This window comes from Myxine glutinosa, chromosome 3, assembly GCF_964187855.1.
Source record: "Myxine glutinosa chromosome 3, kmMyxGlut1.1, whole genome shotgun sequence".
Classification (NCBI taxonomy): Eukaryota; Metazoa; Chordata; class Myxini; order Myxiniformes; family Myxinidae; genus Myxine; species Myxine glutinosa.
In genome coordinates, this window is record NC_136263.1 from 193,028,232 (window position 1) to 193,154,690 (window position 126,459).

A 126,459-nucleotide genomic window follows, 5' to 3' on the forward strand; every position below is an offset into this window, starting at 1 on the left:
CACTATATCTCCAAAAGTGCTGAACAGAAAAAATTGAGACATGGCTCATTGTAAAGAACTCTCCATGGGGAATAATATATGTTAATGCTGACGTCATCGGTCACATGGTTCGGCCGCCATATTTGTCCTAAATGGCCGATAAAAAAGTACATTCCGGCAAGTCCTCGGTCTCTGACCGATTTTTCATTACTTGCCGGAAAAATTTTCCGGCAAGTATGTTGATCTGTTCGTTTGTTACTTGCCGGAAAAATTTTCCGGCAAGTATGTTGATCTGTTCGTTTGTTTGTCTGTCTGTTTGCAGCACTGCGTCTACACCGTTGCACGTAGAATCGCCAAACTTTGCACACATATTGGTCTTGCCCTGGAATAGACTGTGCCCAATTGATGACGTCATCGGTGACGTGGTTCGGCCGCCATCTTGGAAAAACCGAAAAACTTTGCACCTCTATATCTCCGAAAGTACTGAACAGAAAAAATTGAGACATGGCTCATTGTAAAGAACTCTCCATGGGGAATAAAATATGTAAATGATGACGTCATCAGTCACGTGGTTCGGTCGCCATCTTGGAAAAACGGCAAAACGTTGCGCCACTATATCTCCAAAAGTGCTGAACAGAAAAAATTGAGACATGGCTCATTGTAAAGAACTCTCCATGGGGAATAAAATATGTTAATGATGACGTCATCAGTCACGTGGTTCGGCCGCCATCTTGGAAAAACCGAAATTTTTTGCACCTCCATATCTCCGAAAGTCCTGAACAGAAAAAATTGAGACATGGCTCATTGTAAAGAACTCTCCATGGGGAATAAAATATGTTAATGATGACGTCATCAGTCACGTGGTTCGGCCGCCATCTTGGGAAAACCGAAAAACTTTGCACCACTATATCTCCAAAAGTGCTGAACAGAAAAAATGGAGACATGGCTCATTGTGAAGAACTCTCCATGTGGAATAAAATATGTTAATGATGACGTCATCAGTCACGTGGTTCGGCCGCCATCTTGGAAAAACCGAAAAACTTTGCACATCCATATCTCTGAATGTACTGAATAGAAAAAATTGAGACATGGCTCATTGCAAAGAACTCTCCATGGAGAATACAATATGTTAATGATGACGTCATCGGTCACGTGATTCGGCCGCCATCTTGGAAAATCCGAAAAACTATGCACCTCCATATCTCCGAAAGTCCTGAACAGAAAAAATTGAGACATGGCTCATTGTAAAGAACTCTCCATGGGGAATAAAATATGTTAATGATGACCTCATCAGTCAGGTGGTTCGGCCGCCATCTTGGAAAAACGGCAAAACTTTGCACCACTATATCTCCAAAAGTGCTGAACAGAAAAAATTGAGACATGGCTCATTGTAAAGAACTCTCCATGGGGAATAAAACATGTTAATGATGATGTCATCGGTCACGGGGTGCGGCCGCCATCTTGGGAAAACCGAAAAACTTTGCACCACGAAATCTCCAAAAGTGCAGAATGGAAAAAATTGAGACATGGCTCATTGTAAAGAACTCTCCATGGGGAATAAAATATGTTAATGATGACATCATCTATCACGTGGTTTCAGCCGCCATATTTGTTCTAAATGGCCGATAAAAAAGTACATTCCGGCAAGTCCTCGGTCTCTGACCGATTTTTCATCTGTCTGTTTGTCTGTTTGTCTGTCTGTTTGCAGCACTGCGTCTACACCGTTGCACGGAGAATCGCCAAACTTTGCACACATATTGGTCTTGCCCTGGAATAGACTGTGCCCAATTGATGACGTCATCGGTGACGTGGTTCGGCCGCCATCTTGGAAAAACCGAAAAACTTTGCACTTCTATATCTCCAAAAGTACTGAACAGAAAAAATTGAGACATGGCTCATTGTAAAGAACTCTCCATGGGGAATAAAATATGTTAATGATGACATCATCAGTCACGTGGTCGGCCGCCATCTTGGAAAAACGGCAAAACTTTGCACCACTATATCTCCAAATGTGCTGAACAGAAAAAATTGAGACATGGCTCATTGTAAAGAACTCTCCATGGGGAATAAAATATGTTAATGATGACGTCATCAGTCACGTGGTCGGCCGCCATCTTGGTAAAACGGCAAAACTGTGCACCACTATATCTCCAAATGTGCTGAACAGAAAAAATTGAGACATAGCTCATTGTAAAGAACTCTCAATGGGGAATAAAATATGTTAATGATGACGTCATATGTCACGTGGTTCGGCCGCCATCTTGGAAAAACCGAAAAACCTAGCACCTCCATATCTCCGAAAGTGCTGAATAGAAAAAATTGAGACATGGCTCATTGTCAAGAACTCTCCATGTGGAATAAAATATGTTAATGATGACGTCATCGGTCACGTGGTGCGGCCGCCATCTTGGAAAAACGGGAAAAAAATTCACCTCCATATCTCCGAAAGTGCTGAATAGAAAAAATTGAGACATGGCTCATTGGAAAGAACTCTCCAGGGGGAATAAAATATGTTAATGATGACGTCATCGGTCACGTGGTTCGGCCGCCATCTTGGAAAATCCGAAAAACGTTGCACCTCTATCTCCAAAAGTGCTGAACAGAAAAAATTGAGACATGGCTCATTGGAAAGAACTCTCCAGGGGGAATAAAATATGTTAATGATGTCGTCATCGGTCACGTGGTTCGGCCGCCATCTTGGAAAATCCGAAAAACGTTGCACCTCTATCTCCAAAAGTGCTGAACAGAAAAAATTGAGACATGGCTCATTGTAAAGAACTCTCCACAGGGAATAAAATATGTAAATGATGACGTCATCGGTCACGTGGTTCGGTCGCCATCTTGGAAAAACGGCAAAACGTTGCGCCACTATATCTCCAAAAGTGCTGAACAGAAAAAATTGAGACATGGCTCATTGTAAAGAACTCTCCATGGGGAATAAAATATGTTAATGATGACGTCATATGTCACGTGGTCGGCCGCCATCTTGGAAAAACGGCAAAACTTTGCACCACTATATCTCCAAAAGTGCTGAACAGAAAAAATTGAGACATGGCTCATTGTAAAGAACTCTCCATGGGGAATAAAATATGTTAATGATGATGTCATATGTCACGTGGTCGGCCGCCATCTTGGAAAAATGGCAAAACTTTTGCACCACTATATCTCCAAAAGTGCTGAACAGAAAAAATTGAGACATGGCTCATTGTAAAGAACTCTCCATGGGGAATAATATATGTTAATGCTGACGTCATCGGTCACATGGTTCGGCCGCCATATTTGTCCTAAATGGCCGATAAAAAAGTACATTCCGGCAAGTCCTCGGTCTCTGACCGATTTTTCATTACTTGCCGGAAAAATTTTCCGGCAAGTATGTTGATCTGTTCGTTTGTTACTTGCCGGAAAAATTTTCCGGCAAGTATGTTGATCTGTTCGTTTGTTTGTCTGTCTGTTTGTCTGTCTGTCTGTTTGTCTGTCTGTCTGTCTGTTTGCAGCACTGCGTCTACACCGTTGCACGTAGAATCGCCAAACTTTGCACACATATTGGTCTTGCCCTGGAATAGACTGTGCCCAATTGATGACGTCATCGGTGACGTGGTTCGGCCGCCATCTTGGAAAAACCGAAAAACTTTGCACCTCTATATCTCCGAAAGTACTGAACAGAAAAAATTGAGACATGGCTCATTGTAAAGAACTCTCCATGGGGAATAAAATATGTAAATGATGACGTCATCAGTCACGTGGTTCGGTCGCCATCTTGGAAAAACGGCAAAACGTTGCGCCACTATATCTCCAAAAGTGCTGAACAGAAAAAATTGAGACATGGCTCATTGTAAAGAACTCTCCATGGGGAATAAAATATGTTAATGATGACGTCATCGGTCACGTGGTTCGGCCGCCATCTTGGAAAAAACGAAAATTTTTGCACCTCCATATCTCCGAAAGTCCTGAACAGAAAAAATTGAGACATGGCTCATTGTAAAGAACTCTCCATGGGGAATAAAATATGTTAATGATGACGTCATCAGTCACGTGGTTCGGCCGCCATCTTGGAAAAACCGAAATTTTTTGCACCTCCATATCTCCGAAAGTCCTGAACAGAAAAAATTGAGACATGGCTCATTGTAAAGAACTCTCCATGGGGAATAAAATATGTTAATGATGACGTCATCAGTCACGTGGTTCGGCCGCCATCTTGGGAAAACCGAAAAACTTTGCACCACTATATCTCCAAAAGTGCTGAACAGAAAAAATGGAGACATGGCTCATTGTGAAGAACTCTCCATGTGGAATAAAATATGTTAATGATGACGTCATCAGTCACGTGGTTCGGCCGCCATCTTGGAAAAACCGAAAAACTTTGCACATCCATATCTCCGAAAGTGCTGAATAGAAAAAATTGAGACATGGCTCATTGTAAAGAACTCTCCATGGGGAATAAAATATGTTAATGATGACCTCATCAGTCAGGTGGTTCGGCCGCCATCTTGGAAAAACGGCAAAACTTTGCACCACTATATCTCCAAAAGTGCTGAACAGAAAAAATTGAGACATGGCTCATTGTAAAGAACTCTCCATGGGGAATAAAACATGTTAATGATGATGTCATCGGTCACGGGGTGCGGCCGCCATCTTGGGAAAACCGAAAAACTTTGCACCACGAAATCTCCAAAAGTGCAGAATGGAAAAAATTGAGACATGGCTCATTGTAAAGAACTCTCCATGGGGAATAAAACATGTTAATGATGATGTCATCGGTCACGGGGTGCGGCCGCCATCTTGGGAAAACCGAAAAACTTTGCACCACGAAATCTCCAAAAGTGCAGAATGGAAAAAATTGAGACATGGCTCATTGTAAAGAACTCTCCATGGGGAATAAAATATGTTAATGATGACATCATCTATCACGTGGTTTCAGCCGCCATATTTGTTCTAAATGGCCGATAAAAAAGTACATTCCGGCAAGTCCTCGGTCTCTGACCGATTTTTCATTTGTCTGTCTGTCTGTCTGTCTGTCTGTTTGTCTGTCTGTCTGTTTGCAGCACTGCGTCTACACCGTTGCACGTAGAATCGCCAAACTTTGCACACATATTGGTCTTGCCCTGGAATAGACTGTGCCCAATTGATGACGTCATCGGTGACGTGGTTCGGCCGCCATCTTGGAAAAACCGAAAAACTTTGCACCTCTATATCTCCGAAAGTACTGAACAGAAAAAATTGAGACATGGCTCATTGTAAAGAACTCTCCATGGGGAATAAAATATGTAAATGATGACGTCATCAGTCACGTGGTTCGGTCGCCATCTTGGAAAAACGGTAAAACGTTGCGCCACTATATCTCCAAAAGTGCTGAACAGAAAAAATTGAGACATGGCTCATTGTAAAGAACTCTCCATGGGGAATAAAATATGTTAATGATGACGTCATCAGTCACGTGGTCGGCCGCCATCTTGGAAAAAAGGCAAAACTTTGCACCACGAAATCTCCAAAAGTGCTGAACAGAAAAAATTGAGACATGGCTCATTGTAAAGAACTCTCCATGGGGAATAAAATTTGTTAATGATGACGTCATATGTCACGTGGTTCGGCCGCCATCTTGGAAAAACCGAAAAACCTGGCACCTCCATATCTCTGAAAGTGCTGAACAGAAAAAATTGAGACATGCTCATTGTAAAGAACTCCATGGGGAATAAAATGTTAATGTTGACGTCATAGGTCACGTGGTTCAGCTGCCATCTTGGAAAAACCGAAAAATTTTGCACCTCCATATCTCCAAAAGTGCTGAATAGAAAAAATTGAGACATGGCTCATTGTGAAGAACTCCATGGGGAATAAAATATGTTAATGATGACGTCATCGGTCACGTGGTTTGGCCGCCATCTTGGAAAAACGGCAAAACTTTGCACCTCCATATCTCTGAAAGTACTGAATAGAAAAAATTGAGACATGGCTCATTGTAAAGAACTCTCCATGGGGAATAAAATATGTTAATGATGACGTCATCGGTCACGTGGTTCGGCCGCCATCTTGGAAAAGCTTTGCACCTCTATATCTCCGAAAGTGCTGAACAGAAAAAATTGAGACATGGCTCATTGGAAAGAAATGTCCATGGGGAATAAAATATGTTAATGATGACGTCATAGGTCACGTGGTTCGGCCGCCATCTTGGAAAAACCGAAAAAATTCGCATCTCCATATCTCCAAAAGTGCTGAATAGAAAAAATTGAGACATGGCTCATTGGAAAGAAATGTCCATGGGGAATAAAATATGTTAATGATGACGTCATCGGTCACGTGGTTCGGCCGCCATATTTGTCCTAAATCCCCAATGAAAAAGTAAATTCCGGCAAGTCCTCGGTCTCTGACCGATTTTTCATTTGTTACTTGCCGGAAAAATTTCCGGCAAGTATGTTGATCTGTTCGTTTGTTACTTGCCGGAAAAATTTCCGGCAAGTATGTTGATCTGTTCGTTTGTTTGTCTGTTTGTCTGTCTGTCTGTTTGTCTGTTTGTCTGTCTGTTTGCAGCACTGCGTCTACACCGTTGCACGGAGAATCGCCAAACTTTGCACACATATTCGTCTTGCCCTGGAATAGACTGTGCCCAATTGATGACGTCATCGGTGACGTGGTTCGGCCGCCATCTTGGAAAAACCGAAAAACTTTGCACCTCTACATCTCCGAAAGTACTGAACAGAAAAAATTGAGACATGGCTCATTATAAATAACTCTCCATGGGGAATAAAATATGTTAATGATGACGTCATCAGTCACGTGGTTCGGTCGCCATCTTGGAAAAACGGCAAAACGTTGCGCCACTATATCTCCAAAAGTGCTGAACAGAAAAAATTGAGACATGGCTCATTGTAAAGAACTCTCCATGGGGAATAAAATTTGTTAATGATGACGTCATATGTCACGTGGTTCGGCCGCCATCTTGGAAAAACCGAAAAACTTAGCACCTCTATGTGTCCAAAAGTGCTGAATAGAAAAAATTGAGACATGCCTCATTGTAAAGAACTCTCCATGGGGAATAAAATATGTTAATGATGACGTCATCGGTCACGTGGTTCGGCCGCCATATTTGTCCTCAATGGCCAATAAAAAAGTACATTCCGGCAAGTCCTCGGTCTCTGATTTGTCTGTTTGTCTGTTTGTCTGTTTGTCTGTTTGCAGCACTACGTCTACACCGTTGCACGTAGAATCACCAAACTTTGCACACGTATTTGTCTTGCCCTCTAATATACTGTGCCCAAATGATGACGTCATCGGTCACATGGTTCGGCCGCCATCTTGGAAAAACCGAAAAATTTTGCACCTCCATATCTCCAAAAGTCCTGAACAGAAAAAATTGAGACATGGCTCATTGTAAAGAACTCTCCATGGGGAATAAAATGTGTTAATGATGACGTCATCAGTCACGTGGTCGGCCGCCATCTTGGAAAAACGGCAAAACTTTGCACCATGATATCTCCAAAAGTGCTGAACAGAAAAAATTGAGACATGGCTCATTGTAAAGAACGCTCCATGGGGAATAAAATATGTTAATGATGACGTCATAGGTCACGTGGTTCGGCCGCCATCTTGGAAAAACGGCAAAACTTTGCACCTCCATATCTCAAAGTACTGAATAGAAAAAATTGAGACATGGCTCATTGTAAAGAACTCTCCATGGGGAATAAAATATGTTAATGTTGACGTCATCAGTCACGTGGTCGGCCGCCATCTTGGAAAAACAGCAAAACTTTGCACCACGATATCTCCGAAAGTACTGAACAGAAAAAATTGAGACATGGCTCATTGTGAAGAACTCTCCATGGGGAATAAAATGTGTTAATGATGACGTCATCAGTCACGTGGTCGGCCGCCATCTTGGAAAAACGGCAAAGCTTTGCACCTCCATATCTCTGAAAGTACTGAATATAAAAAATTGAGACATGGCTCATTGTAAAGAACTCTCCATGGGGAATAAAATGTTAATGATGATGTCATAGGTCACGTGGTTCGGCCGCCATCTTGGAAAAACGGCAAAACTTTGCACCTCCATATCTCTGAAAGTACTGAATAGAAAAAATTGAGACATGGCTCATTGTAAAGAACTCTCCATGGGGAATAAAATATGTTAATGATGACGTCATCAGTCACGTGGTCGGCCGCCATCTTGGAAAAACGGCAAAACTTTGCACCACGATATCTCCAAAAGTGCTGAACAGAAAAAATTGAGACATGGCTCATTGTAAAGAACTCTCCATGGGGAATAAAACATTTTAATGATGACGTCATCAGTCACGTGGTCGGCCACCATCTTGGAAAAACGGCAAAACTTTGCACCACCATATCTCCAAAAGTGCTGAACAGAAAAAATTGAGACATAGCTCATTGTAAAGAACTCTCAATGGGGAATAAAATATGTTAATGATGATGTCATAGGTCACGTGGTTCGGCCGCCATCTTGGAAAAACCGAAAAACAACACCTCCAAATCTCCAAAAGTGCTGAATAGAAAAAATTGAGACATGGCTCATTGCAAAGAACTCTCCATGGGGAAAAAAACATGTTAATTATGACGTCATCGGTCACGTGGTTCGGCCGCCATCTTGGAAAAACCAAAACACTTTGCACCTCGATATCTCCGAAAGTCCTGAATAGAAAAATTTGAGACACCACTCATTGTAAAGGACTCTCCATGGGGAATAAAATATGTTAATGATGACGTCATTGGTCACGTGGTTCCGCCACCATAATTGTCCTAAATGGCCGATAAAAAAGTACATTCCGGCAAGTCCTCGGTCTCTGACCGATTTTTCATCTGTTTGTCTGTCTGTCTGTCTGTTTGTTTGCAGCACTGCGTCTACACCGTTGCACGTAGAATCGCCAAACTTTGCACACATATTGGTCTTGCCCTGGAATAGACTGTGCCCAATTGATGACGTCATCGGTGACGTGGTTCGGCCGCCATCTTGGAAAAACCGAAAAACTTTGCACCTCTATATCTCCGAAAGTATTGAACAGACAAAATTGAGACATGGCTCATTGTAAAGAACTCTCCATGGGGAATAAAATATGTAAATGATGACGTCAGCAGTCACGTGGTTCGGTCGCCATCTTGGAAAAACGGCAAAACGTTGCGCCACGATATCCCCAAAAGTGCTGAACAGAAAAAATTGAGACATGGCTCATTGTAATGAACTCTCCATGGGGAATAAAATATGTTAATGATGACGTCACCAGTCACGTGGTCGGTTGCCATCTTGGAAAAACGGCAAAACTTTGCAGCACGAAATCTCCAAAAGTGCTGAACAGAAAAAATTGAGACATGGCTCATTGTAAAGAACTCTCCATGGGGAATAAAATATGTTAATGATACCATCGGTCACGTGGTTCAGCCGCCATATTTGTTCTAAATGGCCGAGAAAAAAGTACATTCCGGCAAGTCCTCGGTCTCTGATCGATTTTTCATTTGTCTGTCTGTCTGTTTGCAGCACTGCGTCTACACCGTTGCACGTAGAATCGCCAAACTTTGCACACATATTGGTCTTGCCCTGGAATAGACTGTGCCCAATTGATGACGTCATCGGTCACGTGGTTCGGCCGCCATCTTGGAAAAACCGAAAAAACTTGCACCTCCATATCTCCGAAAGTACTGAACAGGAAAAATTGAGACATGGCTCATTGTAAAGAACTCTCCATGGGGAATACAATATGTTAATGATGACGTCATCAGTCACGTGGTTCGGCCGCCATCTTGGAAAAACCGAAAAAATTTGCACCGCTACATCTCCGAAAGAACTGAACAGAAAAAATTGAGACATGGCTCATTGTAAAGAACTCTATGGGGAATAAAATATGTTAATGATGACGTCATCAGTCACGTGGTCGGCCGCCATCTTGGAAAAACGGCAAAACTTTGCACCACTATATCTCCAAAAGTGCTGAACAGAAAAAATTGAGACATGGCTCATTGTAAAGAACTCTCCATGGGGAATAAAATATGTTAATGATGATGTCATATGTCACGTGGTCGGCCGCCATCTTGGAAAAACGGCAAAACTTTGCACCACTATATCTCCAAAAGTGCTGAACAGACAAAATTGAGACATGGCTCATTGGAAAGAACTCTCCATGGGGAATAAAATATGTTAATGATGTCATATGTCACGTGGTCGGCCGCCATCTTGGAAAAACGGCAAAACTTTGCACCACTATATCTCCAAAAGTGCTGAACAGAAAAAATTGAGACATGGCTCATTGTGAAGAACTCTCCATGTGGAATAAAATATGTAAATGATGACGTCATCAGTCAAGTGGTTGGCCGCCATCTTGGAAAAACGGAAAAAAAATTCACCTCCATATCTCCGAAAGTGCTGAATAGAAAAAATTGAGACATGGCTCATTGGAAAGAACTCTCCAGGGGGAATAAAATATGTTAATGATGACGTCATCAGTCACGTCGTTCTGCTGCCATCTTGGAAAATTCGAAAAACTTTGCACCTCCATATCTCCGAAGGTGCTGAATAGAAAAAATTGAGACATGGCTCATTGGAAAGAACTCTCCATGGGGAATAAAATATGTTAATTATGACGTCATCGGTCACGTGGTTCGGCCGCCATCTTGGAAAATCCGAAAAACGTTGCACCTCTATCTCCAAAAGTTCTGAACAGAAAAAATTGAGACATGGCTCATTGTAAAGAACTCTCCATGGGGAGTAAAATATGTTAATGATGACGTCATATGTCACGTGGTCGGCCGCCATCTTGGAAAAACGGCAAAGATTTGCACCACTATATCTCCAAATGTGCTGAACAGAAAAAATTGAGACATGGCTCATTGTAAAGAACTCTCCATGGGGAATAAAATATGTTAATAATGACGTCATAGGTCACGTGGTTCGGCCGCCATCTTGGAAAAACCGTAAAACCTAGCACCTCCATATCTCTGAAAGTGCTGAATAGAAAAAATTGAGACATGACTCATTGTAAAGAACTCTCCATGGGGAATAAAATATGTTAATAATGACGTCATAGGTCACGTGGTTCGGCCGCCATCTTGGAAAAACCGTAAAACCTAGCACCTCCATATCTGTGAAAGTGCTGAATAGAAAAAATTGAGACATGACTCATTGTAAAGAACTCTCCATGGGGAATAAAATATGTAAATGATGACGTCATCAGTCACGTGGTTCGGTCGCCATCTTGGAAAAACGGCAAATCGTTGCGCCACTATATCTCCAAAAGTGCTGAACAGAAAAAATTGAGACATGGCTCATTGGAAAGAACTCTCCATGGGGAATAAAATATGTTAATGATGACGTCATATGTCACGTGGTCGGCCGCCATCTTGGAAAAACGGCAAAACTTTGCACCACTATATCTCCAAAAGTGCTGAACAGAAAAAATTGAGACATGGCTCATTGTAAAGAACTCTCCATGGGGAATAAAATATGTTAATGATGACGCCATCGGTCACGTGGTTCGGCCGCCATCTTGGAAAAATGGGAAAACTTTGCACCACTATATCTCCAAAAGTGCAGAATGGAAAAAATTGAGACATGGCTCATTGTAAAGAACTCTCAATGGGGAATAAAATATGTTAATGATGACGTCATATGTCACGTGGTTCGGCCGCCATCTTGGAAAAACCGAAAAATTGTGCACCTCCATATCTCTGAAAGTGCTGAATAGAAAAAATTGAGGTATGGCTCATTGTAAAGAACTCTCCATGAGGAATAAAATATGTTAATGATGATGTCATCGGTCACGTGGTTCGGCCACCATATTTGTCCTAAATGGCCGATAAAAAAGTACAATCCGGCAAGTCCTCGGTTTCTGACCGATTTTTCATCTGTTTGTCTGTTTGTCTGTTTGTCTGTCTGTCTGTTTGCAGCACTGCGTCTACACCGTTGCACGGAGAATCGCCAAACTTTGCACACATATTCGTCTTGGCCTGGAATAGACTGTGCCCAATTGATGACGTCATCGGTGACGTGGTTCGGCCGCCATCTTGGAAAAACCGAAAAACTTTGCACCTCTATATCTCCGAAAGTACTGAACAGAAAAAATTGAGACATGGCTCATTGTAAAGAACTCTCCACGGGGAATAAAATTTGTAAATGATGACGTCATCGGTCACGTGGTTCGGCCGCCATCTTGGAAAAAATTGCACCTCCATATCTCTGAAAGTGCTGAATAGAAAAAATTGAGACATGGCTCATTGAAAAGAACTCTCCATGGGGAATAAAATATGTTAATGACGACGTCATCTATCACGTGTTTCGGCCGCCATATTTGTCCTAAATGGCCGATAAAAAAGTACATTCCGGCAAGTCCTCGGTCTCTGACCGATTTTTCATTTGTCTGTTTGTCTGTTTGTCTGTTTGTCTGTTTGTCTGTTTGCAGCACTACGTCTACACCGTTGCACGTAGAATCACCAAACTTTGCACACGTATTTGTCTTGCCCTCTAATATACTGTGCCCAAATGATGACGTCATCGGTCACATGGTTCGGCCGCCATCTTGGAAAAACCGAAAAATTTTGCACCTCCATATCTCCAAAAGTCCTGAACAGAAAAAATTGAGACATGGCTCATTGTAAAGAACTCTCCATGGGGAATAAAATATGTTAATGATGACGTCATCAGTCACGTGGTCGGCCGCCATCTTGGAAAAACGGCAAAACTTTGCACCACGATATCTCCAAAAGTGCTGAACAGAAAAAATTGAGACATGGCTCATTGTAAAGAACGCTCCATGGGGAATAAAATATGTTAATGATGACGTCATATGTCACGTGGTCGGCCGCCATCTTGGAAAAACGGCAAAACTTTGCACCACTATATCTCCAAAAGTGCTGAACAGAAAAAATTGAGACATTGCTCATTGTAAAGAACTCTCCATGGGGAATAAAATATGTTAATGATGACGTCATATGTCACGTGGTTCGGCCGCCATCTTGGAAAAACCGAAAAATTTTGCACCTCCATTTCTCTGAAAGTGCTGAATAGAAACAATTGAGACATGGCTCATTGTGAAGAACTCTCCATGGGCAATAAAATATGTTAATGATGATGCCATCGGTCACGTGGTTCGGCCGCCATCTTGGAAAAACGGGAAAACTTTGCACCACTATATCTCCAAAAGTGCAGAATGGAAAAAATTGAGACATGGCTCATTGTAAAGAACTCTCCATGGGGAATAAAATATGTTAATGATGACGTCATCAGTCACGTGGTTCGGTCGCCATCTTGGAAAAACCGAAAAACTTTGCACCACTATATCTCCAAAAGTGCTGAATAGAAAAAATTGAGACATGGCTCATTGTAAAGAACTCTCCATGGGGAATAAAATATGTTAATGATGATGCCATTGGTCACGTGGTTCGGCCGCCATCTTGGAAAAACGGCAAAACTTTGCACCACTATATCTCCAAAAGTGCAGAATGGAAAAAATTGAGAGATGGCTCATTGTAAAGAACTCTCCATGGGGAATAAAATATGTTAATGATGACGTCATGTATCACGTAGTTCGGCCGCCATATTTGTTCGAAATGGCCGATAAAAAAGTACATTCCGGCAAGTCCTCGGTCTCTGACCGATTTTTCATTACTTGCCGGAAAAATTTTCCGGCAAGTATGTTGATCTGTTCGTTTGTTACTTGCCGGAAAAGATTCCGGCAAGTATGTTGATCTGTTCGTTTGTTTGTCTGTTTGTCTGTCTGTCTGTTTGTCTGTCTGTTTGCAGCACTGCGTCTACACCGTTGCACGGAGATTCGCCAAACTTTGCACACATATTGGTCTTGCCCTGGAATAGACTGTGCCCAATTAATGACGTCATCGGTGACGTGGTTCGGCCGCCATCTTGGAAAAACCGAAAAACTTTGCACTTCTATATCTCCGAAAGTACTGAACAGAAAAAATTGAGACATGGCTCATTGCAAAGAACTCTCCATGGGGAATAAAATATGTTAATGATGACATCATCAGTCACGTGGTCGGCCGCCATCTTGGAAAAACGGCAAAACTTTGCACCACGAAATCTCCAAAAGTGCTGAACAGAAAAAATTGAGACATGGCTCATTGTAAAGAACTCTCCATGCGGAATAAAATACGTTAATGATGATGTCATACGTCACGTGGTCGGCCGCCATCTTGGAAAAACGGCAAAACTTTGCACCGCTATATCTCCAAAAGTGCTGAACAGAAAAAATTGAGACATGGCTCATTGTAAAGAACTCTCCATGGGTAATAAAATTTGTTAATGATGATGTCATATGTCACGTGGTTCGGCCGCCATCTTGGAAAAACCGAAAATCTTTGCACCTCTATATCTCCGAAAGTACTGAACAGAAAAAATTGAGACATGGCTCATTGTGAAGAACTCTCCATGGGGAATAAAATATGTTAATGATGACGTCATCGGTCACGTGGTTCGGCCGCCATATTTGTCCTAAATGGCCGATAAAAATGTACATTCCGGCAAGTCGTCGGTCTCTGACCGATTTTTCATTACTTGCCGGAAAATTTTTTCCGGCAAGTATGTTGAACTGTTCGTTTGTTACTTGCCGGAAAAGATTCCGGCAAGTATGTTGATCTGTTCGTTTGTTACTTGCCGGAAAAGATTCCGGCAAGTATGTTGATCTGTTCGTTTGTTTGTCTGTTTGTCTGTTTGTCTGTTTGTCTGTTTGCAGCACTGCGTCTACACCGTTGCACGTAGAATCGCCAAACTTAGCACACATATTGGTCTTGCCCTCTAATATACTGTGCCCAAATGATGACGTCATCGGTCACGTGGTTCGGCCGCCATCTTGGAAAAACCGAAAAAATTTGCACCTCGATATCTCAAAGTGCTGAACAGAAAAAATTGAGACATGGCTCATTGTGAAGAACTCTCCATGGGGAATAAAAGATGTTAATGATGACGTCATCAGTCGCGTGGTTCGGCCGCCATCTTGGAAAAACCGAAAAAATTTGCACCTCCATATTTCCAAAAGTACTGAACCAAAAAAATTGAGACATGGCTCATTGTAAAGAACTCTCCATGGGGAATCAAATATGTTAATGATGACGTCATCAGTCACGTGGTTCGGCCGCCATCTTGGAAAAACTTTGCACCTCTATATCTCCGAAAGTGCTGAACAGAAAAAATTGAGACATGGCTCATTGTAAAGAACTCTCCATGGGGAATAAAATATGTAAATGATGATGTCATATGTCACGTGGTCGGCCGCCATCTTGGAAAAACGGCAAAAAATTTGCACCACTATATCTCCAAAAGTGCTGAACAGAAAAAATTGAGACATGGCTCATTGTAAAGAACTCTCCATGGGGAATAAAATTTGTTAATGATGACGTCATATGTCACGTGGTTCGGCCGCCATCTTGGAAAAACCGAAAAACCTAACACCTCCATATCTCTGAAAGTGCTGAATAGAAAAAATTGAGACATGACTCATTGTAAAGAACTCTCCATGGGGAATACAATATGTTAATAATGACGTCATCGGTCACGTGGTTTAGCCGCCATCTTGGAAAAACCTAGCACCTCCATATCTCCGAAAGTGCTGAATAGAAAAAATTGAGACATGGCTCATTGTAATGAACTCTCCATGGGGAATAAAATATGTTAATAATGACGTCATCGGTCACGTGGGTTAGCCGCCATCTTGGAAAAACCTAGCACCTCCATATCTCCGAAAGTGCTGAATAGAAAAAATTGAGACATGACTCATTGTAAAGAACTCTCCATGGGGAATAATATATGTTAATGATGACGTCATCGGTCACATGGTTCGGCCGCCATATTTGGCCTAAATGGCCGATAAAAAAGTACATTCCGGCAAGTCCTCGGTCTCTGACCGATTTTTCATCTGTCTGTTTGTCTGTTTGTCTGTCTGTTTGCAGCACTGCGTCTACACCGTTGCACGTAGAATCGCCAAACTTTGCACACATATTGGTCTTGCCCTGGAATAGACTGTGCCCAATTGATGACGTCATCGGTGACGTGGTTCGGCCGCCATCTTGGAAAAACCGAAAAACTTTGCACCACTATATCTCCAAAAGTGCTGAACAGAAAAAATTGAGACATGGCTCATTGTAAAGAACTCTCCATGGGGAATAAATTATGTTCATGATGACGTCATCAGTCACGTGGTTCGGTCGCCATCTTGGAAAAACGGCAAAACGTTGCGCCACTATATCTCCAAAAGTGCTGAACAGAAAAAATTGAGACATGGCTCATTGTAAAGAACTCTCCATGGGGAATAAAATTTGTTAATGATGACGTCATATGTCACGTGGTTCGGCGCCATCTTGGAAAAACTTTGCACCTTGATATCTCCGAAAGTGCTGAACAGAAAAAATTGAGACATGGCTCATTGTAAAGAACTCTCCGTGGGGAATAAAATATGTTAATGATGACGTCATATGTCACGTGGTCGGCCGCCATCTTGGAAAAACGGCAAAACTTTGCACCACTATATCTCCAAAAGTGCTGAACAGAAAAAATTGAGACGTGGCTCATTGTAAAGAACTCTCCATGGGGAATAAAATATGTTAATGATGATGCAATCGGTCACGTGGTCGGCCGCCATCTTGGAAAAACGGGAAAACTTTGCACCACTATATCTCCAAAAGTGCTGAACAGAAAAAATTGACACATGGCTCATTGTAAAGAACTCTCCATGTGGAATAAAATATGTTAATGATGATGCAATCGGTCACGTGGTTCGGCCGCCATCTTGGAAAAACGGGAAAAATTTGCACCACTATATCTCCGAAAGTACTGAACAGAAAAAATTGAGACATGGCTCATTGTAAAGAACTCTCCATGTGGAATAAAATATGTTAATGATGACGTCATCAGTCACGTGGTCGGCCGCTATCTTTGAAAAACGGCAAAGCTTTGCACCACTATATCTCCAAAAGTGCTGAACAGAAAAAATTGAGACATGGCTCATTGTAAAGAACTCTCCATGGGGAATAAAATATGTTAATGATGACGTCATATGTCACGTGGTCGGCCGCCATCTTGGAAAAACCGAAAAACTTTGCACCTCCACATCTCCAAAAGTCCTGAATAGAAAAAATTGAGACATGGCTCATTGTAAAGAACTCTCCACAGGGAATAAAATATGTTAATGATGACCTCATTGGTCACGTGGTTCGGCCGCCATATTTGTCCTAAATGGCCGATAAAAAAGTACATTCCGGCAAGTCCTCGGTCTCTGACCGATTTTTCATTACTTGCCGGAAAAGATTCCGGCAAGTATGTTGATCTGTTCGTTTGTTTGTCTGTCTGTTTGTTACTTGCCGGAAAAGATTCCGGCAAGTATGTTGATCTGTTCGTTTGTTTGTCTGTCTGTTTGTCTGTTTGTCTGTCTGTTTGCAGCACTGCGTCTACACCGTTGCACGGAGAATCGCCAAACTTTGCACACATATTGGTCTTGCCCTGGAATAGACTGTGCCCAATTGATGACGTCATCGGTGACGTGGTTCGGCCGCCATCTTGGAAAAACCGAAAAACTTTGCACTTCTATATCTTCGAAAGTACTGAACAGAAAAAATTGAGACATGGCTCATTGTAAAGAACTCTCCATGGGGAATAAAATATGTTAATGATGACATCATCAGTCACGTGGTCGGCCGCCATCTTGGAAAAACGGCAAAACTTTGCACCACTATATCTCCAAATGTGCTGAACAGAAAAAATTGAGACATGGCTCATTGTAAAGAACTCTCCATGGGGAATAAAATATGTTAATGATGACGTCATCAGTCACGTGGTCGGCCGCCATCTTGGTAAAACGGCAAAACTGTGCACCACTATATCTCCAAATGTGCTGAACAGAAAAAATTGAGACATAGCTCATTGTAAAGAACTCTCAATGGGGAATAAAATATGTTAATGATGACGTCATATGTCACGTGGTTCGGCCGCCATCTTGGAAAAACCGAAAAAACCAGCACCTCCATATCTCCGAAAGTGCTGAATAGAAAAAATTGAGACATGGCTCATTGTCAAGAACTCTCCATGTGGAATAAAATATGTTAATGATGACGTCATCGGTCACGTGGTGCGGCCGCCATCTTGGAAAAACGGGAAAAAATTCACCTCCATATCTCCGAAAGTGCTGAATAGAAAAAATTGAGACATGGCTCATTGGAAAGAACTCTCCAGGGGGAATAAAATATGTTAATGATGACGTCATCGGTCACGTGGTTCGGCCGCCATCTTGGAAAATCCGAAAAACGTTGCACCTCTATCTCCAAAAGTGCTGAACAGAAAAAATTGAGACATGGCTCATTGGAAAGAACTCTCCAGGGGGAATAAAATATGTTAATGATGTCGTCATCGGTCACGTGGTTCGGCCGCCATCTTGGAAAATCCGAAAAACGTTGCACCTCTATCTCCAAAAGTGCTGAACAGAAAAAATTGAGACATGGCTCATTGTAAAGAACTCTCCACAGGGAATAAAATATGTAAATGATGACGTCATCGGTCACGTGGTTCGGTCGCCATCTTGGAAAAACGGCAAAACGTTGCGCCACTATATCTCCAAAAGTGCTGAACAGAAAAAATTGAGACATGGCTCATTGTAAAGAACTCTCCATGGGGAATAAAATATGTTAATGATGACGTCATATGTCACGTGGTCGGCCGCCATCTTGGAAAAACGGCAAAACTTTGCACCACTATATCTCCAAAAGTGCTGAACAGAAAAAATTGAGACATGGCTCATTGTAAAGAACTCTCCATGGGGAATAAAATATGTTAATGATGATGTCATATGTCACGTGGTCGGCCGCCATCTTGGAAAAATGGCAAAACTTTTGCACCACTATATCTCCAAAAGTGCTGAACAGAAAAAATTGAGACATGGCTCATTGTAAAGAACTCTCCATGGGGAATAATATATGTTAATGCTGACGTCATCGGTCACATGGTTCGGCCGCCATATTTGTCCTAAATGGCCGATAAAAAAGTACATTCCGGCAAGTCCTCGGTCTCTGACCGATTTTTCATTACTTGCCGGAAAAATTTTCCGGCAAGTATGTTGATCTGTTCGTTTGTTACTTGCCGGAAAAATTTTCCGGCAAGTATGTTGATCTGTTCGTTTGTTTGTCTGTCTGTTTGTCTGTCTGTCTGTTTGTCTGTCTGTCTGTCTGTTTGCAGCACTGCGTCTACACCGTTGCACGTAGAATCGCCAAACTTTGCACACATATTGGTCTTGCCCTGGAATAGACTGTGCCCAATTGATGACGTCATCGGTGACGTGGTTCGGCCGCCATCTTGGAAAAACCGAAAAACTTTGCACCTCTATATCTCCGAAAGTACTGAACAGAAAAAATTGAGACATGGCTCATTGTAAAGAACTCTCCATGGGGAATAAAATATGTAAATGATGACGTCATCAGTCACGTGGTTCGGTCGCCATCTTGGAAAAACGGCAAAACGTTGCGCCACTATATCTCCAAAAGTGCTGAACAGAAAAAATTGAGACATGGCTCATTGTAAAGAACTCTCCATGGGGAATAAAATATGTTAATGATGACGTCATCAGTCACGTGGTTCGGCCGCCATCTTGGAAAAACCGAAATTTTTTGCACCTCCATATCTCCGAAAGTCCTGAACAGAAAAAATTGAGACATGGCTCATTGTAAAGAACTCTCCATGGGGAATAAAATATGTTAATGATGACGTCATCAGTCACGTGGTTCGGCCGCCATCTTGGGAAAACCGAAAAACTTTGCACCACTATATCTCCAAAAGTGCTGAACAGAAAAAATGGAGACATGGCTCATTGTGAAGAACTCTCCATGTGGAATAAAATATGTTAATGATGACGTCATCAGTCACGTGGTTCGGCCGCCATCTTGGAAAAACCGAAAAACTTTGCACATCCATATCTCTGAATGTACTGAATAGAAAAAATTGAGACATGGCTCATTGCAAAGAACTCTCCATGGAGAATACAATATGTTAATGATGACGTCATCGGTCACGTGATTCGGCCGCCATCTTGGAAAATCCGAAAAACTATGCACCTCCATATCTCCGAAAGTGCTGAATAGAAAAAATTGAGACATGGCTCATTGTAAAGAACTCTCCATGGGGAATAAAATATGTTAATGATGACCTCATCAGTCAGGTGGTTCGGCCGCCATCTTGGAAAAACGGCAAAACTTTGCACCACTATATCTCCAAAAGTGCTGAACAGAAAAAATTGAGACATGGCTCATTGTAAAGAACTCTCCATGGGGAATAAAACATGTTAATGATGATGTCATCGGTCACGGGGTGCGGCCGCCATCTTGGGAAAACCGAAAAACTTTGCACCACGAAATCTCCAAAAGTGCAGAATGGAAAAAATTGAGACATGGCTCATTGTAAAGAACTCTCCATGGGGAATAAAATATGTTAATGATGACATCATCTATCACGTGGTTTCAGCCGCCATATTTGTTCTAAATGGCCGATAAAAAAGTACATTCCGGCAAGTCCTCGGTCTCTGACCGATTTTTCATCTGTCTGTTTGTCTGTTTGTCTGTCTGTTTGCAGCACTGCGTCTACACCGTTGCACGGAGAATCGCCAAACTTTGCACACATATTGGTCTTGCCCTGGAATAGACTGTGCCCAATTGATGACGTCATCGGTGACGTGGTTCGGCCGCCATCTTGGAAAAACCGAAAAACTTTGCACTTCTATATCTCCAAAAGTACTGAACAGAAAAAATTGAGACATGGCTCATTGTAAAGAACTCTCCATGGGGAATAAAATATGTTAATGATGACATCATCAGTCACGTGGTCGGCCGCCATCTTGGAAAAACGGCAAAACTTTGCACCACTATATCTCCAAATGTGCTGAACAGAAAAAATTGAGACATGGCTCATTGTAAAGAACTCTCCATGGGGAATAAAATATGTTAATGATGACGTCATCAGTCACGTGGTCGGCCGCCATCTTGGTAAAACGGCAAAACTGTGCACCACTATATCTCCAAATGTGCTGAACAGAAAAAATTGAGACATAGCTCATTGTAAAGAACTCTCAATGGGGAATAAAATATGTTAATGATGACGTCATATGTCACGTGGTTCGGCCGCCATCTTGGAAAAACCGAAAAACCTAGCACCTCCATATCTCCGAAAGTGCTGAATAGAAAAAATTGAGACATGGCTCATTGTCAAGAACTCTCCATGTGGAATAAAATATGTTAATGATGACGTCATCGGTCACGTGGTGCGGCCGCCATCTTGGAAAAACGGGAAAAAAATTCACCTCCATATCTCCGAAAGTGCTGAATAGAAAAAATTGAGACATGGCTCATTGGAAAGAACTCTCCAGGGGGAATAAAATATGTTAATGATGACGTCATCGGTCACGTGGTTCGGCCGCCATCTTGGAAAATCCGAAAAACGTTGCACCTCTATCTCCAAAAGTGCTGAACAGAAAAAATTGAGACATGGCTCATTGGAAAGAACTCTCCAGGGGGAATAAAATATGTTAATGATGTCGTCATCGGTCACGTGGTTCGGCCGCCATCTTGGAAAATCCGAAAAACGTTGCACCTCTATCTCCAAAAGTGCTGAACAGAAAAAATTGAGACATGGCTCATTGTAAAGAACTCTCCACAGGGAATAAAATATGTAAATGATGACGTCATCGGTCACGTGGTTCGGTCGCCATCTTGGAAAAACGGCAAAACGTTGCGCCACTATATCTCCAAAAGTGCTGAACAGAAAAAATTGAGACATGGCTCATTGTAAAGAACTCTCCATGGGGAATAAAATATGTTAATGATGACGTCATATGTCACGTGGTCGGCCGCCATCTTGGAAAAACGGCAAAACTTTGCACCACTATATCTCCAAAAGTGCTGAACAGAAAAAATTGAGACATGGCTCATTGTAAAGAACTCTCCATGGGGAATAAAATATGTTAATGATGATGTCATATGTCACGTGGTCGGCCGCCATCTTGGAAAAATGGCAAAACTTTTGCACCACTATATCTCCAAAAGTGCTGAACAGAAAAAATTGAGACATGGCTCATTGTAAAGAACTCTCCATGGGGAATAATATATGTTAATGCTGACGTCATCGGTCACATGGTTCGGCCGCCATATTTGTCCTAAATGGCCGATAAAAAAGTACATTCCGGCAAGTCCTCGGTCTCTGACCGATTTTTCATTACTTGCCGGAAAAATTTTCCGGCAAGTATGTTGATCTGTTCGTTTGTTACTTGCCGGAAAAATTTTCCGGCAAGTATGTTGATCTGTTCGTTTGTTTGTCTGTCTGTTTGTCTGTCTGTCTGTTTGTCTGTCTGTCTGTCTGTTTGCAGCACTGCGTCTACACCGTTGCACGTAGAATCGCCAAACTTTGCACACATATTGGTCTTGCCCTGGAATAGACTGTGCCCAATTGATGACGTCATCGGTGACGTGGTTCGGCCGCCATCTTGGAAAAACCGAAAAACTTTGCACCTCTATATCTCCGAAAGTACTGAACAGAAAAAATTGAGACATGGCTCATTGTAAAGAACTCTCCATGGGGAATAAAATATGTAAATGATGACGTCATCAGTCACGTGGTTCGGTCGCCATCTTGGAAAAACGGCAAAACGTTGCGCCACTATATCTCCAAAAGTGCTGAACAGAAAAAATTGAGACATGGCTCATTGTAAAGAACTCTCCATGGGGAATAAAATATGTTAATGATGACGTCATCGGTCACGTGGTTCGGCCGCCATCTTGGAAAAAACGAAAATTTTTGCACCTCCATATCTCCGAAAGTCCTGAACAGAAAAAATTGAGACATGGCTCATTGTAAAGAACTCTCCATGGGGAATAAAATATGTTAATGATGACGTCATCAGTCACGTGGTTCGGCCGCCATCTTGGAAAAACCGAAATTTTTTGCACCTCCATATCTCCGAAAGTCCTGAACAGAAAAAATTGAGACATGGCTCATTGTAAAGAACTCTCCATGGGGAATAAAATATGTTAATGATGACGTCATCAGTCACGTGGTTCGGCCGCCATCTTGGGAAAACCGAAAAACTTTGCACCACTATATCTCCAAAAGTGCTGAACAGAAAAAATGGAGACATGGCTCATTGTGAAGAACTCTCCATGTGGAATAAAATATGTTAATGATGACGTCATCAGTCACGTGGTTCGGCCGCCATCTTGGAAAAACCGAAAAACTTTGCACATCCATATCTCCGAAAGTGCTGAATAGAAAAAATTGAGACATGGCTCATTGTAAAGAACTCTCCATGGGGAATAAAATATGTTAATGATGACCTCATCAGTCAGGTGGTTCGGCCGCCATCTTGGAAAAACGGCAAAACTTTGCACCACTATATCTCCAAAAGTGCTGAACAGAAAAAATTGAGACATGGCTCATTGTAAAGAACTCTCCATGGGGAATAAAACATGTTAATGATGATGTCATCGGTCACGGGGTGCGGCCGCCATCTTGGGAAAACCGAAAAACTTTGCACCACGAAATCTCCAAAAGTGCAGAATGGAAAAAATTGAGACATGGCTCATTGTAAAGAACTCTCCATGGGGAATAAAACATGTTAATGATGATGTCATCGGTCACGGGGTGCGGCCGCCATCTTGGGAAAACCGAAAAACTTTGCACCACGAAATCTCCAAAAGTGCAGAATGGAAAAAATTGAGACATGGCTCATTGTAAAGAACTCTCCATGGGGAATAAAATATGTTAATGATGACATCATCTATCACGTGGTTTCAGCCGCCATATTTGTTCTAAATGGCCGATAAAAAAGTACATTCCGGCAAGTCCTCGGTCTCTGACCGATTTTTCATTTGTCTGTCTGTCTGTCTGTCTGTCTGTTTGTCTGTCTGTCTGTTTGCAGCACTGCGTCTACACCGTTGCACGTAGAATCGCCAAACTTTGCACACATATTGGTCTTGCCCTGGAATAGACTGTGCCCAATTGATGACGTCATCGGTGACGTGGTTCGGCCGCCATCTTGGAAAAACCGAAAAACTTTGCACCTCTATATCTCCGAAAGTACTGAACAGAAAAAATTGAGACATGGCTCATTGTAAAGAACTCTCCATGGGGAATAAAATATGTAAATGATGACGTCATCAGTCACGTGGTTCGGTCGCCATCTTGGAAAAACGGTAAAACGTTGCGCCACTATATCTCCAAAAGTGCTGAACAGAAAAAATTGAGACATGGCTCATTGTAAAGAACTCTCCATGGGGAATAAAATATGTTAATGATGACGTCATCAGTCACGTGGTCGGCCGCCATCTTGGAAAAAAGGCAAAACTTTGCACCACGAAATCTCCAAAAGTGCTGAACAGAAAAAATTGAGACATGGCTCATTGTAAAGAACTCTCCATGGGGAATAAAATTTGTTAATGATGACGTCATATGTCACGTGGTTCGGCCGCCATCTTGGAAAAACCGAAAAACCTGGCACCTCCATATCTCTGAAAGTGCTGAACAGAAAAAATTGAGACATGCTCATTGTAAAGAACTCCATGGGGAATAAAATGTTAATGTTGACGTCATAGGTCACGTGGTTCAGCTGCCATCTTGGAAAAACCGAAAAATTTTGCACCTCCATATCTCCAAAAGTGCTGAATAGAAAAAATTGAGACATGGCTCATTGTGAAGAACTCCATGGGGAATAAAATATGTTAATGATGACGTCATCGGTCACGTGGTTTGGCCGCCATCTTGGAAAAACGGCAAAACTTTGCACCTCCATATCTCTGAAAGTACTGAATAGAAAAAATTGAGACATGGCTCATTGTAAAGAACTCTCCATGGGGAATAAAATATGTTAATGATGACGTCATCGGTCACGTGGTTCGGCCGCCATCTTGGAAAAGCTTTGCACCTCTATATCTCCGAAAGTGCTGAACAGAAAAAATTGAGACATGGCTCATTGGAAAGAAATGTCCATGGGGAATAAAATATGTTAATGATGACGTCATAGGTCACGTGGTTCGGCCGCCATCTTGGAAAAACCGAAAAAATTCGCATCTCCATATCTCCAAAAGTGCTGAATAGAAAAAATTGAGACATGGCTCATTGGAAAGAAATGTCCATGGGGAATAAAATATGTTAATGATGACGTCATCGGTCACGTGGTTCGGCCGCCATATTTGTCCTAAATCCCCAATGAAAAAGTAAATTCCGGCAAGTCCTCGGTCTCTGACCGATTTTTCATTTGTTACTTGCCGGAAAAATTTCCGGCAAGTATGTTGATCTGTTCGTTTGTTACTTGCCGGAAAAATTTCCGGCAAGTATGTTGATCTGTTCGTTTGTTTGTCTGTTTGTCTGTCTGTCTGTTTGTCTGTTTGTCTGTCTGTTTGCAGCACTGCGTCTACACCGTTGCACGGAGAATCGCCAAACTTTGCACACATATTCGTCTTGCCCTGGAATAGACTGTGCCCAATTGATGACGTCATCGGTGACGTGGTTCGGCCGCCATCTTGGAAAAACCGAAAAACTTTGCACCTCTACATCTCCGAAAGTACTGAACAGAAAAAATTGAGACATGGCTCATTATAAATAACTCTCCATGGGGAATAAAATATGTTAATGATGACGTCATCAGTCACGTGGTTCGGTCGCCATCTTGGAAAAACGGCAAAACGTTGCGCCACTATATCTCCAAAAGTGCTGAACAGAAAAAATTGAGACATGGCTCATTGTAAAGAACTCTCCATGGGGAATAAAATTTGTTAATGATGACGTCATATGTCACGTGGTTCGGCCGCCATCTTGGAAAAACCGAAAAACTTAGCACCTCTATGTGTCCAAAAGTGCTGAATAGAAAAAATTGAGACATGCCTCATTGTAAAGAACTCTCCATGGGGAATAAAATATGTTAATGATGACGTCATCGGTCACGTGGTTCGGCCGCCATATTTGTCCTCAATGGCCAATAAAAAAGTACATTCCGGCAAGTCCTCGGTCTCTGATTTGTCTGTTTGTCTGTTTGTCTGTTTGTCTGTTTGCAGCACTACGTCTACACCGTTGCACGTAGAATCACCAAACTTTGCACACGTATTTGTCTTGCCCTCTAATATACTGTGCCCAAATGATGACGTCATCGGTCACATGGTTCGGCCGCCATCTTGGAAAAACCGAAAAATTTTGCACCTCCATATCTCCAAAAGTCCTGAACAGAAAAAATTGAGACATGGCTCATTGTAAAGAACTCTCCATGGGGAATAAAATGTGTTAATGATGACGTCATCAGTCACGTGGTCGGCCGCCATCTTGGAAAAACGGCAAAACTTTGCACCATGATATCTCCAAAAGTGCTGAACAGAAAAAATTGAGACATGGCTCATTGTAAAGAACGCTCCATGGGGAATAAAATATGTTAATGATGACGTCATAGGTCACGTGGTTCGGCCGCCATCTTGGAAAAACGGCAAAACTTTGCACCTCCATATCTCAAAGTACTGAATAGAAAAAATTGAGACATGGCTCATTGTAAAGAACTCTCCATGGGGAATAAAATATGTTAATGTTGACGTCATCAGTCACGTGGTCGGCCGCCATCTTGGAAAAACAGCAAAACTTTGCACCACGATATCTCCGAAAGTACTGAACAGAAAAAATTGAGACATGGCTCATTGTGAAGAACTCTCCATGGGGAATAAAATGTGTTAATGATGACGTCATCAGTCACGTGGTCGGCCGCCATCTTAGAAAAACGGCAAAGCTTTGCACCTCCATATCTCTGAAAGTACTGAATATAAAAAATTGAGACATGGCTCATTGTAAAGAACTCTCCATGGGGAATAAAATGTTAATGATGATGTCATAGGTCACGTGGTTCGGCCGCCATCTTGGAAAAACGGCAAAACTTTGCACCTCCATATCTCTGAAAGTACTGAATAGAAAAAATTGAGACATGGCTCATTGTAAAGAACTCTCCATGGGGAATAAAATATGTTAATGATGACGTCATCAGTCACGTGGTCGGCCGCCATCTTGGAAAAACGGCAAAACTTTGCACCACGATATCTCCAAAAGTGCTGAACAGAAAAAATTGAGACATGGCTCATTGTAAAGAACTCTCCATGGGGAATAAAACATTTTAATGATGACGTCATCAGTCACGTGGTCGGCCACCATCTTGGAAAAACGGCAAAACTTTGCACCACCATATCTCCAAAAGTGCTGAACAGAAAAAATTGAGACATAGCTCATTGTAAAGAACTCTCAATGGGGAATAAAATATGTTAATGATGATGTCATAGGTCACGTGGTTCGGCCGCCATCTTGGAAAAACCGAAAAACAACACCTCCAAATCTCCAAAAGTGCTGAATAGAAAAAATTGAGACATGGCTCATTGCAAAGAACTCTCCATGGGGAAAAAAACATGTTAATTATGACGTCATCGGTCACGTGGTTCGGCCGCCATCTTGGAAAAACCAAAACACTTTGCACCTCGATATCTCCGAAAGTCCTGAATAGAAAAATTTGAGACACCACTCATTGTAAAGGACTCTCCATGGGGAATAAAATATGTTAATGATGACGTCATTGGTCACGTGGTTCCGCCACCATAATTGTCCTAAATGGCCGATAAAAAAGTACATTCCGGCAAGTCCTCGGTCTCTGACCGATTTTTCATCTGTTTGTCTGTCTGTCTGTCTGTTTGTTTGCAGCACTGCGTCTACACCGTTGCACGTAGAATCGCCAAACTTTGCACACATATTGGTCTTGCCCTGGAATAGACTGTGCCCAATTGATGACGTCATCGGTGACGTGGTTCGGCCGCCATCTTGGAAAAACCGAAAAACTTTGCACCTCTATATCTCCGAAAGTATTGAACAGACAAAATTGAGACATGGCTCATTGTAAAGAACTCTCCATGGGGAATAAAATATGTAAATGATGACGTCAGCAGTCACGTGGTTCGGTCGCCATCTTGGAAAAACGGCAAAACGTTGCGCCACGATATCCCCAAAAGTGCTGAACAGAAAAAATTGAGACATGGCTCATTGTAATGAACTCTCCATGGGGAATAAAATATGTTAATGATGACGTCACCAGTCACGTGGTCGGTTGCCATCTTGGAAAAACGGCAAAACTTTGCAGCACGAAATCTCCAAAAGTGCTGAACAGAAAAAATTGAGACATGGCTCATTGTAAAGAACTCTCCATGGGGAATAAAATATGTTAATGATACCATCGGTCACGTGGTTCAGCCGCCATATTTGTTCTAAATGGCCGAGAAAAAAGTACATTCCGGCAAGTCCTCGGTCTCTGATCGATTTTTCATTTGTCTGTCTGTCTGTTTGCAGCACTGCGTCTACACCGTTGCACGTAGAATCGCCAAACTTTGCACACATATTGGTCTTGCCCTGGAATAGACTGTGCCCAATTGATGACGTCATCGGTCACGTGGTTCGGCCGCCATCTTGGAAAAACCGAAAAAACTTGCACCTCCATATCTCCGAAAGTACTGAACAGGAAAAATTGAGACATGGCTCATTGTAAAGAACTCTCCATGGGGAATACAATATGTTAATGATGACGTCATCAGTCACGTGGTTCGGCCGCCATCTTGGAAAAACCGAAAAAATTTGCACCGCTACATCTCCGAAAGAACTGAACAGAAAAAATTGAGACATGGCTCATTGTAAAGAACTCTATGGGGAATAAAATATGTTAATGATGACGTCATCAGTCACGTGGTCGGCCGCCATCTTGGAAAAACGGCAAAACTTTGCACCACTATATCTCCAAAAGTGCTGAACAGAAAAAATTGAGACATGGCTCATTGTAAAGAACTCTCCATGGGGAATAAAATATGTTAATGATGATGTCATATGTCACGTGGTCGGCCGCCATCTTGGAAAAACGGCAAAACTTTGCACCACTATATCTCCAAAAGTGCTGAACAGACAAAATTGAGACATGGCTCATTGGAAAGAACTCTCCATGGGGAATAAAATATGTTAATGATGTCATATGTCACGTGGTCGGCCGCCATCTTGGAAAAACGGCAAAACTTTGCACCACTATATCTCCAAAAGTGCTGAACAGAAAAAATTGAGACATGGCTCATTGTGAAGAACTCTCCATGTGGAATAAAATATGTAAATGATGACGTCATCAGTCAAGTGGTTGGCCGCCATCTTGGAAAAACGGAAAAAAAATTCACCTCCATATCTCCGAAAGTGCTGAATAGAAAAAATTGAGACATGGCTCATTGGAAAGAACTCTCCAGGGGGAATAAAATATGTTAATGATGACGTCATCAGTCACGTCGTTCTGCTGCCATCTTGGAAAATTCGAAAAACTTTGCACCTCCATATCTCCGAAGGTGCTGAATAGAAAAAATTGAGACATGGCTCATTGGAAAGAACTCTCCATGGGGAATAAAATATGTTAATTATGACGTCATCGGTCACGTGGTTCGGCCGCCATCTTGGAAAATCCGAAAAACGTTGCACCTCTATCTCCAAAAGTTCTGAACAGAAAAAATTGAGACATGGCTCATTGTAAAGAACTCTCCATGGGGAGTAAAATATGTTAATGATGACGTCATATGTCACGTGGTCGGCCGCCATCTTGGAAAAACGGCAAAGATTTGCACCACTATATCTCCAAATGTGCTGAACAGAAAAAATTGAGACATGGCTCATTGTAAAGAACTCTCCATGGGGAATAAAATATGTTAATAATGACGTCATAGGTCACGTGGTTCGGCCGCCATCTTGGAAAAACCGTAAAACCTAGCACCTCCATATCTCTGAAAGTGCTGAATAGAAAAAATTGAGACATGACTCATTGTAAAGAACTCTCCATGGGGAATAAAATATGTTAATAATGACGTCATAGGTCACGTGGTTCGGCCGCCATCTTGGAAAAACCGTAAAACCTAGCACCTCCATATCTGTGAAAGTGCTGAATAGAAAAAATTGAGACATGACTCATTGTAAAGAACTCTCCATGGGGAATAAAATATGTTAATAATAACGTCATCGGTCACGTGGTTTAGCCGCCATCTTGGAAAAACCTAGCACCTCCAGATCTCCAAAAGTGCTGAATAGAAAAAATTGAGACATGGCTCATTGTAAAGAACTCTCCATGGGGAATCAAATATGGTAATGATGACGTCATCAGTCACGTGGTTCGGCCGCCATCTTGGAAAAACCGAAAAAATTTGCACCACTATAGCTCCAAAATTGCTCAACAGAAAAAATTGAGACATGGCTCATTGTAAAGAACTCTCCATGGGGAATCAAATATGGTAATAATGACGTCATCGGTCACGTGGTTTAGCCGCCATCTTGGAAAAACCTAGCACCTCCAGATCTCCAAAAGTGCTGAATAGAAAAAATTGAGACATGGCTCATTGTAAAGAACTCTCCATGGGGAATAAAATATGTTAATGATGACGTCATCGTTCACGTGTTTCGGCCGCCATATTTGTCCTAAATGGCCGATAAAAAGTAAATTCCGGCAAGTCCTCGGTCTCTGACCGATTTTTCATTTGTCTGTCTGTCTGTTTGCAGCACTACGTCTACACCGTTGCCTGTAGAATCGCCAAACTTTGCACACGTATTTGTCTTGCCCTGGAATAGACTGTGCCCAATTGATGACGTCATCGGTCACGTGGTTCGGCCGCCATCTTGGAAAAACCGACAAACTTTGCACCTCTATATCTCCGAAAGTCCTGAATAGAAAAAATTGAGACATGGCTCATTGTAAAGAACTCTCCATGGGGAATAAAATATGTTAATGATGCCGTCATCGGTCACGTGGTTCGGCCGCCATATTTGTCCTAAATGGCCGATAAAAAAGTAAATTCCAGCAAGTCCTTGGTCTCTGACCGATTTTTAATCTGATTGTCTGTTTTTCACCGCCCTACAGGTCACAATTTTCAACCGATCTTCAGGAAACTTCACCAAATGGTAGAGTTGGTCAAAAGCAGGAAACCTATTGTTTTTGGGGTCAATAAGTCAAAAGGTCAACATAGGTCAAAGGGCACCAGCTTTGCTAAATTTCTAAAATCCTCAATTTTCATCCGATTGACTTGAAATTTGAAGAGGACTTGCATATCTGGTCACTGAATTCAACCACCAAGTATTTTTGAGGTCAACATAGGCCAAATTTCTAAAATCCTCATTTATCATCCAATTGACTTGAAATTTGAAGAGGACTTGCATATCTGGTCACTGAATTGAACCACCAAGTATATTTGAGGTCAACATAGGCCAAAAGGTCAACATAGGCCAAATTTCTATGCTCATTTATCATCCAATTGACTTGAAATTTGAAGAGGACTTGCATATCTGGTCACTGAATTCAACCACCAAGTATATTTGAGGTCAACATAGGCCAAAAGGTCAACATGGGCCACATTTCTAAAATCCTCAATTTTCATCCAATTGACTTGAAATTTGAAGAGGACTTGCATATCTGGTCACTGAATTCAACCACCAAGTATATTTGAGGTCAACATAGGCCAAAGGTGAACATGGGCCACATTTCTAAAATCCTCAATTTTCATCTGATTGACTTGAAATTTGAAGAGGACTTGCATATCTGGTCACTGAATTCAACCACCAAGTATATTTGAGGTCAACATAGGCCAAAAGGTCAATATGGGCCACATTTCTAAAATCCTCAATTTTCATCCATTTGACTTGAAATTTGAAGAGGACTTGCATATCTTGTCACTGAATTCAACCACGTATTATATTTTAGGTAAACACAGGCCAAAAGGTCAACATAGGCCAAATTTCTAAAATCGACAATTTTCATTTGATTGACTTGAACTTCTAAGAGGATTTATATATATGGTCACTGAATTCAACCACCATCTATTTTTGAGGTCAACATAGACCAAAAGGTCAACATAGGCCAAATTTTTAATATCCTCAATTTTCATCCGATTGACTTGAAAATTGAACAGCATTTGCACATTGAGTCACTAAATAGGGAAACTAACTTTTTGAGGTCAAAAGGTCAACGGTCAACTGAAGGTCAACCTTCCAAAATCATTTTTCATCTGAAAAATTGTCACTTTCATCCTGTTGACCCGAGCTTTGATCAAGATTGTAAATTTTAATCGTCATGAAATGGACAATTTGCTGTATCAATGGAAAACTTTGGGGGGGGGGGGGGGCGATTTTGCAAGTATCGTGCTTCGCATGATGTCTTCTTTGTGTGTTTGTCACCGGCCTACAGGTCACAATTTTTAACCGATCTTCACGAAACTTCACCAAATGGTAGAGTTGGCCAAAATCAAGAAGCCTATTGTTTTTGGGGTCAATAGGTCAAAAAGGTCAACATAGGCCAAAGGTCACCAACTTTGCTAAATTTCTAAAATCCTCAATTTTCATCCAATTGACTTGAAATTTGAAGAGGACTTGCATATCTGGTCACTGAATTCAACCACCAAGTATATTTGAGGTCAACATAGGCCAAAAGGTTAACATGGGCCAAAAGGTTAACATAGGCCAAATTTCTAAAATCCTCAATTTTCATCCAATTGACAAAAATTTAACAGCATTTGCACATTGAGTCACTAAATAGACAAACTAACTCAAGGTCAACCTTCCAAAATCATCATTTTTCATCTGAAAAATCGTCACTTTTCTTCCTGTTGACCCGAGCTTTGATAAAGATTGTCAATTTTAATCTTGATGAAATGGACAATTTGCTGTATCAATGGAATTTTTTTATTGGGGTTGGGGGGGGCGGATTTTGAAAGTATCGTGCTCCGCATGACGTCTTCTTGTTTGTTTGATTGTTTTCTTGTTTGTCCGGGCGATATCTCAGCCATCCTTTGAGCTAGGAAGCTGAAATTTCGGCACAATAGTGAGCAAGTCCTTTGTCAAAAACGATATTTTTTGTTTTATGATTAATCAATTAATTGAGGAGTTATTTAATTATTAGCGATTAATTAAGTACTTATTTAATTAATCAAATTTCCTTTCTCTTCTGACCATTAACTCAGGCACCTTTTGAGTTAGGAAGCTGATATTTGGACATGCCAATGACCAGGTGATTTGGCTGCAAAGGATATTTTTGCTTTATTAATTAATCAATGAATCAATTAATCGATTCATTATTTAATTATTCGATTAATGACTAAAAATTTTTTTTTTTTAAAGTTACAGATTCTGATGAAATGGTGGTGGTTTATGTGTTCTATGACAGAATTGATTAATAATTTAATTTTTTCATGATTATTATTTATTTATTTTCATTATTAATCATTTATTTATTTTCTTTCTCGTTTGGCCAATATCTCAGGCACCTTTTCAGCTGGGAAGCTAATATTTGGACATGAGTGACCAAGTGATGTGGCTATCAAGGATATTTTTGATTTATTGATTAATCATTTAATCGATTAATTATTTATTGATTAATCAATTAATTATTTAATTTTTTTATTAATGAGTTATTTAATTAAATTTCTAAAAGATACATTTTCGGATGAAGCACTAGTGGTTTAGTTATGCTATTAGCCAATTGATTAAGAAAATATTTTGTGATAATCTTTTATTGATTTTAATTATACAATTAATCAATCCATTAGCGTACACCTCCCTCCCAATGCAGCCTCTATGAGGTGCACTGCGGTATTTCCGGGCGCCTAAGGCGCCCCGGCAATGCCGCGCTGTAGGATATTTATTTATTTGGCACGGGGGCAGTGTACTTTGAATGTATCTGTACTTTTTCTTTTTTTTTTCTCAAAAAAACAAACAATAAATACATTTACATATTTTCCAATGTAAATACAATAGAACAAAAATATACAAAGTAATACTTCTACAACTTGATGGAATCATAAGGATACAATGAAAAATAACTTATGGAGAAGAAGCAAACTCGATGTTGTGAATGAAAGAAGGCTGTGGTTAAAAAAAAAAAATTCTTAGTGTTTGAAATTCGAATGCCCAGCATAAATATCGTGGTTCATTCAACGTCTGGACAAAGGTCTAACCCTCAACAAGGTAAGTTCCTGACAACCTGGGACCATTTATACTCCGGTGGATTGTTCGTCTCTGCATCTCATCATCGGTCCTCTTCTGAGGGGCAAAGAGTTAGGGAATTGAAGTTGCATTTTACAATAAGCGGAGTTTCCACGTGTTTGCCATTAGGCTGGCCACGTATATTCCTGTAAAACTCCCTAAATGTACAACCGCCCGGTGGGACGTAATTATCTGTTAGTATATGTATATATAGATCACTGTAGATCTGAACGATTCCTCTGCTCCTGCAGACGAGGCGCAGCGGGTGAATTCGTGTCGGGGTTGTCTCGCCCGCAGAGTCGGGTATTCTTTGCGTGTTTTCCCTCCCCGTGGATGTGACGAGGACCGGGTGTTCGGGTTGTGCTCTTTTTGCATTTCGAGACCCATTTGGATTGACCTGGAGACCCGGGATTGAGACGCTGCTTGGTGCGGTCCCCGTGAACCCTTCCCGCACCCCAGCTCTAGTCGAGGCCGGTGAGGCCCTTGGTGTTTGTAACCATGATTCGGGTCCGCGCTTCGTTGTCCGCGCAAAAAAATTATCCTCTGTGGAGGAATCGAATGCATGATTTGTGAAGCACTACTTGATTATTTGATCAAAGATTACGATTATCCGTTATCATCGCATTCCAGCTCCAGCGCAAGTACAGAGGGAGGGATGCGCCAGTCGAGCTAATGAAATCTCTTTTATACTCCTTTGTATGCGGTGGTGTTTAAAGCTTGGAAAACATGCCGAGAACAATAGTTTTGCAATGAAAATGTTTATCCATTAATAAGCTAATTAATTCTAATGCTCAGGGTCGTTTCCATTCAAAAATTGTTATTGAGCACTTTTTCGGAGATCGAACGATTATCCAGATCCATGTGACGAGCATTTAACATGGACATTCAAACTCCAGGGATTCCCAAACTTCCCCCTCCGTGTCATCAGGGGCTTGAACCCCCGGGGTTCTATAACATTTTCCTCTGTGTGATTTTGGGGTTCAGGGTTGTGTTCCGTTAGCAAGCGGCTTGCGCTCTCAGCGGTGCTTAACAACATGGCGCTCTCCATGGCAACGATGCTGTCGGGGTACTCGAACACGTCACACTTGCTGTCCTGTAGTGTGTTCCATTGGACCATTACCAAGCGCATTGGAGAGCGCTCGCCAAGTGACTTGAGCACTCCAATGAAATTGTCCATAAGGAATGGATTGCTTGGCAAACGATAGCAAGCTGATTTGTAATGGAACACCCCGGGCTATCGTTTTCAGTTTTACTCGATCCTCTTGTGACAATTTCCCCAAACACATTTATTGCGTTCACAGCGGCAGCAGAATACGAGGAAGAGGGAAATAAAGATGAACTAGAACGGCACTCAGTCGAGAGCATACCTCCACCTGGTTGGCCATATCACTCAATGGTGAAGAATCACTTAAAAAATTCTACTAGCTGGATCCGGATCCGGATCCTCACCAATATCGAATCGAATCGTCCTTGTCAAACACCCAATCTCTCCACCAAGTTTCGTCCAAATCTGTCCATAACTTTTTGAGATATCCTGCTATGTATAGTTTTTGGCCCTAATCTCCTAATGGTGAAGAATCACTTAGAAAATTCTAGTAGCCGGATCTGGATCCGGATCTTCACCAAAATCTAATCATTTCGTCGATGTCACATACGCTACATCTCTGTCAAATTTCGTCCAGATCCGGATCTTCACAAAAATCTAATCATTTCGTCGATGTCACATACGCTACATCTCTGCCAAATTTCGTCCGAATCCGTCCACAGCTTTTTGAGATTTTTTGTTCACAAACGGACGGACGGACAGACAGACAGGGGTGAAAACATAACCTCCATGCACCTCTGGTGGCGGAGTTAATAAATGGGGAGTCAGAAGGAGGAATCTCCTGCCAAGCTTATCAATGCACCCTACCACTCTGGATTTTGGGGAGGGGGTTTGCATGTTTGTAGGGTTTTCAAGTTCGGGTGGCGACACTGGTTTTACTCCAAATAGTGTTCAAGTGTATAATTAAATTTAAATAAAATGATTTTTAAAAGTTGTATAAAAAATTCCGGAAGTTTAGCGCCTTTGATGCGGCGTCTTTTACACCACCTTGTTTTACACGTAACATTACTTCTGCGTGCCTGTTGTCTGTGTCCTTTATGACATCCTTAAAAACAGTACGTGCCCTGTTTGGAATTATTTTCAATTTTGTTTGACTGCCAGACAGGCATACTTCATTTATCTCGCTCCTCTTGGCGAATGTGCTATCTGGTCGAATTCAAAGCCAAAGTACTGTTGAACGACGGCTTGAAAAGCAGTTAATACGGAAAGGCTGGCTTGACAAGCAATAGCAAGCTGCTTGCTAACGCACCACACTCCTGAGCAACGAAGTTATAAAGCTCGAACGATGACCACCATTTATCTTGGAAATTCAAACAGCAGGGATTCACAAACTTTCTCTCGGTGGCACCTGGGGGTTCAAACCCCAGGGTTCCCTACCCCCTTTTCCCCGGTATTACCCTATTCAGACAGCTGCATATTCTTGCGACCCACAACATCATGCACAAACAATATGGATATTCACCTGTTAAAATGGAGTCGCTATCACGAATGTTTATACTCCGCAAAATTCCAATTCAGCACTTGGTCTCGGTGATCAGTAATGTTGTTCTATTCTGTTCTGTTGACGAAAGACTACACAACAAAATCCAAAATCACCAATAAATTTTCAGAGGTATGGTGGAGCGAGGTAGGGGGTCTACCATCCCGCTTCTATCCCATTGTGCATTCATGCAGATAAGACTGGGATACTTTGTTAGACCCCCAAACCCCTCCACTGTTAGCCCCCCAACCCCAACCCCCTTATGCAGCGGAGTTGGGGTTTGCAATCCCTTCTGTGTATCTGTCCATAATCTTTTCACCAATTGAATTTTGTCATAAAACTTTCAACAAAGCCTTATTATGAGAATACAAACGACAAATAACAGGTATTTTAAGGCCATATTCCCTGCTAGAGCGGGGGTTAGCCTTGCGGTCCCCATGACAATCTTCTCCATTTTGCCCTATTTTCTACATCTCCCCTTGTTAACCCCTTTGCCCGCATTTCTTCTTCCACCATCTTTAGCCAAGTCTTTCTCGGTCTTCCCCGTCCTGTACTTCCTTCTACATTCATTTCCATCACTCTTCTCAACCAGTCACTTTCATCCTTCCTCAACACATGACCAAACCATCTCAACCTGTTCCTCTTCACAGCATCAATCACAGGCTCTATTCCCATCATCTTTCGCAATTCATCATTTGTCTTTCATCAATTTCATCAATTTTCATCAATTCATCATTTGTCAATTCAAATTCATCAATTCATCCCATCATCTTCATATTCTTTATATTATTATGAGAATATGAAGACGAATTAATAATTTGGTAAAAATGTCAAAGGTCAACGTCGCAAATCATCAATTTTCATCCAATTGACCTGAAGTTTTACGAATTTGCATATTGAGTCACTGACTTGGTTCACCAATCAAAAGCTAGGAGCCGATTGCTTCTTTTTTTTTAGAACAAAAGGTCAAAGGTCAAGGATGCATAAAATATCAGTCAGTGACCCAATTCAGAGTGTGACCTGCCTATGTTCTGTCAAGAAGGTCAAGGTCACAAAATTGTCAATTTCCATCTGATTGACTTGACGTTGGACCAGGGTTTGCACATTGGGTCACTGAAGCCTATTGCTTTTGAGGTCAAAAGGTCAAGGTCGCCTAAAATTGTCAATCTCTTTGTATTTTTCTTCAAGCTGTTTTTCTCATGTTTAGCACACGGACGAAGAAGTCCTTGAATACAAAGCAGACGTGGATGGCATTTTCATTTTTAGATGCTTTCTCGAAAAAAATTTTTTGTCTTCTAAAGTTCATGGAGTGGCATGTAAGTACAATCACATGCAGTACAAGGAGCATAGGTCATGGCAGTGCCATCACAAGATCATTGTAGATCATGGTCTATGGGGTTCGTACCTGTTTTGTTTTGGATCATTGTTCATTGTCGTTTTTGTATTGATCAATGGCCAAATGTTAGAAAGAAGTGCAAATAGTTTGAGAATGTTATTGACTTCCCGAGGGACTGAAACGAGGCCTCTGAGTTTATGAGATATGGAGGCAAAAGGCCAAATGTTCTTCACAATTTACCCCGGTTTTGGCAGATGGATCGCGGTACCCTGGAAGGTTTCCACGAAGTGAACCTATCCTCTCCGGGGACACCTTTTGACCCATGCTCTGGCAGAGACCCACTTTGCGGTGCGGGTTACTCCAGCTCTTCTGCCGAGCCACTACCCCGGGTGTCGCTTTCCGACCGCGTCCTGAAGACCGCGATTTATGATCCGTTCGACCGTATCCAGGCTCGGGATCTTACCACTGAACGTGGTCCCGAATTTGCTCAGCTGCCCTCCAGTGTTTCTCACGGTCTCACCAATGGATGCTCTTCCAGTAGATGGTAAGATTTGTTTGTCGATACCCGAGTAAGTGTCTTTGAGTTCTCCAGCTCGCGGCTTTGGCCTCACTGTCTCAGGTGCTTATGTTAGACGATATGCTGAAAGGCGTTTCCACGTGTGCGCATGTGCGTATGTGTTTATGTACAGGACCAAACTGAATCTCCTCTTATGACATCATTGTTTTATTGTCCCCAGCATTATGACTTCCTCATCTCCGGACAACCTCAGCCCTGTGCTTCCCTCCCAACCACCCTCGCCTCCCTCCACTACCTCGAGTGTCGACTCTGCTGCTGACGTCTGTGGCTGCACAGTGGGGTCATCCCGAGCAAGCATATCTATGTGGAAATGTAAATCTGTCGTCGATAGAAAGGATGAAGTGTGTGATGGTGCTTACCTGCCGGAGGGTGAAAAATGTGAGGAAGAGGACGAAGAGGGAGCTCAAAAGGGGGACGGTCACTGCAAGTGTGTGGTGAATGGAGACGCGGACCACACGTTTATCAAAGGTTGTCACGCTGCGTCTCGCCTGCACAGCCCATCAGTCATGGAGATCAAGGAGAAGGGTTACGAGAGATTGAAAGAAGAACTGACCAAGGCACAGCAGGCAAGTCAACCACACATCCCATAGCATGGACATTGAGGGCCCATCGAGCACTACGTCCAATTATGCTCCGAGAGAATAAGCTCACGGATAATTGTTAATTGCACCAATAAGAACTCCTTAAATTATGTTGACGCACCTCCTAAAATTAATTTGGACAAGAGTGCATCTTGTGATATCTGTAGTCTCGGAAACGGCAAAATTAGCGTCACTTTGTTTTGTTTGATTGGTTGGTTTGAACATAAATTATATTGGATTGGGGATGATCTGAGATGGTGGTGAACAGCTGTTTTGAAAACCTGGAGGGAAGAGTGAGATTAAAGAGAATGGGGAAGTTGGTGCCACAGGTGGGAAAAAATGAATAAATTAGTGGAGGTGAGCAGTGAGTCTGGATTTTGGGAGTTTCACTGGAAGGGGGTTGCGTTGCTGGTGGACCACGTGCGCCCTAAAGAAACCTGGGGGAGAGGAGGGGAAGGGAGGGTCAAAGCACAGTGAGGGAAGATGGTGCATGGTGCAAGACCAGAATGGGAGGCGGAAGAAGACAGAGAGACCACCATCCTGTCTGCAATAGCAAAGTGATAGGCATAGACTCAGCTTCATTGTGGGAAATTCGAATAATCCTGCAGGCCTCGGTTTCCACACCATCAAGCCGAGCAAGATGCGAGGCAGGAGAGCAGTTCTCCATCAAGCTGCGGATAAAAGCCTTGTAGGTGGACTGGAGTTCAGGTGTGCCAAGGAAGGACCTTGTACAACGGAGGATGCCCAGTCGGCAACTAGCTTTGGAGGCCAACTTAGAAATACGGTATGCCCAAGAAAGATCATGGCTGAGTGTGAGACCCATGAGTTTGAATGACTGAACTTCCTCAAGAGGATTGTTGAGAAAGTAGATGTGAGGATTCACCAGGCGTTCCTTTTGGAGAGAGATAGTGAAAGTGTGAGATTTGTCTGGATTGAAAGATTATTGTTTGACCAGTTTGTAATTTCTTTCAAGGTCTGAAGAGAGGGAAGATCCTGGTGCCTGCTTTTTCAAGAGAGTCGGAGAGATTGGTGATGAAGATTAGGAATAGAAATAGGATGGGGGCCCAAGAACACTGCCGTGGGGCACTCCTGTCTATCTGCAGGATGAACAGTATGAAAACGAGATGAATCTGTGGATAAGAGGGAGCAGGTTTTTTGCTGTGGTGAAATCTGGGTGGAAAGTTCACAGATTGAGTCAGTCCCATGGAGTCACAGAGGTCCTTTGCTGAAGTGGCATAGCTGGTGAGAGAGGTACCAACACCCAGCCAATTTATATAGTGACAATTGAAATCACCGCATCTGGGAAAGAGAGAGTTGGCTTGAGTGGTTCAAAGTTGGTCTGTGTCGTGAGAGAGATGTAGATATAGATGGAGTCGTCACTGTTTGGAGGATGGTACAACACACAGAGAAACAAGAGGTGAGAGTGAATGGGAAGTCACAACTAGATGCACTCCTAAAGTTTGGGACATGTAAGAGTAGTACACGCCGAGTGAGAAATACAGTTTTTGATACATATAGTGTGATTCTGCCGCCAGGATGGGCAATAGGTCTATCTAACCAGGGAGAGACAATAAGGAGTCAGAGATGTCCTGTGAGCGGTACGATTCTGTTAAACTGATGATATCTGGTTTCTCTGCAGCGGTCTGGAATGAGCAGGGAGGGTGCGGGTGGAGAGCAAGTCGAGTGTGTGCGAGTGGGGGGTTTGGTGAGGGACCAGGGAGTGGTGGGATGTGGGAGGGAAGTGGGGAGGGGTGGGATGAGTGGGAGGCAGATGGGGATATGATACCGATATGGAGGGGTTCCGTGTGCACACAACCTCTGCAAAATGGACTTCTCAGGATTCCCAAATAACTTGTGACTTCCTTATTGTTTATCTGCAGGCATTATACGAACCTAATTTAATAACCACATATTTTCAAGCCCTATATATAATAGTTTCAAGCCCTATAAAATACCCATCGCTCCATTTACAGAATATATACGTTCTTGAAAACTTGTACATTAAGCAAAATCCCTTACAAGTAGAGATACATTCAAAGTACACCACCCCATGCCAAATAAATAAATAACATAATATATTTGGCATCCAGCGATGGTGCTTTGCAGCAGATGGGGACAGAATTGGGAGGGAGTGATGTATAATAATTGATTGATTGCATAACTAAAATTAATAATAATTGTAAAATAATTAATTTATTAATCAATTGGCAAATAGCATATCTAAACCACTACTTTCATCCCAATATGTAACCTTTTGAAAATTAATTAAGTAATTGATAGAAAAATTAAATAAGTAATCTTTTAATTGATTAATAATAATAATAATAATGCATTTATTTTATATAGCGCTTTTCAGGAAGCCCAAAGACGCTTAAATAAATACCCTTTGCAGCCAAATCACTTGGTCATTGTCATGTCCAAATATCAGCGTCCTAACTCAAAAGGTGCCCGAGATATTACCCAGATGAGAAAGGAAATAAATAAGTGATTAATAAATCGATAATAATCAAGTAATTAATTAATTAATTGATTAATCAAAAAAATATATACTGTTTTTGCCAAAGCACTTACTCACTATTGTGCCGAAATTTCAGCTTTTTCAATCATAGGATGGGCTGAAATTTCGCCCGGACAAACAAAAACAAACAAACAAACAAACAAACAAACAAGGAAGAAAGAAAACAAACAACTTGAGTGAAAACCGAGTACTTCCTTTCAGTGCGCGTCATCGCTGGGCCGTCTTCGGTGCCCGGCAATGACGTCATGCAGCACCTGGAGATGCAATAGGAAAGGAGCGGTGTACAACACGCCGAGCTTGAGTAGCAGGAAAAGCATGGGAAACCAGTACAGTATGAAAAGCGTGTTCAAACAACTTGGAGCAATACGAAATGTACGCTAGACACAAAACGACACATTTTCCCACCCTCTCCCCCCTCCAAAAAATTGTAACTTAGAGATTCACAATTCCGTAAAAGCAAATGTAACGGAACGTATAATTAATTTGTTCTCCAATTTATATGTTTCATTGTAGCCTGGTGTTGGGCTAGCGGCTAGGGTGCCAGCTTAGGATCCCAGGATCCTGGGTTCGAATCCCGGTCGATCGCTGAATTAACGCCAGGGGGTTGACTCAGCCTGTCATCCTTCCGAGGTCGGCTAATTGAGTACCAGTTCACTGGTAATTCCCTGCTTGTCGTAAAAAGGCGACAAAAAGGGTTGGCGGCAGGAAGGGCATCCGGCCGTAAAACATTGCTTCAAAAAGGGGACCAAAAAAACAACAACAACCACGGTCCCCGAAAAAGGCCAACCCCTGCTTTGCGGGGAAAAATGGCCTCTAAATGTGGTTTTTTAAAATTTTATTGTAGCAAAGTTCTGTGTAATGAGGCAAGTACTGTATATACCCCACTTGCCAACCTCCTGGCATTGTTGAGCTTGATTTTGAAATGTAATTCCCACCCCCAAACTCACACCAATGCTGAACAAGTGGGTACGACACACACCTTGAGTTACATGAATACATAGTGTCCACAAATTACCATTCCAAATTCAAACCATAGTAGTAAAATACGGTCATCTCTTGAGGTTGTAGTTCAGACCTCTGCTGATTTTGGGCCCCAATCACATTTAATTATTTGGGATTTTGGGCCCCAACTGGCATGGTCTTCAAGCAGCCACCTCCCTGGAGCCCCAATGATCACCTGGGAGCCCCCCTGATAAAACAAAATCGAAGAAGCTACGACCGAGGGATTCTGTGGACTATCGATTGGAAGGGCTGTATCGGATTCCAGAGCAATCGGTTGGTAAATAAGGGATGAGTAGGGATCCAAAGTTTCAGGGCATAACCCCCCCGCCCCTGGGAGTCCCCATGATCCGAAAACAAAAAATCGAAGCCTGAGATTGTGCGGGATACTGTCTTGCATTCGTGTGACAAGTTTCAGAACAATCAGCCGGGTGATGAGGGAGGAGTAGCAAAAATAGCAAAAAGTTAACGGAAGGATGGACATCCGGACATCACGACCCATTTTATAAGTTCATCTCTTCGAGAATCGAGATGACCTAAAAATAATGTAATTTGAAACAGCGACGCGGTTTGCTGTGTGTGAGAGCCTTTCCCAAAAAACTTTTATTGACTTTTATTTTTGTTTGCAGGTGTCTCTTGTGTCACATGACACACATGTACTGAAATGGCATCCCCACAAGTAAAAGCGCAATGTTTCCTGGTTTAGAGACCACATCAGCTACACAGGTTCAGCGAAGCTACAGGATGACCTACGAAAGACTGTAGACAGTCATTGAGAAAAAAATGCTCTGTGAGTGGAGCAAAAGGTTTATGGAGACTGCAGAGGAAGGGAGCAGGCCAGCTAAGCACAAGTGGTGAGGATGTTGAACTCATTCGCGAGTCATTCGAGCGCAGTCCCCATAAGTCCATTCGGATTCGGATGAAGATCTTTACAAATCCTGAGGATAAAACTTTGAGGAACATTGTTCCACATGCAGCAAACCGCATATTTGTATCACATTTAGTTATTATTTTTATTACGGTTTGAATGTGGAACGGTAATTTGTGGACACCCTGGATGTATTTGTCCAACTCAAGGTGTGTCACACCCATATGTTTAGGATTGATGTGAGTTGGGTGGTGGGAATATGTTGTGAAGGAAAAGAGTGATTGTAGTAACCCTGGCCTATTGCTTTCCACCTGTCGAGGTTATCCAACAATTACCGTGTGCACGGGATCATTAATTCAGAGGATTTTTATTGACATCACTGTGTACAAAGGCAGTGAATTGAAATGGTTTAATGTTGTGATTAATTCGTTCTTTTCCTGTTCTCTCAGGAGCTCAAGTTGAAAGATGAGGAGTGCGAGAGGCTGTCCAAGGTACGGGACCAGCTCGGCCAGGAGCTGGAAGATCTCACTGCTAGTCTCTTTGAGGTGCCGGGCACTCCCTACCCACCGATGATCAGTGTGTAGGTCACTGCCAAAGTGTCTGCACGGTGCAGGTCCATCTAATATAGTGCCTCATCACTGTAAGGGAGGGATATGGAGACCTTTCAAGCTATCTCGCATTATTCCGCATTGAATCCGTGCATTTTATATTTTGTAAGCAAAGAAGGTATACATGGTATCATTTGTTAGCCCTGGTCTGAAAGGACTGCACAGAGGTACCTTTGGACCGTCTGGTTTGGGTTTAATTCTGGGCCTGACTGTAAACCGATTTGGTGTTCCCCAGGCCGGGTGTTGCCATCTCTTAGGTAGACGTTAGGCTGGGCATCCCACCTGCTCGCATTGAGCATCCCATCCCATCCCATCTCCCCAGCTCGGCCAACCCCTTCTTTCATGTTAATAAGGGAGTTTGGAGTTCTTTTCTTCACTCTTGGGAAAGTTCAGCAGAGGCACGTTATGTTTCGTGTTGCTGACAGGAACAAGTCATTCAGTGTTTAATATCTCATCATTCCTTTAATCCCAGACCATCACTTTTGACGAGCGTGAATCAACCAGAATGCATCACCATGCATGGCAAGTGGGAAGTGACAAAATACGGGATGGTAGGAATCGAAAGTGGGTTTTTATTTCATCTATTTATTAGATATGATTGGAACCAGGAAGTGAAGTGATACTGTGTGCAAATCCTTTGGTGAGGGAAAGCTCATGATGCCACATTCGGTTAATTATTTCGGTTTCTCAATTAGATCTCCAGATGGCATCCCTTACCTCTCTGCGAGTTTGCGGAGATAACCTTCGTCGTGATCGGTAATCCTGGTCACGTACCAATATAGCATGTGTGTGCGTGCATCTTAAGGAAAAGTACCTCAAACTTTTATTACGACATCTCGCTTGCACATCATCATGCACGTAATTTCCCAGTAACCTCGTTATTAATTAGAGCTGCATTGGAGAAATTAAATTGTTGTTTTGTTTTTCGATCAGGAGGCTCATAAGATGGTCCGAGATGCAAACTTGAAACGCGTTACAGCAGAGAAACAGCTGGCGGAGGCACAAGGCAAGGTGAGTAATGATCGGAGGCTGTTTGTGTTCCACCGCTGTGCTGTGCCCTTCCTAGTAGTGTATATATGTTGCTTCTGGGACACTCTCATTTTCCCATTGACTTACATGTTAATTTTTCCCCTCCCTCATTGCCCCTAAACACCTCTATTTCTCTCACCCTGTTCTTTACGAACCTTCTAACCTTTTGACATGTTATCCTTATTCATTAGACCACTTAAACAATGGTCCTTCTGTGTGAACCTGTGATCCTTCTGACCTTATGGACCTTTTAACCTTTTACTCTTAATATCATCTGGTGAATCATCTTTGACCCACTCAAACAACGACCCTACAAATATTTGTTTATGCGTGGGAAATAATTTAATTCTCTTGCCACTCCCTTCACCATCTAATATATTAACAAAAAAGATGTTTGAGTTTGGTTCTTTATTAAGATATTTTAACTGAGCTAAGATAAAATGGTAAACCTCCCTCAATGTTCTTGTTTGAGCGCCTCCAGTGCCACACACTTTTTGGTAGGCTCTGCCCACTTTTTGTTAAGCTCCGTCCACTTTTTGGTAAACCACGCCCACTTTTTGTTAAGCCACGCCCACATTTACACTAAGCCCCGCCCACTTTTTGTTAAGTCACACCCACTTTTTTTACTAAGCCCCGCCCACTTTTGTTAGTCTCCGTCCACTTCTGCTAAGCCCCACCCACTTTGTTAAGTCCCACCCACTTTATAAACTCTTCAGCATTGTATCATTTCCAGGTAATACATTACATCATTTTCAGGGAATTTCCATCACATCATTTCCAGTTAAGACACGCCCAGGGAATTTCCACAGGAAATGACACACCCAGTCCTTATCAAAGGCACCGACCACACAGGCTTTTTCAAACACGCTTTCTGCTTCACTTGAGAATGGACTACTATGCTGAAATGGAATGGGATAACTTTGCTATTCCTTGGAGTCCTACTACCTGTGTAGAACTCAACCTTCAGATTGATGAACTGGACTCGAACCTCTTATCAATGGAGGTAAGTTTGTTTATTTATTTATTTATTTATTTAATTAATTAATTATTTAATTATTTATTTTAATTTTTTTTTTTAGATGAGACTCGTGTAAGAGTTAACAAAGTTTATTTTAATATTCATAGAGCTTGATTTATACAAATAAAAATATTGTATTAAATTAATACATTGTTATTTTCTTTCACAGGAAATTGTATCTGAGATACGAAATGAAAATTCTGCTTTTAACACAACTTGGGATGAAGTTATTTTTTTGTTTGAAGACATTTTGAACAACCAAGACCCCCAGAACGAGTTCTACCTTGATGACCCAGCCAAAGAGTTATACCTTGGAGATCCACAAAATCCTGAAAAAGAGTTTTACCATGATGATACTTGTGAGTTATCAAAACAAAACCCACTGAACAAGTTCTACCTTGATGAGCCAGAATACAAGTCATACATTGGAGACCCACAAATTTCTGAAAATTGGGAAACGGGAATTCTCCCTGATGGTCCGCAGTTATACTATGTGAGACACATCATAGAAACCCTAAAAAATTGGGCAAGGAGAGTTCTCCCTGATGGTCCGCAGTTATACTATGTGAGACACATCATAGAAACCCTAAAAAATTGTGAAATGGGAATTCTCCCTGATGGTCCGCAGTTATACTATGTGAGACACATCATAGAAACCCTAAAAAATTGGGAAAGGGAAGTTTTCCCTGATGGTCCGCAGTTATACTATGTGAGACTTATCATGGAAACCCCCAATATTTCTGAAAATTGTGGTTCTACCTTGGGGACTTGGAAAGATGGTTATATTTTTGGAGACTCGGAATGGGGGTTTTGTTTTGATGACTCGGAATGTGATACCTATCTTGGAGGCTCAACAGGAATGTGGTTATACCTTGGGAACTTGGAAAGTTGGTTTTATTTTGGAGACTCTACCTGTGGGGTCCATCTTGGAGACTCTTTGGATTCTAAAGCAATGAACAATGTTCTTTGTTTAATGACGCTTGATTTAAGCAATATCAAGAAAGTTCGAGGAAGAAAATGCTGGAAAATTCTTTCTTCCCATTTCTACTTCTTCAAACTTGAAAGCCTTGAAAGACAGAATTGGAGGGAAGAGAAAAAAAAGAAAAAAGAAATACATATTTTTTAAAAAGAAGAAAAAAAGATTGTTAGGGTTTGGGTGGGATTTTGAATGTGAGGGTTAGGGATGGGGTTGGGTTAGGGATGGGGTTGGGTTAGGGTTGGGATTTTGAATGTGAGGGTTGGGGTTGGGTTAGGGATGGGGTTGGGTTAGGGTTGGGATTTTGAATGTGAGGGTTAGAGTTGGGGTTGGGTTAGGGATGGGATTGGGTTAGGGTTGGGATTTTGAATGTGAGGGTTAGGGATGGGTTGGGGTTGGGTTAGGGATGGGGTTGGGTTAGGGATGGGGTTGGGTTAGGGATGGGGTTGGGTTAGGGATGGGGTTGGGTTAGGGATGGGTTTGGGTTAGGGATGGGGTTGGGTTAGGGATGGGGTTGGGTTAGGGATGGGGTTGGGTTAAGGATGGGTTTGGGTTAGGGATGGGTTTGGGTTAGGGATGGGGTTGGGTTAGGGATGGGGTTGGGTTAGGGTTTGTATATTATTATGACTCACTCACACATACACACACACACAAAAGTTAAGCCCCAACTGAAAAGTTGTGGGATTCTGTGTTTGGGGTTCACAGATTTAAAAACGTATCCCCATTATACACACACAAAAGTTAAGCCCCAACTAAAAAGTTGTGGGATTCTGTGTTTGGGGTTCACAGATTTAAAAACGTATCCCCATTATACACACAAAAGTTAAGCCCCAACTAAAAAGTTGTGGGATTCTGTGTTTGGGGTTCACAGATTAAAAACGTATCCCCATTACATTTTATTTATTTATTTATTATTTTCAAGGGTATTTTCTGCTTACTTGTGTTTTTTGTAATTCTTGCGAGTAAAATGAACCCAAGATTTCTTCTCCATTTAAATCATATAATTTGTAGGTCCAAGGGACTGTATCCATTACATCAGGGGTCGGCAACCTTTTTGACATGAAGTGCCAGTTTGAAATGTTCTTGTTAATTAGTGTGCCATATCAACATTAAGTTTAATTTTGACACCACATCAAAAAAATATTTCCAACAGACATGGAATTTTATTCCATCCATATCGGCTACATGCATAGCAACAACATTTTAAAGAAACATTTACCGAACATCTACCGAACCTGAACCGCTTCACTGCAATTCCTGTGGGAAATGTGAGCGGGAGGCCGTACCGTCAATCAAACTAAACAAGCATTCTGAGTATTGCACTGCAATACATGTCCCCTACCGGCATTGGTAGCACTGTCATAGAAGACAGCATTATGACTCACCGCACTCCAAATTATAGTCCGGAAAACTGTTGGGGAAATTCCCAAAGTTCAAAGTGCCATAACTTTGTCAAAAATGATCGAAACGTCGTGAAGTTGGAACTTGATCTGTAACTTGTCATGACGAAACCATATACCAAGTTTGAAATCATTAGCATTAAGAGTTTAGAAAAAAAAGTCCGGAAAGCTGTTCTTTGCGTGACGGACTGACGGATCGACAGACTGACAGACTGACAGACTGACAGACGGAGGGATGGAGTGCAAACCGATAGTCCCTTACGGTGTACACCGGTAGGGGACTAATAAGACAGGCCGCGTGTTACGAGAAAAACTACTACCCCCATTTTCCTTACTACCACCCCATAAAAAACTCAAAATAATGACGAGATCAATATTAAAACGCAGAAGGCAGCCTGAATGATAACAAAGAGTGGAGATGCAACCGCTGACCACCGGATGTTAACAGCACAGCCGCTCTTACAGCACCTCAGGTTGCCGCGAACGGCATATCAGAAGGCACCAAGCCTGCATCTCCTGTTTTATATCTGCGATTATTATACAATTCAGAATAATGATGATTAATAATATTAAAACTCAGAAACCAGTCCAAATAATAATAATGAGTGGAGATGCAGCCTCGGACCATCTGCTGTGAACAACACCACTGTTCTTACAGCACATCCGGTTGCCGCAAATATTGTGTTTGAATGCGCCAGGCCGGCATCTCATGTTGTGCATCTTTGATTATTATTCCTAACGGCATATCAGAAGGCACCAAGCCTGCATCTCCTGTTTTATATCTGCGATTATTATACAATTCAGAATAATGATGATTAATAATATTAAAACTCAGAAACCAGTCCAAATAATAATAATGAGTGGAGATGCAGCCTCGGACCATCTGCTGTGAACAACACCACTGTTCTTACAGCACATCCGGTTGCCGCGAATATTGTGTTTGAATGCGCCAGGCCGGCATCTCATGTTGTGCATCTTTGATTATTATTCCAGTAATAGAATTTGGAATTGGAATGGTGACTCTGCTCTGATCCATCTACCTCATCACCCTGCACAATCACACCGGGATACTGTTATAGTGCAACACGCACAACAGCCAATGGCTGTTCAATAGGTGATTTGGCATGCAGCGGAGAGGGCACTGCTTTCGCCAGTGCGCCAATGACTACGCTGCCGCGTGCCAATGGTGGCACGCGTGCCTAAGGTTGCCGACCCCTGCATTACATCAATGATTTTAAATAATTCACGAGTCCATTTTTGTGTATAACCTCTCAAAATGACTTTTCCATTTGTATATTCTTACAATATCACCAACTTTAAACTTGGGCTTTCTCAAATTAATCTCCTTTTCATATTCTAATTTTGTAAATGTTTCCAATGGTTTTGATTTTGTTGATGAATGAACTGTATTATTGTAATTATCTACAATATCCTGAATTAAATACACCCATTTTTGAGAACCGAGTTGTGTGAATTTTTTATATAATTTCTCTTTTAAAGTACGATTAAAACGCTCAATAACAACTGCCTTTCCTTCATTAAAGGTGCTGTATAATTTAATACCCTTCCCCTTAAGAAATTTCATGAATATTTTGTTATAGAACTCTGTTCCCTCATCAGTCCATAACTTCTTTGGTTTCCTTTTATCCCGATCAAATATTAGCTTAAAGGCTAACATTAAAGTATCACCCCTTTTATTTTTTAAAGGGACAACCCAGGCAAATCTACTCCTCAAATCAATAACGGTTAAAGCATACCTGTATCCCCTGTCATTATTCAATTCAATTAAATCAGCGGACCATATGTGGTCGGTGTATTTAGAATAAACCTTCCTTCTTTTAAACTTTGTGATTATAGGTTTGTGTAATTCTTCAGCCAAAAGCTCCTCAGTCTTGATGACATCATTAGAGCCTAATAGTTTTTTGAGGAATAACCAAGACCAAGTTTCAATTTAGCATTTATCAAATTTCTCACAATAAACCTATCAACTTTCTCTCTCAACGTTGGATTTTGTATCAAAGACAAATTATAGAACATTTCGCTGTCTGCTTTATGTTTTTCAGTCAACGTAGTGGTTTTCCCATAAGCAATATCATGCTTCATACACACTTCGTCAACCCTATTTGTAGGTTTAGACCAAGGTTTAGGATTGTCAGCCTCATCTAATCTTTTATCCAGGTTTGTTCCTGGACCACAGAAAGAATACCCTGGAAGGTGTAATTCCCCTGGAATTCCAGTTGTTGTAAATTTACTTCCTGACAGAAACTTTTGTATATCTCCTCCTCTTTTAGGTGAGATGAATTGGCACTTTTTAGAGCCACACACTTGACATATTCCTTTTTGATAAACTCTATTATTTTTAGCTTTAACATAAGAGATATTTTTAGATTTAGTTTTCTTTTTACATTTGAGACAATAACTCATATTTATTTATTAGAAAAATTCCGACAGAGTATCAAAACCTTTTTGGTTTTTAACATATACATTTCTATCTTAATTTTTAAAACATAAAGAATCCTAAGGAATGCCTTCACTCTCTCCTCCATTTATTTACAAATAAAAACTAACTAAAGTCAATGACACCAACATCATCAATCACATAATCTTTTCCTTCTTCTTCTTCTTCTTCACCACTTTCTCGTTTAAATCTCCCTGAAATTGAAGACATTGACGTTGTTATTTTTGAAACCATTATCTTCATAAGAGTTGTTAATTCTTTAATTTCCTCTTCGGTGCGTTGAGATTGATTTATTTGCTGTAATACACTCAATCTTTTATTAATCTCACTGATTTCCATCTTTTTATATTTTTCCTCCCTCTCTCTTTGCTCCCTCTCTTCCTTCTCTCTTTTCTCCCTTTCCTCCCTCTCCTCCTTCTCTCTTTTCTCCCTTTCCTCCTTCTCCTTTTTCTCTCTTTCCTCCTTCTCTTCTTTAACTCCTTCCTCATTTATCTTAGCAATTTTTGATATCAATATTTTCACAGCATTCATTCTTTCTTTATTTTCCTCTTCGGTGAGTTGAGATTGATCTTCTTGCTGTAATACATCCACTCTTTTTTGAATCGCTCTGATTTCCATCTCCCTCTCCTCCCTCTCTCTTTGTTCCCTCTCCTCCTTCTCTCTTTTCTCTCTTTTCTCCTTCTCTTCTTCAACTCCTTCCTCATCCCTTGCTACCCTTGAGTTTAAACCCCAAAGAATATTATACATATACTCATCTGGATTTTGAGATATTCTTGTATCTATAATTATTTTTCTCATAATAGGATACCAATAAGATTTGTTGACGATTTCTAAAAGAGTTTTATATTTCATAACTTTGAGAAGTTCATTTTTATTTAATATTTTAAACAAGTCTCTATTTGTGGGTTTAACAATATCACTATAAGGCCAGTTTTTAATGACAAAATTCCCATGTATATGCTCCAAATCATAAGGTATGTAATACCGAGCACCCTTTTCTTGTAGGTATCCTTGAATACAAAAATTATAATTCTCTTGTAGTCTTCTTCCTGCCATTTATGTATCAGAAATATATGTGAGATTAATATTATGACAGGTAATACCACCCCATCTTCCCACTACCAAATTGGTTTGTATTCCTTGGCTTTCTATCCTTATCTCATGACCTTCCTTCTTTGTCATGCTAACCATCGCTATACTATCATATATTTTTCTTTTCTTAAAACCATGTATTTGTTGTTTATTAATTGTACTTCCACATAAATCCTTATCCTCACCAAGTGGATAATATTCTTCTTTACGAGACTGATTAAAATCATGTAGGTCTTCTATGTTTATTGAAAAAGACCAATTATACCCTAAATCAGGCATATCATACCCCCATTTATTAATTCGCATATTAACTATATGTCCTTCTTTATAAAATTCAATTGTAAGCAGGTAGTTAAATTCAATGAGGAAAGGTGTATGGTCAGTATAACCAGGTGTTGTGGCTGTAAATTTTACTTGTTTAACAAAACGTGCCGTTTTCTTTAAAAATATATATTGTGATAAATCACTTAATCTAATTAAGTCATTCGCATCTGTAGGGTTTGGATAATTGATTAATTTATAAGTATTCTTCATATTAATATTTTTACTTACACTATATTTTTGTCGTTCAGCCTGTGCCTTTGTATAATAATTTGATAAATCAATATCCTGAGAGGATTTTCCAAAGATAGAACCATCTTTTCCAACATGTCATTTATATTAGATTAAAAATGATATCATAAAAATTTTCATTATTGTTGAGTTGAAATAATACATATAAACATAATTGACCACAACATTTAGAATTAATTTCTTGAACTTGAAATGTTTGATAAACACCATTCTGTAAGAATTGTATTACTTCAACAGGTGGTGGCATACCATAACTATCAAAATAATATTTATCCTGACTATTATGAATACAAACCCAATGAGAACCATTCTGTGTGTCTAAATTCATAATAATATTCTTTGTATTCTTATTTATATGTATTAATTCATCTCTCATACAAATAACCACATTATCAATTTTTAGTGTTTTACAATACTTAGCTAGTTCTATATTTGACGTTGTATTCTTTCCAAATTGTTTAAACCATTTATCCATTTATTTATGAGAAAGATACAATCCATTACCCCGTTTAGTTAGTTTAACACCCGCTTGAGCGATAGAGGAAAGCATATCTCCAACCAACAATCTAGCTTTATCAGGTAGACTTTCAAGTTTTTGAGCAAAATCTACAATTACACCACTTCCACTAATTTGTTTCTCCAACTCCTTGTTATGTCTTTCCAATTCTTTTTGAGCTTTTAGTTGTGCCTTCCTTTCGTTAGCAGTTTTTACCGCTGCTGAAATACCACCAGTCAATGCTCCCGCCGCACTTAAACCAGCAAATAAAGGAATTAGAAACGGGAGAAATCCTCCTCTTGACTCGTCTATTGAATATTTCTTTAACATAGGTTTCATCATTTTAATTTTAAGAGATCCAACATCATTTATAGTGTAGCAGCATAGCAAACCTGTTGTGCATTTTGTGATACAAGCACCAAATTTGGCACAAATGTACATTAATATGTTGCGAACATTTTCAGATATTGGGCCACTTGAAATTCCGTAATTTTTTTTTTCAAATTTTTTCAAATTTCGTAATTTCAAATTTTTCGGGTGACACCGTCACAATTTCGGTCTTCGAGGCCGGCCGATATAGTGGGGCGGCTTAGCCCAAATATTCAAAAGAATTGTGCATTTTGTGATACAAGCACCAAATTTGGCACAAATGTACATTAATATGTTGCGAACATTGTGTGGTCAGCAATGAAGACGAGAGTCTGAATTACATGTATGCAAAAGACCTTGTGAACCAGTGAAGCAAATACACGGGTAAGCATGAATTAAATCTAGGGCATGATATAATTTCCATGATGTTTACCTCTACACTCAATGGTGGAAGGAGGTAATGTTTTGATCCCAGCTTGTCTGTATGTCTGTTTGTCTGTTAGTCCACAAAATTCCAGACAAAGCTTGTAGTAGTGGTAGTTGTAGTGGTAGTGGTGATAACAGAAATTGTTATATAGAACTGAACTTATATTATTATTATATGCAGAAAATAACTTCATTTCTATATGCCCTGCAGTGGACAGGTTAATTGGTTTATGCACTGAAGGGGTCACCCTGGTGTGCACTGCTGTGTTCTGCCTCACTGAGTTGTTCAGGTATGATGTACTCAGCACAAGCTTCCGGTCGGCCTGGAGGTGGGGGTGCGGGGCCTGTCACGGAACGTCAAAACAAACGGCCTGCCGGGGCCGCCCAAAAGTCGGGCGTGAGGGGCGCGTCCACTAATGGAACGCCTCTCGCTTCCCAGATCGAGGGCCACGTGGTCAGGAGAACCTCGTCCCTTCCGGTCACACTTTGCCTATCGGCCGGCCTCGAAGACCGAAATTGTGACGGTGTCACCCGAAAAATTTGAAATTACGAAATTTGAAAAAATTTGAAAAAAAAAATTACGGAATTTCAAGTGGCCCAATATCTGAAAATGTTCGCAACATATTAATGTACATTTGTGCCAAATTTGGTGCTTGTATCACAAAATGCACAATTCTTTTGAATATTTGGGCTAAGCCACCCCACTATTAGTGTTTTTACTTGTGTGTGTGTGTGAGTAAAACATCAATTCTTACAGCTCCTTTTCTTTGAATTGTATTAACATTAATAATACAAGGCTTTTGATTTTGAATACAAGATGTTAATTTATTAAGATTGATTTGATTAACATATACCCCAACCATTTATTTATGAGAAAAAACCTATGTGATATTAATCATAACACCATTATCTGTATTAATCTGTAATTCTGTTTCCTCCAAAAGCAAACAATATGCATTAACCTCTTCACTCTCCCCTCTTTCAATGTATAGAGAAGTATCCACTCGATTAGACTTTATAGTTTCCTTTTGAGAACTCATGTCAATTGCGTAGATTGTATAAAGTTTTTGAAACGCAACCATATCCAAAATAGGATCATTATTACCATTACTTTCACACACCTTTTGGTAAGACTTGTAGGCTTCCGCATAATCATTTTTTTCCCAATCAATTTCCAATCTATCTCGCGGATAAAATGTGCCATCAAGAGAAACCCGAAGTTGTTTCACCTTAGCATTATCACTCAGCGCATTATTCTTATCAGTGCCTTCATCTCCATCTGGTTTCTTAAAAATGAGCCATAGGTATCGTGGCTTTCCTTGAAGAACACCTAAATTCCAAGTGTAGGTAGTGTGTTCCAGTTTAACGTGTTGACATCTTCTTTTAAGGTATGATACATTTAGTGGTTTCTTTGAGTTAAGTCTTCTATTTAACATCTCTTCCGTTTTAAGATTAGGAGTATATTCACTAATATACCAACACAAATCATTAATAACAAATTTATTATTATCACCAAAAGCATTTTCAGCCCCAAAAAGCAATCTATTTACATTATCATTCCTTTGTAGTTGAAATCTAATTTTAAGCCCATACAAAACTTTATCATAATCACAAAATCCAAATATACCTTAAAGAGGTACTGCTACGGTAAAACTATTCTCTGGTTTTGTGTCATCATTATACATTGCCTTCCTTTGACTATAACCAGGGTCTGTGTTTGTACCCGTTGACATATCAGGAATAAAACCTTCAACAGCTCCCTTACCCATTCTATCACCAAACGAATATAGTGTAAATTTCATCATTTCAGATGTAGCAGAGACATAATCAACCGCTTCAACCTTTTTTGGTTCCATATTAAATTTATAACCAATCGGGGTTGAGTATGCACTGAATGAAAATATTGTATTTGTTCTTATTCCATCGTTATAAGCACCATCAATCAAATCACAATGAATTAATACTGAATTTATACCGGAGGATATTTGGATAACATTATCACTGTAAAACGTCCCGTTAGTTTCAATCTTTTTTGAAGAGAAACCCAATAGCTCTCTGAACGAATTTTCAATCGTGAAATCGACTTTATAATTATTTTTAAGCTTAATCGTTGATTTTGAAGTGTGTTTTTGAATATCTATTACCATATTTTTTGGTTCATCACCTTTTTCTTTCATAAGGCGAGAGACTTCTGAAGATATTTGAGAAATCTCGTAAGCTCCGGGTGAAACGGTTATAGTTTTATATCCACTTCCTGGATTATAACTAAACTTGTTGTTTTTCTCTGTGATATTAAAAAGGGTATTGTAAGTTTCCATTGACAATAAAGATGCCTCATATGAGGTAAGGGGGTCAAGTTGTAGTGGGTAAGGGAATGAAGCTGTGTAATCGCTCGTGAAATTAAAACTAAGAATTGTGCTTCTCATCTTATTTAATATCTAATAAAATATCTTTGTATTGACATTTATTAATTATTTTCATATTCATCAACTGATCTAAAATGGCTGAGGATTCATTAAAACAATTGTTGTTTCCAGCCTTCTTACTACCTAACAACAATAATAGCCGATTAACTAATTGTGATGGGTCATTTGGAAGAAAACTAACACCTGAACCAAGCTTACTTAAAGCATCAATAATATGTTTCTCCTTCTCATTCTTCTTACTTTTACCAGCAACAGAAACTCCATAATCAAGTGCATTTAGCAACTCAATATATACCCTATCTTCCTCTCTTTCCATATCAAGTGGTTCCTCAAAATATTTTGAACCGCTGAATCCGGGGTTTGTTAGAAGAAACATTAATCTTGGAGTTAATTTAACATTTGGTTGGGTAGAACTCAAGAACATCAATTCATCATTAAATACCAATACCTTTTCTTTCACAAGATGAAACACTGCTGGTTCTTCTGTTGGAATGAGACCTGCTCTGGTTTTTGAATCTGCCAAATATTCATTGTTTTGAAGAGCTTCCACTACATAATTAGGGGGTTGATTTACCTCCTCAAGTTTCTGAAATAATTCTTCATCATTATATTCTAATTTTCCAAGTTCTTGTTTTGTTATCTGACTAAAATCTTTGAGCATTTGAAGTTTTTTCGGAGTAAATTCTACCGTGGGAACTGTAGGGTGTTGAGTTTTTAAAAGCGGTTTAAAAAATTTCTTTTGTTTTCTTTCAAAGGCTTCTTCACCAGTTAGTTTCTGTCTCCGTTTCTTCTTTATCTCTTCCTGTTGTTTTACAACTTTTGAAACCAACTCTTGATGTTCATTAAACTTTCTTGCTCTTTCTTCAGTATTCATTTTCTGTATTTATTTATTGAAAAATATCATTTAATGAATTGTAAAGGTCAATGGGAAAATTTTCCTTTTCTTCATCATTATAGTAAATGTGTTGAAATAAATCCTTTTCTTTAAATATTTCATCAAATTCTTTATTGGTATTAATAAGAGTTGTTATTTCTTCTTCACTAATACTTGTATCTCTGCTTTTCATACGTTTGCGTTGAGTCTCCTCATCGATATCAAAACCGAATGATAAAATCTTAACTCCATCACCACACAAATGTTTAATAATTTGTCTCATTCCTTCAGGATTAGTTTCTAAAATCCCAAGACCATTATATTTTACTTTATTTAACTCACTCTTACAATGTGAATATTTTGTAGAACCAAGAGAGACCTCCTCAAATATTTGACCTTCGTTCCTCAATCGCATATGTTCCTCCATTGAAATGTAGTAATAATCTTTCCCTTCTACTTCTCCTGGTCGCTTTGCTCTGGTTGTAGTACTCACAAAACGAATCATAGGGTGTTTTTAAAAAAAACTTACAATCTTTTCATTTTTACTATTCAAGAGTTTAGATTTATGAAAGTTCTTTCCTGAAGCAGATTTACCCACAAGATTAATAATAATAGTTATCATTTATATATGTAATTATGTTTAAAATAAAAATACATCCTTTAATATCTCATCTTGTTTCACAACAATATATTTATATTTTTCAATCGTGTGTTTCATAGAATTTTCAAATTCTTTTTTACTACATAACGTAGAGCAATTATCTCTCCAAAAATTATTTACATCTATTGAATTTAACTTAAATAAAATAAAAGTATTGGCATTGTTTCTTATTGAGTGTCGAGGGAGTTGAAAATATGATTGACTAAGATATATACAATTACTAGAAGAATGTCTCCCTCTTGTATAGTAGCTATCCATTACTGTTTGGTTTCTCTCATTAACACAATCATCAAAGATGACGAGGTTCTTTTTTGATTTATCTAAATCTTGAGGTGAAGGTATATCATCCGTATTATCACTGAGAATACAAGTTATGGGTTTTGGTTTCGATTTTGATTTCTGTGTATCACAAAATAATTGTATTATATCTTCAATATTATAATCATTTAGTTTGTTTTGAAGTTTAAATAAACCGATAATGTCTTCCTTTTTAAGACCTGCATTAAAACCCTGTGAGAGTAGTTGATACTCGGGTTGAAAACTAGACTTTGTAAAAATTATTAACTTATCATAATCTAAAAAATTAGGACCAAGGAGCATCTTTAAAAGTAAACAGGTTTTTCCACATCCGCTTGAACCAACTATTAAACATCTCAATGAATTTGGAATGTTTTTATGGTTATTAAATTTTATCTTATTTTCCCAAACGGGTAAAAAATCATTCATTTATATATTTGGAAAACAAGTCATCTAACTTTTTTTGAGCTATTTTAGAAACTCTATATTTTATCCTGAGTTCGGGTTTAATTTCAAAATAATTCATTATTTTATTTATATAGTATCTTGTATTAACATTTCCATTAAAATTATTTTGAATAATAAATATCATTAAACCCTTATACATCTATCTATAATTCCAGTAATCTCTGTTTGTACGTTTGTTTGTCTGTGACCGCTGTTTCTCGACAACCACGGGTCCGATATACTTTTAACTTGCCAGGTATATTGCTGGGGACCCGAGGATGTGCCTTTTCAAGGTTTCATATTAATCGGACAATTACTTACCGAGCTATGTCCAAAAAACGATTCAACCAATCAGAGAGCAGCGAACTATCGCGTGTGCCGAACGTGGCGGACACACTCTGCCTCGGATGGCACATTTGAGAGCGTATTCATTTATTTCACGTTTGCAAACTATGTTGGCGTTAAACTATGTTTTAAAACTAATAAAAACGAATTTGCGATTCATTCGCTTTCCTGCGCGTTTGTGCACGCGATGGCGATTTCTTTACCAAACTCCGGAAGCCGTTCGCTTTGGACCAAACCATTTCATGTAAATAGAGGGGGGGGGGGATATAATTTTAGATATAGATATAGTACGGGCAATGCCCTAGTTTCCTCAATACAAATAGTCTCTTCCCTTGAAAGAAATGGTGTATTATCATCACAATACTTAACATTCATCTCTCTTATTAATCTTGTAAAGTAATTCATTTTTGGTTCTAATTTAAAAGAGTTATATATATTTTTATATTTTTTATTATCATTAATTAAAATTAAATCACAGAAAATACATCGTTTATATGAACCCTCATTATTAAGCCCTATTCTATCACAAGCCGGACAATTCTCTAATTTATCATATGGAGAGTCTGGAAATTCTAAATATCCTTCAGAACTTATCATATTTATATGGTAAATTTTTACTTAAACTAAACGCAAGTTTATTCATTAATAAATACAATGTTTCAAAGCACAAAAGACAAATTTCAATCAATCTCTACTTCGGTGAAAGATATAGAAAAATATGTCAAAGATGTTAAATTGAACAAAGATAAATATGGAAATTTTTGGGTAAAACCAGTTATGGAAAATAACATGAGCCCCTCTATTTCATTTAAAGGAAGAGCTCTAACTATACCTGGAAAGACATCCATTAAAGTAAATGTAACAAAAGTTTCTCCTCTACTCCTGGCAATTTATTCAAAGCTTGAAAAAGTGATTGACCACGATACTTTGAAAAAGAATGATAAGACCATCAACAATACTCGTGGAGAAATTTGTATTTACTTTAATAATCCAAAGGGTGTAGATCTAAGTAAAATGAATGATGTTAATATTTCTGGTGAAATGTCATTTCGTTCTATGATAGTTAGAGATTATTTAAAGATAACTTTTGATATTAAAAATGTAGAGATTGAATCCGTTAATGAAAGAAAGTATATTGGTATAGATGGAAAGGTTTTTTCTGCTAATTAAATATGAGTCATTACAGCAGTGAAGATTTTACTATTTCATTGAACTCGGACGATAGTGATGATAGTATTTCATTGAACTCGGACGATGGTGATGATAGTATTTCATTGAACACAGATGATAGTTATGATACTAATAGTTTGTGCTCAAATGATAGTTATGAGAGTAGCTTTATTGATGACTGAGTATGATTCTGAGTATTCATGTGATAGTTATGACTTAGATGATTCTGAGTGAAAAAGTGTTTTAGTTTAAGCACAGCGATATATATAAAACGGAGCTGTAAAGCTCAAAAGTGTTTTATTTAAAGCACAGTGATATATATAAAACACCACGTTTTCTCACGCTATAAATATGGTTTATTGTGATACTTGCGAGAAGGAAGTAAAATATTATAAACAACATATTCTCACCGCAAAACATACATACAACATTCTTAACAAACTTTCCCCTCTTCCACCTAAAACAAAACATTGTAAGGTCTGTAAAACAACCATCCTCAAGAAGGGGTTTAAAGCCCATCTTAAAACTAACAAACACTTGTCAAAATTGTTTACTATTAAAAATACTGATGGTGCTTTCAAAAGACATATCAGGATTCGAATCTTTAACTTCAAACCTCCCGAACCAAAGTCTATAGTTGATGCTGTAGAAATAGTCAAACCTGCTGTTCAAACATTGATTGAAAAAACACTAAAAGAAATGAAACCACTTAAATTTTATATGGGGGTAAAATTAGAAATGACAAAGGATAAAGGAGTTATAGATACACCATACATGAGAACTGAGCCACACTTTATATCTTCATATCAAGATTTTAAAACATCAGGAGTCTATGATGAACTTATTAAACAAGAGCAAGATGTGGATAATTCAATCGTAGGAAGTGGATTCAATATAGGAAAAATTATTTACATAGACATTCATATTCTTAAATCAGATCCTCTAAAAGCTTCTTCTTACATTGATTTACCCAGTGTTATCAAAAATAGAAAAGCAGTTATCAATATCAAAAATAAAGACAATAAATGTTTTCTCTGGTTTATTCTAGCACACTTACATCCTCCACATTTTCATGATGAAAGAGTATCTCATTATAAAAAATATGAGAATACATTAAATACGAAAGATCTAAAGTTTCCGATGACTTTAAATGATATTCCTAAATTTGAAAAGTTGAATAATTTATCAGTTAATGTTTATGGTCTAACAGAAACAAACAGCATTCAGGTTTTAAAGCTTTCTGACAATTGTAAACAAACTCATATTAATCTTCTATATTTTAATTCAGACGAAAATTCACATTATACATACATCAAAGATATTACAAAATTAATAAAACCACAAGTATGTAAAAGAACAAATAAAATATATATTTGTATGCGTTGTCTTAACTTCTTCCATACACAAGAAAGATTAGATAAACATTCAAATTATTGTGGTGAACATAAATCAACGGTAATCAACATGCCTAAAAAAGACTCAAAGATCACATTCAAAGATGAAAAGAAAACAATAAAACATCCATTTGTTATATATGCTGATTTTGAAAGTATTTTAGAAAAAATTGATACTGCTTCTCCAGATCCAAAAGAATCATACACAAATAAATATCAAAAACATACTCCTTGTGGTTTTTGTTATTATATCAAATCATCCGTTGGTGATAAATATAACAAGTTAGAGATGTATAGAGGCTCAAATACCCCAGAGGAGTTTGTGAAACGACTAGAAAAAGACTGTTCGATTAACCAAGATAATGAGAGAAACCAATAAACCAATGTCCTTAACAAGTAAAGAAAAAAGGGAATTTATAAAAAACAATGTCTGTCATATTTGTGAGGAGAAAATTGGTAAAGGTCTAAAGGTTAGAGACCATTGTCATCTCACTGGTAAATATAGAGGTCCGGCTCATCAAAGTTGTAATATTAATTATCAACTCCCCTCTTTCATTCCTGTCTTTCTTCATAACAACGCTCATTATGATACACATCTATTTATCAAGGAACTCTCAAAGACTTCTGGAAGTATCTCAGCAATTCCAAACACGGATCAGAAATACATTTCATTCACAAAAACAATTCACACATCTCCTATTACTCATATCAGATTTCTTGATACATTTAAATTCATGGCAAGTCCATTGGCTAACTTGGTTCAAAATCTAAAAGAGTTTCCATGTCTTTCAGAGTATTTTTTAGATAAAGATTTTCTAACACAAAAGGGAATTTACCCCTATGACTATATGGACTCATTTGAGAGATTCAATGAAACACAACTTCCTTTTAAAGAAAATTTCTATAACAAATTAAATAATAGTCATATATCTGATAAAGATTATGTACACACACAAAATGTTTGGAAAAAATATAACATTAAGAATCTTGGTGAGTATCACGATTTGTATCTCAAAATTGATGTGCTTTTGTTGGCTGATGTGTTTGAGGCTTTCAGAACAATCTGTCATTCTGGATATGGATTGGATCCTGCTCACTATTACACTGCTCCTGGATTGGCTTGGAGCGCGATGTTAAAAATGACAAAACAAGCTTTGGATTTGATAACCGATGTTGATATGCTTTTGATTATTGAAAAGGCAAAGAGAGGAGGAATTTCACAAGTCTGTTCAAAGAGATATGCTAAAGCAAATAACAAGTACATTCCAAATTATGATCCATCGGTAGAGAGCTCCTACTTGATGTATTATGATGCGAACAACCTGTATGGCTGGGCAATGTCTCAGGCTCTTCCTTATGGAAAACTTAGATGGGTAAAGGAAAAAGATTACAAAAAGGTTTTACAAGATGTATGTATCTCTACACAAAAAGAATTGGATGATTCAAAGGTTGGTTATTATTTTGAGGTCGATTTGAAATATCCAGAGGAACTTCATAACCTACACAAAGATCTCCCATTTGCTTGTGAAAAGGAAAGTCCAAAGAAGGAGTGGTTAAGTGATTATCAACAATCATTTAATATAGGTGAATCAACAGAAAAATTACTTACTACATTATATAACAAGAAAAATTATGTTCAACACCAAAGAAATTTGCGACAATATTTATCAAAAGGTCTAAGAGTAGAGAAGATCCATAGGGTTCTAAAGTTCAATCAAAGTCATTGGTTGAAGGGGTACATTGATTTTAATACACAAAGAAGAACAGAGTCAAAAACAGATTTTGAGAAAGACTTTTATAAATTGATGAATAATGCGGTCTTTGGTAAGACCATGGAAAATGTGAGAAAAAGACAAAATATCAGACTATCAACATCTTGGAAACAAGCATCAAAATTAATTAATAGACCGAGTTTTACTAGAGCTGAGGTCTTTACTGAGAACTTTTGTGCGATCCATTTGATTAAAGAGAGTATTGAAATGAACAAACCTATTTATATTGGAACATCAATTCTTGATTTATCAAAGTCATTAATGTATGATTACTTTTATAATAACTTGAGGAAGAAATATCAAAATGATGTTAATCTACTTTATATGGATACAGATAGTTTTATTTTGCAAATTAATACTGATGATGTTAATTCAGACATGAAAAAGGACATTAATATCTATGACACTAGTAATTACAGTCCAGAGAGTGAGTTGTTCTCTTCTAAAAATAAAAAGGTGATTGGAAAGTTTAAGGATGAATTAGGAGGAAATGTCATGAGTGAATTTGTGGGATTGAGGTCTAAGGCTTATGCTTATAAATACATTGTGAATAACGTTGAAAAAACTGATAAGAAGTTAAAAGGCATAAAGAAAAATGTCATTATAGAAACAATAAACTTTAAGGATTATTATAACTGTTTAACAACAAAGAAAGAAGAGTTTAGAAAGATTAATGGAATAAGAAGTTATAAACATAAATTATATTCAGAAGAGGTGAATAAGAAAGCATTGGGGGCTTTTGATGATAAGAGGTTTATTTTAGAAAATGGAATTGATAGTCTCCCTTATGGTTATATAAGTATATAAGTGATAAGTTAAAAAGGGGGGTTAGGGATTTTAACGGGCTACCGCCGCCTTTTTACTATTATATAAATGATAGAACCAAGTACCAACCAGACTAAAGAGTGGAGGTGTAATCAACCTTGGTATATAAATGGTAAACATAACGAATGTGAAAAATATCAAATAGGTATAATTGAAAAGACAACTGGTAAAAAAATTTACAAAACAAATAAGAGAATTAATTTAAATACCGGTGAATTGGGTAAAAAAGATGGAAATATTTTTGAGTGGACGGAAAACTTTGATGGTTGTCAGGAAAATATATACTTTAATTTAAAAATGGTATGTGGCACTGGAGGCGCTCAAACAAGAACATTGAGGGAGGTTTACCATTTTATCTTAGCTCAGTTAAAATATCTTAATAAAGAACCAAACTCAAACATATTTTTTGTTAATATATTAGATGGTGAAGAGAGTGGCAAGAGAATTAAATTATTTCCCACGCATAAACAAATATTTGTAGGGTCGTTGTTTGAGTGGGCCAAAGATGATTCACCAGATGATATTAAGAGTAAAAGGTTAAAAGGTCCATAAGGTCAGAAGGATCACAGGTTCACACAGAAGGACCATTGTTTAAGTGGTCTAATGAATAAGGATAACATGTCAAAAGGTTAGAAGGTTCGTAAAGAACAGGGTGAGAGAAATAGAGGTGTTTAGGGGCAATGAGGGAGGGGAAAAATTAACATGTAAGTCAATGGGAAAATGAGAGTGTCCCAGAAGCAACATATATACACTACTCTTCCTTCATCACTCTATTTCCTTGCAGTCTCGGTAATGCATTCCCATTGAGCCTGGAGTTTTGAACAAGCCTTTCCGATTCGGCCGTTTCCGCCGCACAGGGACGCGGGCCGTTTCCGCCGCACAGGGACGCGGGCCGTTTCCGCCGCACAGGGACGCGGGCCGTTTCCGCCGCACTGGGACGCGGGCCGTTTCGGCCGCACTGGGACGCGCGCCGTTTCCGCCGCACAGGGACGCGGGCCGTCTCCGCCGCACTGGGACGCGGGCCGTTTCGGCCGCACTGGGACGCGGGCTGTTTCCACCGCACTGGGACGCGCGCCGTTTCCGCGGCCCTGGGTCGTGCGCCATTTCCGCGGCCCCGGGTCACGCGCTGTTTCCGCCGCACGCCGTTTCTGCTGCACCGGGTCGCGCGCCGTTTCCGCCGCACCGGGTCACGTGCCGTTTCCACCTCACCGGGTCGCGCGCCGTTTCCGCCGCACCGGGTCGCGCGCCGTTTCCGCCGCACCAGGTCACGCGCCGTTTCCGCCGCACCGGGTCGCGTGCCGTTCCCGCCGCCCGGGGTCGCGTGCCGTTTCCACCGCCCTGGGTCGCGTGCTGTTTCCGCCGCCCTGGGTCGCATGCCGTTTCCGCCGCCCTGGGTCGCGTGCCGTTTCCGCCGCCCTGGGTCGCGCACCATTTCCGCCGCACCGGGGTCGCGTGCCGTTTCCGCCGCACCGGGTCACGTGCCATTTCCGCCACACTGGGTCACTTGGAGTAAATGAATGCAGTGCATAAATAAAATATAAACTGAAACAACACATGGACATTATGTTTCGCTTGAAATACTCATGTATATAACTTTCAAATAGTTTGTTTCTTCAAGTAACAATTTTGGTCATTCTGGGACCCTTCTGAGTGTGGGCTTGGTGCCACTGTGAACCTGGCTCTGTGTAACGGGTATTTACAGGTGTGGTGTAGTGCAAACTCCCTCATTTTTCTGTACACAATAAACAGGTAGTGCTTTATCAAGAGGATTATATAAATTTCACTTTTATTTTATTGTTCTCAACTCCCGGCTTGGCGACTCCAACGTCATAGGTCACATGGTGTGGCAGCCATATTGGATTAAAGGAAAAATAATTGGACATCATTTTATCTGAAACCACTCAACAAAACAAATTGAAACTTTGCAAATGTCATCAAATCCCCATGGGGTAAATAGGGTGATAACTATGACGCCATCAGTAAAGTAGTATTCTAGCCATAATTGGTTGATTGAAATAGTCATCAGAAAAACCTGAAACTTTATACATCTGATATATGACCCAATGTGAGTGAAGAATTAAATTTAGGACGTTCATAACTTATGCCAAGAAACTATGCAACATAACAGGGTGCATAATAAGTTTATATGATGCGAGTATATAGACTATAATATCAGTGGGCCATAATAGCGTGTTCAGTTAACTGTGGTATTTCTGTTCAGAATAAATGCACGAGATGAGACTGCGATCTACAAGTGCCGTTGGGGTGTCTAATTTGTTCTTGCTGGTACCTGAAGCCAAAATGTAACACACTTGTACCTGCTCCTCCATTCTGCAGATTGATGTCTTGCAGGCAGAAGTGATTGCTCTCAAAGCACTTGTTTTGACATCCACACCAAGCTCCCCAAACAGAGTTCTACATCCACAGCTGCAGGCCCAGGCCAAGGGTGCGATGTTTCGGCGTGGACACACCCGGAACAAGAGCACGAGCAGCGCCATGCCGGTGCCTGCGGTCCCGTCTCCCGAGCCTGCAAAGACTACCGACGCTTCAACACGTTCCAACAAGGAGTTGGGAGCATTTCCTGCTGCAGCTCAACAAACCAATGACGTGAGTTTACCGACTTACCTGTGCTGTGCTTTGGCTGGTCACGGCAGTATAGCAGCACTTCCATTGATGAATGATCTCCAAGTGGTGTGCTTTTCACAGATAGTTTATTCCGTTGTATTTTTTATTAAACTATTAAATAAAGATGACTTGTTCACATTTGTAACGCAGGTGGATATATTGCTATTCATCGAGTTCAAGGTATGGAAGGACTCCCCAACCTTTGACAAGAACTGCTTCTTCCTCAAGCGCATTTATTGTGAAGATGTTGAACCCTGTTTATCCTTCCCTAAGAGTGAGGTACATTTTTGCTTTCTAATGGCCATGGCCTGTATGTAAAGGTGTGTGAATGTTATTTATTTATTTATTTTTCTTTCCAAACCCAGAATCGAGAGTTGCTTTGTGTCCTTTAGTTGGTTCACGAGTTATCAAACAGAGTGACCACTATATTAGTCATGGGTGTCTTGTCTGTCTGTCCGCAGCATAACTACCCGACGATATCATCCGATCTTGATGAAACTTGGGTGGGAGGTTGATATCATGATCTCGTTGTGTCCTGCCTAGAGTGGGCGTATTGCGCCCATTGTGGGCGGGGCGACGCCCGAAAAAGATGTCTTTTTAGGGGGTAATCAAGTTCAAGCTACATCTTCTCCGAGGGGTTTGGTGGAATCTGACAGGGGTTTCGGTATTTGGTTAGGCCAATGTCATGTGTCTAGCCCCACAGAGCTCGATTTTTCATTTTCGCCCCAAGGTCAAGGTCACAAGGTCACGAAATTTAGAAAAGTCGATTTTTGATGCAGAGATTCGCTTTGATGCAGCGATTTTAAAACATTACATTGTTTGCTTCCTGATAGGGTGAAATGTCGTACATGATCTTATATTATCACATACATCATGAAATACAAGTTTTCCAACAAATTTCAGAATCTTCGACCTTTGAAGGTCACAAAGGTCAAATTTTCAAAGGTTGTCGGAATCGATCCGAATTTTCGGTATTGTGTAGCTAACTAACCTCATAACTAATTAGACATTATTTTCTATCTCATTTCAAGGTCAGTAACCTTCGTTTTGACATTTCCAGGCCAGCACCACACACAATTACGTACAGCTGGCTCTTAAAGGCCTGCGCATTGGGGCCCTTTGTAAATAGGCATGTACACCGCATGTCAGGGGCCGACACCTGCCACGTGGGCCCCTGACCCCCCCAGTCCAGGCCTGTTTCGGTTATAGTCCGTCCTTTGTCATTGTGGTGAGATGGATCGAAGCATAAAGGAGAGCAGGGTTCTGTGAACAAATTCCCAGGCTGAGTTAATATCAGGGGCGGTAGATGTAGGAGACCAGTCCTGAAGTGTGACGGCTGCCTTCATTCCCTGCCAATTTGCCAGATTTGCTGTCACTGACGCATCTCTGAGAATAGTTGGAGAGATGTTTATTACTCTCAAGTACGTGATCAGACAAACCAATTTGAGCAGAGGAAGAACAGGAGCCATTGGCAGGAAAGAAGTTGGTCGTTACCAAGTCCAGAAGGGAGAATTTGCCATCGAGAAAAATCCAGGTCGGAAGGTTTGCAGACTGAGTCAGTCCCATGGAGTCACAGAAGTCATTTGCTGAAGTGTCATGGCTTGGCATGGTGACAATTGAAATGACCACATATGAGGAAGAGAGGTTTGGGATGGGTGGTTAAGGTTGGTCCATGGTATCTGTGAGAGAGATGTAAATGGAGTAGTCGTTGTTTGGAGGACGATACAACAAACAAACAAACAAACAAACGAGAGATGGGAGCAGAGGGGAAGTCACAGCCAGAGGTACTCCTGGGGGTTAGGAGGTGTAAGAGCAGTGCACGTAGAGTGAGAAATACAGTTCTTGATGTACAGTGTGACTCCACCATTGGGACGGGGTTCAGGTTTGTCGAATGGAGGAGACAAGATTTAGGGAGAGAGGAGACAACACATGAGTGAATCAGGGACATCCTGTAGGAGGAAGGATTGTTCCAGATAATGTCCAGTTTAGCAGTGGCAGTGCCGTTTAGCAGTTTCTGAGTGCTTCCTTGGCACACCTGAGCTCCTCACCACATACAAGGCTTTCATCCGCAGCTCAATGGAGTACTGCTCTCCCCTCTGGGCCGGTGCTCCTGCCTCACACCTAGCTCGTCTTCACGCTGTTGAAACCAAAGCGTTCAGAATCATTGGAGTCTCCCGCGATGAAGCTATCTCCGAGGGCCTTTCACTTACTCACCGCAGGCAGGTTGGTAGTCTTTCCGTCTTCTACCGACTCCTCTCCGGCCTTGCTCCCCCAGCTCTCTCTGGGCTCTGTCCCCCAAATATTCCTACAGGTCGCACAAGATCTGCCTGCAACCCTCTAATGGTTAAACTGCCAAAATTAAGACTCTGCTCACCTTCACTCCTTCATTCCCCTTTTCTCCCACCTCTGTAACAAACTGCCTCTCTCTTCAATCCCACTCCTCCCTCCAGGTCTTTAAAACGGTTGTTCACCACCATCTCTTATCTTCCCCCATCTAAAACCTTGATCTTTTCTACCCCCGCTAATTTCACCCCAAATCCACTTTTTTGAAATACCAACTTCTTTCCTGGAAGTCCTTGGTGTCCTTGTGTTTTATACTTCTCCCACCCCCTCCCCCTGCCCATGCCTCCTCCCCCCAAGCCCTCTCCCCCCAAGCCCTCTCCCTCCCACACATCTCCCGATGTCCCTGCTGTCAAATGTTGTGTTTGTGTGCTTCCCCTTCTCTCCCCATCTTGTCTACCGCTCCCTCTTTTTATATATTTTGTTTGTCTGTTTGATTTTTATTTTTTTTGTGATAAATGTTAGCTCTTTCACGAGCCTAGATTCTGCATACAAAAAAAAAAAAAATTGAGAAACGTCTCACATTGGAGTGGAGGCCTCAGATGTTGGTGGTCCATATAGTAATGGGAACATGGGAGGAGCAGCTGTTGGCAGGATGCAGGGATGTGAGGGCAACAGTGTATGGGAGGTGTTTGAAAAACACAAAGGGTGGGGAGTGGGGGAAGCAGAAAGGGGGTGGGTCATCTGGGACATGGAGTGATGGGGCAGAGGTTTGAGGGACACAGAGACCCCGGCATGAAGGAAATAGTGTGGGGAAGATACACTACATGACCAAAAGTATGTGGACACCCAAACATCTCATTACAAAATCATGGGCATTAATACTGAGTTGGTCCCCCGTTTGTTGCTAGAACAACCTCCACTCTTCGGGGAAGGCTTTCCACTCGATGTTGGAACATTGCTGTGGGGATGTGCTTCCATTCAGCCACAAGAGCATTCCTGAGGTCAGGCACTGATGTTGGGTGATTAGGCCTGGCTCGCAGCCGGCATTCCAATTCATCCCAAAAGTGTTCGATGGGGTTGACGTCAGGGCTCTGTGCAGGCCAGTCAGGTTCTTCCACACTGATCTCGACAAACCATTTCTGTATGGACATCGCTTTGTGCATGGGGGCATTGTCATGCTGAAACAGGAAAGGGCCTTCCCCAAACTGTTGCCACAAGGTTGGAAGCACACAATTGTCTAGAATGTCATTGTATGCTGTAGCATTAAAATTTCCCTTCACTGGAACTAAGGGGACTAGCCCGAAACATGAAAAACAGCCACAGACCATTATTCCTCCTCCACCAAACTTTACAGTTGGTACTATGCATTAGGGCACGTAGCGTTCTCCTGGCATCCGCCAAACCCAGATTCGTCCATCGGACTGCCGGATACTGAAGCGTGATTCATCACTCCAGAGAATGCGTTTCCACTGTTCCAGAGTCCAATGGTGGCGAGCTTTACACCACTCCAGCCGACGCCTGGCATTGCGCATGGCGATTTAGGCTTGTGTGCGGCTGCTCGGCCATGGAAACCCATTTCACGAAGCTCTCGACGAAGTTGTTGTGCTGACGTTACTTCCAGAGGCAGTTTGGAACTCGGTAGTGAGTGTTGCAACTGAGGACAGACGATTTTCACTCGCTACTCACTTCAGCACTTGGCGGTCCCATTCTGTGAGTTTGTGTGGCCTACCACTTCGTGGCTGAGCCGTTGTTGCTCCGAGACGTTTCCACTTCACAATAACAGCTCTTACAGTTGACCGGGGCAGCTCTAGCAGGGCAGAAATTTGACGAACAGACTTGTTGGAAAGGTGGCATCCTATGACGGTGCCACGTTGAAAGTCACCGAGCTCTTCAGTACGGCCCATTCTACTGCCAATGTTTGTCTATGGAGATTGCATGGATGTGTGCTTGATTATATATTCCTGTCAGCAATGGATGTGGCCGAAACCACCAAATTCACTAATGAGAAGGGGTGTCCGCATACTTTTGGTCATGTAATGTACTTAGGTGAAGGGATTTACCACTCTAATCCCACACTCATTCGAGAATGGGTTTGATTTGTGAATTCTAAGTGCAGATTGACGAACATTGGCATGCCGGCATGGTCGGGAGGATTATTAAGGGCACGAAGAAAGATAGCTCTGCATGAATGTAATGGGAGATGGGGTAGTGGTTTGCGAGTGATGCAGGAAAGAAATGGAGATGAAGGGAAGAAGAAGAAACAGCAATTTGGGAGAAGGACTTTTGGAAATGAGAGTGCAGGAAGATTAAACATTTTCAAACGTCATTTGAATTGTTGGAGTAGAAAGGAAAGGGGAGATGAGGAAAGAATTATCTTTGGGAATGAATGATTTAAGTACCGAGCTCACAATTTGGGAACTGCATCAGCGGCTCCGAGAAGTTGTATTTGATTTTGAGGATTAAGTGTGGAAAAGGATAGGAATCCACTGAAGAGAAAGCCATGATGAAGGCCTGAACCACAATCGTTTTCTTGTCCATTTGAACAGCTTTTTGTGATTCCAAATCATCCCATTATTGTAGATTGGAGTTGTAAGAAATTGGCAAATGGACCCAGATCCTTTGTATAATAAGCCACAAATGTCAGTACGATATTGTACATAATTTCTACAACACAGAAATACAGGGCAAATCGACCGATTCTGTGTAGTTTGCCATTGCTCTGATCACTTATGCCAATTTTTAGATGTGCCCTAAACGATTCTCTCGAGTGGCTTTTTATCCCATTATTTACAATATTTATTCATTTGGATTTGATTATTTCCTGAAAGCCGAGTGATCCTGAAATGACCATTATGCTGAAAGCCTAATATCCTGCCTCTTGTGTTCCAGTTGGCCCGTGCTGTTCTAAAGGCAGTGGAAGACAATACGCTGAGTATCGAGCCTGTCGGTACGCAGTCTCTTCCTGTCGTTAAAGCCTCGGCCATTGAATGTGGAGGCCCCAAGTGAGTCGTAGCCTTGTGGAATTTGTGTGTGTTTGCTCGATTGCATTACGCCACAAACTGAGTCGTGGAGTGTGCCTTCGCCCACTCGTTTTTTAAGCCCCAAGTGAGTCGTGGAGTAGAATGTGCTTCTTCTACCTCACAGGGCACCAAGCGAGGTGTTGAATCAATTGTGGGTTTTCTGGCTCGTTTGTTTGGCCCAAGTGAGTGGAGTTGTGTGTTTGCTGGCTTGTTTGTTCACCCAAAGTGGTGAAGTTGTGCGTTTGCTAGTTCATTTGTTCGCCCCAAGTGAGTGGAGGAGTTGTGCGTTTGCTAGCTCCTTTGTTTGGCCCAAGTGAGTGGTGTTGTGTGTTTGCTAGTTCATTTGTTTGCCCCAAGTGAGTGGTGGAGTTGTGCATTTGCTAGCTCCTTTGTTTGGCCCAAGTGAGTGGTGTTGTGTGTTTGCTAGTTCATTTGTTCACCCAAAGTGAGTGGTGGAGTTGTGCGTTTGCTAGCTCGTTTGTTCACCCAAAGTAAGTGGTGGAGTTGAGCGTTTGCCAGCTCGTTTGTTTGGCCCAAGTGAGTGGTGGAGTTGTGTGTTTGCTCGCTTGTTTGTTCGCCCCAAGTGAGTGGTGGAGTTGTGCGTTTGCTAGCTCGTTTGTTCACCCAAAGTAAGTGGTGGAGTTGAGCGTTTGCCAGCTCGTTTGTTTGGCCCAAGTGAGTGGTGGAGTTGTGTGTTTGCTCGCTTGTTTGTTCGCCCCAAGTGAGTGGTGGAGTTGTGCGTTTGCTAGCTCGTTTGTTCACCCAAAGTAAGTGGTGGAGTTGAGCGTTTGCCAGCTCGTTTGTTTGGCCCAAGTGAGTGGTGGAGTTGTGTGTTTGCTCGCTTGTTTGTTCGCCCCAAGTGAGTGGTGGAGTTGTGCGTTTGCCAGCTCGTTTGTTCACCCAAAGTAAGTGGTGGAGTTGAGCGTTTGCCAGCTCGTTTGTTTGGCCCAAGTGAGTGGTGGAGTTGTGTGTTTGCTCGCTTGTTTGTTCACCCCAAGTGAGTGGTGGAGTTGTGCGTTTGCTAGCTCGTTTGTTCACCCAAAGTAAGTGGTGGAGTTGAGCGTTTGTCAGCTCGTTTGTTTGGCCCAAGTGAGTGGTGGAGTTGTGTGTTTGCTCGCTTGTTTGTTCGCCCCAAGTGAGTGGTGGAGTTGTGCGTTTGCCAGCTCGTTTATACAATGGCAAAGGAAGCCCAATGTACAAATCATCGATTATACCTCGTATGATGGTCATAATTTTATTATCATCACATTTTATTCTGATATTTAATTTAACAATACTGTACTCTGGAAAATATAATTTGATGTGAATGCATCGATGGATACGCGTCCGCCTGCGTTATATGTCAACCCACTGTTACGCTTTATCTCAATTTAAGGTCAAATGAATTACTAAAGGTAATATGAGAGATTGCGAGAGAGAAAAGTGAAGATAAGTAAAACAAAAACAATACCCAAATGCTCCGAACTCGAGCTATGGTATGTTGAATGATTTTCAAAGGGCATGTGAACTTTGGCCTGTTGAACCCAAAATGTAATCAGTTCATCTTTGTATTGCAGTCCATACTTGTGCCAAGCTTGGTTAAGATCTCTTCGGAGGTTCACAAGCTATTGTAACAAAAAAGACTGATGGACGCACATCCGCACAATCCGAAATCACAATGCTCTGGCTAACATGCTTCTATGCCGTCCCTTGGGTGTAATGACTATCAATTATTGTTACCCTCGCCTGAGGAGAGGGTATTGCATTTGAGTCGGTTTGCTTGTTCGTCTGTGTTTTTTGTCCGTACAGAATAAATGATTTTATCTGCAACCGTTGTTCCGATCGACAGGTAATTTTTTACCATTGATGCACCCTCATCTGTATAATTTTTTTATAATTATGACGTCATATGTCACGTGGTATGGACGCCATCTTGGAAAAAACGGAAAAACTTTGCACCTCTATCTCCGAAAACGCTGCATAGAAATAAAATTGAGACATGGCTCATTGTAAAGAACTCTCCATGGGGAATAAAATATGTTAATGATGGTCATAGGTGCCTCCATTATGACGTCATAATTCGACAAGTACAAAACTTCATCCGATCAAGATGAAATTTCTTGAGCGTTTGCTGGTTCATTTGTTCGCCCCAAGTGAGTGGTGGAGTTGTGTTTGTCATCAAGGGATAAATTGGTGGAGAAAAAAAAAATTCACGTCATCGGTCACATGGTTCGGCCGCAATATCTTACGATAATTCACCAAATGTCCGTCCGTCTGTTCGAAGGTACCGTAAAAACTGCTGAACCGATCGCAAAGATATTTTGGGTGGGTAATCCTGGGACCCCTGGGAGTAAAATAGGCTATTTAGTTTTCCCAATTTCAGCTTTGGTCTCCAACATTCTCAGGTTTGGACTTCCGCCTAACATTCGCGTTCGCATAATGTCCATTGGTCTCATTGTGACGACGCACAAACGGCTGCACCCGGGAAAGCAACATGTCTCCATCAATCGCTAACAGATCGCTGTCTCCATCGATCTTGCCAAGGCCGTAACAGCTATCGGCTCAAATTCTTTTCTTTTTTTTGTATACTGAATCGAGGCTCGTGAAAGAGCTGACAACCGCGAGGGAAAGACAGCACAGGGGGACCGCGAGGGAAAGACAGTACGGGGGGACCACGAGGGAAAGACAGCACGGGGGGACCACGAGGGAAAGACAGCACACGGGGACCGCGAGGGAAAGACAGCACACGGGGACCAAGAGGGAAAGACAGACCACGAGGGAAAGACAGCACACGGGGGCCACGAGGGAAAGACAGCACACGGGGACCGCGAGGGAAAGACAGCACACGGGGACCGCGAGGGAAAGACAGCACACGGGGACCGCGAGGGAAAGACAGCACACGGGGACCGCGAGGGAAAGACAGCACACGGGGACCGCGAGGGAAAGACAGCACACGGGGACCGCGAGGGAAAGACAGACCACGAGGGAAAGACAGCACACGAGGGAAAGACAGCACACGGGGGCCACGAGGGAAAGACAGCACACGGGGACCGCGAGGGAAAGACAGCACACGGGGACCGCGAGGGAAAGACAGCACACGGGGACCGCGAGGGAAAGACAGCACACGGGGACCGCGAGGGAAAGACAGCACACGGGGACCGCGAGGGAAAGACAGCACACGGGGACCGCGAGGGAAAGACAGCACACGGGGACCGCGAGGGAAAGACAGCACACGGGGGCCGCGAGGGAAAGACAGCACACGGGGACCACGAGGGAAAGACAGCACACGGGGACCGCGAGGGAAAGACCCGTTCACCATGGCTTGCGGACTTCCTCTCCTGTCACAGTCAACGTGTGGCCCTGAATGGAATTCTCTCATCTCCCCTTCCTGTTCAGGCTGGAGTTCCTCAAGGTAGTGTTCTGGGCCCTGTGCTTTTTCTGGTCTTCATCAATGATCTCTCGGACTCTCTGGAAAATCCTCTCTATCTCTTTGCTGATGACTCCACTCTCTGCCGCTCCATTCCTCATCCCTCAGATCGGCAGTCTGCAGCCTCCTCACTCTCTTGCAGACCTGGACAAAATCACAGACTGGTCAAACAAGTGCAACATGTCTTTCAATCCTGACTAATCTCACACTCTTAGTCTCTCCGAAAAGACCGGCTGGGCAACCCTCCCATCTACTTTCTCAACAATCCTCCCCAAGAAGTTCTGTCGCTCAAGCTTTTGGGTCTACAGGGTTTCCCGGCAGGAGGTTTGAGAGCTTTTACCGTTGCGGTTTAATAAAGAATAGATTCGTAATCCAAACGTCTCTGACATCATTTCTTCCACACTAAAATACACCTAATTAATGTTAGAAGGATGTGAGCAGTGGTATCCCTAATATTGTATCCCTAATATAATATAATATCCCTAATTTAAATGTTGATTTGGTACAGTTACACGTATCGGGAATTTGGTACACGTATCGGGAGCACATACGACATAGCGATTGTGAACACGATTATCGATCACGATTCACGATCACGATCATAATGTATCGATCACTATTTGAAACACGATGGAATAATATTTACCGATATGAAGTGATGTGGCTTTTATTGAAATTCTCAAGATGCTGTTTAGATTTTGATGATTTGCGTGTGATATGATTCGACGGATGTTTATATGAATAGTTTAAAATAAAAAAACCCTTCAATTTCTGATATTTTGCCATCGCCATAATATGCAGATTCGCCACGGTCCCACGATCGATGTTTCTATACGTGAACGTACCCGTTTGTTTGCGAACGGGTACGTTTTTCATGGAAGTCCTTCACGAACTTGCTGTCCATGTCTGACGTGCGACTGAGGGTGTTACGGGAATGTGGAATTTATTGGTTTCATGCTTTAGCATTCACCGTATCTGCATTGCCTGTTTGCTTCTGGCCTCCTTCTGGCCTCTCTCTGGAATTTGTTTTAACACAAAAGCCTTAAAAACCACTGAAAACTTGTCCTGGCGAGGGTCTGCAATCTCTGATTGCTCTTTATAGTTTAAAATGCTTCCAATCTTTTGTTCAATGTTAATCTTTATACCATTGGTTGTTCTAACAGGAAGTGTGCACTGACTGGGCAGTCTCGCGCGTGTAAGCATCGTATCAAGCTCGGAGAGTCGAGTAGTTCTTACTACATCTCGCCGTCATGCCGTGGCCGGGTACGTGTCAAGAGAGTGCGCCGAAGTTGGTCACGTTTGTATTATTATTATTATTTTTCCTTCACATCCACACTCATATTGTCATCTTCCATATAAAACAGTCAGTTTGTGTTTTTGTACAGATGTCTGTCCCCCTTCCTAAAGGTAGGTTTTAAAGGCCAATCTTTTAACTCGTATGTGTGTTCACTACGGTCTAATTTTGAGGGTAAAACAAATTCGAAGAACGTTTTCCATAAGAGTAATTATGTCTCTTCCATTGGAAGACTGTGGCTTGCAAACCAAGCCTCAAGGGCGGTGTACAGAAGTGTTTTTTTTCAAACGACAACAATAAATACAAGACGTAGGGAGGTGAAATTCACTGCACGTGATGTGCAACGCACGCAGAGAAACTGAGTGTTCATTTACATCCGTATGTCTAATAAATAAATAAATAAAATACAAGTATACCTGACACTTGGCCGAGGCTTCAGACTTTGGCACGCTCACAAGGCTGCACCGTCGAATAAACTGTTCCATCCTGTCATTTTTGACGGGCTTTTTATACAAATTATTATATAATTATAGTGGCACGGCTAATATTATTTAATTATTCTCCACATTCACACAGCTTTTTATTATTATTTAATTATCCTCCACATCCCCATAGCTAGTATTGGTCTTCATTCTGCACATCCACATGGCTGTTATTATTATTAGCTCACCTGGAACAAAAATTGTTCAAAGGAGGTATTAGCATCACATGGTATCCATCAGTCAGGCAGTGAGGCAGTCAGACTGTATGTAAACACTCGGAACTTCTCAGAAACTACACACACAATTTCAATGAAGGCCACAACCTTAATCACCTGTGATGTACCAAGTGTATTCACGGCATTTAAAAAAAAAAAAAAAAAAAAAAAAATCAGGGGTTTGCCCCCTAAAATAGGCAATTACTTCATTTTCCGTTACATATTTTGTGGGGCATCCATGCCTACCAGTAGTTCCCTGGTTCTACTAGGTGAGCCCAGGAACATTGCCACTTTTTTATTACCAGCAGAAAAGCCCATCAAAATGGTGGGTGACCCTTCTGTATTTTCACACTATTTGGCCTTTAAACTCGGGCTTTATTATTAAATCCGAAATTATTATTTTTATTATTAAAAGTTAATTAAAATTATTAAAATGTTATGAAATTATTATATTAATAAATATTAAATTATTAATATTAAATAATATAATGTTGTATACATTAAATTATTAAATTTATTCTTTATTATAAAAATTATTAAAAGTTAATTATTAAAATTAAAATTCTTAAAAAATTATTAAAATTATTATTATTGAAAGCTTTATTATTAAATCCAAAATTCCTTTTTTTTTTTTTACCTTGATTTATTACAAAAATTGCTCATCCCTTTATTCGGGCGGTGTATAGACGATAGACTGCTGCAACCCAGATTACTTACATGAAGCAAAAACATGCCAAATGCTTATGACGGACAAATGCTTATGACACCTTCTTCAACCTTCTGTGTTTTCACACAAATCAGCCTTGAAAATTTGGGCTAAAACTGAAATTACATACAAAAAGCTTTATTTATTAAACAAATTGCTCATCCCTTTATTTGGGCAGTGTATAGGCCACACGCCACCACTACGATCGCTCACAAAAATAACGAGAATGGCACTGGGTAGAGCACATACCTCCGCCAGGCTGAGCAGCATGCTTTTTTTGTATCTCACCGATAGGTCGGTTATATCGACCATTGGGAGATGGGGCCAACAACAATGTATAGCATGAGATTTCAAAAAGTTGTGGACCAATTACGACAAAACTAGGCAGACGAGTTGGTTTGGTGACGAGAACAAGGCGATTAGATTTTGGTTCAGGTGCGAATCCAGATTCGGCCTATCAGTCGGATAGAAAACTTAAACTGTTGAGCCTGGCGGAGGTTTGTGCTCTACCGAGTGACGTGGTCATCATTATTTAATTATCCTGCACATCCACATTGCTCCATGATTATTAACTTATTGGCTCATTCTAAATGCCCATATTGTTTCAGATCACTGCTGTCTGTAACTTCTTCACCTACATCCGCTACATACAGAACGGGCTCGTGAAACAAGATGGTGAGTTTAAGAGGTTCTCTTTTGGCCATCCACTACATCATTGGAATGTTTACGAAGCGTAGTTTTCACGTCGATCAACCTTCACATCATCCGGCATATCACGGGACACTTGGCGTAGCAAATTACATTTTATCGAAACGCTCAGTGCAGTATTCCCCATACTCCAAATTGATCACTGTTCTGTGGAATTGTATAATAATAGAGTAACCTTTGTACATCCCGGCATTGTCGGGTTAGGACGAGCAACTTGGGCCCACTCTACCACCAACCCACCAGAGCAGCAGCTTGCTGGAAGTTATTTTTGTTTGGATGAGACATTTGGATCGTGCATCATAACCTCATTAAAACTGTGTTAGTGGAACAGATGTTCTGTGAAGTTGTGAAGCTGAGGTACGAAATGTCTCGAGCCAAGTTGGGGTTCTGGAAGGATCCGTGAGAACAGCGAGATGGCCTCGGACGAACCGTCTCGGACGATCTCCCGACCGTCAACCGCACCAAAACCCGCGTGACAATCGCAGCGGATCGCTTCCGACGGCATCTTGGTGACACCGGCGCTGGTGATGAACATTTTCATTTGTGCATTACCGCATTACTACCCGTGAGGAATTGCGTGGGGGGACGGGAGGGGGGAAATATTCCATTTCCCACGCGGCCATTGTCGTTTTTGAGAACCGGACCACTTGGAGCCAGAAATGTAAAAATAATAATCGTGAAGGTTCCATTCAAAGTCCGTGAATGAGTTGTTGGTTGCGTACAAGGTAACTCGGCCGCCATTCGCTCAAACAAGAAACAAAGCAATTTGCAGTTCGTCGTCGTGGCCTCGGATATCGTTCGTTTCCGCCCCGTTTTGATGGCGGGGTAAGATGTCTGGGACTTTTGTCTGGGTTTCCCAACGTCTGGGATTTTTCTACAAACCATAATTCCACCGTACGACGAGCGCAAGACAACCTATGGGTGCAATTTATGCTTTTGACTTTGTTTGATTGTTGGACATTTCTCGGCGGTTGCACTTCCTTTGCATTTTTTATCTTGAATGATCATTTTGCCTTTATCTATGCAAAAGTGCCATCGATTCCGTACGTACTGCATCGAGGAAATGTATTACGATTGCACTGTACACAGATCGTGAGAATACGTTTATTAAAACTATAATACGAGTCGTCTCCTCAAGGTAATCCTCAATCTCAAATGAAAACCGCGTCGCAACGTAGTCGGTCACGAGACCATTCACCGAATGTTTATTGTCATGCAGCGATTACATTTTTCTTTCGCGCCGTCATCCACGACACAATCACAATTGAGGAAATTTAATGTCGGACACTGAACTTGTTGATAAGCAAACTTTTCCCGATCGTCCGAGCACGTTTAAATTTACAGGTGTGAGATTAACTCCAATTATAGGGGGGGCTCGTAATGCTTAACCTTCCCCCTCCCCCCCCGCCCCCCCTGAGATTTTTTTTTTTTTGCCCAGGCCATTATTCGATTACAGTAAATATGAAAAAGCAACCTGCAGGTTCCACAAGGTACCCCTTTCACACCTGTAGAACTACAGGCTACACGTATATGCCAACCCAAAGTAACAGGAAGAGAACCCCAAAGCCCATGAAAAGGGAAGCCACGATCGAGATTAGCAGTTCCTTGTAGATGTCTCGAGTGTATTTGGTCGATGTGACCTCGTACCTGGGGAGGGGTACACGTTAAGGATCGCTCAGATGGAAAAGTCTCCTGAACTCCGAGAGGGAAGGAACCGCACGTGAGTTTGTGTTCAAGTATTTAATTTTGCACGGTCACCTTTGGGAGAGGAAGGTCGGGACGATCACCTATCGAGATGGACATTGACCTGTTTTTGGTTAAAAGGGGGGAATCTGCCAGTTGCACATAACCTTGGAGCAGAAGGATACACGAAGAACCAGGCGGTGAAGAAGATTCCTATTGCCAGAAGCACCACAGTGAGGTGAGGAAACACTGCGGGGTTAATGGGGCACGTGTACCTGCTCATGGACTCCAACTCCTGCAAAGCACAGTAAAGGGTAATCGTAACCTCTTTACAAAAAACACCGACAGTCATATGGGGCAAAGGTGATCATGAAACACCTTAGTCCATTTAATTCATACCAACACACCTGGTTCACTTCTGCACCCATTTATCCCCAAAGAGGGGGGGGGGGCTCAGATAAACAACTTTGCACAACATGGCACCCAACCACAAAACCCTCACTATCAAACGCCGCAACTTTCATCCCTTCCCCATAAACCCCCACCTCTTGCTGCCAAAACCCCTAGATTTAAACCCTCACTGCTTACCCCCAAACCCAAAACCCTCGCTGCTTAACCCCACCCCCGACAACCCTCGCTGCTTACCCCCACCCCCCACAACCCTCGCTGCTTACCCCCCCCCCCCCCACAACCCTCGCTGCTTATCCCTACCCCTTCCCCCACAACCCTCGCTGCTTACCCCCACAACCCTCGCTGCTTACCCCCACAACCCTCGCTGCTTACCCCCCCCCCACAACCCTCACTGCTTACCCCCACAACCGTCGCTGCTTACCCCCACCCCCACAACCGTCGCTGCTTACCCCCACCCCCACAACCGTCGCTGCTTACCCCCACCCCCCCCACAACCCTCGCTGCTTACCCCCCCCAGCCCTCGCTGCTTACCCCCACCCCCAAAACCCTCTGCTTAACCCCACCCCCCACAACCCTCGCTGCTTACCCCCACCCCCCACAACCCTCGCTGCTTACCCCACCCCCCACAACCCTCGCTGCTTACCCCCACCCCCCACAACCCTCGCTGCTTACCCCCACCCCCCACAACCCTCGCTGCTTACCCCCACCCCCCACAACCCTCGCTGCTTACCCCCACCCCCCACAACCCTCGCTGCTTACCCCCACCCCCCACAACCCTCGCTGCTTATCCCTACCCCTTCCCCCACAACCCTCGCTGCTTATCCCTACCCCTTCCCCCACAACCCTCGCTGCTTACCCCCACAACCCTCGCTGCTTACCCCCACAACCCTCGCTGCTTACCCCCACCCCCACAACCCTCGCTGCTTACCCCCACCCCCCCCACAACCCTCGCTGCTTACCCCCACCCCCCCCCCCCACAACCCTCGCTGCTTACCCCCCCCCCCAGCCCTCGCTGCTTACCCCCACCCCACCCCCCGCTGCTTACCCCCACCCCACCCCCCGCTGCTTACCCCCACCCCCACAACCCTCGCTGCTTACCCCCACCCCCCCACAACCCTCGCTGCTTACCCCCACCCCCCCACAACCCTCGCTGCTTACCCCCCCCCCCCACAACCCTCGCTGCTTACCCCCACAACCCTCGCTGCTTGCCCCCCCCCCCCACCACAACCCTCGCCGCGCTGCTTACCTACACAACCGTCGCTGCTTACCCCCACAACCGTCGCTGCTTACCCCCACCCCCCCCCACAACCCTTGCTGCTTACCCCCCCCCCCCACAACCCTTGCTGCTTACCCCCCCCCCACAACCCTCGCTGCTTACCCCCCCCACAACCCTCGCTGCTTACCCCCCCCCCCACAACCCTCGCTGCTTACCCCCCCCACAAGCCTCGCTGCTTACCCCCCCCGAACAACCCTCGCTGCTTACCCCCCCCACAACCCTCGCTGCTTACCCCCCCCACAACCCTCGCTGCTTACCCCCCCCCCACAACCCTCGCTGCTTACCCCCCCCCACAACCCTCGCTGCTTACCCCCCCCCCCCCAACCCTCGCTGCTTACCCCCACCTCCCCCCCCACAACCCTCACTGCTTACCCCCCCCCCCCACAACCCTCGCTGCTTACCCCCCCCCACAACCCTCGCTGCTTACCCCCCCCCCAACCCTCACTGCTTACCCCCCCCCCAACCCTCGCTGCTTACCCCCCCCCCAACCCTCGCTGCTTACCCACCCCCCCACAACCCTCACTGCTTACCCCCCCTACAACCCTCACTGCTTACCCCCCCTCACTGCTTACCCCCCCCTCACTGCTTACCCCCCCCCACAACCCTCACTGCTTACCCCCCCTCACTGCTTACCCCCCTCACTGCTTACCCCCCCTCACTGCTTACCCCCTCCTCACTGCTTACCCCCCCTCACTACTTACCCCCCCTCACTGCTTACCCCCCCTCACTGCTTACCCCCCCTCACTGCTTACCCCCCCTCACTGCTTACCCCCCCTCCTCACTGCTTACCCCCCCCTCACTGCTTACCCCCCCTCACTGCTTACCCCCCCCTCACCGCTTACCCCCCCCCCCCCCACCACCACATCCCTTGCTGCTTACCCCCCACAACCCTCGCTGCTTACCCCCACCTCACACCCCCCCCCCCCCAACCCTCGTTGCTTACCCCCACCCCCAATAGCTTGCTTTAAATCTACGTGCTCAGCTAGTCCAGAAACATTTGTTCAACAACCACAGTTCCTGCTTCTCAAACTTGCCAGCACCCGACTACCTTTACTAATTAAATATGAACGATTATAGCTGGGGAAACGATCCACGTCTTACCATTTCTGTACCGAATGGACAAACACGTCAACCGAGGTCCGAGAACGCAGAGAATCCTCTCGACCAATGAGAACGGTCGATGTTCATGAGTGTCTTTTAGAAGAGCAACTTCGCATTGGATGTTGTATCATCCAATCCAATAGACAAAGGGCTTTGACGCACATATGGACGTAGGGAGGTGTAGCTGATAGAGGACGTAGGGTGGTGAAGCTGGTAGCGGACGTAGGGAGGTGTAGCTGATAGAGGACGTAGGGAGGTGTAGCTGGTAGAGAACGTAGGGTGGTGTAGCAGGTAGCGGACGTAGGGTGGTGTAGCCGGTAGCGGACGTAGAGAGGTGTAGCTGATAGAGGACGTAGGGAGGTGTAGCTGGTAGAGAACGTAGGGTGGTGTAGCAGGTAGCGGACGTAGGGTGGTGTAGCCGGTAGCGGACGTAGAGAGGTGTAGCTGGTAGAGGACGTAGGGTGGTGTAGCCGGTAGCGGACGTAGGGTGGTGTAGCCGGTAGCGGACGTAGAGAGGTGTATCTGGTAGAGGACGTAGGGTGGTGTAGCCGGTAGCGGACGTAGGGTGGTGTAGCTGATAGAGGACGTAGGGTGGTGAAGCTGGTAGCGGACGTAGGGAGGTGTAGCTGATAGAGGACGTAGGGAGGTGTAGCTGGTAGAGAACGTAGGGTGGTGTAGCAGGTAGCGGACGTAGGGTGGTGTAGCCGGTAGCGGACGTAGAGAGGTGTAGCTGGTAGAGGACGTAGGGTGGTGTAGCCGGTAGCGGACGTAGGGTGGTGTAGCCGGTAGCGGACGTAGAGAGGTGTATCTGGTAGAGGACGTAGGGTGGTGTAGCCGGTAGCGGACGTAGGGTGGTGTAGCCGGTAGCGGACGTAGGGTGGTGTAGCCGGTAGCGGACGTAGGGTGGTGTAGCCGGTAGCGGACGTAGGGTGGTGTAGCCGGTAGCGGACGTAGGGTGGTGTAGCCGGTAGCGGACGTAGGGAGGCGTAGTGGACGATGGTTCCACAAGTGGTGTAGTTTTTATATAAAATTCTGTACCTTCATTTGTGTTGCCTTCCCTCAAATGGAAACCTTTCACGTGTCTTCCAAACACAGAAAGAGGAAATAAAATGAAATTTGTAAAAAACAAAAAAACTAACAAAAAAAACTTGGTCCCCACTTGGGCCACGTGGCACATCCTGTCTGTGCCTTTTTTGCACCTGCTTCCCCCTTCACTTAACCTTCGTTTATTTATGAATATGAGGAGGATCGCGCAGGGTGAGGTCAGGGACATCCTCAGGGTGTTTTCTTTCGGGAGATGGAGGGGAGGTAAGGGAGGATCAATAAACACAGCACATTCACCACATAGGTGTACGCAGGTTGCTCAACCAGACTTTCCACTGAACCTGATCCCTGGCATTATCATTTCTAAGATTATTTTGGTGTTGAATTGCGATTGGGTCAAATTTGTATATTTTATAACACGGACGTTAAAGATCCCACGGCGTCTTTCGCGAAGAGTCGGCGAGCTATCGCCGGTAAACGGCAATGAGGATTAAAACAACAACAACAACCGCAGAATGTGGCTATGACGCGTTGGGGTACGTCATTTCCGGAAATGGATTCCCACGTGCAGGGTTTATGGTGTGTTTTTCTTTACTTGCAGCATATTTAGATTGTGATTTTAATAATTATGTTTATTTGACTCGAATATTGTTTAACGTCATAATTGGTGTAATATCCGGAGCTTAGCAGTTGATTGGTCGAATGAAACTCGGTGTTTGCAGTTCGTTCACTTGGGAGGGTTCGAGACTTCGAGACTCGAGTTCAGTCGGTGGCCGGGGGAGGGAGAAGAGGTCTCGATGGTTGGGGGGGTCCACCAAGTTTTGTCCGAATCCGGCCATATTACGTTTTGAGATATCGTGCACACAAACAGACAAACAGACAAACAAACAGATAAACACGAATGAAAACATAACCTCTGTCCACCTTCGGTAGCTGAGGTAATGAAACCAGGTGCCATCTCTAGTGCAGATTGGAAGATCTACAGGATTACCTTTACTTCCATGGACATGATAATTTACGGGGAGAGAGAGAATATGAAGTCGGTTTGTGTAGGGGGGGAAGGAATGTGGTAAAGGGGAAACGTGGGTGGATTGTGGTTGTTACGGCAAAAAGGGGGAGGTGTGGTGGTGAAGAGTGCAGTCGGTTGTGGTGAAGGGTAGAGTCGGTGGTGGAGTTGGTGGTGGTAAAGGTTGGAGTCGGTGGTGGTGAAGGGTAGAGTCGGTGGTGGAGTTGGTGGTGGTGAAGGGTAGAGTCGGTGGTGGAGTTGGTGGTGGTGAAGGGTAGAGTTGGTGGTGGTGAAGGGTAGAGTTGGTGGTGGTGAAGGGTAGAGTTGGTGGTGGTAAAGGTTGGAGTCGGTGGTGGTGAAGGGTAGAGTCGGTGGTGGAGTTGGTGGTGGTAAAGGTTGGAGTCGGTGGTGGTGAAGGGTAGAGTTGGTGGTGGTGAAGGGTAGAGTTGGTGGTGGTGAAGGGTGCAGTCGGTGGTGGTGAAGGGTGGAGTCGGTGGTGGTGAAGGGTGGAGTCGGTGGTGGTGAAGGGTAGAGTCGGTGGTGGTGAAGGGTAGAGTCGGTGGTGGTGAAGGGTAGAGTCGGTGGTGGTGAAGGGTAGAGTCTGTGGTGGTGAAGGTGTAGAGTCGATGGTGGTGAAGGGTAGAGTCGGTGGTGGTGAAGGGTGGAGTCGGTGGTGGTGAAGGGTGGAGTCGGTGGTGGTGAAGGGTGGAGTCGATGGTGGTGGTGAAGGGTGGAGTCGGTGGTGGTGGTGAAGGGTGGAGTCGGTGGTGGTGGTGGTGGTGAAGGGTGGAGTCGGTGGTGGTGGTGAAGGGTGCAGTCGGTGGTGGTGGTGGTGAAGGGTGCAGTCGGTGGTGGTGGTGGTGAAGGGTGCAGTCGGTGGTGGTGGTGAAGGGTGCAGTCGGTGGTGGTGGTGAAGGGTGCAGTTGGTGGTGGTAGTGGTGAAGGGTGCAGTCGGTGGTGGTGGTGAAGGGTGCAGTTGGTGGTGGTGGTGGTCGTGGTGGTGGTGAAGGGTGCAGTCGGTGGTGGTGGTGAAGGGTGCAGTCGGTGGTGGTGGTGAAGGGTGCAGTCGGTGGTGGTGGTGAAGGGTGCAGTCGGTGGTGGTGGTGAAGGGAGCATTGGTGGTGGTGGTGGTGAACGGTGCCCTCGGTGGTGGTGGTGGTGAACGGTGCCCTCGGTGGTGGTTTTGGGTGTAGTTTACATTGTTTTTGTATCGTACTGTAATTATGGTTTATTGAGTTTATGGTCGAAACTATTAAAAGTAAAAATAAAAACCCTTTGTGGTGTTTATTGCAATGATTGACATGATGTTGTTTCCTCACATAGAGGTATTCTGTAAAAAGACGAAGACCCTGCTGGTGTAGTTGAAATCATGGCCCTTGCGCAAGGTGTTCAGAGCGTCCCGCCAACTCTCGAACGGTGCTTGAAACTTTTAAAAGAACCGAAGAATGACAGCGAGCAGTTTGCTTTGCTTCTTCTGGTGAGTTTTCATTTCCCTCTAAGAGCCAAAGTGCCATTGATAAACCGCTTCCTCCTCTCTACCTCGTTATACCTCATATCAAGTGGAACCTCTCTGGTGACTTTTATCTTGAGATCTATGTTAATGAGTTATTGTGTGTACTAGATCTGCCGTTAATGATCACCATTTATTCCCCCAAATATTGCATAATGGAGTATATATATCTATCTATAATTCCATTAATCTCTGTGTGTATGTGTGTGTGTATGTGTGTGTGTGTGTATGCGACAACGATTTCTCGACAACTACCGGTCCGATATACTTGAAACTTGCCAGGTATATTGCTGGGGACCCGAGGATGTGCCTTTTCAAGGTTTGAAATTAATCGGACAAGTACTTACCGAGCTATGGCGATTTAGCCGTTCGCCGTTCGCTTTGGCTTTGCGAATGGACCGAACCATTGCATGTAAATAGAGGGGGGGGTTCTACCGTACTCGCAAGCCGTTCGCTTTGGACCAAACCATTTCATGTAAATAGAGGGGGGGGATTGTCACCGTACTCGCAAGCCGTTCGCTTTGGCTTTGCGAATGGACCAAACCATTTCATGTAAATAGAGGGGGGGGATTGTCACCGTACTCGCAAGCCGTTCGCTTTGGCTTTGCGAATGGACCAAACCATTTCATGTAAATAGAGGGGGGGGGGGATATAATTTTAGATATATATATAGTACGGGCATGCCCTAGTATATATAATACAGCAATACCCCGGCCTACGTCATAAATTGGTTCCATAAGCCGTGACGTAACTCGGTTTTTGACGTAAACCGGGCGTATTGCCTTAAAATGCCGGATGTTGATGGCTTCCTCCGATGTTGCATCGACAGCCTGACGAAGAGTGCGGCGGAGATAGTAGCGCTTAAAAAGCGCTATCACACCCTGGTCCATAGGCTGGATGAGCGATGTGGTGTTGGGTGGCAAGTACACCACCTTCACATTGGGGTCGAAATCACCGAGGTTAGTTGGATGGCCAGGTGCATTGTCCAAAATCAGCAGCAATTTAAATTGAATTTTATTCTCTCGACAATAGCTCTTGACAGCCGGGATGAAATGATTGATGATCCATTCTTCAAAAATTATGACGGTTACCCATGCCTTCATATTATTCATCCAAATGACGGGAAGAGACGCCTTCGGGATGTTCTTAAGTGCCCGGGGGTTCGCCGCATGATACACCAAGAGCGGCTTCAGCTTGAAGTCGCCGGTGCAATTACCCCCAAGCATTAGCATTAGCCGCTCCTTCGTGACTTTGTAGCCTGGCATGGTCTTCTCCTCCTTCGAGATAAAGGATCTGTCAGGCATCCTCTTCCAAAAAAGGCCCGTTTCGTCGACGTTGAAGATCTGCTCGGGCAAGAATCCCTCATCCTCAATGATCTTCTTCAATGTGGCAGGAAATTCCTCGGCGGCTACGGTGTCGGCAGCTGCGGCTTCGCCCTGAATCTTGACGTTGTGCAAGCTGAAGCGCCGTTTAAAGTGTGCAAACCATCCAGAGCTTGCAACGAAGGTTGTGTCCTTATCCTCCGGGTACTACTTCATAAGATCCTGGAAGTGGAACAAAGACTTCGCCTTGTCCTGTATCAGCAGCTGGCTCGTTGGTATGCGTTCATGGGTCTGGCATTCGATCCACAACGAAAGGAGTCTCTCCATCTCGTCGAAAATCTGACCCCTCTTCACATTCATGACGGCAGTCTTCGCCGACGGCGCTTTTTCAGTGACGTATGCGAGAATACGTTCCCTATCATGAATGATGGTCGATACCGTCGACCGTGGCAGCCCTAAGGCATGCGCTATCACCGACACTTTTTCACCTTTTTCATACCTTTTAATAAGATTTAACTTATCTTCCATCGTAACCACATTACGCTTGGAAACACTAGCACTATCCTTCTTAGGATCCATGGCTAACACAGACACAGTAAAGGAATAATCACAAAAATAACAGCAAAAGGCAAAGCAAGCACGCGACCGCAGCACAGGACAAAATGCATATGGCGTCGCCTTTGTTTTGAATGAGAACCAGCAGCTACGCGTACGTATACTGTACGTACATTTAAAAAATATTTTTAATGTGCTTTTTATTGTATTTTAAATTGTTTTTTAGCTTCTTTTATTGTTAATTTTTATGTACTATTTTATTTATTTTAAATATATTTTTAAGGAAAAATTAATTTTTTTCACGTCCTCCTATTATGATGTAGGAGTGATAAAGTCGCACATAATGACGTTCGCTGAACTGAAATTTACTCTGGAAGAGTGGCGTAAAGTCGGATTTGACGTAGGTCGAAATGGCGTAAAACGGGGTATTGCTGTATAGAAAACTTTCCCTTTTTTGGGTGGTGTATAGGCAATAGAGCGATGCCTCACATGCTCCCGGAAGTTTACGTTTTGGTAAACGTTGCTAAAAGGTTTGGCATGACAATTGTGAATATGACAGGTTCGACGATGTGTTCTGCCTGAGCTGCATGAAACTCAAAATGCCAGTGGGTGGAGTCAGCCTTCCTACTTATGACGCCGTCGTGGGAGGAGTCAGGCCAGCTGTCCAACCAATGGGCGGAAAGAGCAAAACAGACGGACAGAAAATTGCCGCTACTTTAATATATCAATGATAAATGAAGAAATATAAAATTATAATTTGCAGAACAATTAGAATTTCACAGGTGGGTTTGACATGGCGCCAGGAGATGTTTAACACGTGATGTTGTTTATCATCAGACCATGAACTAACTAATGCAATCATTGCTCGTGTTTTCTATATTATATTTATTTATATAAATTAATTTTAATAATTTAATTAATTTTAATAATTATTAATATTTAATTATCTTAATTATTAATATTTTAATTAATTTTAATATATAATTTTAATATTATATATTTTGATTTAATTATTTATTTATTGATAGTGTATTTATATATTTTATCCATCCCTAAATGCTATCTATCCCCTCTATCTTTATCTTTTATGTACTACTATTTTCGCGGCCTAATCATTTACCCCACGCTATCTCTGAGAGGGAAGACGTTGTTTATATGTTTGAAGACGTTGTTTACAGGGACTGCGTTGTTTGTGTGTTGGTTGTGTTTTATGGGGGTTGTGTTATGTTTTTTTTTGTGTTCAGCACCTCCAGGGTTGACGACACATGTACTAACGTTTGTTGTCTTTGCCCAGATAACAAAATTGGTACGCGCTGAAGACACAGACACGCAGACGAGGAGGAGGATATTCGATGCAATTGGCTTCACCTTTTTGAACCGCCTTTTGTCAACGTCGTGTGTTCAGGAAGGATGTTCTCAGGAAATGTACCGTGGACTGGCACTGACGCTGCTCGCTTGTTTCTGCACAGACCCCGATCTCTCTCTCCATCCGCAAGTCACAAACAAGATTCCCGTGTTTTGCGACGTCCTTTGTTCGGACTCTGCCCTCGCTGATGAAACCGATGCGACCACTCGAACCTCCACGGTGAACGACGCGTGCCAGTGCGTAAAAGCATTGTGTGACTCGGCCGAAGGACGGAGGCACTTGGTTATGAAAGGCGCAATCCCGCTGCTGTGCACGGCCATTTTGAAGAGGAGGATGGCAATTCGTGAATGCGAGGACATCCTTCGCTGTTTGTTGGACGATATACCAGAAAAGTGTTGGAAAAGGAATGAAGACTGCTTACTGAGCACATTAGAATCGTTAAGCTTGTGGTTCTGCGAATGCGAAGATGCCGGCAAGTTTGAAGTTTGTGAAGTCCTGGTTAGTTTATTGCCGCCGCGAGAAGTGTTCGAAAAACAAAAAGATCCCCGCAGTTTCTGCGGAAACATTTACTCCGGACTCTCTGCCGTTCTGCACAGCCGATTGGGAGACTCACACAGGGAGTCGGCAATGAAACTTGCATCTCGAATGCTCGTCCTCTACGACGTGGCATGGATTGTGGAAGCAAACGAGTCCGTGAAGATGAAGTTTCTCTCTCTGATAGTTAACCTCGCTTGCATTGAGGTTCGCATGCATCTTGAGGACAGGGATATGCAAGCTGTCTTGGACAAACGGCACGCTCTTTTGTCCTCGTACAGCATCCTGGAAATTGCCATCACACTTCTTGCTGCCACGGAATTTGAAACGGTCCAAAGCTGGTGCGTTCAAGTGCTCCTCGTAATGCAAGAAGCCTTTTTGGCAATCGTTCATTTTCTTAAGCAGGTACGTTCAAAACGAGGCCTTACAATTTGATGCCTCGCATATTTATTTATTGTATGAGAGTTGGAGCATGGAAGGTTAAAGGTGGTTATTTGTTTTTAATAAAATACCTAATCCAACCATGTATTACAATTATTGCGAGAGATGTACGCCCCCACACTTACGACCCCTCCCAAACATACGGCTACCCTCATACAACACTAATCTGTACACACATCTCCATTCATGATATGTGGAACAGACTCCTGGCTGTTGTCTCATACCCTTTCCGCTATTCCTTCAAGAGTGCTGCTCATCGTCACCTTTTGCTTTCTTCCATACTCACTGCTGCCCTACTCTACTCTCGCCGACGCCCCTCTTCCCCTTTTCTATTCCACCATTCATTTGTTGTCTACTTGCCCCTTTGACCCTCAATCAATCTTGCTGCCCTCTGTTGTTTCGGTCGTCCATGGGCCTAGATTTCTAGACACGAAAACAAAGTGTATGCTTGTGGGTGATGTGCGAGAGCCCTACTTCATGGTTTCTCAGACAGTAACAAACCAATCGACAAAAATACATGAATATTTTCAGGAGGGAGAACAACAAATGGCTGAGCCATTTATCTTTGCCTCTGTGCGAGTCCTTGCCGCGTGGATGGCCGAGGAAAGTTGCGTCCTGCAGCGCGACGTTCTTACCATCATACCGTTTCTCGTGCGCTACAGCCGCCGCCTCCACAATGGGGGATTTGAGGCAGATAGTCTCACCTCCAAGATGGCGGGTCTGACCTTTTCTCCGTCAGAGCTCGCACCATCAATGGATGTACTCAGGTGGGTTATTTTAACGGTTAATTGAACGACGTCGTATTTGCACGTGTTGAGGCTTCTCGTGCCTCGTATGTTTTTGCATTTTTAAATGATTGAGTGCTCAGCAGTGTGCATAATATAGTTGAGTCAAAACATCCTTTTGCTTCTCATTCTTGCCAGGCTTCTGTTACCTGGATTTTGTCACCTGTCTGCGGAAGAGGATTCTCGGAAGGCTCTGATTCAGAACGAGATGCACGTTCTCCTAAAGGACTACCTCAAGAAGCACTTGGAAATGTCAAGTTCTTTGCTTCTTGATAACGTCGAAAAGAGAGACCAATGGGAAACGTCCCTGGGCTGCTTGTGCGGGATCCTCCTCAACCTGGTTGTTAGTGAGGTTGAGTTAGTAAGGTGTGTTCACTGCATTAAAACTGAAACAATATTTTGATTCACCCCTTGTAAGTTGTCATCCCCGGGGGACATTATGTAAAACACGAGTGGGGCATGCCGTATAATACAAGCAGCTTCCTACCTGCAGATATAATAAATATAACCTTTATATATTTGGTGAAGTGGATTGTGCTCATATTCTGCAAGCAGCAAAGTGAATCAAGAATGAGTGATCAGGATGATTCCTTTAACACTTTACAGCGATCGTATTACCTCCACCACCGAAGGTGGACACGGGTTATGTATTTACTCCTGTTTGTCCGTCTGCGAGCAGGCTACCTGAAAAAGTTAGACAGATTTTGACGAAAACTGGTGGACAGGTTTGGTGTGTGATAAGGACTAATTGATTAGATTTTGGTGAAGATCTGGATCTGGATCCGATATTTTTTATTATAATTTTTAAGTAATTAATTCACAATTGAGAGATGGGGCAAAAAACCATAAATAGCATGATATTTGAAAACTTGGACTGATTCGGATGAAACTTGGTGGATGAGTTGGGTCGGTGACAAGAACGAGTCGATTCGATTTTGGTTCGGGTCCAGATGCAGATCCGGCCTATTGGATACAAGACGTAAACTGCTCAGCCTGGCGGAGGTATGCTCTCTGCCGAGTGCCGTTCCAGTTTTTGTAAACATTGTCAAAAGTTATGAAATAAAAAATTAATTTTCATACCACCTGGTTGCTAAGCAATGCTAATTGATACTGAGTTTACTATCCAAAGTCGAAGAAAAATGTTTATGGGTGGAATTTGTAACCGAAAGGTGAAAACAAATAGTCGTTGCCATATTATTGTGGCTGTTCTCACCTTGCACATTGTTGATAACAGTCACTTAAAGTTATCATCAGGTTAAGTTAGCATATTTCCTTTTTGATACAGTACATTCAGAAAGTATTCAGACCCCTTCACTTTTTTCACATTTTGTTATATTGCAGCCTTCTGCTGAAATCGTTTAAATTCATTTTTTCCCTCATCAATCTACACTCAATACCCCATGATGACAAAGAGAAAACAGGATTTTAGAACGTTTTGTAAGTTTATTAAAAAGAAAAAACTGAAATATCACATTGCCATAAGTATTCATACCCTTTGCTATGACACTCGAAATTTAGCTCAGGTGCCTCCCATTTCTCTTGATCATCTTTGAGATGTTTCTGCACCTTGATTGGAGTCCACCTGTGGTAAATTCAATTGATTGGACATGATTTGGAAAGGCACACACCTGTCGATATAAGGCTCACATCTGACAATGCATATCAGAGCAAAAACCAAGCCATGAGGTCGAAGGAACTGCCTGCAGAGCTCAGAGACAGGATTGTGTCGAGGCACAGATCTGGGGAAGCCTACAAAAAAAAAACCTCTGCTGCATTGAGGGTTCCCAAGAGCACAGTGGCCTCCATAATTCTTAAATGGAAGAAGTTCGGAACAACCAGGACTCTTCCTAGAGCTGGCCGCCCGGCCAAACTGACCAATCGGGGAGAAGGGCCTTGGTAAGGGAGGTGACCAAGAACCCGATGGTCACTCTGGCTGAGCTCCAGAGATCCTGTGTGGAGATGGGAGAACCTTCCAGAAGGACAACCATCACTGCAACACTGCACCGATCTGGGCTTTATGGGAGAGTGGCCAGACGGAAGCCTCTCCTCAGTGAAATACACATGAAAGCCCACAGTATCTTGTTTCTCACATTCTGAGAGTCCTTCAGGTGCTTTTTTTGCAAACTCCAAGCGGGCTTTCATGTGTCTTTCACCGAGGAGAGGCTTCCGTCTGACCACTCTGCCATAAAGCCCAGATCGGTGCAGTGTTGCAGTGATGGTTGTCCTTCTGGAAGGTTCTCCCATCTCCACACAGGATCTCTGGAGCTCAGCCAGAGTGACCATCGGGTTCTTGGTCACCTCCCTTACCAAGGCCCTTCTCCCCGATTGGTCAGTTTGGCCGGGCGGCCAGCTCTAGGAAGAGTCCTGGTTGTTCCGAACTTCTTCCATTTAAGAATTATGGAGGCCACTGTGCTCTTGGGAACCCTCAATGCAGCAGAGGTTTTTTTTTTGTAGGCTTCCCCAGATCTGTGCCTCGACACAATCCTGTCTCTGAGCTCTGCAGGCAGTTCCTTCGACCTCATGGCTTGGTTTTTGCTCTGATATGCATTGTCAGATGTGAGCCTTATATCGACAGGTGTGTGCCTTTCCAAATCATGTCCAATCAATTGAATTTACCACAGGTGGACTCCAATCAAGGTGTAGAAACATCTCAAAGATGATCAAGAGAAATGGGAGGCACCTGAGCTAAATTTCAAGTGTCATAGCAAAGGGTATGAATACTTACGTCAATGTGATATTTCAGTTTTTTCTGTTTAATAAACTTACAAAACTTTCTAAAATCCTGTTTTCTCTTTGTCATTATGGGGTATTGAGTGTAGATTGATGAGGGAAAAAATGAATTTAAACGATTTCAGCAGAAGGCTGCAATATAACAAAATGTGAAAAAAGTGAAGGGGTCTGAATACTTTCTGAATGCACTGTACATTGATTTATTTTCCTTTCGTAACAATTGTGTAATAGATTGCTAGAGGGATATGGATTCTGTCTAGTCTGGGTTCAACTCCCGACCAGACTATAAACACAGTACGGTATATCAGTCTTTTGCCACACTTTCAGGAGATGGTGTTATGAAGAACGTATGCTTGTTTGATTGTTTATAACTTCCTACCACTGCACACCGTCTGTATGTGACAAAACCCCACAGCTAGGAACTTCTCTAATCGTACCGCCATAAAACCGAGAAACACCAGCTCCCTTGAGGAGCGATCGTGCCCGTGCAAGATCACAAGACCACATGTCATGACATTGTCTCTGGTCACGTGACCTCTGTGAGCAAAAGTGACGTTCCAGCGGCTGACATTTGTTTATGGATATTTTCATTTATGGACATTTTTAGGATTCATCTTTCCTGGAAACTTGACTGAGTTACATCAGTATGCAAAACTTCAACTTTTTAACCCACCAAGAAAGTACTAAAGATTTGCATCAGTGAGTTAGTGGTTAGAAAGAACTATATGTATTGAAGGCCACACTGGTGAGGGAGGTAAAAGCAAGTTTTTAACAGCTGTGGCATGCTCAGGAGTTCTGAAATGAAAGGCTCCTCGTTCTTCATGTGTTGCAGAAAAGATGACATGTTTGAACGCTTGCTCGAGGTCCTTATCAAGCATTTTCCGACCTTCATCCGTTGTGGTCATTTCATGGTCCTCAGAGCAAACCTCACAGCTTTGGGCCTCATGTTGAGTCGAGTCCTAGCAGGAAGTCCACGTATGTATCTTGATATCTTTTTCTTGTTGTTTGGTTTGTCCGTTCATGTTATTGTTTTTTTTTTTGTTACCACGATAACTTGTGAACCACTGAAGGGATTTCAACCAAACTTGGCATAATTGTGGACTGAAATACAAAGATGAACTATTTTGATCTTGGGTTCCAAGGGTCAAGGGTCTTGTGCCCTTTGAAAGTCACTTTGCAGACCCTAACACAAATTGGATACATCTTATATTGTCTCTCTTCTACTTATCTCTTTTCTCTCAGGTTCTCTCTCTCATGTGACCTTTCATTCTTCTTGTTGCCTTTAATTGAGATCAAACTTACCAGGTAGATGTGAACCCACTGTTAACGCATGCATGGTGCATTTCCATTGTCATCAAATTCTATTTTCTAGTTAGTTTTTGATGTTATTTGAGACTTGTGGAATAGCTAACAGAAGATGAGAGGTTTGCGGACAAGTGGTGGAAAAGGGAGAGATGAGATTTAGGATTTTTTTATTTAGGTCGGGTGGATTAGAACAGGATTATGAGTGGGGATTGACGAAAGCATGATATGCCGTGAAAGAGAAGAAAGTAAACTTTGTAAATCATAATTATATCTGCATTTGATTTACAAAATGGATGGCACACTTCTCGCTACTCCAGAAACTAAGTTCTGCGGATCAGAAGAAGTGTCTACCGGTTGTTCCTGTTATTTAATTGTCGAGCGTTTGTGCATCCATTCCTGCACCAGTCGGTCCGATATACACCAACACACAACATGCATTTTAAGGCCATGTTCCCTGCTAGAGCGGGGGTTAGCCTTGCGGTCCCCATGACAATCTTCTCCATTTTGCCCTATTTTCTGCATCTCTCCTTGTTAACCCCCTTGCCCGCATTTCTTCTTCCACCATCTTTAGCCAAGTCTTTCTCGGTCTTCCCCGTCCTCTACTTCCTTCTACATTAACTTCCATCACTCTTCTCAACCAGTCACTTTCATCCTTCCTCAATACATGACCAAACCATCTCAACCTGTTCCTCTTCACAGCATCAATCACAGGCAATATTCCCATCATCTTTCGCAATTCATCATTTGTCTTCCTCTCTCTCAACGATACTCCGCACATCCATCGAACCATTCGCATTTCCACCCTTTCCAGCCTTCGTTGCTGCTCTACGTTCATTACCCATGTCTCGCTCCCATAAATCATAACACTTCTCACACATGCAGCATACACCTTTCCCTTCAGTTTCAGCGACACTCTCCTCCTCATCAGCACGCCACTCAGTTCCCGAAACTTCTTCCATGCACATCTCACTCGAGCAACCGTTGCCGAGTCTGATCCACCTTCTCCATTCAGCATGTCTCCGAGGTAGCAAAATGTTTTCACACCTTCCAGCTTCACGCCGTCTCCAAGATCCAACTCAACATTTCCTCCATCTGCAGCTCCCTCTGTGCACACCTTACATTTGAATGTAGCTGCCACACTGGTTAATGACCCTCTCAGACCACTACATTTTTGATGAACCCACTCAGCACACATTGTACATTGAATGGAGTTCACTCCGACACCCTTCCTGCACACAGCACACGGCCACTTCCCAGTTCTTTCCACCTCACCACATGCTTTACCACTTGCCATCACCTTTGTCTTTCCGATATTCACCTTCAGACCTTTTGTCTCCATACATTCCTTCCACTTGTTCATCTTTTCCTTCAGTCCATCCATACTTTCCGCAATCAACACCAGATCATCTGCATACAACAACTCCCACGGTAAACCCTCCTTTACGGTCTGAGCCAGCACCTCCATCACAGCTACAAATAGTAGTGGACTTAGTACCGACCCCTGATGCACTCCCACCTTCACCTCAAACTCACCACTGTTCCCGTCCTTCGTCCTTACAGCTGTGCGTGCTCTTTTGTACATTGCCATCACTACTCTGATCAACCATTCCTCCACTCCTAACTTCCTCAATGCCCATGTCAATACTTTGCGTGGAACCCTATCGAATGCTTTCTCCAGATCAACAAACCCAAAAAACAACTTCTTCCTCTTATCCATGTACTTCTCCTGCAACTGCCTCACAATGAAAAGCGCATCTGTCGTTCCTCTTCCTGGCATAAATCCAAACTGCATTTCGTCGATCTTCACTTTCTTCCTTATCCTCCTCTCCAACACCCTTTCCAATACCTTCATTCCATGCTCCAATAACTTTATCGCTCGGTACGAGCCACACTCCAGAGGGTCACCTTTCCCCTTGTATGGAGGGACGAGGGTACTCAGTTCCCAATCCACTGGAATGCGGCCTTCTTTCACCACCAGATTACAGATCTCGGTCATTCTCTTCACACCCCAACTTCCTGCTGCCTTCAACATATCTCCCACAACTCCCGTCGGCCCTCCCGCTTTTCCACTCTTCATTGCTTTTATCGCTTCCTCAACTTCCTTCTCAGTTATCTTCTCTGCCGGTCCTAAAACTGGGTTACTCTCTATGTTGCCATCCCATTCATTCTCTGTATTCAACAGCATTTCCATATTTCTTTTCCATCTTCCTTTAATTCCATCTGGGTCGACAACGATTTGTCCCACTTCATCCTTCAAGCAACTCACCCCCATCACATCACACCTCTCTTTCGCTATCTGCTTTGCAATCCTGAATACTGCTTTCTGACCCTCTTCCGAATCCAAGCGTTCTCCGAACATTTTCCTACATGCCTCCTGCGCCTTTGCTACCTCTTTCTTTGCAGCCTTCCTGGCTGCCTTATAACTTTCGTGCTCTGCTGTTTCTGCTCCCGTACCCTTCGCCTTCTGCCACTCTTTGAACTTCTTCCTCTTCTCGTCAATCCTCTTTCCAACCTCAACATCCCACCACCATGTTTCCGATTGCCTCGGTGGTCCTTTTGTCCATCCACATACCTCACCAACGGCTCCCAACAGACTAGCTTTCATTGACATCCAACCACTTTCAAGCTCAACTACATCATCCTCTACCCTACTCAGCCTCTCTTTTAATGCCTCCCTTACTGTCACCTCTTTCAACCTCCACACCTTCATTCTCGGTTGGTACTTCACCCGCCGAGCTCTCCTCGCACCTTTCACCCTTATGTCGCAGACAACCAAGTGGTGCTGTGAAACAGCCTCCTCCCCCGGGATCACCTTTGTGTCCCGGAGGTGCCCCCTATCTCGCCGACGCACCATCAGGTAGTCAACGGTTGTCGTCGACCCACCTGACGTGTATGTAACAAGCTTATTGTCCTCTTTCTGGAACTGAGTATTACAAATCAACAAATCAGCTCCATCAGCAAACTCCAAAATCCTTTCACCTTCTCCATTTCTCACACCATATCCGTAACCCCCATGAACTCCCTCAAAACCATCCATACTCCTTCCCACATGTCCATTCAGGTCTCCTCCCACCACAACAACTTCCTCATCTTTCACGTTTTCCATCAGCTTCTCTATCGCACACCAGAACTTGTCCTTCTCTTCATCGCTTCGACCAACCTGCGGAGCATATCCCGAGATGACGTTCACCAAGAGCTTTCCAATCATCATTTTCACCATCATCAACCTATCACTCACTCTAGTCACACTCACCACACTGTCTACAAACTCCTCAGAAAACAGGACACCAACACCATTCACGCCCTCCAGGCACCCTTGCCACACAAACTTGTATTTCTGTCCCTGCCTACCCTTCACCATTCTCACACCACTTCCCTTCCATCTCGTCTCTTGCACACAACATATGTCCACTCTTCTTCTGACCAATACTTCCACCACTTCTCCTGATCTCCCTGTCATTGTCCCCACATTCCATGTCCCAAACCTCAGAAACCGATCTCCACTTCGGGCTGCACCCTGCCCATATGTACTTGTGATTGTCATGGTTCTCTTTTTGAGGCAATGTTTTTTATGGCCGGATGCCCTTCCTGACGATATGCCTTTGTATATCCGCGTTACCATCTTTTTCTGTTCATGACATACTTACTGCACACCTTCCATATTATCCCTCTCTCTGCCTTACTTTATACAATTATTTTTAATTAATAAGCACATGAATCCCTTTTGGTTCTTAATATCCTGATCACTCGCAACGTCTATATACTCCCGATCTTGATCATTTTCCCTGTGAGCATCTTCATGTCTCACATTTTCTCCAGGACTCCTCCCTCAAATCTATGCACAGGGTAAATGGCAATGGCTTCATTCCTCGTGAGGCCTTTGTGTTTAACCATCACTTTTACCCCGTGCACCTAGTGCAAAGCGGGGGGAGTAAGCAATTGGTTCACCCTGTCTGTGTGTCTGTCAGTCTGATTGGGAACTTCGATTGGATTATATATTTTGAACACGACAACAAAAATTGCTTTTTTTGCACTTCCAATGACCTCCAGTTTAACAGCACTTTGGCAAAATTATGATGTGTCAACCAACGAAATTTTCCGCTCGCTCTCTCAGGGTTGGGGAGCATTGAGATCCAGATAATATAGCAGCGTCCAACGATTACTTCGTCCAAAAAATCTGTTTGTTTAGTGCATTTTTTTCTCAAATATCGTTCCAAAATCGTCAGTTTCTCCGTGAAGTGGCAGCAGGTTCAGCTCTGGACTGTTCCGTTTGTCCCATGGGTTTCGTATGATTACCATCACACCTGTTATTTAAAGTTCGCGGACAAAGATAACATAGATCGTGCTCAGAAAGGCAAAGCAAGAGTTGAAAAGACCCTTCCCATGTCCTTGTTCTTAAGACTGGACGAGGTAAGGTTTTCCATGAACTCTAGTCACCTTTGACTAGGCTCGTCTTTTCGTCTGAATCTTTTTTTCTTTTTACATTAATTTATCGGATTTCCCCGACTTGTTCAGATAGCGCTCCTGTTACTGGACCATGCAACTTCGGAATATTTGCTTTCAAATGGAATTGACCTTTGCTTTTCCAAACACCCATATGATCTGGCTTTATTTTTTGAAATGAACCCGATGACAGGATAGAGTTTGGAATTCTGATATCCTGAGATATTAAGTAACCAATGGAGTAATGTCGGAATGGTTAGTGAGAAGATGTGTGTCCAAATATTATCAAAACCCCATTTCCTGCAGTTCTTTCAGACCCGGGGTCCCGAGACTTCTTCCGTGCGTGCATCCATCACCTGTCGGAGGCCTACCGGTTTGAAGATGTGCATAAGGATGGGACTACGCTCACCATCTCTGCAAAGTACCGGCCCGTGTGGCCAGAAATCTCGGACCTGTGGCTCCTGGCAGTGCAAGCACTGTCCGAGTGCTTTGACAAACTGCCTGGGCTCGCCCTGCTCGTGCTGGAGTGCGGATGGCTGGAGCACGTATGCAGTCTACTCACCGCTGGATGCCCAGCAGTGATAAATGCCGAGGTCGTGCACGTTCTGCAGTCACTGCTTGTTGAGGCGGAACACCACAGTGAGGAATGTCGGGAATACATGAACAACAATGACACAGTGCTAAGGTGCATGTCACGAGTACCATAACCACGGTACTCTACATTGCCAGAGTCAGGTGTGGGGTATACTGTACCATGAAGGTTGGTGGTTGTACATTTTGCAATAACCTGTATGAAAGTGTAAAACCAACAACATGAACAGAAATTGGAACATTTGTGAAAATAAAAAATGTTGCAAAGAAACAGCTTTAGTGTGTTGGTATAGAAACAGAAGGAATATAAATAAAAGCTCAAACAAAGCAGGAACAGTAACAATTGGGGATGAAACCAACAGGACGGGAGAGGTGGGAAAACAATCTGGAAAGAAAGGTGTCGGCTTGGAAAGGGTTAATAAGGAGAGAAAAGAAAATCACCACAAGTATGGATGGCAGATGACCTGAGATTGTGGTGAACAGCCATCTTGAAACCCTGAAGCTCCGAGCCCAAGGATGAGATTGAACAGTGAGGAAATCGGTTCCACAGGTGAGTGGAGGTGAGCAGAAAGCCTGAATTTTGGTAGTTTCACCAGAGGTGTGTTACGAACAGACCATGTGCACCTTGCAGAAACTTGGGTAGAAAGGGTGAGGTAGGGAATTCTAATGATTTTGAGTGCCTAGATTTCCATGCGGTCCCTCGGGCGACGAGGCTTGCTTCGAGCTCTCCACGGTATCGAAGTTTGAGTGTTTTCCCATTCGTGTCTTTGTCGGGTTTCCGCTGGTTGTTTTGTTGTGTGTGTGTTGTTGTGTGTTTCTGTTTAGTTTGGGTTTTGTGGTTGTTGCGGATTTGTGTGTGATTGGTCGTTTTTTTTTTATTCGCGCGTCGTGCACGGCCTGGTCTTTCCGGGCTCCCTTCCCCCCGTCGGTGTTTTGTGAGTGTAAGTTCTTTCCTTCATAGCATTTGCTTGTTTCTTTGATTTTATTTTCTCCCCCTGCCTCTCGCGGGCATCTTACCCCTTGTCCGGCGTTTTTTTTATTTAAACAGGACAAACGGATAGACAAAGAATTCTATATTGATTCTTTCTCTCCTCCTGGACACGTGCTTGATCGCTCTCCTCCTCGTCTCGACTTGTGCCCCGCCCCCTGTATCTCGTTTTTCTTCCGCCTCTGCTCCTTCTTTCTCAAATCCACGTTCTCGCTTGGAGACTTTTCCCAGATTGTTTTTCATGGTTTTCATGGTTCTGTTTGGATATTGTTGGAATATGTTTAAACCGCAGCCGTGATGCTGACGCCCCCCTCCCCCCCCCCACCCCGCCCCCCCCCCCCCCCAGAATTTCCATGTTTTAAACGTTTCCCAGTGTGTACCCTGGTCAGAATAGGTACACCGTCTCCCTGCGTGTCGTAAGAGAATTGGCGTCAGGAAGGGCATCCGGCCATAAAAACATTGCCTCAAAAAGAGAACCATAACAATTACAACTACATATGGGCAGGGTGCAGCCCGAAGTGGAGATCAGTTTCTGAGGTTTGGGACATGGAATGTAGGGACAATGACAGGGAGATCAGAAGAAGTGGTGGAAGTATTGGTCAGAAGAAGAGTGGACATATGTTGTGTGCAGGAGACGAGATGGAAGGGAAGTGGTGTGAGAATGGTGAAGGGTAGACAGGGACAGAAATACAAGTTTGTGTGGCAAGGGTGCCCGGAGGGCGTGAATGGTGTTGGTGTCCTGTTTTCTGAGGAGTTTGTAGACAGTGTGGTGAGTGTGACGAGAGTGAGTGATAGGTTGATGATGGTGAAAATGATGATTGGAAAGCTCTTGGTGAACGTCATCTCGGGATATGCTCCGCAGGTTGGTCGAAGCGATGAAGAGAAGGACAAGTTCTGGTGTGCGATAGAGAAGCTGATGGAAAACGTGAAAGATGAGGAAGTTGTTGTGGTGGGAGGAGACCTGAATGGACATGTGGGAAGGAGTATGGACGGTTTTGAGGGAGTTCATGGGGGTTACGGATATGGTGTGAGAAATGGAGAAGGTGAAAGGATTTTTTGGAGTTTGCTGATGGAGCTGATTTGTTGAGTTGTAATACTCAGTTCCAGAAAGAGGATAATAAGCTTGTTACATACACGTCAGGTGGGTCGACGACAACCGTTGACTACCTGATGGTGCGTAGGCGAGATAGGGGGCACCTCCGGGACACAAAGGTGATCCCGGGGGAGGAGGCTGTTTCACAGCACCATTTGGTTGTCTGCGACATAAGGGTGAAAGGTGCGAGGAGAGCTCGGCGGGTGAAGTACCAACCGAGAATGAATGGTGTGGAGGTTGAAAGAGGTGACAGTAAGGGAGGCATTAAAAGAGGCTGAGTAGGGTAGAGGATGATGTGGTTGAGCTTGAAAGTGGTTGGATGTCAATGAAAGCTAGTCTGTTGGGAGCCGTTGGTGAGGTATGTGGATGGACAAAAGGACCACCGAGGCACTCGGAAACATGGTGGTGGGATGATGAAGTTGGAAAGAGGATTGACGAGAAGAGGAAGAAGTTCAAGGAGTGGCAGAAGGCGAAGGGTACGGGAGCAGAAACAGCAGAGCATGAAAGTTATAAGGAAGGCTGCAAAGAAAGAGGTAGCAAAGGCGCAGGAGGCATGTAGGAAAATGTTCGGAGAACGCTTGGATTCGGAAGAGGGTCAGAAAGCAGTATTCAGGATTGCAAAGCACATAGCGAAAGAGAGGTGTGATGTGATGGTGGTGAGTTGCTTGAAGGATGAAGTGGGACAAATCGTTGTCGACCCAGATGGAATTAAAGGAAGATGGAAAAGATATATGGAAATGCTGTTGAATACAGAGAATGAATGGGATGGCAACATAGAGAGTAACCCAGTTTTAGGACCGGCAGAGAAGATAACTGAGAAGGAAGTTGAGGAAGCGATAAAAGCAATGAAGAGTGGAAAAGCGGGAGGGCCGACGGGAGTTGTGGGAGATATGTTGAAGGCAGCAGGAAGTTGGGGTGTGAAGCGAATGACAGAGATCTGTAATCTGGTGGTGAAAGAAGGCCGCATTCCAGTGGATTGGGAACTGAGTACCCTTGTCCCTCTATACAAGGGGAAAGGTGACCCTCTGGAGTGTGGCTCGTACCGAGCGATAAGGTTATTGGAGCATGGAATGAAGGTATTGGAAAGGGCGTTGGAGAGGATAAGGAAGAAAGTGAAGATCGACGAAATGCAGTTTGGATTTATGCCAGGAAGAGGAACGACAGACGCGCTTTTCATTGTGAGGCAGTTGCAGAAGAAGTACATGGAGAAGAGGAAGAAGTTGTTTTTTGGGTTTGTTGATCTGGAGGAAGCATTCGATCGGTTTCCACGCAAAGTATTGACATGGGCATTGAGGAAGTTAGGAGTGGAGGAATGGTTGATCAGAGTCGTGATGGCAATGTACAAAAGAGCGTGCACAGCTGTAAGGACGAAGGACGGGAACAGTGGTGAGTTTGAGGTGAAGGTGGGAGTGCATCAGGGGTCGGTACTAAGTCCACTACTATTTGTAGCTGTGATGGAGTTGCTGGCTCAGAACGTAAAGGAGGGTTTACCGTGGGAGTTGTTGTATGCAGATGATCTGGTGTTGATTGCGGAAAGTATGGAATATGGATGGACTGAAGGAAAAGATGAACAAGTGGAAGGAATGTATGGAGACAAAAGGTCTGAAGGTGAATATCGGAAAGACTAAGGTGATGGCAAGTGGTAAAGCTTGTGGTGAGGTGGAAAGAACTGGGAAGTGGCCGTGTGCTGTGTGCAGGAAGGGTGTCGAAGTGAACTCCATTCAATGTACAATGTGCGCTGAGTGGGTTCATCAAAAATGTAGTGGTCTGAGAGGGTCATTTACCAGTGTGGCAGCTACATTCAAATGTAAGGTGTGCACAGAGGGAGCTGCAGATAGAGGAAATGTTGAGTTGGATCTTGGAGACGGCATGAAGCTGGAAGGTGTGAAAACATTTTGCTTCCTCGGAGACATGCTGAATGGAGAAGGTGGATCAGACTCGGCAACGGTTGCACGAGTGAGATGTGCATGGAAGAAGTTTCGGGAACTGAGTGGCGTGCTGATGAGGAGAGTTGCGCTGAAGCTGAAGGGAAAGGTGTATGCTGCATGTGTGAGAAGTGTTATGATTTATGGGAGCGAGACATGGGTAATGAACGTAGAGCAGCAACGAAGGCTGGAAAGGGTGGAAATGCGAATGGTTCGATGGATGTGCGGAGTATAGTTGAGAGAGAGGAAGACAAATGATGAATTGCGAAAGATGATGGGAATATTGCCTGTGATTGATGCTGTGAAGAGGAACAGGTTGAGATGGTTTGGTCATGTGTTGAGGAAGGATGAAAGTGACTGGTTGAGAAGAGTGATGGAAATTAATGTAGAAGGAAGTAGAGGACGGGGAAGACCGAGAAAGACTTGGCTAAAGATGGTGGAAGAAGAAATGCGTGCAAGGGGGTTAACAAGGAGAGATGCAGAAAATAGGGCAAAATGGAGAAGATTGTCATGAAGACCGCAAGGCTAACCCCCGCTCTCGCAGGGAAAATAGCCTTAAAATGCATGTTGTTGTTGTTGTTGTTGATTTCTATGGTGTGCACCTGAGTAAGGTGTGAAGCAGGGGCACCAGCTTAGGGGGGAGAGTGGTACTCCGAGCTGTGGATGAAAACCGTGTAAGTTGATAAAAATTCAGGTGTACAAAGTAAAGACTTTGCATGATGGAGGATGCCATCAGCGGCTCGCTTTGGAGGACAACCGAGATATGTTGGTAATGAGAGCAGAGGAAATCAGGAAGCCATGTGTGGAGTTGACCCTGAATGCCAGAGGAAGATAGTTTGAAGAGGAGGGTGGGGGTGTCCTAATATCGTGTCTGAGAGTGAAGGCTTCTCTTCTATCCATTGTCGGGAGAGCAAAAGCAGCATGTCGAGGGTGGAGTGACCCGATCAGAAACCAAACTAATGGTCTGAGATCAGGCAATTGGAGAAAAGGATCATGTCAACTGCGATGATGGATTCCATGACCCATGCTGTTAAATGGAAGTAAGCCGATAGGTCTGTAGTTGAGGGGATTGGTTTTGGCACCTTTTTACCCCGTGCACGAAGCGAAAAGTGGGGTTAAGGGGGCATTATACCATTGAAGGCAAAAAAAACCCATTTTTTTACAAATATACAAATGCATCAATTAAAATGTTTGTTTCCTCGTATTGTATATATGTACCAAGTTTGAACGTAAATGGACTTGTCATAGAGAAGATATAAGCTCCCCATTACACTGAACACAGTAAAAACAACACTGAATCACAGTAATGCACTTTTTGATAAAATGTCTTGATTGAAAATATGCAAAACTATATATGTACATGTTGCTTGATATATGAACATTACATTGGTATACATTACATAGCATTATATTATGCATGGTTACCATGGTAACCAGATGCATACAAATGATGAATTACCACTTTACAGCTTATATCTTCTCTATGACAAGTCCATTTTCGTTCAAACTTGGTACATATATACAATACTAGGAAACAAACATTTTAATTGATGCATTTGTATATTTGTAAAAAAATGGTTTTTTTTTGCCTTCAATGGTATAATGCCCCCTTAAGCAATTTGTTCACTGTCTGCTTACAGATGTTGGCCTATGATCAAGGAAGTACTTCATTTAAATTTAATTTTATGTTTTCGACAATGTAGAACACAAGAAGACGTCATGCAGAGCACAACACTTGCAAAATCCACCCCTCCCCCTCCCCCAAATAGTTACCATGGATACATCAAATTGTCCATTTCATTAAGATTAAAATTGACTGTCTTGATCTAAGCTCGGGTCAAACGGATTCAAATTGATTTTTCAGATGAAAATTGATGTTAGAAGTTTGACCTTTTGACCTCAAATAGTTTTTTTCAATTCAAATAGTTTTCCAATTTCACAATTCAGTAATGCACTATGTAATTGCTGTTTAATTTTCAAGTTGATAGGATGAAAAGTGATGATTTTTCAGATGAAAAATTTTTTTTTTTTTGTATACAGGATCGAGGCTCGTGAAAGAGCTAACATTTATCACACAAAAAGTCAAACCGACACAAAACGTATAATAAGGGTAGCGGTAGACAAGATGGGGAGAGAAGGGAAAGCACACAAACACAACATTTGAGAGCATGGACATCGGGAGATCTGTGGGAGGGAGAGGGCTTGGGGGAAGGATGCGTGGGAAGGGGGGGAGGGGTGGGAGAAGTATAAAACACAAGGACACCAAGGACTTCCAGGAAGGAAGTTGGTATTTCAAAAAAGTGAATCTGGGGTGAAATTAGCGGGGGTAGAAAAGATCAAGGTTTTGGATGGGGGAAGATAAGAGATGGTGGTGAACAGCTGTTTTGAAGACCTGGAGGGAGGAGTGGGATTGAAGAGAGTTAGGGAGTTTGTTCCAGAGGTAGGAGAAAAGAGGAATGGAGTGAAGGTGAGCAGAGAGAAATTGGTGATTTTAGTTTGACCTTGAGTTGACCTTTGACCTCAAATAGTTGGTTTCCCAATTTAGAGACTCAATATGCAATTGCCGTTTAATTTTGAAGTCAATTGGATGACAAATGACAATTTTAGAAATTTGACCAAGATGACCTTTGACCTCAATCAATAGGTGGCTTCCTTATGACCAACTTTATCATCTTGTGAGGTTTTGTAAAGATCGGTTTAAAATTGTGACCTGTAGGCAATTGACAGAATAACGCACAAGACCAACCAATATACAGACTTGGCATTTAATATGGAATATTTTTTTTTTCTTGACGGGTTTACTTTCTGAACTCAGTATATCAATCTTAGTCAGGTTCACTATGTTTTTTCGTTCAAAATTTTGGTGGATTAGCAAAACTACATTTTTGGAATATTCAGAGCATGAGGAATCCAAAAATTAATGTTTACATTTGCGTAGACACCTTTGCGAAAATGACACTCAGGACAGTGATGAAGATCTGTAAAAGCATATTCCTGAACGGTATAGACCTCGTAGATGCTGTGTATAGGACTTATAGTTCAATCTGACACTACCTATAACTTCCTATAACAACCTATAACTTCAAAGGACTTGCAATATCATGTATTATGTAATACAGTTATATCACAAATATAAAGACAATGGTTTTCAATTACCTTTGTTTGTTGCTTTTCTATAATCCTGAGCACTATTTTGAGGCCTTTATTGGATTCCTTGACCCAGAAAACATAGGATTAGCATATTTAGTTAAGTCTCTAGGTTGACTAGAAGCCGAGATCGCGCAAAATATGTATTTTATGGCGGCCATTTTCAAAATCCAAAATGGCGGCCATGCAGGTGTCTGTGCAAATGCCAACATTGATTTTCAGATTCTCCATGCTCTGAAGATTCCAAAAATGTACAGGTTTGCTAATCCCAAAATTTTGAAAGAAATTATATTTGTTAACATAGTGAACCTGACTATCTTCATCACTGTCCTGAGTGTCATTTTCGCAAAGGTGTCTACGCAAATGTAAACATTAATTTTTGGATTCCTCATGCTCTGAATATTCCAAAAATGTATAGTTTTGCTAATCTACCAAAATTTTGAACGAAATTATAATTGTTAACATAGTGAACCTGACTATCTGGTGAGTTTCTTTTACCCTTTGGTGATTTATTTGTTAAAAGAACCATGTCACTGATTGTCTTTCGCAGCAAGAAGTCAATAACAGGATTATATCACAGGTGGCGTGACAAAATGTAAGGACAGGTACATTTGACGATTGGCTTCACAATCGGGTATATAAGGGTTGTTGCGTTCTGTATTAGTGGAAAACAACTGCTGCACGTCTACAAAAGTTATTGCCGCTTCCTCTGGAGATGGTCCGTCAACTTGACAATGCTGTTTGTCATGGAGTGGTGGCTTTACGAAATTCTGGCATGAAACAGCGTGCTATTGCTCGGCAGTATGGCATCACTCAAGGTCAGGTGTCAAAGATCCTGAAACGAAATGCTCAGAGGGGTGTCCCTACTCCAATACCGAGGCAAGGACGTCCACGCAGAACCACAAGGAGAGATGCTCGCCAGCTGCACCGGTTAGTCTGCAATGGCCGTACCAAGTCAGCTAATCGGCTTAGGGCCTGAGTGGCAGCAACTGACAAATGTGCCTGTATCCAGAAGGCTAGTCAACCAACGACTGGTTCAAGCAGGCTATCGTGCTAGGCGTCCCCTGAGAAAGTCACGCCTGACCAGACAACACAGCCAGCGCCGATTGCAGTGGGCCAGAGAGCACCGTCAATGGCAGCCAGGACACTGGAATCACGTGACCTTCAGTGACGAGTCTAGATTTCTGGTCTATCGTCAAGATGGCCGCGTCCAAGTGTGCAGATAAGTGCATGAAGCCCACAACGAAGATTGTATAGTGCCACGAGTCCAAGCTGGAGGTGGTGGGGTGACCGTTTGGGCTGCTTTTCATGCAGGGGGCAAAACTGACCTGGTTGTTCTGAATGGAAACCTGAACCAGTTCAAGTACAGGGTCATTCTGGAAGAAACATTGCTTCCATTTGCTCGTGCAGCCTTTCGAGGAAACTTTGTCTTCCAAGATGACAATGCGCGGCCTCATCGTGCTCGCATGATCCAACACTTTCTTGCTGACCGTGGTGAAGAGCATATGGAGTGGCCTGCCATGTCCCCGGATATGAATCCGATAGAGAACATGTGGGCAAAATTAACGCGTCAAATCGACAACTTGGACCAGCAGCCCACCTCCGTGCGTGAATTGCAGCAGACTATTGTCACTGCATGGCAAGCGTTCCTGTCCAAACCTTGTCAAATCTCGTGAACAGCATGCCTCAACATGTACGTGCTCTCCTGAATGCTCGTGGGGGTTACACGAAGTACTGAACTGTAATTTTACTGTCCGTAATCCCAGTCATAATTTAGCTTTTGTTTTGGTTGAAATTTTTTTTGGCTAATGTGCAAAATAAAGAGATACTTCTGGAAAACGCACAGAAGTTTAACACAGTACTGTCCGTGAATTGAGTTCGATATCAGTTTACATCACTTTCAAGGATCAATTTATTTGCTTTTAAATGTCAAATGTGGTTTTTGTTTCTTTTAAAGGTCACATTAACAAAATCTAGAATAATTTCAACATAATTCCAATGAACTTTTGGTTCTAAGTCATCTTGAAAAGTAAGTTCACCCCCACAAAAAAAATATTCCATATTAAATGCCAAGTCTGTACTTGAAAAATCTTTGATTTTGCAAGTAATGAACCTGCAGCTTTGCAGTACTTTGGCTCTAAATTTGACAAATTGTATGGAATCTCGTCCCATGCACACAGAAGGATAAGGTAATTATTTTCATCTGTCTGCATATCTGGCAGTCAAAAAATTGAAACTCATTCCAAACAGGAAACTTACTGTTTTTAAGGATGTTATAACGGACACAAACAGGCACGAAGAACTAATGTAACGTGTTAAATAAGGTGGTGTAAAAGACGACGCATCAACTGCAACTTCCGATTATTACCTCCGCCACCGAAGGTGGATTGAGGTTATGTTTTCACCCCTGTCTGTCTGTGAACAAGATATCTATAAAAGTTGTGGACGGATTCAGATGAAATTTGACAGAGATGTGGTGTATTTTTCAAGGACGAAATTATTAGATTTTGGTGAAGATCAATTCGGATTCTGCTACTAGAATTTTAGTGAATCTTCACCATTGGGAGAGAGGGCCAAAAACGATACATAGCAGGATATCTCAAAAAGTTATGGTCGTATTTGGACGAAACTTGGTGGACCGGTTTGGTGTCTGACAAGGACAAATAGATTCGATTTTGGTGAAGATCTGAATATGGATTCGGATATGATAATTATTTGATTTTTAAGTGATTCTTCACCATTGAGTGATTGGGCTAAAAGTGATATATAACATCATATTTTAAAAAAAGTTACGGACGAGTTATGACTAAACTGGGTGGATGAGTTGGTTGTTGTTTTTTGGCATCCTTTTAAAATCTTTATTTGAATTATATACTTGAGCACTGGAGAACACAAATCACCTTTTTGGCACTTCCGAAAACCTCGGCTTTGGCAATACTTGGACAGAATATTACGCCATCTCAACCAATCAAATTTGCCACTCGCATTCTCAGCATTGGAGAATATTGAGGTTTAGTCGAAATTGTGGCTCCGAGAAAATGCAGGTCGTGCCCGGAAATGCAAAGCGAGTTTAAATCACCCTTTCATGTCTCAAGACTGCACGGGGTATGGTGTTCTGTGAACTCTGGTTTTAGTCAGGTTCACGATGTTAACAAATATAATTTCGTTCAAAATTTTGGGATTAGCAAACCTGTACATTTTTGGAATCTTCAGAGCATGGAGAATCTGAAAATCAATGTTGGCATTTGCACAGACACCTGCATGGCCGCCATTTTGGATTTTCAAAATGGCCACCATAAAATACATATTTTGCACGATCTCGGCTTCTAGTCAACCTAGGAACTTAATTAAATATGCTAATCCTATGTTTTCTGGGTCAAGGAATCCAATAAAGGCCTCAAAATAATGCTCAGGATTATAGAAAAGCAACAAACAAAGGTAATTGAAAACCATAGTCTTTATATTTGTGATATAACTGTATTACATAATACATGATATTGCAAGTCCTTTGAAGTTATAGGTTGTTATAGGAAGTTATAGGTAGTGTCAGATTGAACTATAAGTCCTATACACAGGATCTACGAGGTCTATACCGTTCAGGAATATGCTTTTACAGATCTTCATCACTGTCCTGAGTGTCATTTTCGCAAAGGTGTCTACGCAAATGTAAACATTAATTTTTGGATTCCTCATGCTCTGAATATTCCAAAAATGTATAGTTTTGCTAATCTACCAAAATCTTGAACGAAAAAACATAGTGAACCTGACTATTTATGTAATGCAGTGATGTTGGCTAATTTCCATGTAGACTGTAGATGGAAGATGACCTCGGGTAAATGATAGGGCAAACAGAGTTCTAAGAGGATGAGATGAGTAAGAGCAACAGAGAAGGTTTTTATGGCGTGTACGCAAGTGCCGTCCAGGACTCTTGTGGAATTGGAGTCAAGAGTTGTCAGAAGCTTCTTCACCTTCTCAGGTAGGAAAGACAATGTCAATGAGGTTGAGTGCAAGATTAGCAGGTAAGGCAGCAGCATTAGATCCAGGAATTTCAAGTAGAGTCCTATTTGAAAAAGCATAGAGTAGGCGAGGCATTTGCTGATAGGCCAGGGTCCAGGGGCCCACAGGTCATTGGAATCTCTAGGATGCTGGATGCCCTATGAAACCTTCTCGCCCATTTCTGTCCACATAAACGTCTGTGATCAGATACCTGCACCTCATGACCATTTGACCTTTTATGTTTATTATTAACTCAACTGCACTACTGTCCAGTTGAGTTCATCACATACTAAACCCTCCGGCGTCCGTCATCTGTCGTCGTCTGTCATCTGTCGTCCGTTAACTTTACGGCGTTAACATTCCAGCGTCCACAAATATCAACCGATTCTGATCAAACTTGATATGCAGCATTCTTAACCCAAGGACCAGGTTGGTATTACATTTCAGCCCGATCCGTTGAAAAATGGCGGACGTAGGCGACCATTTTGGTTTTGGTCATGAAGACGACGTTAACACTCTAGCATCCACAAATATTAACAGATTTTGATCAAACTTAGAATGTTTAACCCTTACCACACAAGGTAGGTTGCTATTGCATTCCAACCCGATCCGTCACAAAATGGCCGCCATAGGCCGCCATATTGTTTTCAGCTCTGAAACGACGTTAAGACTTTAACGTCCACAAATATTTATGGATTTTGATCAAACTTGGTGTGTGAGACTCTTACCACACAAGGTAGGTTGCTATCGCATGTCAACCCGATCTGTCACAAAATGGCCGCCATAGGCCGGCATATTTTTTCAGCTCTGAAACGACGTTAACAATCTAGCGTCCACATATATTGACGAATTTTCATCAAACTTGGCATGTGAGACCCGACCTACTTTAAAGTTGTCCAGTCAGTTCAGTTGAGTTCTGCTTGCCTGGAAGCTCCAGTTCTTTTCAAACTTTCACCAAAACCAGGTTCACTCGGCTTGTGATCTATATCAGAAATATGAACAGACTTGTTTTCATGGCTCTCCATAACATTTTATTTATACCGCATCTCAGAATATCTTCCCATGTACAAATGGGAAGCTAATGACATGATGTGTCAATAAAACATGTGTAATAACTTTTTCAACTTGACTTGTTTTTCTAACTCTGTCCACACATTCATTCAAATTTCCTACAATCTAAGCCAACAATGTCACATAGCCATTTCATGAGAACATATCACAGTCTGTGACCAGACATGAAGATTGATAAATCTGTCAATTCATAGTCTGGTGATGTAGAATGAACATGTAACACAAGTGCGATTTGTTTTTCACATTTTCCTGAAATGTTTTTTCTGATTGTCGTTTCCACCATGAAGAGTGGAGATCTGCTGTAGGGCCACCATTAGTATTACATAGAGCAAGCAGGGCATCCACTTTGTGACATCCACATCATTTGTCACCTTTAAGTTTTTTAATTGCCCCACCATCGCTCCGCATCCTCTTTTATGGCCGCTGCCTTTCCTTCATCTCCCTGACTGAAGTTTGTCCTACCATGGCTGCATGGCAATATCACTCTCGAGCCGGAAGTACTTTTTTGCCTACTTCTGCCATAATATATACCTCTGCTTCAAGAACTACAACTACAACTGCTCGCCAAGCAATATCTGGGTACATTTTACGGATAATGTGAGGCCCTATAATCCTAGATGTAACCTAGGATAGGTACAGGGAGCGAGGGGTTGGGAATGCAATATTTGGTATCGACCATAAAGATTTAGGCATTCGGCCTTCTCGTGATCAGCTGTGGTGCCATTTGAAGTGAGGGAAGGGATGGAGGGGAGCATACTTGACAAGGCATCACCAGGTTTTTGAGGAAGTTCAGCCTGGAGGTTGACCAGATGTGTTCTGGCTCTCCCGAGTGTGGAATAATCTGGCTTTGCCTTCAGTCAGTTCTCCTCCATGAAGAGAATGGAAGTTGATTGATGGTAATTGCCCCACCAGAGGATTCAGTGCACTAGGGGTTTCCACAGTGGGGGGTATTTTGAAATCGCTGCATATGAGTAAGAGTTGAGATGGATGGTTACAAGTTGATTCCTGCTCCATGTTGAGAGAGAGAGAGAGAGAGAGATACATACAGTGCATTCAGAAAGTATTCAGACCCCTTCACTTTTTTGTCCCCCGTTGCACCGCGGAGTGAAAGGGGGACTATGGTTTTCCCCTCCGTCCGTGTGTGCGTCCGTCAGTGCATCCGTCCGTGCGTGCGTCCGTCCGTCCGTCCATGCGGGCGTGCGTAAGCGAAGGATCAAATTCTAATTTGGTGTATGGGTGCAACCCACGTCAAAATCCAAGATGGCCGCCACCATATATATGTCTGAACCTTGAGCGAAATATCTTGAAAAATAAACGAACGACTAACTTCTAATCTGGTGTGTGGGTGTATCTACGCATAAGGGAGAACGCTATTGAAAATTGGGTCGCCACGTCAAAATCCAAGATGGCCGCCTTGCGTCTTCCACTTTCTCAACTCGCATCACTTCACCGACGGGGGCCCTCGGCGTAACGCTTGTTCACATTTTGTTATGTTGCAGCCTCATGCTGAAATCGTTTAAATTCATTTTTTCCCTCTAGTCCGGCAGATATGTGAAGAATTGTGGTAGAATTGTGCCTTTGATGATACAAGCATGAAACTTGGCACACAGTTAGGGCATACCCTTACAGTGAAATTTGGATGTAGGGGCATTCCAGATTTCTCCTTGGCCCAAAATGGCGGCCATTTTACAAAATGGCGGCTAAGAAGAAAATATTTACCTATTATTTCAGACTTGTCATTTGTGCTGCTATTGAAACACAATGTAATGAGCATATTATAAATTGTCATGTACATGCTATGCAATACCTTCATACTGGGTTCAAAATTGGAATCTACGGTGGCCTATAAGGGGCAGAACAAATGGTTTACCATTGCAATAGACAGGACTGGTCTAGCGGTTTAATTATTTAACTTTGCATGACTATCTGATTTCTCCTGGGTGTAATTTTGGTTCAATACCTTTATATGAACAACTTTGATGTAGCTTTATGAACTTTCCTATCATAGACTAGGTGACTATAAGGAACAATGCAAGGCTAGTGAAAAGTTACGAAAGCGAATTACTATATTTATGATAATAATGTATGTATTTCTTTTTCAGATGATAACTCGACTGCACTGCACCTTCGCTCATTGACTGTAGTAGCTACCTAGATTTGGTTCCCAATTTGTATATTGATTGGATGGTGGTGGTGGATAATGCTTAATTGACAATGGCCAACAAAAATTTCAAGCTATTAGACCCCCAAAGCCCTAGTACATCTGGAACAAACATGCCTTATCTGACAGATTGGGAGAAGTGTGTGTTATGTCAGGAGGTCACCGATGAGGCCCTTGCCTGTCCAGCTGATTCCAAGCGAACCACAGGGTCCGGATACCAAACTCTTGCAGATTATCTCCTCACCTTCAGCCAGATGGGCTGCCTGCCAAAATCTCTAGAACTGTCCCGCCTGGACGATGGTGAAGGTATCCAGTCAACCTTCCAGAGCCACAAGGCTAAGTGGCATGATTCATGCAGACTGAAATACAACAAAACTGAACTGCATCGGGCACAAAAAAGAGAAACGTCTAGTGAAGAAACCGCAAGTGTCTCAAGAAAGTACACCCGTCACAGAGTACATGTAGACCACACACAGCCACAGCCTGAAAAGTGTTTCTTTTGTGACAAACCAGCGGGTACTAATTCTCTGCGAAAAGCTTCCACCTTCGACCTCGATAAACATGTCAGGACAGCTGCCCTGAAACTAGGAGATCAGGCACTTCTTGCTAAACTGAGTGCAGGTGACCTTATAGCACAAGATGCACAGTACCACGTGAAGTGTCTGGTGTCACTTTATAACAAAGCAAGGGCCACAAGCACAACACTGAATGAACAAGATGATATCAATCACGGTATAGCACTTGGAGAGCTAGTGTCCTACATCGATGATGCCCGCACAGATGCTCTTGTGACACCAGTGTTCAAGCTGGTAGACCTAGCAAGACTATACACCACCAGGCTGGAACAGCTTGGAACAGTCTTGACCAGGCGTGTCCACTCCACCAAACTCAAAGATCGAATCATGACATATTTTCCAGACCTAGAGGAGCACATGTCCGGTCGAGATATTCTGCTTGCTTTCAACCAGGATGTTGGCTCAGCCCTTCAGAAGGCATGTGATCACGACACTGACAGTGATGGAGTTTGTCTTGCTAGAGCCGCAAATATAGTTCGTAGAGACATGTTGAAAATGAACTCAACATTTAGTGGTTCATTTGAAGCCCACTGCCAAGAACATTCGGTACCTAATTCGCTTGTATCACTCGTTTCTATGATCTTGAATGGTCCTAACATCCAAGAGCAGTCAAGCCACTCGTCGGTATCAACACCTACTCTCACAATCTCACAACTCCTTATGTTCAACAGTTACTCACGCCGCAGAGAGAGTAGCAGTACTACCACGTCCACGAGGCACAGTCACAATCGGGAGACTCCCCTGCCTGTGTACCTGGGCACCCTTATCCACACAAAGACTCGAAAAAGAGACCTGGTTGATACTATGTTCAACCTGGGTCTCTCGATCTCCTATGACAGGGTGCTTAGCATCTCCACGGACTTGGGGAACAGAATCTGCCGTTTCTTCCAAAATGAGGGTACAGTTTGCCCCCCTGAGCTAAAAAGTGACATCTTCACAACTGGGGCAGTGGATAACATTGATCATAACCCCAGTTCAACAAGTGCCCACGACTCCTTCCATGGCACTGGCATTTCACTTTTCCAGCACCCAAATAGCGATAGCCGTGGAGTTCAACGGGTAAATCCAGATGACACATCAACAACAGATGCACACCTGCCACAGTCATACACCATCGTACCTCCTGTTGTTCTGGGTAAATGTGACCCACCTGTACCCAAGCTAGCGGGTCCCAACAAAAGCAACTGCCAACTCATCCCTGAAGCAATGCAGATTGAGTACAGGTAACTGATTATTGTGTTTGAACTGTGGACAGTTATATGTGTACCTAAATAACCAAGACTTGTTAACTTGTGTGGACTTGTTTGTTCTTAATTGTGTTCATTATCTTGCATTTTGACAGGTGGCTGGAGCAGATGGAGAAGACAGTGCTATCTGACACACCACTTAAGGGAGACGAGACAGTATCATGGGCTGGATACCATGCCAGCAAGCAGTCTATTCCAGAAGAACCAGAGTGTAGTGTGGCCTTAACTTCATTGCTGCCTCTCTTCTATGACCAGGCAAAATCTGTGGCAATGATTCGTCACTCCATGGATGTCATCAAGAAAGCAATCGATATTCTGAATCCAGGTCAGATCCCTGTAATCACACTTGATCAGCCACTGTACACACTTGCCAAACAGATCCAATGGAGATGGCCAGAAACACACGGAGAAGATCACTTCGTCATGGTCTTTGGTGGACTCCATATTGAGATGGCAGCATGGAAAACCCTCGGTGACCTTCTGGATAGCAGTGGGTGGACAGGCGTTCTGATGCTTGCAGGGGTTGCTACAAGTGGTACTGCTGATTCCTTCCTGAAAGTGACCCATGTGACACGCACACGACGAGCACACCAAGTCACAGCCAGTACTCTCTATCTTCTCCTGAAGGAAGCCTACAGCCAGTACACCAGTGGACTAGATGAGGGACAGGATACGATACCACTAGATGACTGGTGCGGTGAACAAGCCAATGCAAGTCCACAGTTTCAGTTCTGGTTCCTAATTATGCAGCTAGAACTGGCAGTCCTGATCTATGTGAGATCCGTCCGTGAAGGAAACTTCCAACTGTACACTGATGCTCTGACCAAGCTTGTACCATGGTTCTTCGCCTTGGGACATACAAACTATGCCAGGTGGATCCCAGTTCACTTGCGCGACATGGTGACACTTGCAACAAAGCATCCAACTGTATACGCACAGTTTCTGGCAGGAAACTTCACCATGAAGAAGACTACACGTGCATTCTCTGCCATAGCCTTAGACCAGGCACACGAGCAAAATAATGCATTGGTGAAAGGTGATGGAGGGGCTGTAGGTCTTACAGAGAATGCTGCAGCTTTGCGCCGATGGATGGTGTCTGGTCCAGAGATGGCCAAACTGATCTATAAGTTCGAGGCCACAACAGAAAAAAGAATTAGGAAAACTGAACTAAAACACCATGAACAGACAAAGCACACGCAGGTAGCCTTTGCTCGAGATGTGAGAGCACTCACCCGTGTCATAGGAGAGATGGGGAACCCATTCTGTGACGACAGCAAAGATCTCTTGGTGCTAGACAGCAGAGACCTGGCAGACCCAGCAGTCATCAACACCCTTTACCAGATCGAGAAGCTGGGAAAAGAACAGTATGACACATATGTGAACGAGAGGCTTGTACATCAGACAAAGCCTATCACTGACCCAATAAAAAGAAACAATCTCCCTCTCTTCAGCCGACCCCCAGTCAGAGAGAAGTCAAGAACAGAGTTGAAGGTGGTATCTCTGAAGAATGACTGCGTTCTGTTCTCCAGGCTGTTTATTGCATCCCAGACACGGAATGGAGATCTTGATGAATTCTTTGCACATGAAAACCAAGCTTGTCCCCCTGCATTGTCACAAATGGGCAAAATCCGGCTTGGAACCAAGTCTGATCTGGTTGGGTGCTTAGAAGATCTGATCACCTCACGGGAAAATGATGATGTAAGCCCCCCTGTTGAAGTCATGATCCTGGATGGAGCAGCCATCGTGAACATGCTGGCACCTCGTAATGCGAAGACCTTCTCTGAGTATGCATCACTAGTATTCTTGCCATACATCACATCTCAGATACAAAATAAGAGCAGGGTTGATATTATCTGGGATGAATATTTCCCAGACAGTTTGAAAGCCGACACCAGGAAGACGAGGGGTAAAGGCACCAGGAGACGAGTTGAGCCATCTAGTTCCATCCCTCGAAACTGGCAGGCCTTCCTTCGCATAGACGAGAACAAGGTGGAGTTGTTTGACTTTCTAGCAACGAGGATAGCAAACATTGAGACTGACAAGCAAATCGTCACCACAAACCACAAAGAAGTTTTTTGTACACAGCCACGAGATGTTACTGGTCTTTCCCCGTGTAGTCACAAGGAGGCAGATACAAGGATACTACTCCATGTCCAAGATGCAGTCAGACAGGGCTATACCAAGGTGTCAATCCGCACAGTGGACACAGATGTTTTGATCCTTGCAGTGGCAGCAACTGGATATCTTGACATCGATGAACTCTGGGTTGCTTTTGGCACAGGGAAGAATTTCAGGCACTTGGCAGCTCACGAGATGGCTGTGGCACTGGGACCAAACAAGTGCCGAGGGTTGCCATTCTTCCACGCCTTCACTGGGTGTGACACCGTGTCCTGCTTCGGCGGAAGGGGGAAGAAAACAGCATGGGAAACATGGAAAGCCTATGATGAGGTCACCTCAGCTTTCTGCACACTGGCTGCCACACCAACCATTTCAACTGCAAATGACAACATGGATCCACTGGAGCGTTTTGTTGTTCTGCTCTACGATCGAACAAGCAGCCAGGAACATGTTAACGATGCCCGCAAGCATCTCTTCACCCAGACTGGTAGATCAATAGAGGCTATCCCACCAACGCAAGAAGCCCTCAGACCACACATCAAGAGAGCTGCCTACCAAGCCGGCTTTTGTTGGGGCCAGATGATGATTTGCGCACCTGAGCTCCCACCGCCAAGTGAATGGGGTTGGAAACAGAGTAATAACGGCTGGGGGATATATTGGACAACCCTCACAGAGGCAACTGAGGCATGCCGACAATTGATTAGATGTGGATGCAAGAAGGGTTGCAGGAAACAGTGCAAGTGTGTTAAGGCCGCACTCCAGTGCTCAGCTCTGTGTCACTGTGCAGGGGAGTGCACACGATAGTATACAGGAGGAATAACACACCTGTTACATATACACAAACATGTGGAAGACTGTTTTGTAGACTGTTTTATAGTGAAAGTCACTTCCACAGCGTTAATGTGGCATTTTCACTTCATTTCCATTGTGTTTCTGGAGTTTGCTCAAAATAGCTCAAAAAGTAATTATTTTTGTAAAGAATAAGGACCAAATAAATGTTATGTGAGTTTGTTGACATTTAATTATGATCTTACAACCTGTTTACGTGAAAAAAACATCATAGGTGTGCTTGAGCAATAAGTAAATCTAGTTTTATAGACATCGGTACTGTGTATCTTATTAACCGTAAACGGCCATTTTTAAAATGGCCGCCATTTTGTCCCTAGGAAAAGATTTGAATGCCCCTATATCCAAAAATCTTCCTAGTAGTATGCTCTATCAGTGTTCAAAATTTCATGCTTGTATCACCAAAAGCACAATTTTTTCACATATCTGCTGGGCTACTCATCAATCTACACTCAATACCCCATAATACCCCATAATGACAAAGAGAAAACAGGATTTTAGAAAGTTTTGTAAATTTATTAAAAAGAAAAAACTGAAATATCACATTGACATAAGTATTCAGACCCTTTGCTATGACACTTGAAATTTAGCTCAGGTGTCTCCCGTTTCTCTTGATCATCTTTGAGATGTTTCTACACCTTGATTGGAGTCCATCTGTGGTAAATTCAATGGATTGGACATGATTTGGAAAGGCCCACACCTGTCTATATAAGGTCTCACAGGTAACAATGCATATCAGAGCAAAAACCAAGCCATGAGGTCGAAGGAACTGCCTGCAGAGCTCAGAGACAGGATTGTGTCGAGGCACAGATCTGGGGAAGCCCACAAAAAAATCTCTGCTGCATTGAAGGTTCCCAAGAGCACAGTGGCCTCCATAATTCTTAAATGGAAGAAGTTTGGAACAACCAGGAGAACAACCAGGACTCTTCCTAGAGCTGGCCGCCTGGCCAAACTGAGCAATCGGGGGAGAAGGGCCTTGGTAAGAGAGGTGACCAAGAACCCGATGGTCACTCTGGCTGAGCTCCAGAGATCCTGTGTGGAGATGGGAGAAACTTCCAGAAGGACAACCATCACTGCAACACTCCACCGATCTGGGCTTTATGGCAGAGTGGCCAGACGGAAGCCTCTCCTCAGTGAAAGACACATGAAAGCCGCTTGGAGTTTGCAAAAAAGCACCTAAAGGATTCTCAGACTGTGAGAAACAAGATTCTGTGGTCTGATGAAACCAAGATTGAACTGTTTGGCCTGTTAGTGTAGCAGCATAGCAAACCTGTTGTGCATTTTGTGATACAAGCACCAAATTTGGCACAAATGTACATTAATATGTTGCGAACATTGTGTGGTCAGCAATGAAGACGAGAGTCTGAATTACATGTATGCAAAAGACCTTGTGAACCAGTGAAGCAAATACACGGGTAAGCATGAATTAAATCTAGGGCATGATATAATTTCCATGATGTTTACCTCTACACTCAATGGTGGAAGGAGGTAATGTTTTGATCCCAGCTTGTCTGTATGTCTGTTTGTCTGTTAGTCCACAAAATTCCAGACAAAGCTTGTAGTAGTGGTAGTTGTAGTGGTAGTGGTGATAACAGAAATTGTTATATAGAACTGAACTTATATTATTATTATATGCAGAAAATAACTTCATTTCTATATGCCCTGCAGTGGACAGGTTAATTGGTTTATGCACTGAAGGGGTCACCCTGGTGTGCACTGCTGTGTTCTGCCTCACTGAGTTGTTCAGGTATGATGTACTCAGCACAAGCTTCCGGTCGGCCCGGAGGTGGGGGTGCGGGGCCTGTCACGGAACGTCAAAACAAACGGCCTGCCGGGGCCGCCCAAAAGTCGGGCGTGAGGGGCGCGTCCACTAATGGAACGCCTCTCGCTTCCCAGATCGAGGGCCACGTGGTCAGGAGAACCTCGTCCCTTCCGGTCACACTTTGCCTATCGGCCGGCCTCGAAGACCGAAATTGTGACGGTGTCACCCGAAAAATTTGAAATGACGAAATTTGAAAAAAAAAATTACGGAATTTCAAGTGGCCCAATATCTGAAAATGTTCGCAACATATTAATGTACATTTGTGCCAAATTTGGTGCTTGAATCACAAAATGCACAATTCTTTTGAATATTTGGGCTAAGCCGCCCCACTATGTTTAATGTGTTAGCTCGTACACGAGCCTCGATTCTGTATACAAATGACCTGGATTGAGATGTGCAAGATTGGAGCAGAGGTCTTGGATGCTGGAGGCCCATGGATTTATGGACAGAGGGAAGAGGTTTCATTGGCAGGGTGTGAGTATGTGGGGTAGTGAGGAGAGGGGGTGATGGGGGGGATGCATGAAAGTGATGCAACGAATTAGGGGACACAAGGCTAGGCGGGGATGAGGGAACCACGGCTGGTGTGTGGGGGCCGGGGCATGAAGGAAATGATGTGGCAGAGGGTGCCGATGTGAAAGGGTTTACTCACGTAAACACACATTCATTACAAAACGGATTTGATTTGAGAACTCCAAGGGCAGACAGATGACGACCGGCATCAGTATTGAGATGGCTGGAAGGATAGTTAATGGAGCGAAGAAAGATATCGATGTGATGTAAGGGATGTGATGGGAGATGGCACACGGATGTGATCCAGAAAGGAAGGGAAGAAGAGGAAGTGATATGGGAGGACACTTGCAAATAATAATAATAATAATAATAATAATTCATTTATTTTGTATAGTGCTTTTCAAGAAGCCCAAAGGCGTTTTGACAGAGTGGAAAACATAAAGCATAACAAAACATGAAAACAACAATTGCAAAAAGACAATAATCAATTGGGAAATATTTAAAGCAAAAGGAGGGAGAAGGAGAAGAGATAGTCAGGGTTAAATGCTGTGGGTTGAATGTTGAATGCAGTGTTGAACAGGTGGGTCTTTAGTGATGTTTTGAATGTGGTGAGTGAGGAGGAGTCTCTGATGGTGTGAGGTAGTGAGTTCCAGAGGGTGGGAGCAGCGATGGAGAAGGCCCTGTCCCCCCAGGATCTGAATTTGGTCCGGATGGAGGGGGTCAGGAGGTTGGTACCAGCAGAGCGGAGGTTGCGGGTGGGAGTGTGTCTGGAGAGGAGGTCAGCCAGGTAGGATGGGGCCAGGTTATGGAGGGCTTTGTATGTCAAGAGGATTTTGTACTGGATTCTCTGGGGGATGGGGAGCCAGTGAAGCTTGTAAAGGACGGGGGTGATGTGGTCACGGGTCCGGGAATGGGTGAGTAGACGGGCAGCGGAGTTCTGAATGTATTGGAGTTTATTGGTGATTTTTTAGGGTGAACCATAGAGGAGGCTATTGCAGTAGTCCAGACGGGAGGTGATGAAGGCGTGGATGAGGGTTTCTGCAGCCGTGGAGGAGAGGGATGAGCGGAGACGGGCAATGTTTTTCAGGTGAAAGAAGGCTGACTTTGTGATCTGTTTAGTGTATTTGTCGAAGGAGAGGGTTTGGTCAAAGATGACGCCAAGATTCCGGATGTGAGGGGAGGTGGATACTGGGATACCGTCGATGTTGAGGGCAAAGTTATGGGTGGATTTTGTGAGCGTTTTTGGGCCAATGATGATTATTTCAGATTTATCACAGTTAAGCTTGAGGAAGTTGATTTGAAGCCAGGATTTTATTTCAGTGATGCAGTTTGTCAGGATAGAGTGGGTGTCGGTGGAGACGGACTTGGTGGAGATGAAAAGCTGGATGTCATCGGCGAAGCAGTGGAATTGGAGACCATGACGGCGGATTAAGTGACCGAGGGGGGACAGGTAAAGGATGAAGAGGAGGGGGCCAAGAACTGAACCTTGGGGGAGGGGAGCAGTGGGGATTTGCAGTTATTGATGGAGATGAACTGGCGTCTGTCAGAGAGGTATGATTTAATCCAAGAGAGGGCAGTGCCGGTCACGTTAAAGGTGGATTCAAGTCGGGTGAGGAGGATGGTGTGATCGATGGTGTCAAAGGCAGCGCTGAAGTCGAGGAGGACGAGAATGTTGAGGTTGCCAGCGTCAGAGGAGAGGAGAAGGTCTTTGGTGATTTTGAGGAGAGCAGTTTCAGTACTGTGGTTGGAGCGGAATCCGGATTGGAATGTTTCATACAGGTTATTGGCAGTGAGGTGATGTTTGAGTTGAGTGGCTACAGCGCGTTCCAAAACTTTTGACAGAAAGGGTAGGTTGGAGATGGGTCTGAAGTTGTTTAGGGTGTCAGGGTTTAGACCAGGTTTTTTTAGAATGGGGGTAACAGCAGCAATTTTGAGGGACGGTGGGACGATACCTGTAGACAGGGAGGAGTTTATTGTTGCAATGATAAGTGGAGAGAGAGCAGGGAGGGAGGCCTTGACAAAGCTGGAGGGGGGATGGGGTCAAGAGTGCAGGTGGCAGTTTTCATTCCTATGAGGAGTTCAGAGAGGTCAGTAGGGGAGATTGGGGAGAACCGAGACAGGGGATGGCAGGACAAGGGGGGGCAGGTGGTTGGAGGGGGAGCGGGTGCGGCGGTGGTCAAGCTGTTGTAGATGTTGTCAATTTTGCATTGGAAGAGAGGAAGGAGATGCAGTTGTCTACTGTGAATGACTGGGTGGTGGTGTCCAGGGGGCGGAGGAGTTTGTTTATTGTCGAGAAGAGTGCTTTTGGGTTTCCGGAGCCAGAGTGGATAATTTGAGAGTAGTAGGCGGAGCGGGCACGGGAGAGGGCATCTTTATAGTGTTGTTGATTTATATTGAGAGAGTGTTTATAGTGTTATAGATACTCCTTGTAGGCTTGGGAGTGAACTGTGAGACCTGTTTTATTGCGGAGTCTTTCAAGTTGGCGAGCACGAGTTTTCATCAGGTGGAGTTCAGGGGTAAACCAGGGAGCAGAATGGGTGAAAGAAACTGTTTTGGTTTTTACAGGCGCAAGCTGGTCAAGGCAGGAGGAGAGAGTGTGGTTGTAGTAGTCAGTGAGGTCGGAAGGGGTGTGGAGGTCAACGAAGGGAGAAGTGGACATTTTTTCAGAGAGGGTGGATGAGAATGAGGTAGGTGAAAGAGCGTTTAGCTTACGGAAGTTGATAGTGCGATAATGTCTTGGTGTTGGGGTGGGGATGTTGATGGTCATAGTGATAGCTAAGTGGTCAGAGAGGGTGAGGTCGGAGCCAGAGAGATGGTGCAAAATTAATCCAGTGGAGCAGACAAGGTCCAGAATGTGACCATGGGTAGGAAAGTGGGTAGGAAAGTCGACATGTTGAGTGAGGTTAAAGCAGGTGAGTAAATCAGTGAAGTCAGTGGTTATTGTGGAGTCAGTGGAGTCCATGTGGATATTGAAATCACCAAGGAGGAGGATTGAGGGGGAGAGGGAACATAGCTGGGTCAGAAAGTAGGAGAAGTCAGACAGGAATGATGGGTGTGGTTTGGGAGGGCGGTAGACGACAGCCATGACTGACTGCGTGCGACCAGAGAGTTTAAAAGCCAGGTGTTCAAATGATGAGGATGAGGCGATGGGGATGAGGCTGGTCCTGATGTCTTGACGGTGGATAATGGCAATTCCACCACCTCGGCCCCCCGAGCGTGGTTTATTGACGTAGGAATATCCATTGGGTGTGGTGAGGTTGAATGTGTAGTAGTCCAGAGGTTGTTGCCAGGTTTCGGTGAGACCTAGAAAGTCCAGTTTGTTATCCAGGATGTATTCGTTCAGGATGAGGCATTTGTTGTTGAGGGACCGGGTGTTGAACAGGGTGAGCTTGATGTTGTTTTGAACAGCAGGGATGAATTCAGGTGATTTAGCCAGGGTTCGTAGGCAGGAGGTGCGATTGTGTGCGTTGCTGTGACCAGGTGCGCTGGGACGAAGAGTGAGAGTGCGCTGAGCCGACCAGAGGACAGGGATGGAGTGACCTGATTGTAAATATACAAACTTACGACCGGAGCCACGGTGAATGTACCTGGGTCGTCGGAGGAGTCCATTTGATTTGATGGCAGAGATGCATGATGGGGTGGAGCGGGTATTGAGCAGAAGGAGCCTTGCGGCGGAGTACCGCAGAGCCATGTCAGGCAGGAGCGGAGAGACGAGACGAGGCCAAGGTTGAGGAGGTGAAACAATGGTCCCAACCCACGGGAGCGGGCCCGAGGAAACGAAGGAGCCAGGTAGGTGAAGCCAGGAGCAGAGCCGGGACCAAGCAGAGGGCAGGCAGGAGCAAAGAGACGATCACGAGGCCAAGGTTGATCACGGCAAAGCGGCAAATGCAGCGGCAATCGACCGCCGCCGCTACAAATCAAGATCACGGCGGGAAACCGCCACCAAACCGCTGCGATGGTCACAACCCACGAGAGCGTGCCCGAGGAAACAGCGAGCAGGCGAAAGAGCC

General features: G+C 43.0%; 3 protein-coding genes across 13 annotated transcripts; 2 read left to right on the forward strand and 1 right to left on the reverse strand.

Moving 5' to 3' along the window:
- Positions 1–34,200: 34,200 nt before the first annotated feature.
- LOC137422929 (guanine nucleotide exchange factor for Rab-3A) lies at positions 34,201–79,971 on the forward strand. Of its 5 annotated transcripts, none has more exons than XM_078774918.1 (11): positions 34,201–34,462; positions 38,164–38,453; positions 38,647–39,052; positions 43,902–43,997; positions 44,994–45,071; positions 66,446–66,715; positions 66,884–67,012; positions 71,906–72,018; positions 76,606–76,705; positions 78,748–78,814; positions 79,179–79,971. In XM_078774918.1, exons 2-11 carry the CDS (start codon positions 38,164–38,166, stop codon positions 79,187–79,189), a joined length of 1,560 nt encoding a protein of 519 aa, XP_078631044.1. In that variant the 5' UTR covers positions 34,201–34,462; the 3' UTR covers positions 79,190–79,971. The 5 variants fall into 5 exon arrangements, with proteins under 5 accessions (XP_078631044.1, XP_078631041.1, XP_078631042.1 ...); XM_078774915.1 differs by having other exon boundaries at positions 34,211–34,462; positions 79,171–79,971; XM_078774916.1 differs by having other exon boundaries at positions 34,230–34,462; positions 44,997–45,071; positions 79,171–79,971.
- A 277-nt stretch (positions 79,972–80,248) lies between these two features.
- Positions 80,249–83,454, reverse strand: TMEM258 (transmembrane protein 258). The gene is made up of 3 exons (XM_068109606.2): positions 83,319–83,454; positions 80,716–80,825; positions 80,249–80,494 (listed from the first exon to the last, which is right to left on the reverse strand). The coding sequence occupies exons 1-3, from the start codon at positions 83,319–83,321 to the stop codon at positions 80,368–80,370; spliced, it is 240 nt and encodes a 79-aa protein (XP_067965707.1). The 5' UTR covers positions 83,322–83,454; the 3' UTR covers positions 80,249–80,367.
- A 1,021-nt stretch (positions 83,455–84,475) lies between these two features.
- NCDN (neurochondrin) lies at positions 84,476–101,223 on the forward strand. Of its 7 annotated transcripts, XM_078774920.1 has the most exons (9): positions 84,902–84,941; positions 85,085–85,153; positions 86,692–86,845; positions 87,708–87,837; positions 90,050–91,060; positions 91,628–91,863; positions 92,020–92,247; positions 95,444–95,586; positions 100,666–101,223. In XM_078774920.1, the coding sequence occupies exons 3-9, from the start codon at positions 86,814–86,816 to the stop codon at positions 101,064–101,066; spliced, it is 2,181 nt and encodes a 726-aa protein (XP_078631046.1). In that variant the 5' UTR covers positions 84,902–84,941; positions 85,085–85,153; positions 86,692–86,813; the 3' UTR covers positions 101,067–101,223. The 7 variants fall into 7 exon arrangements, with proteins under 7 accessions (XP_067965697.2, XP_067965700.2, XP_067965694.2 ...); XM_068109596.2 differs by lacking the exon at positions 87,708–87,837 and having other exon boundaries at positions 84,476–84,941; XM_068109593.2 differs by lacking the exon at positions 85,085–85,153 and having other exon boundaries at positions 84,884–84,941.
- The last annotated feature ends 25,236 nt before the right edge of the window (positions 101,224–126,459 follow it).

Bases quoted from the DNA above. Each gene is read 5' to 3' on its own strand.
- LOC137422929 (XM_078774915.1), top strand. From the start codon at position 38,164: ATGGATCGCGGTACCCTGGAAGGTTTCCACGAAGTGAACCTATCCTCT. The intron at 43,998-44,993 runs GTGCCGGGCACT...TTTTTCGATCAG, and splicing joins TCACTGCTAGTCTCTTTGAG to GAGGCTCATAAGATGGTCCG. The intron at 76,706-78,747 runs GTACGTGTCAAG...ATATTGTTTCAG, and splicing joins CGCCGTCATGCCGTGGCCGG to ATCACTGCTGTCTGTAACTT.
- TMEM258 (XM_068109606.2), bottom strand. The intron at 80,495-80,715 runs GTATCCTTCTGC...ACCCCTCCCCAG, and splicing joins TTCACCGCCTGGTTCTTCGT to GTACGAGGTCACATCGACCA.
- NCDN (XM_068109593.2), top strand. From the start codon at position 86,814: ATGACAGCGAGCAGTTTGCTTTGCTTCTTCTG. The intron at 87,838-90,049 runs GTTAGTTGGATG...GTCTTTGCCCAG, and splicing joins TTGGGGTCGAAATCACCGAG to ATAACAAAATTGGTACGCGC. The intron at 95,587-100,665 runs GTATGTATCTTG...CATTTCCTGCAG, and splicing joins AGTCCTAGCAGGAAGTCCAC to TTCTTTCAGACCCGGGGTCC.